This window comes from Motacilla alba, chromosome 2 (genome assembly GCF_015832195.1).
Source record: "Motacilla alba alba isolate MOTALB_02 chromosome 2, Motacilla_alba_V1.0_pri, whole genome shotgun sequence".
NCBI classification, from domain to species: Eukaryota; Metazoa; Chordata; class Aves; order Passeriformes; family Motacillidae; genus Motacilla; species Motacilla alba.
Window position 1 is genome coordinate 127,597,668 of NC_052017.1, and position 144,179 is coordinate 127,741,846.

Below are 144,179 nucleotides of genomic sequence, written 5' to 3' on the forward strand. Positions count from 1 at the left end.
TAGTGGTCCAGCTGCTTGGCATCAGAGTGCAGATGGTGCAGATACCTGCACCCTAGCAGGTATCCATCAGAAAATCACCTCTGTAAACTTCAAACTAGCCACAGTAAGAGAAACCACAAGGTATTATTACATATGGAAGAAAGGTCTCAACATCCTTTGCATCACTGCTAGTTTGGGAACTTGGCCCATTAGTATGGGTCCACCTCCCTTTCTCTCTTTTGCAATGGTGATTTATGCACTGGGGGACTGGGCTTGTGCAACATATTTATGAGCCTCAGACAAGTCACACAAACAGGGTGACAGTCTGAATGCAAGCTGTGTATGTAGTCCATGTGCCACAACTAACAGGGGAAAACATCAAGAGTGCCCAAAAGCTAATTTCACAGATAGTGTAGAAGGGCAGCAAAATAAGCATTACATTCTAGATAGTGCTAAATAAAAGTCCTGATCAGAGCATGGGAAACAACCACTCTCCACTGCACACTGCAAGCAAACTAGTGGCAATTCCACAAGGGGAAGCCACAGTTCCTGAAGGGCTGTCCAGAGCAGAAGCTGAAATTCTGGCATGTCCAGCACACTATTGTTCACAGGCTGACATCTGTCCCCAGCAGCATGTGCCATCCTGCCCATCAGAAATGTCCTTGTGGTATGACAAACGTGTAGGACAGTGTGTTTTTCAAAGATGCTCAAGGACTCACCGGAATCTGGAATAGCCGAAGAGTTAATTTTAAAGGCTAGATGTAGAAGTCATCTTAATGAAATTTACTTAGGTGTTCAATACAAATTAGCCACCTGAGCACATCCAGGAATTTTGTTCCCACTTAGTTTGAAATCCTGACCACTGGTTGGATGTCAGCTCCTCTGGAGAGGACTGTTCATGTTCAATGAGCATAAATGGAAATTAAACATTAGTCCAGAACAGCCATGGAGAGTCAGATGGTTTAGACTTGTTTTAGTTTAAGACACTTGCATTTAGTATGCATGTCTTAATATCAGACTGACCACTGCCTTGAACTTCTGGCCTGGCCTAGGACAATACTGTCTTCATGAGTGGAGGAAAAGGTACACCCACAATAAACTTCCCCAAGATCTGCAATCGAGCAGAAGTGTGTGCAGGAGTTTTTTGGCTCCTGACTAACCCAAATGGGTCATTTTCAGACTTTCAACCTAGTGAGCAAAAAGCAACTCACAGCAAAATCATAGAGCAGTTCTTCCTCAGGTATTAATCTCTTATTACTTTTTGTTTTGCCTTTAAAATATTCTAGAGGAAATAATTTCATTTAAATAATATTAGTGCTTCTTTCCTTCTCTTCATTTCAGTCCCCTTTTTGTTTCTGCTACACCATAAACGACAGCATTTTTGCTTCACCTTCTCTCTCTTCTTGTTTCATGGTCTCAAATGATTCTTTTTGTAAGTGGTTACACAATCTTCTACTGCACTGACCTGGATCTGAAGTAAACAGACCTTGTATTCCATATTTTGAATGCTAAACAAGGAGAAAAAGGATGAAAGTTCAATTGGCAAAAGATTTTTCCCTCAGATCCTGTATTGTATCTACTGAGGGTTTTGCATTCAAAAATTTTAGATACACAGTAAGAGAAAAATACTTAGAGAAAGAAGCAGTACTGGTATTATTGCATTAATGTCAAAACAAATGTTCCACACTCTGATGGCAAGCAAGTCAATCCATCACCAAGGGTCAATTGCTTTTGCTAAAGGTGGCTTAGTTGTCATTAAAACAAATACACTGTTGTGACAAAAGCATCATAGGAATTATGCTCTGTGCCCCTTACAAAAGGAGCCTTGACATCCTACAACAAAACTGGACCTTTAGTACAAAAGGCCAAAAGCTTCAAATACTCTGTGTATGACAGAAGAGAACAGGAGAGGTCAAAGTGCACCTCCTGGTGTCTTATGTCCTCATAATAGCCACTAGTGAAAAAATGGATTATCCCAGGAAATTGGCCATATACTACAAAGACAGAGAAAGTACTCTCAGTGTCCTCTGCCAGCCTGTCAAGGGAAATCCTGACCTCAAGTCGTCAGTGATTGAACAGCCAGGTACTCAAACTGCTTCACAATAAACTTGGGACACCCTCTGTGCCTTGCCCAACATCCCAATTCCGACTGTGGCCAAACTCCAGTGCTACTGGGAAGTATACTACAGAATTTGAGATTTTGCCTTGTTTGGGAGGCGTGGATTTGCAGATTCTTTCAAAAATATTGCGAGATGTTTATCTCACAGCGTGTTGATACCAAAAAGATCCCTGCTACACTGTAGTCTTCATAAACAAAACAATATATTGCCTCAAACTAAAATAAGACAGTAATTCAATACAGAAATTTATAGACAACATGTGACAATTGAATTAATCTTAAAGACTGCATTTACAGTCCCCCTTGGATTAAAGATTTCTGACACACCAGGAGAAGCAAGCAAACAAAGTCTGTGTTTCTGCACAGAGTATTTTATGTTCAATACTTCAATATTTATGTATGGTATTATTTATCCTACACAAAAATATAGGCTTTGTGCTTTTCATGTATTCAACACTTTAGAATTGCTAATACCCATGGGTATATTACACCCACAGGTTTATTCCTCTGACAATGCTAACCTCAAGAAAATGAAATTTTACATTTTAAATTAAAGGTAGCTCTAGTTTGCAATCATAATGCACTGTAAGAGATTAGTATACAGCATGTGTGCCAAAGGATCTACCTTATGCTGGTAAGGTACACCATGGTAAGGACTGCTGTGAATGAATGTGACACATGAGAATGAGGGAAAAGACACATCAAATAGCTCCAGCTTCTGACTATAGCAACTCCACACTGCTAAAGTAATTTTAGATGCAGCTGACAATCTGCCAGAACCCACCAATCTCTCCAGCTCGGCAAAGAAACATCACTCACACACTACTCACCTGCAAAAACAAACCATGTCTTTGTAACTATGCAGAAGAAGTGATGTCCCCGGGCTATATCCCTTTTTGAATGGCCTTGGTGTTAACTCTTCTGTCGATGAACATTTTATCAAGACATCTTTCTGATTATATTGCATGAACAGGAAATTCTCAGTGTACCAGTTATTCATATTCCTACTTAGCCTAGATCTAAGCTGGGTGTCCATGTCAATGAACCTTATTCGAAGAAGACATTCTCAAATAAAGTTGCTAAGGATCTTCCCAGACAATTAGCAACTGAAATGCTAGCTGGCTAAACCATTGTTTAATTCTACTCCCACACCAGGGAAACTCCTGGTTCATCACAATGCTCCTCTTTCTTCAGAGCTAGGAGCAAGAGACCCCGTAAAAAAAGCTTGGCTATACCATCTCCTGTACACACTCATATACTGCGAGAGGTGTAAAAAGGCAAAGTTCACTCAGGATGATGCTGCACTATCTTATTTAGAGTTGCCTAATATATATCAAGCCTAAATTGCTCCCTGCATCCCAAAGATAACTCCCACAACCCTGCTACAGCACACAGTAGTTAATAAATCTTGAGAGTGCTACCATTTCTCAAGGTGTCGTTTGTTGTCCTTAACGCAGCAGGAAAACAGAGTTCATGTTCCTTGACAGCCTTAAGTGTCCTGCAGAAAGAGACTGCCCATCCCTCATAAACAACCACAAGGGTTCATAGGATTCGTGGTCTGAAACGGGCCAGATGCTCCCTCAGAGCACTTCCAGAGGTCAGAGGCAGCGGTGCCAAGGGTCCTCTTACACTCGTGTGCATTGGCTGGTCTAATATTAGAAGAGTGTCTTAAAAAGCCTGTATGAAAACAGACCCCTTTGCCTTCGGGCATTGTTTGCTGCCAGTGATCGCAGCATCAGAGTTACGCTCCCTGATGTGGTCTATCGAGTATTTCCTGCTTAAAACTAATAAGCTGTGAGAGTGTTATTTGTTCCCCCACCTCCCACTTTTTCTAATTTTCACTGCAAACACAGCTTATTTACACTCTGTCTCTTTTAAAAATCAAGTGTCAACCAAGTGCTAAACTGCTGCTATTTGCCAACGTTTCATTAACACCTTATTAACTTCCGACAGCTGAAGGTGACTGGACCCTCACCTCTGTTTATTTCCTCAAAGTAACAGTTAACTGAAGCATCAGGATAGAGGCACCCCTGAAAATATGACTGAAAACAAATATGCATGCGGAATATAATCAGGCACAACTTCAGCCAGATCTGCTAAGTGACACATCTAGTTAATTTTATGCACCGTCACATACTATCAAGTTTGGAGCTCAGATTTTTATTAGAGATGATAATAAAGATCTCTGCTTTTCTCCCCTAGTCCATTTCAGAAACTGGCTAAAACAGAAATACAAACCTTGTCCAAATTAGGCCACAAGTAGTTTGCTATTTCAGTTTAAACACCGGGCACAAAGGTGTGATCTCTTGTCATGTAAATCAGCACAGCCCCACTGATTCCCATAAAAACTGTAGTGGTTTACACAGCTGAGCCTCCCCCGTGTTATATATGTTTATACATTCTTCTATATTGAATTTCAGTCCATGTAGATATAACTGTAAAAGAAAGGAGGGGAAAAAAAGAGGCAAGCCCCAAGAAATAGGACTCCCAGAACAGGAGGATGGGAAACATGCCCCTTCAGAGGTATCTCTGAATAAAAGGAATTTTAGCTTTTCTTCAGCTTTCCCCTATTCCCCTGCCCTAACCTCCCTTTCCTACCACCCACTTCTGTTTCCTCATTTAATTTGAAAGGAAAGGGACAGGAGAGCTTAGATATATGATATATGTTTGCTATATTTCTCTCCTTCTCTGTTTTCCAAACCAGAAAAAAATCTTTCCTGCCAGTTTTGGGTTTTTTTGGGTTTTTTTTTTGTTTGTTTTGTTTTGTTTTGTTTTTTTTTTTGTTTGTTTGGTTTTTTTTCTTTGATCTCACCCTTCTAGACTATCACTTTGCACTCCTGGAAAAAGTAACCGATTCGGTGGAAAGCAATATAGAGATTTTTGTTCCTCTGCCCAAATAGGCAGGGTCATTGAGCTCCAGTAATGCTGGAGGAGCTGGAGCTGTTATGGTTGTTCTCCAGTTCATACTTTTATTTTTGAATGGCATATTTTTTCTACAACTGTATCACGTGTGTATTAACTCCAGGAGCTCAGCCATCAGAGGGCTAGTTATCACTTTTCATTGTCCAAACAGGAAGAATACAGATGTTTTCAATAAGCTAAAGAGGGAGAGTTCTCTTCTATGAATAAGCATTCAAGAACTTGAACTAATCAACAATAAAATTTTCATGCATATAGTAAAAAAAAAAACCACTTTCTGAAATAATAACTGGAAAAGTTGGTAAATCACAAAGCAGCTAAGGTGAGAAGAGTAAAAGGAAAGGAATTGGCCAGTGTTTAGTCAGAAGTCTAAAGTTCACAAGTAGAAAGAATCATATAGGCGATGGATAAAATAAAATGGATAAAATGACATAATAAAATAACATGGATAAAATGGGATGCTGGTTCTACTAACAAAAGTAATGTACCTAGTTATTTCAAGGGCGGAACTTTGAATTATAGTTCTCATCTCAAAATATTGTTTTAAACTAGAACATTTAAAAATATTTCCAAGCTCATAATCTAAAAATTAATGTAGCTTATCTGATTTTTTTTTTTATTTTGCATCTGCCCAGGAACACTCCCAGGTTTTACTAGTTTTGGTATAAGCTAGTGGATAACTTTTAGTCTTTTATTCTCTTAGTGTTCACTCTGTTTATGCTTATTGTTACACAGAGACTTGTGTTCAAGGATTTAAAAAAGTCTGCAGGGTGGTATATTTTACTTGAGGATGGAAATGAATGCTTTGCTCTCAGATCTCTGCAAGTACATTGGACCAAATTTTGGTCTCATTATCACCAATTTAAATCTGGAATAGTTCCACTACTCTCTGTAATGTTACTCCCAATACATGCTGATTTAACTGAGTTCACAAGCTGGTCCATTGACCTAAGTGGTGTCAGTGGGAATGTACTGTGAAGAAAATTTGATCTACTAAATTCAAATCCTTGAGGTGTTGTTCTAGCAGCCAAGTTGTTTAGAAAGAAAACACTGAACTTGAATGTTGACCCTCCATCCCAGCTGGATCTCCACGTAAACTGTGCTCCTGCTGTAGCCTTTTAAATAGATCAGCAATTTACATTTTAAATAGATCAGCAATTCAAATTAGTGAAATGCCAGAATGTAGGTAGTGTGTGGTGGGGAGATTTAGCACTACCTGAAATTTCATCAGTGTTCAGCAGCAAAACTCTCCGTACATTTTTTGAGAGCAGGGACTGGATGGGCTATGAGGATTTGGCGACTGGTGTCTGTACCCAGCGATGGCAGAGGTGGCTGTTAGATAAAGGATGAGCAGAGGTGGACATGGTGTCCCAGATTGTCACCAGACCTTGACTGGTGATAGCAGGTGGGCTGAAGCATGAATCTTGCTGGGGAGAAACATGCTGAAGAAGCATTTTGGACAACTGCGGGAGGCACAACTGTGTTCTGGCCTGGCATGGTTTGCTTATGTGGATGTGTCCCACAGGAATTCAGAGTGTGGGGAAGGGAGTACATGGAGCAGGGATGCCACAAGATGATGGCTCTGTGTTCCAGTTTGTACTCCTTCAAATGCCCAAATGTTTCCAAAAATAGGAAGCATTTGCTCCTGGGAGTTCTGGGGTCTACTTAAATGGATGTGGGTGCCTCTAGGTTTAAATTGCAGTGGCCTGTAGTTTTTTATATCATAATCTTGAACTTTAGTGCCACAGTAGGTGGTCAAAATCACACCAAAGATAAATGACTGGTTGTGAGAGCAATGCATAAACAGAGGTAAGTGGAAAGGCCAGTGTAAAAGTGTACAGCTTTGTGGTGTTTTCTTCTGAAGGTCCCTGCCCACGTCAGTCTGTGTCACACAGTGGCTCATCAGGCCCTGCTAGACAGGGATCTGTCCTGCCTTCCCACAGAGCCACGCACACAGCAACAGTCACCTGTCTGTGAGGGCCCAACACGTGCTCCGTACAATGAGCCTCTGGGATTACTTGTAAGGTAGAAGCAGTCGGTTCTTCTGAATTAGTGGTGGGAAAAAATACAAGCGTCACAGAATGAGATTTTAATGAGATGTTTCGTTTGTTTGCTGCTTTTTGCGGTGCTCCCTAGTTTATTTGTCCCTCTCTTCTGGTATTAACCATTGCTGCTGGGAAGCGAAAAAACTTGGAGCTACATTATGTGCACCTTCGACCTTCAGCACTAATCTTACTGTGAATGGGTCAGATGATTTGGGGGTGATAAAATGCTGCTGCAGCTCTCAAGCCCAAATAATTTTCCCCTCAAAGAAATGGTGAAGCTTCGGTACTTATGCTCACCTACATCCCTTCCTTCACATGCACATAGAGACTTTAATTGCTGCCACCAATAAAAGGCGTGTAGAGGCACGCACCCCTCACCCCCCACTGTGCTAGGTCTGTCTGTCCTTGTGTCAAGGAATTCCACTGCATTTTATCCGCCTCCCTCACGGCCTGACACAGCGCAGAGCAGTGTCACACACCTCAGCGCCTGCCTTAAGAAGCATCTGCGCCAATCACAATACAATTATTCTTAGTCCCTCCAGCTCTGGCATTTGTTCACCTCACACCAGGAGGAAGAATAGGGGGCAGTTGCTTGGGATAAACACGAATGACTGTGGGAGATCCTCTCAGGAGCAGCTCTGTCAACGAGGACATTTGCCTCCTTGACAGCCCAGCGCAGCCTGTCGGCTTGGCGGCTGCTCTCCACAAGAGAAATGGCAGCATTTCAGGCTCTTAAGGGCGTGATTGATGGGTGTTGTCGGTCCCTACCTGTCAGCTCATTGCACTGACAGGAGTGAGATCCCCCAGGGGAGGCAGCCTTACACAATACAGCCCAGCCGTCCTGCTCAGCGAGACCCTGATGTCCCTGCGCAGCGCTTCTGGCAGGTGGCAATCTGCTTGGCAGGACGGGGGAAGGGCAAATGAAGAGCTGGGAGCGCAGCTTTTGCTGGCAAGGGCAGTGACATCTCTCTCAGAAGTACCTGGAGACGCTGGAGCAGGGTTGCCAGAGCAGCTGAGGCAGGCTGGCTGCTGCAGAGCGCTGGTTCAGCCTGGGGTTAGGATAGATCCTGCTGCTGCAGCTGCAGCTGAGGGGACGTCAGTGGGAGAAACTTGTGGGATGCTGGCACGACTCCACGGCTTTGCATGTGCAACATTAAACACGTGCAGAGGGTTTGCAGTACGTGCTCCTGAGCCCAAGGGATGACGGAGGTGATATAACCATTTACCCCCGCCTGGAGGAATCCCCCACAGATGCCCATAGCAGAGCTGGCACATGTAAGTGTGAATTCCTCACCCCACAGGAGCGAGGCTCAATGTCATCTGACTGTTTTAGTATCTAACTACATAGAAGAGGCTGGTCAGAAAAATAATTCACCCTAGGAACCAGCAGATTTTTGTCTGTTTTGTGTTTGACAGAAGGAGGTTTAGGACTATTTTTCAACATTGAAGTTTAAAGAGGATCTTTTCATCTGCAAGAACATACAAAACCTCAGACCATTCAGCCAGTGTTAACAGGAACAAAGCAACCGCAAGAAAATTCAGCTGCCTTTCAGCTGTCCACTCCCTTTCGAGCTGTCCTCTTCTCTTCCTCACCCTCTGCCCCTCCAAACCAGCAGCGGTTAACCTTCAAGCAGCTTGACCTGCCTCTCCCTGCACCTGGCTCAATCAGCACCGATGCTCGGGCCAGGAAACCCCAGTGGGGCCATCTAAAGCCCAGTGAAGTCAGTGGAAATACTCCCACTGGCTTCAGGGGAGGCTGCAGCAAGCCCAGCTTGAAGCAGAGCCATCTTTGCTTTGAAACTTTTGCTCAACACTTCGGAGCCCGCAATGTCTCTGCGTTAATACTTTTGGGGACTTGCTCGGGTGCCTGCAAGGCAAGCACTGACGTCACAGCTGGATCGCTCCTTTCAGCTGGTGCCTCGGATAACAGTCTCACAGCTTCCCTTTCCTCTCCAAATCAAAGGCAGCGGCTGCAGCTGCACAGACCAGCGAGTCTGTTTAGTTTCTGTGGGCCAACAGCCACCAGCTGTAGAGGCTGCTGTGCTTTTTTGCTGGATGGGAGCTTTTAATTCCAATAGACAATGTGTACAAATATTTCCCATACCAAAATTGTTCCATATCTTCCTAAGTTAATTAAATGCTAATTTTCTAATGAGGTGGCAACAATGGCAACAACCTGTTATCAACATGCTAGCTAGTGCCCATAACCAAACGGTGAACACAGACCCCTTGCGCTGTTATTAAACTGCATTCCTATATTAATTAATTACTACTGCAGCTGTATTATTCTGAAGCTGGACACAAATGTGGATAGCAATTAAATGAAAAAAAAAAACCCATTTACATCATTTGTAGATTCCAGGGTTGCTTTGTGGAATTTATTATTTCACAGTGTTGTTATAGAAACCCCTCATGTGTTTTCATGTCTGCTGTATGCTAGTTTAGCAAGAAATGGTGAAAGGAAAACTCAAGATGAAAATGCTATTTGTTGTGGTCTAAACCTAGCCAGCAGCCAAGTCCCACACAGCTGCTAGCTTACTTCCCCACCAGCAGGATCAGGGAGAGAATCCAAGGACAAAAGGTAGAAAACCCATGGGTTGAGATAAAGATAGTGTAACAGGGAAAGCAAAAGCCATAAGCACAAGCAAAGTAAAGCAAGGAATTAATTCACTGCTTCCCATGGGCAGGCAGGTGTTCAGCCATCTCCAGGAGAACTGGGGCCCATCACACATAATAGTCACTCAGGAAGACAAGCGCCATCAATCCAAACATCCCCCCTTCCTCCTTCCGACTACTTTATGTACTGAGCATGATGCCACATGGTCTGGAACAACCCTTTGGTGATTTGGGGTCACCTGTCCTGGCTGTGTCTCCTCCCAATCTCCTATGCATCCCCTACTTCCTCACCGTTGTGGCAGTACAAGGAGCAGAAAAGGCTTTGGTTCTGGGTGAGCCCTGCTCAGCAATAACTAAAACATCTCTATATTATCAGCCCTGTGTTCAGTACAAATCCAAAACATAGCTCCATACCAGCCACTGTGAAGAAAATTAACTCTACCCCAGCCAAAACCAGCACACTCTTCAATATACATTCAGCATAAATTAAGGTTTAAAAGTTTCCTGAGTTGTACAATAAGAATGAAATCTTGGAGTTCAGATGGAAGAGTGTGGATGTATCTGTCATGGCTTTATACTCAGAAGAGGACTTAAGTGCTCACAACCTGGCAGAGTTGGAATTTATGTGCTTACATCCAAAAAAGCGATTCTGCTGTCTGCCTCAGGAGGTTTCCAAACTCTAAGCTCAGCTGCCAGTACAAAAGCTTCCCAGGCATCTTGAATTTGGGTCATACTCAACAGCTCTTTGGTGTTAAAAAGATCAAGTTGCCAAGCATTCACTTCAGGCACCACCTTAGTTCAGACACAAAAATATGTTCCTCTGTTTATCTTCCCTCAGGGCTGGTTTGAGCACTCCAAGAATTTCTACCAAAGAGCTCTGAAATTGGATTTTTCATAAACACAATGGCAGCTATTGATTTCTTTTGAAATATGGCTGCTGGAGTCCTCCCCTGGTCTAAGCTACTGTAGTATTTGAATGGGATATGAGAGATGCAGCTCAATGCCTTACTATGCCCAGTCAGAGCTCACAGAACCACGGAGGGTTCTGAATTGAAAGTGACCCTCAATGATCATCAAGTCCAGCTCCTGACCCTGCACAGGACCATCTCCAAGATCCTCAATTCCTGCTCAACAGCATTGTCCAAACAATTCTTGAACTCTGTCAGGCTTGGTGCTGTGACCACTTCCCCAGGGAGCCTGTTCCAGTGCCCAGCCACTCTCTGGGTGAAGAACTTTTTACTGATATCCAACCCAAACCTCCCCTGACACAAATTCAGGCCATTCTCTTAGGTCCTGTCACTGGTCACCAGAGAGAAGAGATCAGTGCCTGCCCCTCCTCCTCCCCTCACAAGGAAGTTGCAGACTGCAATGAGGTCTCCCCTCAGTCTCCTCTTCTCCAGGCTGAACAGACCAAGTTCCTCAGCTGCTCCTCATGCAGCTTCCCCTCAAGACCCTTCACCATCCTTGCTGCCCTCCTTGGACACTCTCTAATTGTTTATTATCTTTGTTCTCTTGTGGCACCCCAAACTGCCCCCAGCACTCGAAGTGAGGCCACCCCAGTTCAGAGCAGAGCAGGACAATCCCCTCCCTTGCCCTGATGCTGTGCCTGATGCACCCCAGGACAGGGTTGGCCCTTCTGGCTGCTGGGCCACTGTCGATTCATATTCAACTTTTCACTGACCAGGACCCCCAGAGGAACATATTCCTCTTGTGATAGTCAGAAGATTTCATTTCCCTGGAAGTCATTGTGAGATTTTCCTCCCTTCTCATAGAAAAAGAATGGTAATTTCCATCAGGATCATGATTAAGAGATCCAACAGGTGCTCCACTTTTGACAGAGCTGGCACCTACCACCATCAAGAGAGCATTCAGATGGTGGGGAAATGGACAAGTCTTCTTGGTGGCATTGAAATTAAAAGCCTGTTAAAAAGCCATTCCAAAGTGGGGAAGGGCATGTGATTTCAGACAGGGTCCTGACTTCCACATATCTGTGTCCTGTCATCAAGTATGCTCCACCCTCCAGCACTTCCATGTGCTGTTCATGGACCCTGGAAACCCAATCAAGGATCAGGGACTGTGAATTGCATACCTCAGTGGTAGAGTGTTGTGATGGGCAAAACCTGCACTGGTTCTGAATCCTCTTAAATCCTGGGATTTTTATTTGGGAAACCAAATATTTTCCTGCCAGTGTCCAGCATGCTTCAAAAGTACAAAGGACAAACTTTTCCCCACTGTTGCAGAACAGACTATGTTTATAATGACTAACAGATTTTATTAGGAATAAATTTTATGCACTATGTTTAGATAATGAGGTAATGCACTTCCACATAGAACATTTTACAGCCATTCTCTTAATGGTATGAATTTCATCACAATGAACAACAGGTGAGATGCACCTGGAAGACATTTATTTGAGGGCTTCACATAACCAAAGTGTGTGGGCTTCACAAAGACAGTGTCCTACAAAGGAATAATGAAGACTGCCAGGAAAGTTAAGACATAATGTAAAATTCATGTTAAATCTGTTTAAAACAACTTGTTTTCTGAACTCAGTCAAATACCTCTGTTTTCATTACATTTACTACTACCTGAGTTAGGTTAAAAATTACAAAGCTGATAGTAAACTGTGTTTACTATCTATCACACTAAGGAATAGGCAGGCAATTACCCCTGCTGTATTCCTGCATGCTGTATTCCTTTCTACTAATGTGGATAGAAAAATTCTTAGTATTCACTCCTAGTAGTGGATGACAATGACAGTAATAATAATGATGATGATCGTGATGATAACAGTGAAATAATTTACATTTAAATAAAATGTTTCCATTAAATAATTCTACAAACTTTGCAAAATTATGCAGTGGGACCACTTTACTCAGTTACTCAAACACAGCCATCTCTTGAGTGAATCACAACATCTGCTGAAATATGGCTAGGGTCAATCCTCTATGATAGATTAGGATCAGGAGAAGGAATAGCTAGTATTATGTAAGAATGAAAGGAAAAGTATTTGAGTTCAGGTTTGTAGGAAAACAACAGCTAAAACCCCTTTGCTTCAGAGAAAAGTCCTACAAGCTGTTTAGTAATTATCATGTTTTTGAAGGAGGTTTCAGGAGGAAGCCTAATGGCACCATGCACTGAATGAACTACTTTTTAAGATGACTCCTTTCATTCCAGCCTATCACTTTCATCTTAATGAATTTGGTATTATTCAGCACAGTGGATTTAATTAAAGATATTTAAAGTATTTAAATTATTAATATTTTAATAATTAGAAATAAGTATTTTAATCAGTGACTGAATAATGTATATTATTAAATTATTTTTTTGCAAATAATGGACTAGGTTTATTCATTTCTCTGTACTTTCAATTCAGCACTGTTCAGAAGTTGCAACTCTATTATACTGGCTTGTTGCAAAATATAGTGAGTGCAAAACATCTTATTTAATGCAGCCCAAGAAAACACACATACATGTGGGAGAAAGAATATGACACAGTCTACTAGAGCTCTGCTAAAATCTCAGTGATGATTAAATACAGTGGTGTGAAAAACGCTGGAAAAAAAACAAATCACAAGTCATAAACAAAAAGGTTATAATTATGCCAGAGAAAATTTACAGCTTTTATACCACTAGAGATAGGACAAGATGTAATGGCATTAAATTGGAAATGGATAGGTTTTGATGTTAGGAAAAAATTCTTTACTGTGAGGGTGGCACTCTGAAACATTGGAACAGGTTTCCCAGAGAAGTTGTGGACATCCCATCTCTGGAAGTGTTCCAGGCCAGGTTGGATAGTGCTCTGAGCAACCTGGACTAATGGAAGGTGACTCTGCTTAGGGCAGCAGGGTGTGATCTAGATGATCTTTAAGGTTCCTTCCAGCCCAAATCATCCTATGCTTCTATGCATGTGCCCAGAGTCTTGCTCAGCACAAAATCATGCATAACATGTGTATTCATCCCTCATATAAACATGGGCTAGCCTGGGAGCAGCTGGAGACAGCCCTTCAGAGACCACACACCCAAGCACATCCACAAGTAAATTTAATACTGCCGTGGCATGAAGTGGGTCAAACAGGTTGTTGCAAAAGTCACCTGTGGTTCCACTGTGGAATGGGAGCAGACATCCTGGTGGATGGTGGACCTTTGGTGGCATATTCACACATCTGCAACTCCAGACTGCCTTCTGCTCTACAGAGATTTCTGGTGTGCCCAGTTGTACATTGCACACTCAGGATCAGCTGAGAAGCAGCCCTTAACCACACCAACCTCTAAATTCCCTTCATTTCTGACCAGAGTTGGATTCAGACACCAACCTCCTGACAATTCAGCAAATCTAAATTCTGTGTCCCCTGTGGCTTCTGCTCATCCTGCTATGAGCATTCCTGACTTAGTTTTGTCTCCAGGGTATTGCTTGCTCAGGTCCACAGCAGAGACCAGCCCTGCCAATACTAAAACTGCCTGGAAGGCTGATGCAGCAGCAGGGATCACATCAGCTGCACTGGCCCTGCAGGGACTCTGAACTCCCAGAGCAGGCAATACCACTGGGAGAAGTGTGTCATGATGGCATAACCATGAACAGACTTCTGCCTTCCCCAAAACAAGCTGCCCTGCCAAGAGACACTGCATTCATCTCTGCGCCAGCCGCAGTGAATCAAGCCACAATCTGCATGGGCTTTTTTCCTCTCTTTAATGCACCTGCCATATATCCAAAAAACAAGTCATTAGGAACATAGCAGAATTAGTCAAATCAACTTTGTTTTTCAGAGGGGTGAAAAGCAGTGATACAGTTCACAAGTAGCGTGTGTCAGTGGGTGGGAGTATTACGCAGTTTTCCAAGCTATTTTCTTCCCTGTGAGCAAACTTTCATTCTTGCAGAGACCTCCTGCATAATTGCTGCTGGAGGTCACACAAGGTTTGTTTTTCCCAAGCTCCCAGGCAGACTGAACTGGCCAAAGGTTTGGGATTCAGATGAAGTGCTGCTCCTCCAGGCCATGACACTGCTGTGGATTTGAGGCTCTGGAAGAAGATCCTGCTCTGCTTGCTGGTTGCTTTCATTTCACTATCATCTATTCAGCCTTCCACATCACTGATTATTCCACCACTGGGACACAGATTGCCCAAGGCTTTTTCCACTGGACTTTCCAAAGAGGCACAACAGTGTCTTCCCTGAAATACTTTATTCCAGTTCCACCTCCAAGGACAGCTGTGATATCTGCCTTCAAATAATTAAGACTACCATAAAGTAGAGGTTTTTACAGACTATCCTCTTTTTCCTCCTCATTAGCTTGCCAACTTCATCTCTCAGCCCATGCTAAGGTCAAGAAACACCTTGTGAGAGGACCAACATATTACAAAATCTCTCAGAGTCTCTGTATTCCTCAAGACTTCTGAGACACAGGAGAACTTGACAGAGTGTGAATATGTTGCTGGCGGATCTCTTTTTGATATTTGGCTGTGAGGGATGTAATAGTGGGGCATCTATATAAGCTATAATTTAATGAACTGAGAGATTTATTTCTGCAGGTCTCTAAACCAGGGCAGTGAGGTAGCCTGGTGTTTTGTAATCCTGTTTTACTTAATTAAAGTATTCCTGTTGGCTGGGTGAAAAGATGTGTTACCCTGTAACTACCACATGATGAATGGAGACATCAGGAGTGTACATGACTCCTTCCTCAGACTCCATCAGAGCTAGGCCCTCCATAGTTCCTGTGGAAGAGAATAAGCATACTTCTTATTGAAGTGTTTTTGGGGTTTGGTATTTGTTTTTTTTTTTTTTAGTTGTTGGGGTTTTTTTGTGCTTTTTGTTTGTTTGGTTTGGTTTGGGGTTTTTTTTGTGGTGTGTGGTTTTTTCTCTCATATCCAGCTGCATCAATTTCCTGATTACAAGAATTAAATTGTTTAGTTATCTGTAATGTGCACAGACTTCTGCGAAGCCTTACAAAGGAACCTTTGCTGTTAGGCTAAGAATGGTTTATTGTAGCACTTGCAGCTCCTATAATCCTGAATTGTTAATGAACTGAACAACTTTTCCTCCTTCTTAGCATGAGAAACACTTCTCATGATCTTCCTCATGAAAAGATTGCATTGGGGTCCTCTCATAAGTTTTCTTGGGTTTCTGCCATTGGAGGAGGGAGTCCATAAGCAGCAGCATCTGGCAGAACATCTGCATCAAGTCCCTGCTGACATCCCAAGATCTGTCTGCCCAGGCTCACTCCTCCCTTGATACAGAACTTGACACATCGTGTACCCCACTGCCAGACAACCTCAGCAAATATTTCTCTCTCTAAGGGAGGCTGTGTCAGTTTTTCAGTGTGTTCATCCTGTGTTACCTCATTGCTCACCTGATGGAAGACTACTCAGATCCTTTTCAAACTGCTTAGGCTCTCTGGAAGGAACCTGATGAAGAACCTTAATCTGAGCAAGCTGGAAAGTCTGATCTAGGTGCAAAGATCAAATCTAGCCTTCTCCAGACCAAGGACCAAGGAGTTTTAATTCTTCACAAATGACAGGAAAACTCAGTAACTTAGATAAATGTCAATGAGTGGATGTGACCAATCTGTTCCTCAAGGCTTTGCAAGGAAGCAACAAGGAAGTGGTGAAGGTCCCCATGTCAGCTCTGTTTGGTTGAAATCCATTTTTTTTTTCTGTTATTCTACATCACTTTGAGTTATACATTATTGTAAATACACTCTGGTAGACCCTTTCAAAGCAATTGAGTAACTCAATGTTTAGCAAAGATACATTAATTTTCTTGTTTAAATTCTGGGAAATACAAGATTATTTTTCATTCTGAGTTGGCAATGACAATCCTTAAACTAGTGGTGGAATAGGGGGAATAATAGCTTCATGGAAATTATTCTAGAGATGTGTACTGTAAGGAATGGTGGATCAATGAAATCTTCCTTTCTGTATTTGTATTCTTTTTTAAATTGAACATGTTTGATGCCTATGCACAACTCCTGTGCTGCAGGAATGATTCTTATTTTCAAATGCCCTTGCTCGTGGGGAACAATTTTTCTTTTTTCCATCTGTAAAGAGGTATAAAACAGAATCTATCTTTTTCTGTAGATAGGAATTAATTTAGTAAAAGATATCTCTTCTGTGTACAGGAGCCTAATATAGTGTAGAAGAAACACTTGCCACTGTGGGTTTGAGGGTGCTACATTCACAAGCCAAGTGGGCTGTCTCAGATGCGCTGCCTCTCCATCACCCCGTAAGACTGACATACGCCCAGTCACAGCCGTGTGTACGTGAGAGGTTGAATAATGCATGGGAACAGTCTCTTGAGCATTTATTTGAGTCCTTTCATTTGGCCTTCAGGCATTTCCTGCTCCATCCTGATATCAACTTGAAAATTTCCTAAGATAGAATGTAAAACCCACTGAAGGAAAAATTTCAAAACCATTGCTTTTGTTGGAGTCAAAGATCTGATATTTCTGGGGAGAATTTACCAAATTTCATCATCGCAGTCTCCAGGAAAAGTCATACATATAACAAGTAATTCTTATTTTCAGGTAACCACTCTGTAACGTTTCAGATAAGGAGCTATATTTGAGCAAACCGTATCACTGAAAAATAAAGGCCGCTCTTCTATTAATTAAAGGCAGCTGATGATCAGTTTATGAGAAAATGAAAAATTCAGATGTATTCTCATGAATAACACAGTCATGTTTATAACTCAATGTGAACTCAAAAACCTCCATGTATAAGTGCAAGGACTGTCAAATATAATTCACAAGAACAGGCTGCTCTTCAAAATAAACATCTATACCGTGTACTGGGAGAATGCCTCCACATATATTGACTAACTTTAAATTAATTTGAGGCTTTGGTAATGATCTAAAAAAGCACTCTACTCTCTTTTCTATTTAGTGCATCCTGTTATTACTGGAGAAGCAGAGACTGAGTGCAACAAAGGCAGAGAGAAGAGACTGCCTGAGAAGAACAGTTCAAGGAAGGCTATGATTAATGAACACATAAACATAAACATGGTCACCTGCAGTCATGAGCTCTTTAGGGCAGCAAAAACCCATGATACTGTTGTTAAAACAGCCCTGCCTTAAGTAGACAAGCATAGCACCTTAGCTCATCTTAAGATGAAGGAAGTAATCAAAAGGGAAGTAGGGAAAAACCTGAGTTTCACCATGCTTGCAGCTCTAAAGGTTCCTCGGGCAGGAAAGGTTAAATATAGCTGCCCTGAATTCACAATTTGCTGTCCTCACCAAAACAGAAAAAGTTTTAATACATTACACAGTAATAGTGACTTGAGGCCTCTTCAGCTCCAGCCAGGTGAGGGCAGGGGAGATGGCAGGTCACTCCCCAGCCCCTCCTTGCAAAAGGATAAGGGCTCATACTACCAAAGAGCAGTAGGCATGAGTGTGGCATTCTTTGACTGGATAGGAGTCCCACAGACAGTAAGCAAAACAACTATGCAGAACAGTTTCAAAAGAACAACAAAACACAATTTTTCTGGCACCTCCCTGAGAACCTAATAAATAAAAGTGGATTTCCTTGTGGTAACAAATCAGGCACCAGTAATGGTAGGAGATTCACCCTGGAGGTTAAGCTCTGCTCTATTCTTTTTGTAGCCTGTCCAAAGCAACCCAGGACTGCAGTCCTACTCTAAACACCAGCAACTACCCACTGAGCTGGAGAGATGCTTTAGGAGTGCAGAATCATCAAAAGGGCTCCCCTGCCATTTCCCTCCACATCCCCCCCTCCCTGCTAATCGTCTCACAGGAGAAGGTGTCTCTAGAAAAATGTGGACATTGCCAGTATCAGAACATTCACATTTAACTCTGTAACAGACACACAAAGCTACTCTATCTTAGCATAATGTGACTTTTTTACACATGAAGGCAGCAGCAACTACTCTGACCTATGCTTTGTGTAAATCCCCAAACCCTGTTTCTTTCTTACTTAAATAAATGACCCATTGGTCCAAGAAGGTGCTTTGCTCCAGACACCTTTATCTCCTTGAGGCCGTTTTATCATCATATGAAAAAGAAGTTGTGGTACCTCTGACTTGATATCAGACTTAGCTCTTCTTGAGCAACATGGTGAGTTGTGAGGTGGTTGGCTCCTGGAAGAACTGGCCATTTTGCTTTGATTTTCTTCCAGTCTTGTTTCTGCAGGAAGTGCAATAGAACGATGACATCTGTTTGTCAACAAACTCCATACTCGCCTCCTGTGGCTGCACTATTTTAAATTTCTACAGTATCTTTGTGAAATGGCAAAAAGAGTACTAAAGATCTTTATGCTGCTCAGTTTTTCCACGGCCCAGCAAAACAAAGCTCTTTTTTTGTAGCTCATATTTGTAACTGACGTGGACATACACCTTTCAGGGAGAGTTTGGGCAAGGCATGAACTGTGGTCTAGGGTGTACAGCTTTTCTATGCTGTATGTAGCTATGGAGAATAAGACAACAGAATCAAGCCCATTGATTGACTAGTCAGGTATTTATTTGTTTTTAACATGCAAAACCAGTACAACAATCACAGGAGCTAGAAAAAATGTAGCACTGAAAAAAGTATTCATGCAGAATGAGTATTGTACTTGAACTATCCTCCACAATCATCAGTCAGTCTGTCCCAATATTTATAGTTCATCATTACAACTGCCAAAACTGGCAACTACCAGGATTGTTGTCTCAATTAAGGACAGTAAACAGATTGTCCCATTTTTTTAATGAAAAAATCTAAAATGTAATACTTCACAGTTTAACATGTTTATTCATTTAAACGAGCTAAAAAATAGTGGTGTGACATCTGCTTGAGAGACACTGGTACCTAACATTTTGGCTGTCTCCCCACTAATTTGATTGTGATTAAGGGGGGATAAAAGGATGAGTAGAAAATTCTGTCAATTAAATGAATTGATGAACTGCAAAAAAAATATATTCTCACTCTTGGAAATGAGTAGAAAGAAATACATCTACAAAAATGCATTACAGCAAACTAAGAGGATGATGGAGAAATATACTGCAAAATATCTCAACTGGCTCTTTCAAGAAAAAATATTGTAAGCATAAGATCACAGATAATCTTTGCCAATTTATTCATCTCATGGCTTCACTTCCCAAAGTGCAGGCATAATCCACTGTAAAATCTTTTAGGATGCAGTTCCAACATGGAATTTCTGCTGTCTTATTGATGTGCCATACTGTTATTTTCTTAGTCATAAGCACCACTAATTACTATGCTACTGTAAGTAGAACTTGAAATGCAATCAAGATCTGTAGTATCTGTTTTGTTGGCACTCTCACTGGCCTACTCTGCTTTTCAAGTACAGTTCTCTACAGAGAATTGTCCTGAATGCACTTGACCTTCACCAACTGGCTCAGTTGTGCCTTATAGGGACGACAATCCCTGATCAATCATCACTCTGCTGGGAGCTCCTAGCAGCATTTTCCTTCTGAAAATGGCAGCATTCAAAACTTGGCCCTAAATCAGCAGATGAGCCTCTTCCGTGGTGGCAACCCTCACGGAAGAGGCATGAACAGTTTTGTAGGGCTTTCACTGTGCTTTCCTTTAGTCAAATTGTTCAAAACCTGTGTTTTCAAACAAAACTTTTAGGTCCGCTGCTCTAGAGCACACCTAAGTAAACAGATGAGTTTGCTTATGTTGGAGCTACTTGCAGTTATGTGCGGCAGCACAATCTCCCAGTCTACACATCCTGCCACAGACCTGCTACCGCTGGTCTGATGCATGGAAGGAGCTGATTCTGAATCGCATGGTGTCTATATGATACGCAACAGTGAACTTGAACTACAGCATTCTTCAAGAAAAGTTTAAATGTATCTCTAGGGTCTATTAGGGAAATGCTTAACATGCCTCCTAAGCTTCCAGTAAAATATGTTTATGGACTCTAGGTAGTAGAGCTAGAGCCTTTCCTTGGCAATGTTCACTAGAAGCACTAGTAGAAATACTAGACTCAGGCTTCTGTCCTGAGATGGTCTACAGGCTGATTCTGCTTTTGAAGAATCAAAGAGAAAAGGAAAACCACCTAGGAAGATTTACAGAGCAAAATTACTTCTGGAAGACTGTTATTCCTTCCTAGCCAGAGATTCTTCCAGACAGGAAATCTGCTCCCACCCACAGCACAAAGACTCAGTACAGGCATCTCCTCCACAACCTCCGCTAGAAAGAAATTCAGTTTACTCCAGGAGTAGAGGGCAACTACTGATGTCTGCCTTTTCCTTCAGGTGAATATCTTTGAAAAAACTCATTAAGCCAGGTTTGCCATGTAAATTATTTGATCAGTAATCCTTCTTTGAAACAAGCATATAAAATTACTAATTTTATAATAAAAAAGTCTTGTACAACTGAAGTGATAGAGCTGCATGGATCAACTCCAGAAAGAGAGCTGATTAGTATTGGGTAGGATGCCAAAGGAAGTTCTCTTCATTGTCTTTTACGTATTCATAGGCCACATTTAGTTTCATATGAGTTTAGCGGCTAGAACTGCCTAAAGTAATCTAGATATTCTAAAACTGACATCAGTGCTTACTTTTGAACATTGTGCTGTTTAGATTGCTTTAATGTCCTTTCAAATGTATACATAATTCAGTGTGTTAAATATTAATAAGAGAACCAAAATAGAAAAAAAATCATTTATTAATAAAAGAGACACTAAGCAACTCATACAATGATAGATGGTCCAAAATCCAAAAGGCATATTTCAATCTCAGATATAATTAAGGGAAAAATAAGCTACATGTCCCATTAGGAATTATTGTACTGATAAGAGAAGAAGTGTATTTGCTGCAGTATCTACCATGTATTTCTACATACACTGAACAGAAGTCTACCCGGTCTAAGCAAAAAGAAATTTTCCCGTCACATGAGAATATCCTTCTAGCACCTGAAGGGAGACTACAAAAAAGATGGACTTTTTAGAAAAGCATGTAGTGACAGCACAAGAGAGAGCTGATTCATACTAAAAGGGAGTAAGTTTAGATTAGACATTAAGAAAACATTTTTTATTTTGACGGTTGTGAGGCACTGGAACAGGTTGCCCAGGGAAGCTGTGGAGGCACCATCCCTGGAGGTGTGTGACACCACGATGGGGCTTTGAGCAACGTGCTCTAGTAGAAGGTGTCTCTGCCCATGGCAAATGTATTGGAAATAAATGAGCTTTTGCATCCCTTCTAACCCAAACCATTCAATGATTTCATGATTCTATGATTTTTTCATGCAAATGAAAAGACATAATCCAAACAAAGCCAATAGACAAACAGCAAACTGTGGGCAATATGGACTCATAAGCCACACATCTGGGAAGCTGATAGAATCACATATATACGCACTTCAGATTAGGTCTTATTCACAGTTATGGGAAATGGAATATTCCTATTCTAGAAACTTCATAAATTTGACAGTAAGAATTGCTTGCTTTTTAACACAACCAATTGAGAGTGCAGGTTATGAGATGACCTGCATGAAGGGAGTAACTACATATCTTTCTCAGACCATACATGACCCACAGAGCTATATGCTGAAATTAAGGAAACAATCCTTCCAGCATGTTACAGAACACGAAAACTGCTAATGTAAAGTAACAGGAGAGGTCTGCAGCTTCTGTGACATGTGGTTGGGTGCTGGTGGAGTGAAAGGCATGTCACATGCAAGGAGACAGCTTGTGATATGCTTTTCCCTCCACTGGAAGTTGGGCCATGTGTCAGATAATGCTTCACCATAAATTCAACATGTCGGGAGGTGTTTGGTCAAGTGTGTGACTAGTAGCAGACTGTAAGTCATATGCATACATACGTGTTAGGATTTCATGTCTGTAAGAGTCATACGTAGAAAATGAGATATATTTGCATATATAATTTTCTCTTTCATATATTTTTCGGAAGACTTGTACTCTGAATTTCTATAGTTGTTTTGCATGGCATAAAGGGAGTGAACACTATGACACATATGAAGTGGATCCTTAGAGACTCATAATGTATATGGTCATAGTTACTATATGGTTTAAAAATTAACTGTATTGATCCAAGTTTCTTAAGTGGTGATAATGGGACTGTGTCAATTTAAAAGAAATATATTTTCCATTATATATTTGCTGCGATTTATATCCCACGATAAGAAATCTTAGCCAGGCATCTCAGGAACAAGACAGTAAATACCTCAGTTGCAATTAAATCTAACATTCAGCTCTGAAATTTATGTCTAAGGCAAAACCAAGCCTCAGAATTACGAAAATTTTTCTGAAAGTCAGTCTGCCTAAATTTCCTTGTGACATTCAGCACCAATGGCTCTACCCGTTCTTGATATCAAACTGAATCGGAACTGAATCTCAGTCAGAAAAAGACTGACCACACTTTTAAGGGGATCAAAACTGAGTCTTTACATCCACAAGCTCAGTTATATGCCAAACTCAAAGCAGAACAGGATAAAGGCAGAATTTTAAAGCTCCCTGCAGCTGCTCTGACACATCAAATTCTTCAAGTGGCTTTTGGCTATCAAAAGGAACAAAAATGCTATCTACAGTACCTAATTTGAAAGGTACTTTGCAAGAACTGAAGGATGTAATGGAACCAAGATTTACCAGTTATTAGTATGCCAGGAGAAAAAGTGTTTTGTTATTACTTACAGCCTCTCACATTAGTTTGATGATTAAAATGATTGTATAGCTGGAAAGGAATGTTTTTATAAAACATGCCCCTAATAGGTAGAACAAGTTGATACCAAAACCATCAGGAAGAGCATAATTAAAACACAGTTTTGACTTTACATTAATAGTAGACCAATACACTAATTAAAACCAACATCGACTAAACTTTCTATTTACACTAGTTCAGACAGCACAGGAGGCAAAGAACTGTGTTTCAGAAGCATATGCGAATGTTAGAGCTTCTGTCATCCAGGTGCCATTTCTAACAGAACACATGTGTGCTGAACAGTTGGCAAAAGAATGAAAAAGATTACTGCAGATATATGGGCACACAGAATCTGGAATGACAGAAAATTAAGTCCATATAGAAGGTGACAGACTGCTTGTAAGAAGATATTCTTTTCCTACAATTTCTTCCATCTTCATGCATGCACACACATGCACAAGAAAGCTTAAAAGGGAGGGAAAGGATGAGGGTGTTTTGATATACTATAAACACAAATTAAGAAAATACTTTTTATTTGGTATTTTTTCTTTTCAGAAAGGAACAGGAAACTAATTTGGTTATTAGGAAGCTCTGATTCCTAAATTCGGTCAAGGCAGACACTCCTGTGAAGTCAGCATCAATACCCATGATAATAGTAGCACCTGTCTTTTGACATCAAAGTTCCCTGCCTGAGAAAAACATAATGTAAACAATAAACTTCCTGTATTGTACTGTTGCTCCTGGCTTTGGTGTTAGACAAATACACTTGGCCAGGCATAAGTGTTCTTATTTTGGAGACCTGGAATGTAACTGATGTATTGCAAAACTTTCTTATGAATTTGGACTGCAAGAAATGGCATCATTTACTGTCTTACAGTGAAGGGACTGTGTGTTCCTATGTAGTCTTGTTGAAGCTGAAGAAATCCTGATGATAGATTCATTGCATCTGCTAGTTTTCATCTGGATCCAGATCAAGGTCAACTTCATTGGAAACATTAAGATAAAAAAAAGCATAGAAAGCCAACAAAAATACCAGTATAGCTGCAAGGACAAGGGCAACTTCCTGTAGAAATAAAAGAAAACAAAAACAAAAACCTGTTAGAAATAATACCATACTTTCAGATTAATCAGGAATAAATATTATTTCTCTTCTACAATGCACATCAAAATAACATCAGACATAATATAATTGCATTAGGCATTGATGCTTTAATGATTTCTCTATTGTGGTTACCATTCCAAATGTTGTAGAATCCATTCACTTAATGAAGATTTTGGTGAGTCTGATATACCATCAGAAAGAGGATATTTAGCTTAAAAATCTTTAGTCTTACCTAGAAATAGGAGCTTTATATCTTTTTATTATCCAGTTCCTTCTTTTTTAAAGAAAAAGACAGAACTCACAAACCACAGTTTTGAACACAAATTTAAGTTATGAATTTACACTGTGAATTTTGATGTTTTCTAGCAATATGTTACTGCTTTTTGCCAACAAATTTGTAATTTTTTAATGAAGCAAACACAGTATGGTGGAAGTCAATGAAAATTGCTACCTCTACCTCCCAACCTCCTGGCATGCAGTACAACATGGAACTACAAACTCCCTCAGAATTGGATGAAACTTTTCTTTCTTCAGCTCCGCAATAAGGCAAAAAGCACAACAATTTGCACTTGCCTCTCTTCCCATAAAATATTGCAACTTGCTGCATCTTCCTTAATTAACATAAAAGAAACTTCCAAAGTATACATGATTTATAGCAGCTTTCAAAAGCAGAAAAATGTTTTTATACTACACATTATACTCATTATATGACTGTGTATCATCGTAAGGCTGGACTTGTAAAAATGCAATTACAATACAATCATCCTCTTAATATTTCTTTTATTTCCTGTATTTCTTTCTTTATTATTTCATTCAAAGACACCATATTTCTCATTTTAAAGTTTTTATTTTTCTGTAAGGGACAGCAGACTTCCTATAGTGTTGACTCTCATTTTGCTAGACAATGAAAGACGAAAGATAAATTTGAGAAAAAACCTTATGCCCCTTCAGCTCACAGAAAGCATGACTCTCTAGCTAACAACTTCTACTGCTTGACTCCTGATCATCATGATGAACTTGTAAAATTGTGCACTCAAGATGATCCAAAGGTTAGTTGGTACCTCCAAACCCCACTCTCCCGCTAAGGAAAGAAGCAAAACTTCCCCTCCAATTCTCAGCTTCATGTTGAGCTACAAAACAATTACATCAGAATGATCCCAATGTACATTTAAAATGAGAGAAGAAAAAAAGTTCAGTGATTTTATAACAACTGATCTGAATTGGTACAGAAGATGTCACATCAAACCTGCCAGTGGGACTGAAAGGAGATGCCTACACTGCACCAAGACAAGAAGACACTTTTTACTGTCCAAGGACAGAATCTGTCTGTCTTGAGTGGTTCAAGAGAGGCCAGGTGAATTCTTCCCAAAAATTACCACTTCTCCCCTTAGACCAGAAGGGAGTGCAGATGGTACCTCTTGTGTGCACTGTGGGATTAATCCTACCCAGCATCTCTAGGTTGGTGGTTGCTTTGTGATCAGCATTGTGTTCACTGACATGAAGGAGTTAAAACTGTGCATTTCATTTTTTAAAGTCTAGCCCATAATCTGGCATTCTTCTATAGAGCAGCATTTAATTTGCATTTACATGAATGCATTATATAGTTTATCAGAATGTTGGATCAATAATTCAACATATGCCATCTAATAAATTTTGAAATACTACTGCCTAGTTGGCATACGTTCTATAGGAGCATGTTCTTTATTCTATAGAAACCTTTGCTTTCTATTTTATATGGATGATTGAGATGTACTTTAAATTTGTTTTACCACATTAAAATTGCTCCTGCAAATTTGCTGAGGCTGTTTGTTACAGATTTCAACTACATTTTCCTTTTAGAATTGTACCATCCTCTGAACTTCATCCTCCTGATTCCATGATTTGATTTTAAAAAAGTACATCTAATTCACTCATATATTAAAGGAAAGTGATTTTTGCTTTGTTGCAGTCGCAACACGTCAGTATCTCACAAAAGGGCATGGCAGCATCAGACAGGTTTCATTTATTTCCTTGTATCCACAGCTGTGCTCCCAGACCCATCTGGCCACACAGCTACTAATCTTAAGAGGATGTAATAAACAAGTGACATACAACTGCAGGCTCCATCTGCTCAGGAGAGTGGACAACAAAACCGCACAATGCAGGCACCGTTCACACTTGACACAGAGAGCAAATTCATTCCAGTATTAAAAAGTTTTTTCCTTGTTTGGATGCCACACTTCCCACGCTTTCTGCTTTACAATAGGTTTACCTTTCCCCTCCCTCCTCCCCAGTCTCCCTTATGAAATGCTGTGAGTAGCAGCAGAAAACTTTTCAGGAACCTTTGCATTAAAAATTTGTTTCAAAGGAAGTGAAATTGGGAAAATCTTGAGTTTTATTCTCAGGCTGCCCAGTAACTGCTTGACAGAGGCAGTTCTTTAATTCCTCTGCCTAAGTTTCACAATGAGTAACACTGTGATAACAATACTATTTTCCCTGCACAGCCATTAGGAACTGTGTGGGTGGATCAGTATTTATTATCCCTGGGAATGAAAAGTCTTACTAAAATTCCAGGTTTGAGAGTTATGCAAAAACCTTAGTTTTGAATTACTGAAAAAGGCAGAGTAAAAAAAATATAAAATAAATGGCCTTACAAAGGACATCTGGCTCTCAGCTAGCGATATGCAGTCTCTTAAGAATTGCATCCAGTTTATGGACTTTTATAAACATAAATTTTGCAAGGTAAATAGCAAACGAGATGCTGCACCACTGTACTGTATTTGCAACAACAGATATATATTGTCATTTTAATTTGTTTTATACTTTTCAGGCTTTGCTATTTGTATTTTAAGTCATGCATAGAAATGAAATGTTAAAATACTCCCTGCTTGGCATATATAGCTCCCTTTCTCTTGCACTTTATGGATCATCCCCATCATCCTGTGCAAAATCCATTTACTCAAAGGATTTTACCATGAATAATTAAAGAATAGAGAAAAAGTTCTATAGAAATAAACTTAAAATGATCAGAGGGCATTTACTCTATTTTTTTTCTTTTATATCATGGTACAGAACACTAGGAAACAACATTTCTCCTCTCAAATCCCAAAGTACAGTCATAGAAGCCTTTAAAAAGGAACAGAATTTTCTATTTATATTCTCTTACATGTAGAATATCATATGTAGAACCCTACTGATTTCAGTTTGGTTAAGTGTTCCAGAAACTTTTCATAAAGGAAATGCATACCATTACAGCGTAATGTAGATTTCATTCTCTTATCATTTTTTGTCAGTTTTATGTCTCTCATGCCAAAATACTTGGATCATGTCCTCAAATTCACCCTAATGAAGCAAGTGGCAGAGCTGGGATCTAAACAAGATTAATCAGGAGAGGGGGTGAGGAAAAAATGTTAGCTATGATAACACAAATCTGGACACTGTATGGCAGCTTCATATCCTATACATATAGAGAAATATCATACTTCCAGGAAATGTCAGGGGGGTTTTACATGGTTTTTAATTGTCCTTCAAATAGAATCACACCTTTTTTACCTGAAACCTGCTTAAAACTAAGTGAAAGAGTACCTCAAATTGCTTTCTTTGAATTGATAAATTCTTCCTAGCTCTTTCTGAAAAGAGATGAAATGAAAATCATACTGACCAAGGATATGTGTAAAAATAAATATATAGGAACTGACCATCTTTTTACCTCATATAGTTTTTAACTGAAGACTTTAGGTGGATATTCACTGCAACCATGTTTTATAGTTTCAACAAAATAGTATTTATAAATGAATGTTTATTTCCTCAATGCAGGACATTCTACAGCTAACACAAGGCAACAAAAGTAATTTATGAACTTTTTATGTTCCAATTTTTTTACTGTGAAAATTTCAGATGGAAGAAAGACCATTGTTGTCTCAAATGATGAGAACAAGGTACTATTAGAGAGTCATCAAGAACACCTGGCTATGTGCCTACAAAACAACAGGATTCATCTTAAAACAGCTAGATGCAAAATAATATATACAGGTATCAAAGATGCATACAGTACTTATAAAGTGGAGTACTCTGCCTTGAAAAACTGTGACTCAAAGAAGGTCTTTGGATTTCATGAGTAACTGCTCCCTCAGTGTGATTTCTGGATGTACAAAGGTGGAGGGATTTCCAGCAGGGAGATGACCGGTATTTATTTTATCATAGAGAAGAATGAGAGGTAGTTTGGTTACAGCATATAATTATATACACCTGTATTTAAGGAAAGCATTTCACTGTGTGGGGTCCTTTTATCCTGTTTACAAGAAACTTTCAAGGCCCAGCTGCAGTTAGGTAAGTTCAGCCTTGATCTATGATGCCATTTTCTAGGAGCAAGAATGACTGAACATTCTTCAGGAAAATACGGACTTCCGTATCTGTGAGTCCTTTATCATCTATCAGATCTCCCTCAAAAAAGTATGTTTTTGTTTAGCAATTGGAAAGAATACTTCAACTTTGGCTTGTGTGAAAAGAAGGACCTGGCTGCCAGTAGTCAGCAAACTCATCTCTCCTAGCTGCTCCTCTCCTTCAGGGCCCTAGGAAAACTCAGATTACTCCCATGGTCATTGCTACATTCTGAACCCCACAAGTATCAGGTTATTAAAAGTAATACCACCCTATGTTTAACTGCTCAGACTTTTTAAAATAGCATCAAATGTTTTCTGATGTTGACATTTTCCTCCCATTGTATTGATTTCATTTCCAGGATTTGAGGTTTTGCTGTTATCGATTACTCTTAGAAGTGCTGCAGACTGGTCCTAAGTGGAGACAGAAGAAGGTTTGAGAAAGATGGTCTACTGCTTCAAGCTGGTACAGAAAATCCTCCTAAGATTTTGGTGGGTGCATCTTCTTCATATCTCAAACCACCATGATTACTACACTTATGTGCTCAGGTGAGGCAAGGATGTGATTTTGTTCTTCTCTTTGTACATTGTTCCCCCTCCCTTTCCTTTCAAGGTCAGGGATCAAAGCCTGACTACAGGGATAACTGGGATTAGCACACTTTAGCCATTGCTGGCACATTAAGCTGCTCTGCATTTTGTGAGACATAGAAGTTGGCTTGAAGACCCAGTATTTTGGCCATTACAAAGTGCTTGGACTTTGCAGAAAGTATTTGGATGAAATTTTATGATCTGTAACATACAGAAGTGCAGATCAAATGATCTAATAGTCTCTTGTGGGCCTTAATTTCTACAAAGCTATGAAACTGTATCTTGAAAAATGTAGTTCACTAACTTAGCAGATTATGAACAGCATGAAATTGGAGAGTATCTTTTGCTAAAATACACCAGGAATGTGTTGTTATCTATTCCGATCTAAATTGTTCCAGATGAGAGAAACTCTCCATAGTGAGGTATCTAACTACACAACAGATTAAGCAGATATGCAAAAGAATGACAGATGATAAGGTCTCACTTTGTTTAGGAAACATTTTTTCCTTAGCTGAATCGATGTACTGCGTTGCTAATAATTCTCTGTGGAGTGATATTCTGCAGTCAATAATGTCTTTGCAAGTACTTTGCAAATACTACTGTTAAGATTTGTGCCTACCTTTCAAGAAGAGAGAAAACTTCATCACTTGTCCCATCGACTACTGATTTGTTCTTACAGCCTGTGAAAAAAATCTCTCCCCAAGAACTATCCATAACTGTTGGTCTCTGCATACCAAACTCCAGCTATCTGGGGACCAAGTTTCCACACTTCTCAAGCCATTTTCTGCTTGTCACCCTCCTGCTGGCATGTTTTCCTCACCCAATGAGAGCAGAGCTAGCACCAGTGGTGGAAAGGCCTTCCTGCTCTACTTGGTAAGGATGAACAGCTGGGCTTCCAGCAGCACAAGCCCCATGCGGGGGGCCAATAAAATGACCCAGAAAAAGTTCAGAGGCTCCCTTTTTGGTATTGCTACAAAGGATTTTGTCTTATCCAAACACCAGGAGACATATAGCACATTGCTTTCTCTTGGAGCTGTTTCTCGAGACTGGGTTCTGCTTTTCCAAGAGACACAATGTATTTTGGCACTGTCTGCATTAGTGTCACATATACAAACAGAGCCAGTACAATAGCTCTGCTACAATATTTAATCTTTGAACATGTTTAAAGAGCAAATATGACACACCAAGTACTAGCATGGTCACCCTGCTTGAACTAACTTTGGATAGTTATTAGTGCTCAGCTGCTTCTCTGACATTATCAACACAGATAAAAATCCCTCATTGGGGAAATTAAAAAGTACTAAATGCCAGTGACTGAAAGAAACTTTGTTACTTTAAACCTTGCATTAAAATGACAAGGCAATCAAAGTTTGACAAGACAAGCTAATTAGTATGCCAGCAATGAAATGTGAAGAATCTCCAGGGGATTGGTTCTGAAAAGTTTTATGTCATTTATAGGGCCTTTTTTTAAGCTAATGTTGTCAGCTCTCACGGTGAAATACACAACAGTTGAATTTCATTATCCTCATTGAACTTAAAGACTAAAATCCCTTCACTATTTTTTAGTCCTCTTTTTTTCCTGCCTTAAATGCTACACTAAGTCTTAGTTTACAGCCAGGCATGTAATTTCTTCAGGACACTAATGCAAAACAACCCTAGAGTTATCAATGATATAAAAAAGCCTGTTGTTTTAAGTGGCTGTATGGTGCTTACTGTGTTAGCTTATTGTGTGTATGTATTTCACAGAACTACAAACATATTACCCTTTCCCAAAGAGTTTATACTTTTACATTTATCCTTCCTGTATAATATTTTTATTAGCTTCAACTTAGCTTTTTATAATAAAAGGTTAATTTAGTCTGAAATGCTGCATACTGCATCATGTACTGAACAAATACGTACATAAACTAAGTACATTCCAAATACAGGTATGTGTCTGGTTTCTTCTCAAAGATTTACAACTTTGGACACTTCTATTTAAAGTGCCTACTTATTACACTGTATTGTAGTTATATCACTTTTTGTTTTCTCTCAACACAGGTTTAAGTTAATCAATTGCTACATCACAGAATTAGGGCCTATATAATAAAAAAAGGACTAAAATCCCGGCCTTTGGAAGGTAAATCATGTTGTTTATTACCATTACTCATCCCAGGGAAAAGGAGGAGCTCTTAAGAGACAGTGGGGAGTGGATATGGTTTTCTGCTTGGGGTGGAAGGTGAATTCCCTGCTCTCCTACCTCACCTCTCTAGGTGCCCTTAAACAACAGATATGAGACCCTGGAATCTGACAGCCAGGGAGATGAGAATGTGGATGAAGATCTATCCAGGTTAGAGGGGTTGCCTAGGGCAGGGCAACCTACCCTGCACATCAAAACCTCCTCAATTAGGAAAAAAATAAGGGTAATAGTCATTGGTGACTCCCTTTTGAGAGGAATGGAGGGCCCAATATGCCAACTGGACCCAGCCCATAGGGAGGTGTGTGAGCCTCTGGGAAACCACCAACAAACTTCCCAGCTTGGTGTGGCCCACTGACCATTGCTCACTGGTTTGCCAGGTGGACACATACAAAATCCCAACAAGACCAAGGATGATCAAGCAGGACCTCAGGCCATTGAGACAACTGGTCAACGGATCTGAAGAACAAATTGTGTTCTCTTCTGTCCTGCCAGTTGCTGTCACACCAAACAGAAGTTGTCAAGAATTATTTAAAAAATTATCCAGAAAACAATCCAGAGGAGGATTTAGGATAGGTGAGGAGGATGGATGTAAAAAGACGGCACTTGGCAGCTGGAGGATCCTCACACTGAACTGAGCAAAACAAGCCATGCTTGAGAGAGGGGTATAGGTTATGGGGCGTCACAACTAAGCCTCTCCAGGGAGAAGGAAGGAGATTTCCCTACAGATACACCAGGAGCATCTACTGCCCATGGTGAAGCTCTGCTGCTGGAGGGATTGAGCAGGGTGAAGAGCTGTCACTGTGAGGTGGGAAGAGGTGCACCTTTACCCCAAGACATTAAGCACACTTCGCTTCCATGCTGAGCACTCTGGGGTCTGTAAGCAGATGTGCAGAGTTTACTCTACAGAAATTGCCCATGTTCTGGTAGTATTGAAACATTTACTAAGCCTGAGGTTGTTGGCATTAAGCAGGCTCAGCGAGAAGGATGCATTTAAAAGCCCTGCTTTCCTTCCCCTACAAGCAAATCCCCAAAGGGAAAGGTGCCCAACTTACCTTTCTTTTTGCTTCAGCTTTGTAAGCTTTTCTCAGCAATTTGGAAGCAAAATAAATTACTGTGATCTATTTGGGGATGATCCAGATTTTTTTTTAAGGTCCAGAAGCACAAAAAATATTACAGCCAGAAGAAAATATTTTAAAGATTTTTTTTTAAGGCAGAAGCAGAATTGTAAACCTGAGACAGCACACAGTGCAACTAGCAGAACCCCAGAAACACATCCACTCAGGACCTGAAGAGCACATGTACACCTTGATGGCAAAAGTCCTTTATTCACTAATGCTCAATTCTTCATTACTTATATGATTACACATATGCTTTCCCATTCACTCTCATTTTTAGGAAAGAATTACTTAAGAAAATAAGGAAATGAAACAGCTTTTGAAGGACTAAATCTCATACTCTTCTCACTTGTGAAAGACATGCAAAAAACATGTTCATTTTAAAAGAATTAGGCTGTACACTAAGCCTCCAAGTAGAACATCACTTTTAAAAGGTCACGCCACTGAAAGGAAAATGAAAAGAAAAAGGAAAATTTAATAAGAAAGGAAGGAAAAGGAACTCAAAAGGTTAATAATTTATCCTTTAAACAAAAAAGGCAATCTACTTTTTCTCATTAAAACCTGACACACAGCACTAACTGAGGAGATTATGTTGTGAAAACATACTGCATCACACGGTAATGCTTGATCGAGATCAGCAATCAGGAGCAAAAAGAAAGCACTGTTTCGTGATTATAATAGCAAATTCTGGAAGACAACCAAATACATCATCTGGCAGCCTAACAGCTGTTACAGCTTGGTAGTAATACCTTGGCATTTGCTATAAGCTATAACTTGAAAAAAATTGATTTCTCATCTGCCAGAAAGAAGAAAATGTTCTCCTTTTAACATTTCTGAAGTTTCTTTTACTAGAACACCCAGGTAATGGATCTACTTTTTTATTTTCCTCAGGTTTTACTTTTGCTGTTAATAGGGTATCAGTTACATTAAAAAAAAACAAACAAAAAAACTGAGGGAAAAATACTGGAGGCAACATAAATAATGTGTGTTCAGATAGATCCTGTTTTGATGACACCAGGTAGTAGATAAAAGAGAATATTTCTAATTGTCCTCCTTGCTCATATTCACAGCTGTGATCTACAGTAATTGTTATACTTCATACCTGCCTGAAAAGGCAACATCCTCAAAATAAAGTTTAGTACCTTTCCATATGCTTTCCTTTGCTGTTAGTTAAGCCTTCTTTTTCCAAGTCAGAAGCACTACACAAGGATGCAGACTGAGACAATAATGCTGAGAATTAACAATACTTAACAAACCCAGTCTTTAAATTACTACTGGTATAGGATGAGAAGAGGAACATGAGAAATTTTTATTGTAATTTGTCTAACTATATGAAATAGTTAAAGAATTTCTTCTGTCTGTGGACAGGCTCCCTAAAACCATAAATTTTCTAAGCACACAGTACTTTAAAACTTTAAAGTAAGCATGCATCATAACAAGGACATTGACTATGTAAAATCTTTCAGCACTTCAAATATTCAAGTCATTTTAGGGTTAAGTAAAAGCAGTTAATCATAAATATTTTAGATTCTAGCATTCTACTTAGATTTTGAAGTGTCATAAACAATATCTCTCAAAAATCAATATTCACACAGTACATCTATGGGGAAAAGAAACAAACACAAAGGTGGTTTGAGCTATCAAAGAAGTCTCTACCTTTACGCCTAGTGCAGTTTTCTTGGCCTCTGCTTTTAATCTTGTAGCTCTTAACATAGGCCTGGTTTTCTTATAATCTTGTTTCCCTAGAGTAAAAAAGCATATTCAATGAAAACAACATAAAAATAATACAAAGAATGTAAGCATTTATTTCAGTTGAAAAGTCAGATTCAACATATTAAAAACATCTCACAGTCCGGCATTTTAAATAACAGCTACTCTGTCACACAGGGATTTAATCTGTGGAACAACCATGCTTAACACAGACAGTGACAGAAACAAGATCTGACAAATCAGTGTAGAACCTGTTACTCCAGAGTGACATCAAAACACATCTATGGATAGATATCCACTAATACAATGTTTAATAAACTGCTCCATAGGAATCAGGCAGCAAATAAGTTGATTAAAGGTAGATTATGTTTCTCTCTCTCATTGAAATCAAAACAAAAATTTCCATTAGAATTTTTCTTGCTTAGTCATCTCTAATGAACATATAAACGTGCAAGACAAGACATTCTGGTGAATGTAAAGGTTTGTAATTCTGAACTGTAACATTATTTGCAGGTATCAAAACTCAGAGATATGGAGATCAGTCTAAGTAAATGTTAATAAAATCATTGCTTGACACCATCTGCTTGTAGAAACACGTTACACAAAATCTTCTAGATCAACTTTCTGCAAGTTGCAGGGAGTATCTCTTGCAGCCACAAAGAGTGCAGACCAGGGCTTGATTACACTGAGTCCGTATGAACTGAGTTCAGAGGAGGACACATAAGCATTCAGAAATGGTAGAAATTGTATAAATCATCTATCTCAACTTAATAATGAAGCATAAAACACCTAATATTTCTCAGGGATATTTCTGCTGTCTGAATTATGAACTATTAACCATAGCTTCTTTAACTTAACAGAAGTCAAGGTACAGACACAGTCACAAAAGGAGAAGAAAAAGAAGAATCTGTGAAGAAACTGCCCAGAGGGATACAGCCTCAGTGCAACTGCTTTGACTTTTTAAAAAAGTCCTTTTTTTTTTTTTCCTTCCTAATGCGTACATACCTTTTTTTTTTCTTTATGCCTAATTCCAAAGCTAAACTATAACGCTTAAAGCAGAGTGTTTGGACTATTTCAAATCACTAAGTTTACCTATTTGTACATTAGCTTTCATTGTTGTCAAATACCTTTCCTTTAAAACTTTGTCCAATGGTTTTGTATACAAAAATACCAAGAAGATGTGCTTTTACATTCATAATCAATAATGCAAATTTCTCATTTTATGGCTACCTTGAAAACTGGGATATTATTGTGTAGTGATGAAATTCTGAAATGTGAATGTCTCCTTCCAGTAATACACTGGATTCATGGAAACCCACTTCTGACTTTGTCTGCTCCTTGTATTACCCTGCTCATATTCAATACAGAGATTGTCTGTGTAGCATAACGCGAATGCTGAACTCACATTACAAATTCATTATATGATCTCTCCTCAGTCCTATGGATTATATATTGGGAAGGTCTCCATACTATTCTTTGGTCAGATGTTATTCATGAAAGACTTGAAATAACTTAAAAATACTCAATAACAAATGGAAAAATAACTGAAACCATATGTATTAGGAATAATAAAAAAAAAAGGCAGCATATATCCAAGGAAGCTCAGAAGACAGATTGAAGAAAGGATGACAGAAAGATGATTTATGTCAGAGGCTCCAATATATTCATCTAGTCAGTACATCTTACTAGCAAGACAGGACCACTGCAGCATTATTTTTCAGAAGTCAGTAATATCTGATAATAGGATGCATCAGGAGTACAGTAATTTTTTAGAACAGCTGGGGAAAGACTTGTAGAAACCACAAAAATGGCTAAGTCATGAGATGACATCAGCCAGAGAGAGAATGTGTTTCTTCTCCCTAACATCCCACACTCATACTTTCGCCATGAAATAGTTAAAAGATCCTTCAGAATTTCCATTACAAATGGCAGGAGTTTATTACTCATAAAAGTACACTCCAGGCTGAAATTTGGCGAAGACACACACCAGCCTTGAATTTTTTTGTTTGTTTGTTGGGAGCCAACTTTCATAAGTGATACAGCTGTTCTTACTTGTGAACAAACTATAGAAATCTATCAATCTGAAATGTTTTAAGCATGACAAATATCTTCATTTAGAGCTATACAGCTGACAAGAGCCAAGTTCAATCTCATAATTCAGGTTTGCTGCTCTTCCATCAGGGGAAAGTGAAACAAGACAGTCAGAAATTTCCCTTTCAGTGATGCAGCAGCATTAGATAATGAAAACTAGAAAGCTTGGTAAGGTCCACTAGGAATGGGACACAAGTCAGCTAGCAAAACCCACCTCCCTTTTCTCCCATTGGCCATTCTCCCTCCTCTTCTGCACAGCTCAAGTGTGAAGGTGACATGAGCAGGGGCAAATGTTACACAGAAGACCCAATCTGTGAAATACATGTATGGGCAGAACTATGTTTACTCATCCAAATGAGAAAGCTTACTTGTGCTCTTTCCCTTGGTTTCTGGCATCCTGCTACTCTTTATTCCAATATCATGGCTACAGCTAAGACTGGATTCTACTTACCTAGAGAATACTTCCAGATTTATATTAAGGCTGATATGAACAACTAAGCCTCCTATAACAACCAGGCTATTTCAGTGATGACTCTAGAACTGGTAGTTCTCCAAACCCATGCACCTGCCATTAATTTACCACTCTCCTTGCTAAATGTAATAGCCAAAAGGAAAAAAATACAGTAGGGAAACAGTCTGAGTCCACCAAGTGCAAAAGTTTAAAAAGGGCATCTGTGGACTTCTTTGTAATGAAAACCAGATTCAGCAATTGTACTAAATGACTCTTAAAACATGTGAACTTTCTGAGGCCTTGGGAAAGACATCTGCACTACAGGACGACAAAGAACAATGAAATGCAAAGCTCCTGTCACGTGAATACTGATCATTACCACCTGGAAAACAAGCAGAAAAAAGTAATACAGGCTCCCTACAGCCTCCCTTATTTTGAGCTTGCAAATTCAACCAGTTGGGATAAGTATATTCACACTCTCAATGTCTTCTAGTTTTATCTCACTTATCCTGCAAGCTGTCTTGTACATTTATCTGTCAGAGTCATCAGTTTAAACGATTTCTTCTTCCCAGGAAATGATCATCAAAGCCAGTTGAGACAGACTCATCGGACAAAGCCCCATTTGTCTCCAATGCCTATCTGAGACACCAAGTTTTCCTGATGGAATATTTGAAGGCAAGAAGAAGCCAAAAAGATACCACTGGAAGATTTCCAGACCAAATCCTACTTTTCCTATTAAACATAATCCTTACCTCTTTGACTAGTCATTATTGTTACCAATTTGTCATCTCTTCTCTCAAACTCTTAACTCTAGTGCCAGCTTCCCTAAACTTTTTTAATAACTACCACTATTTATTTATTTTTAAACAAATGCACTACTTCTGTCCTTTTTCAGGTCCTTTATTTCCTTTCCATTTTTAAGGCTGAAGACTTAAGTACTCCATGATAAGGCAACTATTTTTACTGACTGCAGCTCTCTGCTTGTCCTGCTTCCTGAGGGTGCCTCCAAAGACCATCTACCTTCCCATCCAGTGCTTGAAGTAGCCTTTCCCTTTCAGAAACTATCCAGAGCTCACCTGGCACCTCCTCCCTTCCTTCCATCCTTCTTTTCCACTCCTTTGGTGGCAAAGTGACCTCAGAAGCACCTGAACTGAGCTGTGCCATGTTTACAGATCCTGTTTGGAAAACTTTCCTGGGATAGAAATGAAGACTATTTTACCAGCTGTAGGATTAGAACAGGGTGAAGATAATGGAGCTTTTTAGCTACTAAAACAGCTGTATTGTGAAAAATGACAAAGGGTGTGTCCTTCAGAGTGGATATTAGAGATTCATATAATATGCAAAGTGAGTTTGTTTCTTTTCATGTAACTAGAAATAAAAATCTATGAATTTTACAAGACTTTTTAAATTTAACTCTGCTTACAAGGGAAATAGAGATCCCATACATCCTCTATCCAATAATTTTAATAACATTAGAGATGACCTAGTCTTGTATAGTCTTTTTAATTAAAACTTCCAATGATATGACAATAAACGCAAAAAAAACTAAATAATATGTGTAAGTTAGGCAAGTTCATTTAAGTTCTGGATTAATTTTTTTTTTTAGTCTACAGAAATACTGTGACATTGCCAGGTAGTATGCACAACACTGTACCTCTGCATACATACCAAGCTCCTTTATACATGCAACCGAGAATGCAGGATGTTGAGCAGTGTATTACAGAAAGCTGACTACATTTAGGATTGTGTTTAAAGATGCTACTGCTGAAGACACAATCTGAAAAAGTCTACAGAATAACTTCACGAGAAAAAAAAGCTTGTATTTCCAACCCTTCTAGATATTTACTCTTTCATTCTAACAATAGCTCATTACTGGAATTGAATAACAGACTAAAGACTGCCTCTCTGCTTTTCAATTCATCAGGCTTAAGCAGAAACAGGACTGCATCTTTGGCCTTTGTTGATGCTGCTGTCCAAGCTTATTATCATATGAATATCTAGTTATTGTTTTATAAATGTTCACATTTCAGGAGCTCCCTGCTTTCTTTTCTCTCAGCAGACTTTACAATATCCACCTTCATTATCATCATGTGGCAGCATTGCTCTTCGCCTGCATTTGCTACTTTAAAAATTAATGCACTGCTATTTTCTGAATACTGTACTGCGTAAGCTGCTTATGAGTACATTATGCTATCAAGCAAGCACATGCAGAAAAGCTTCCTAAACTGTTATTCTTTCAATGAAAATACAGCTGGTTCTGCTTCAAAGGCACTTCTTTTCACCTGCAAATGGACTTGCTTCTACACTTATTCCTCAATTCATTGTCTTTTATTTGTGTCTGCAAATCTTTAATTGCCTTTAATTAGAAAGAAGTAAATTCAGTGCTTTAATCTTGCAAATACATTCAATCATAATTCTGTCTGGGATGAATACCAAGTTCTATTCACTGACTGATCTTTATAACAAAGGTATATAAATTTATTGTCCGTTTATATAGACCACATCAATTAAGCCACAATGGAAAACCAAATAGATAAGAGTCAAAATATTTGAAATGAGAAATGTGCAATCTAAATTTAATTACTCAGACAAATAATTTGAAGATGAGTTATTTACAGCATGCCAAAAAACCTGACAGATAGTTAAATTTTTTAATCACGCTACAGATTTAAAATTCCTTTCAACACTTTCAGTATAATTTGTAACAACCAACAAACTGCTGTCCTGAATCTTTCTGTGCTGGTATTATAGTCATACTCAAAACATTAGTAAGATGCTTTCCATACATTAGCAATCCATTGCACATGTTAAAGTACTGCTTAAGGATCAATAAAACTACAACTAGAGGGTACATTTTAGCTACCAGTAATAGTTTAACTAAAGTACCTTACTGTAACTGATACTGAAAACCATACTAAAATACATACATATCTAATTTGAAACTGGAAACAGATTGAGGCAAGATTTACTGACAAATGGCAAATGTGAAATCACACACCTAGTTAAGCTGAAATCAATTGGTTTATTATGATTATTGATATGAATTAGTGAAGGTGCCAGGAACCCTCCACAAAACACCACAGAACAAAGAGAACAAGAAAATGGACTTCTGGTCTTTTCAGGGTTTCCACAGTCTGACTTCAAGCATCCCATCCTTTTACCTGCAGTAACAAGGGTAAGGGAGAATTAGATCTCATTAGCATGGACAAAGGCCCAGGATGGAGGAAGGTTCAGTCATGCAAGACACAGAAGATCATACCCATTACACCTGAGTTCAGTTTTAGGTGATTGTTAGTTTAGGTCTCTCTTTACCTTCCATAGAGAGACTTCTCTAAAGAGTACACAACCTAAAGAGCTCCCTGGTGCTGCCTGTTTTACTGTCAAGAACAACCATAGATGTTCAGAACCCAAGTCAGGTGGGTTGGCTTCAACCCTAAAGTTAAGCAGAATAAATATGAACCAATAAATAGCTCTAAGGGATAAACAGAGAAGAAGAACCAGTTCCTACATGACTTTATTTTGTTTCAAGGCACTTACAGACACGGACAAATTACCTTTGAAGTAATTATCTTGGGTATTATTAGTGCTATAGAGAGAAAAATCATACAGCCACGAAGGGACCATGAATTGCATTGAAAACCACAGCCTGAATTGCATCCCTGCCCAGCCATGACATGTTGGTTCCCAAGCCAGTTAGCTATGCCTGTGCTATAGAGCCACTGCACTCTGTACCATAATTAGCACACTGCTTCTTCAGAACCGCTCCCAGGTACCAGCTATGGTGCTGCTTTAAGCTACAGTCTCAGGGGATAGGTTACAAAACATTCCTGGGAGTCATATGATCCATCCCTCTGCTCAGAACAGAGCCAGTTTTAAAACTGCATTCAACCTGAAAGTCAGCGCCAGTGACTTGGTCTGGGACCAAGTCTAGCTGAGCTTTTCCAGCTGAGTTTTTAGTATTTCCAAAGGTAGAGATTCCACAACCTCCCTGAGAAACTCCTCCCAACATTTAGTCATCCCTCTAGTAAAAATATTTTTCACCTACCTAATGAGAATATTCATATTCTAACTTGCCTTTTGTCCCATACTGTGCACCTTTGAGAAAAGTTAGGCTTCACCCTGCCTGTAGCCTCCTATTAAGTATTTGCAGGCAGCAATAACATCTCAGCTGAACTCTCTCTTCACAAAGCTGTAAAGACAGCTCTCTCAGCCTCTTCTTGTACACCCTGCACTCCAGATGGACATTCTGACCTTTACATCCTGGACTCACTCCAGTATGTCCATGACCTCCTTGGTTTCTTCTGCACGTGCACGGCACTTGCCTTTTTCAACTATCAGGGAATCACTTCTGTGGAATCAGCTTCTGTGGAACCGGGTGACAGCTGAGAGAGAATTTAGTTATAAAATCACATTGCCTGAAGTACCTTAATGCCACCATTGCAATGGAACTAAAGTGCACAAAGGAATTCAGTATGGTCTGCAAACAGCAAGTCAATGGACTAAAAGGGTCAAATCAGTTTGCACTACCACCAATTCCCTAACTTTAGAGTAGTTTGTTTTTTAGTAGGAGTAAAGGCAAGCCCTGTGATGTAAGAAAAACTGAGTATGAGCTCAAAACTCAGCTCTATCATCTCATACATAGTAGTACAACTTTTCTTTAAGTGCCTTTCTAAATGCCAACAAGTTAGGTGTCTGGCATGGGGAAAGAAGTGTTTTCTAAAGTGTTTTGTAACACCATCGAAAACCACAGAAGTACCTACACACCTGCCTCCTAAAGTGCATGAACAAGTATTTAATTCTATGATCTTTGAGAGATTTTCATCCAGTCATTGTATACTCACTGAATTATAGAATTTATTTCAACCCAGTGAAACTCTGTGAAACTCTACTCTCACAGAACACACCTTCAACATGCCTGCTTCATTCTGAAAGTAACTATTTATTTAGTAGTTGAGGAACCTCAGAAAAACAAGATTCCATGGGAATTTCAAGCCTAACTTCAGTAAAAAATCAGTTGGCAAACCACACAGCAGTAACAGTTTATAACCTCTGTCTGAGAATTGGCAACATAGCCCTAGCTCACATCTATGGAAACAAGATCAAGCTCTCAAGTATTTACTATTGTGTTTTGTGTTATGAGTGTCACACAGAAAAATTCAATGACCATTCTTTTCCTAGGAAGCAGAAGTGAGATTTTCTTCTTTTTAATTGCTGTGATTCCAATGGGAGCTTTTGGAGTCTTAGGTTAACAGAAAGATTTTTATATGTCTTATACCTACACAAGTGTGTGTCTGCACTCAGAAAAGGCATGAAAACCCCCCACAGCCTCTCTATTTTATTCAGGTTTAATGGCAGCTCAAATCACTGACCATTTTTCAATCTTGAGAGACGGAACAGCTTGACACTAATAATACATTTGCAAAGGACACATCATCATTTAACACAACATTAAGTGCTCAGGGACAACTTTTTACCGTAGACACAATGTGCTCTGAGCTCAGGGTTGACATTTAATGCTACAAAGATAATCCAACCAGTCATTCATGAGGGGTAAATTAATTTTCAAGCAACTATATTTCAGCTTTAAGCCAACAAGAAGGATGCATTAAAATGAATAACTTCATTTTATGCTGCATGCAAGATTAAAAAAACCCAAAATATAATGCATTCTTTAGTACATCAAAATATACCCATTTAATTATTGCTATCTTTCCCTGATTCCAAACCAGAAGTCTGGTAATATTTGTTAAATATAATATTCTGACTGGAAGCAGAAAATCCCTCAAATTTTCTATGAGTTGTCATGAAAAGCAGCGTTTCATTTAAAAGACTGTTTACATTTAAAATCTGTATTAGCCATACTTTGATTGTAACAAGTAATTAAAGACATACTTAAATTAGCACCTTCTGTGATACTTAAGGAATATTTTTAAAATCTACATAACTATTTAAGAAAATAAACTCAGGAAACCAATTATTACTAATGTACAGAACAACAAATAAAAACAATAAATCAGCTAATTATTCAGGGAATTTGTTTTCAATACCTGAGAATATAGTCAATTAACTGTAAGACTATAATGAAAGATCTGAAGAACAGCACTAAAAATATAGATGCTTACTACTACTATTTGATAGGCAGTCCTTTTTAATGCCTTTCAGTGCTAAACTATCTGTTGCAATCCTGTGCTTAAGTCCAACAGGTGTGTACCCACAGCCATTAAACAGTACTGGCTCCATGTAAAAGGAGCCTCCACACACAGGATGACAGCTCTTCAATTAACCTTTCCAACAATCTCGTTAACATTTCCTACTCAAACAGACAACTATGAAAACATTAAATACCTTTCTTAAAAATAAATTAACACAATTAATTTGAAACAGATCACTGGGTGGGTATTCAGCTTCTTTCTTCTCCACCTACATAATATATACATAGATTACTCTGTACATTTTGTACATGTTGTTTTGAGTACATTTGTACAACTTTGCTATGGAACAACTGCTTGCAGTTACACTTTCATATAAACAACCACATTTTAGTATAAATTCTGAAAATGAAAAAAGCAAACCAAAACTACTACTGCAGAGACTATTTACAAGAGCACATGGTAGCAGGTCAAGAGAGAATGGCCCCAAATTTGAAAGAGAGTAGGTTTAGATCAGATTTTAGAAAAAAAAAAATCTCTGTTGTGAGAGTGGTGAGGCTGGAAAAGGTTTCCCAGAGGAGTTGTGGATACCCCATCCCTGGAAGTTTCTAAGGTCAGGTTGGATAGAGCAATGAGTAACCTCATCTGGTGAGATGTATCTCTGACCATGTCAGGGGTTGGAACAAGATGAGGTCCCTTCCAAAACAAACCCTTCTATAATTCTGTGAAGTATTCACTATCAATGCATTTAAGAGCCACATTTTTATCAAACATTTGATGAGATGATTTTTGGGGACCAGAAGCTATTGTACTGTTTCTTTGATGATAAGAGGTGTGAAAAAGGCAGCATAAGGTGTGGTAGCAGAGACACACAGAAAACAATGAGTCTTTCTGCCTCTGATTCAGGCTGCACCCAGCTGCAATTCGGCTTACACTGATTTTATTAATGGTTAGCTGCAAATAGAGGAAATGTGATATATCTCCCCAAAAAGTGGAAACAGATCTTATTGGTATCTTTTATGTACATACTTTTCTTACACATTCAATCAGTTTGCCTGTGGCTCTACTCACTGTTATAAAGCCTTTCTCCAAGATTATTGCATAAGCACTTCTTACACTTACTCAGTTTGTAGGTTGAATATTTATGCCACAGTTAAGAAACTTGCCCTTCTTCTGTTGTATTTTATTCTATTTTTCCAAAATATTTTCCCTGATTTCTCAAATTCAGTTTGAATTTGCCTCATACTGGTATAATTCGCAGACTAAATTCATCATCCACTGCCAATTAAAATACTGGGTTCAGGCCACTCTGGATCCACTAGTAACTACTGAGAACAGCTTTCATATCAGTTTGGTACCCATCTTGCAGTAGCTTAATATTCATATATCTCTAGTTTGTTTACCACAATACATTGACAAGGTCAAGGTAAATAGCACCTCTTCCTCTTCCCCATCAATGCTAAGTTTGCTACTCTATCAGAGAAGAAAATTGAACTGATTTGACAAAACACATTGGCTGTTGCTGATCTCCTTGTTGGACTGTGGATCCTTACAAGAAACTGTCCCTATCTTGAAGAGCTTACTGTGAAGGATGAGGAAGCTGCAATCAATAATTTATGAATATCATATGTATGTTCCACCTGTCTGCTTGTCACTGTGATGTTGGCTTTATAATTACCACCAGAGGTTAGCTCCAATAAATGCTGGCCTGTGCTTAGGCAGGAAGGTAGGAAAATACTACTAATAGTTCTCTATTGAGAGCACTTAAAAACAACAAAGGAACATATAGACTGATAACCAAGCCATCCTATTCAGCTGTCCACAATCAAGCATATCCATGTAATAGATGTTCCATAAAATATCTTCTCTGCTCTTCTTATCTCTCCAACTACAGAGCCAGAAATTTCTACGATTGTCTTATATTAACTACTGTCATTTGACCTTGAACAGAACAGCAGCAACTAAAATCACTAAATCAATAAAGGAGAAGTCAGATACCTGCTGGGTTATGTTTTTTGAAAAAAAATTCAATGTATATGATTCTAGCACCAGGATCAAAAGGATTCTGGTCAAAAGGATACCAAGTTCCTTCATTCCTCACTGAAGAAAATCTGTTCAGCAGCCCTAGCCCATCTGAACTGTCAAGAAATTCTTGCAGATTGCATCTCTGCCATTAAGGAGGACCAAATCAACCACTGCCTGAAAAGTTTCTTCAATAACAGTAATTTTAAACTTCTTCCTAATTACTTGGGTGTGTATCATGCTATTGCCAGACAACACGACTTAGTCATTACCTAAAATGTTTGCTGAATAAGCACCATATCACCAACTACTGTAGCAACACTATTAAACCTTCTGGATAAAGAGTCACTGGTGTTTCAGGAGAGGAGGCTGTCTCTCTGCTGTAGCTGACATCACACTACCTGACATGTCCAACCTTATTAAAGGTGACTGAGGCCAGTCCCTGGGGCATGACACAGGGACTGTGTCATGTGGGACTGTGGCACCGCAGGAACGTGGAGTCATCCCTTCTCCCATGTCTGATGCTTCTCCACAAGCACCCTCCAAGGAGCCACAGACATCCACAACATCCACAAAAGTACCTCACTAACCTTTCTGCTGTAGGGCTTTGGTTAAAGGAGGAATGGTGACAACTTGTCCAGGAAGGGAATGACACAGTCTGTCACCCACAGCTTCTTTTTCCCAATAGGAACAAAGAGGCCTTGGAGGTGGCACGGAAAATCTGAGCAACTCAGGGAACAGACGAGGCCACATGAAACATAAAGAGGACTTTCACCACAAATACCACACCACATCTGTTTCTATCAGCTTCAGTTTTCTGTTCTCACACACAATAGGATGGCACTATTTGAACAGTATTAAAGCATGTATCTGATTTTATGAGGAACAAACAAAGCCTTGCAGTAAACAAAGATTAACAAAGTAATATGATGAACCAGGAACAGAGCACCAAAGACAGTACAGCTCAGGAGAAGCTAGGGCCACTTCTCTGTAACACCTGCTTTGTTGAGCAGAAATCCCTTTAAATGTTAACCTTAGACTTTGCTGCCAAGTTTACATTAATTCACCACTGGTCACAACTTGCTAAAAAAAATCTTCCCAGGTCTGAACCAAACAAAGCCTGAACTGGAGCTAGAACTTGTGGGGAACAGACTAAATTTATGGATTTAGTACAAGGGATGGGATTCATGCTGCTCATCTAGGAGCAGAAGATCTGCAAGAGCTGAGGGGGATATCCTATGAATAATCACAACCATGCTTGGAAAGCAAAAGGAAGAAAGCATCTGAGTAAGGAGACCTGCAAGAAGTCAGGCACCCTAAGAATGGCAAAACTGTGATCCTGAATACCTTAACTTCCGATCCAGTGTCTTATCCAGTGGATAATGCTATTCTCAGAATTGAAAATAAATAGAATGCTCTCTGGCAAGATGCAGTTATTTCTTACTAGTAAGTCATATAATTCTGGACCAGCTGTATATAACAAAGCCATCCTAAAATTCAAGGTGTAATTTATTAATTCTGCCTAAGGAAAAGGTTTCCAGTAATACTGACAGCATTTGCAGTTCTCACTTCAATGAAGCACATTGCAAAGGATGCTTCGTCAGACCTACATATCACTGTCACTCCAGAAGTCAATGCACTGACAGTCGTAGCAAAGGTGGATGTCACAGGATACTGCGAAAATGATTATGTAAGATAGAAAAGCAGATTTTTAGAGTCTCACTGCAATGCAAAAATCAGAAGCTTTTAATGGAATTAGCCAAGAAGGGAACATCTCTTGTACACATCATCATCATCCTTTGGGATCCTAAAATTACTTGTGAGGAATAATCTCTACAACTCACTCATAATTTTAGCATGCCTAAGAACTACATATCTTCACTTCACCGGTAATTTAAACTTCTTTCCTTCAACAGAAACACCACCTGACAGGTCGTAACTAAAAGTGAATGACAGCAATAGCAGCTTACTTAAAAGTGTAAAGGAAATGCATATTTATAAGCACCCAGAATAATGGTTTATGGACCTGAGAACTAAAAGTGTAATAATGTCTTGAAGGCATATTAGGAGACAGAATTTTACCTTCAAGAGCCAAATCAGGCTTCTGTCAGTGATGAGATGAGTGTTAAGATAATAGGATAGAGGAGGCTGGCTAACTTTTAAATTTAATTTTTCAGACCTTCAACTCCATCCTTTTCCCTTTCTGAAGGCTCACAGAAAAGGAACTACACGTGTGCATGTGTACAATGGCATCTTACTCCTAACTTCGGGACTGGATTTACTGCCTGACAGGTGAATGTCTGGAATCCTTCACAAATACTTCAATCCAAAATACACAGTGAAGACTAGCTAGGCTTTCCTTCAAACCTGATCTTTAGAAATACAATTTTGTCAAGTAACTTGTATGTTTCATTTTTTCCAATAACTGACATCAGAGTGATGGTAATGATTTAATCTGAGACCTTTTGATTTTATTTCACCATTTGCATCAGCATCACTGCTCTGTTGATATTTTAATGAATAAAATCAGTTGGTTTCAGTAATAGCCTTACTTTGAACATCACTATTTTATGAATTATTTAAATAGTGAAAGGCATGTATTACGGCAATCTATTTAAAAAATCAAGGGTTGCTTTCAGTATCCTTTTTTCCAAATCTTTATTCCACAGGATGATCTTTTAAGTATGATGTTTCTTGTAGGAAACATACCAAACGTAGAAAGACTGTTTAGGGAAAAATTCTACTGTCTGGAAAACTATTTGATTAGATCAGATAAAGCATGAAGCTGTCTTCTATTCCTGAATCTTTCATAAAATTACTGTATGACCTTGGGAAATCTCTTTTCCTTGCAAGACTTTGGTACTCATCAAAAACTCTTGAGATCCTAGTCTAATGGTATAATAGAAGTAAAAAAAACACTCATGAATGTTATCTATTGGAGATGATTCTCTGATGGCCTATATTAATTTATTTTTAAAGATTTTAAAATTACATTTACAAATATAATGAGAAATAGTTAAACAAGTACCTGAAAAAGTAACTGAATCTGCTACTGACCCTTAAATTCAATTTCTTATTCATTAAAAATGTGTGTTAAATATTTATAAATCCATGGACAAAGCAATTTCAGTTTCTGGAATTAAAAGCATACAAAATTAAACAGAATTAAACAGACAACTAACTTTTAGCTATGCTTTGTTCCTCACAAACTGTATGTGGGCATTGCTCTGATCACAAAGGTCCTATGTGCCACCCCTTGCATTCCCTTGATGAAGTCCCTCTGTCTAGAGTCACCTAATGTGGTCTAGCATGTGACACAAGACACAGACATCAGCCATGCACCATTAGGTGGCCAGTTAAACTCCTGTGAGAGAGTCCTGATGCAAACCATCAGCACAGAGAAACCCCCATCTCCCAGGTGGGCTCCCAGCAGACAGGACAGGCACTGATCTGTGCAGATTAGAGTTTATTTGTAAACTCTCTGAATGGTCCTCTGTTGGCATTCCTCAATCTGGCTGATTCTGTTCTTTAAACACACCAGAAAGGACACTTTCATTATACATAACATGCAGAGTGAAAAATAGTCAATACATTTCTTTTTCAAAGTAATTTTTAGCTCCTTGCAACCCAGAGGTTTGTCTCGCATTTGGAATGAAATGTTTCTCTGAATGTCTCATTTTGCAGATAGATAGACAGGTAGATACAAGAACACAGAACAACAACAAAAAAAGCCACACACCCTCCCTATGGCCCATTTTTCAACAGCTCCATTCTTCAGAAAAGACACAACATCACTTTCAGTAACAACACGGTCCTTGTGACAGACATGCTTTTCCTAGAGCCAAAAAAAAGCCACTGAATCTCATTATGTCAGTTCTAAGAATTTAGCAAAGGGTTTTTGCAAATGCAGAATAGACAATGCTAAATTATTAAAACAGTATTACTACAACATTTGAGTTCAAACACTTTCAAATGGCAGCCCTAGCTGACACACCAGGGTGATATGTCAGTGACCAACAGTCCCCAGACATACATGTGCCTTCATCACTTTCCACTCCAGGTGTTTACACTGCTATAACCCAGTCTAGCCAATATATCAACCTATTCCAAGATTTACTGAGAACAAACCCCTTCCAGTGTCCCCCACACTGGTGTCCACTTCCAAGATCTGAGCAATTCTGTGGGGAAGATTCCAGTAACTGCTGTGCACCTGCATGAATTTCTTTCAAAATGTGATAAACTAAGGTAAAATAATACTTGGCAAATTACTGGCTTTGCATATGCTATGTAATAAATAGGTGGAGAAAGAAAACTCCACCTAAAGAAACCACCTCAGTCAGTGACACATGCAGTGGAGACAGCACATATTACCATGCCCTTATGCCACCACCTTTGGCGCCTGTTGTAAACTGTTTGAAAATCTTCCTTTTTACTTACTAAATAAAATATGTTCCTAAGTTCCTTGTCAACCTACAGACACTATGTGTTTTTCTTTTCTGTCACTCCCTGGAGATGAGCTAATTGCTAGAAGTATGTGGTATGAGCTCCTTCTGGTTTCCTACTGAGATTTTTTGATGACAAAATGCTTGTGTCACATCCACTGGGACATGCTGTAACAGCTAGGACCAATGGGTACCATAGGAAAGTCCTGTCTAAGATGTACAGCTGGGGATCCTCTGATAAACTGCACACTATACTTCCTACTAGACTTTTAGGTACAGCACTTCTGTAATACAAAGAACAAGAAGTGCAGCAACACCAAACATACACTCAACAATTTATTAAAAAGTCCCCAAAAAAGAAAAAAATGATGCTGTGGAAATATTGTGATAGCTTCACCACAATCTCTGTATTGAGAGCACAGGCACTAAAAAACAAAGGTTAGTACTATGATCAAAATGTGTTCCTTCTCCTTTATCTGTCTCCTATCACCACGAATTTCATGTTGTCTCCAAAAAAAAAAAAAAAAAAAAAAAGGAAAAACCAGTGAAATTCAAGATTATGTTGTCAGCTCTCCTGAAATCTTAATTTTGGTAAAAATATTCAGTAATAATTTTTCCACAAGTAAAACTTCAGTTAGAAAGTTATGGTAATCCTTCCAAATGCATTCTCTTGCTATAAATATCTATGAAAGCTGCTCCACTTCACAGTGAAACTTTGTCCATATGGAACAGATGACTAGGAAGGACTTAGTGAACTACTGAAATCCAGTGCTTTGCTAGGGAAGGCACATGTATCATGCTGTTTTCTTTAAAACTGATCATAGAAAACGATCAGTTGGAAAACAAGTTAGAGCTTTCAGTTTGGGTTTTTTTTTGGGGGGGAAGGGGGTTAGTTGGTTGATTTTTTTTTTCCTTAGCCTACCAATAGGACATTACCCAAGAAGCTCAATCTCCTATTGGTAAGAAACTGCCTTCTGTTTCCTGTTATGTTTCTTTATGAACAATTTACACAGTTATGGACTGAATATATATGGACTGTGTCTTTTCCATGCGTTTACTTGGGAAGTTCCAAAAGGAACCATATTTGTCTTAATTCATGTTCAGCTGTACTAAACAAGGCTCTTCTTGGTCTTCCCTAGTAGTTCTTTCAGCATTTCTTTCACTTCCAATTCATCTTTCTTAAACACAGATGAGCAAAACAGCACTCAGCACTTCAAACTCACTGTCCCGACTACCCTATTTAATGGCTTTAATATTTTTTATCATTAAATACATACAAGGATAAAGTACACTTTTTTCATGACCACGAGTAATCACTAGGAGCAAGGGAACCTTTCCACTAAGATTTCCAGCCAATGAATTGATATCACTGGTTGTGAACTAGCTGGTCACCAACGTGCACAGTTCTTTGATACTGCTTTGGCCATAAACAACAAATGGTGAAGGAACATAATTATAATTAGCTTTTCCAGCACCAAAATGTTATTCATTTTATCCTCACACTTATGGATTGGATTTTTCTCCCAGTTACAAGGATAAGAATCTGAAATAACTGTTAAATTCAGTAGTGTGATACCTGTCCCAAATTTCCACCACGAGAAAATCCAACCTTCCTACTCATGGTCTCTTGACTGTAGGAAGTGTTTCTCTGCAGACTAAAAATTACCTGAAAGGTAGCTGAATAAAGCAAAAAAAAAAAAAAAAAAAAAAATTAACACCAAACTATGCTTTTAATTTCTCTTTTTTTCATCTGTGATAGAAATAAGATGAGGAAGACAATGTATCTGTGGGATACATTTTTTCTGCTTTTGTAAGAGCCAAAATGTTTTATTCTCCCTCTCTGAAGAATCCATGAAAGCCTTTCCCTCTTTTGTCCTTTTCACGATGATTACTCATTAGAATTTGATAATTTTCTCTACACAAACATGAGTTATATTTCTTTCTTCCATTAATTTGGATAGAAGCTCTTTCATGGAGTATATATGCTACAATGTCTGTGGTTTTCCAAGCTGCCTATCAAGACACACAGAGCCTCCTGTACTACAGACATGAGTCTTTCTTGTAACTTTACCAATCTTTTCCATCTGGTATTGTACGTAACAGGTGGATTTTCTGAGACACTTCACACTATGAAGTATGTTAAGGATTGTACCTTCAGTTCTATTTGATTTGCAATTTATTCAATGTTTCTCTCTGTGCATTCTAGTTTGCACAGTCCTCATCTATTCCAGAAAAGACAGCAGCAGATCTTTTCTGTAAAAGTATTTCTTCAGAGACAACCCCACTAGTTGGGGGCTGCCATCTCACTCCACTTTTTTCCACTGCTCAGTAGGCAAAACACCACTGTACAATACCCTGAACATTATGGAAAAGGCTGTGCCAAAGCCAGGACTGTGTTCAGGCTTTGTTATGCCTTCCACACATAGGAAAGACAACATCATTGCTCACTGAAGACAGTGTAAAATACCTCTAAAAATACATGGATTTAAACTATTGTAGTTATTATTCATAAATTAACACAGACTGTAGGCCTAATCTGACCAACAGAGGCCACTGGATTGAGATCAAAACTGATTCTGTGAAACTGAGGGAAACTAACACAGGGCACGAATCCTTACGCTTCCTAACCTGTTCCATCTGCATGTTATATGGAGTAACAATTCTTCCAAAACTCAGCTGACATGTGGCTTGGCTTTGCAAAGTGTTCAACAGCAATACTAGCTTATGGCACTTGCTGGCCTGAGTTTTGCCACACCAGTTCCTGCAGTGTGCTGTCCTGGCTTTGATGTGTATTAGTCGGTGCAAGCGGCCAGATGACGAAGCAGATCAGGGAGTTCACTCAACTCACAAACTGCTCAGCACAGGTTTTACTTCAAACTGGATCAAAATGGCATACAATCAGCTCTGCCATCCCAGAGGATGGTATACTATATACTGTGACATGGTGGCAGGAACAAAGAGAGAGAGGTAGGTGTTGTTAAAGGTCACTTTGTAATGTTGAACTGTACCCTCTGAATATCAGGTTGCAGGTGCACCAATATTTAGACAACGTGAACAGGAACTGGAATTAAAGGGGATGCCCACTGCAATTGTTACAACAGTCTCTGATATGTGCCCACTGTCACTCTCTCACAAGTAATTCCTACAAATGGCTTAAGAAGGAACTGAAAATTGCCTGGAGCAATTTTCTATAAGCAATGTGCAAGCAGCCACTCTGTTTTAGGGATAAAAGTACCATCAGGGTATTTGACCTCTGTGCCAGAAAGCAGTACAATTCTTCCTTAACCTACAAGTGCAGGCATGAATCAACAGCCCAAACTCTCACCATTCACCTGTTAGAACAGAAGCCTGTAGAGATTATTCTTACATATCTCCACTCAATGCCTGCAAAAGGCTCCATTTACATTCTACTTTAACTTAAAACTTCTCCCTGCTTTTCAGTTCACAGTGACTGCAGGTCCCTCAGGCCAGGTCTAAACTGACAGCTGCAGACTTGTTCTGCCTGTGATATGAACTGGTAAGGTGCAAGCAGGAGATGCATTGCCACAGTACACAGCATCATGGCCAGGTTAATTAGTGCTGATAAGACACAGGTCAAGTCAAGGACTCTGCTCAAGAGGCCCAAAGCTGAAGGGTTTAATACACAGTGTGAGCTCAGACTTACTCAAAATAGCTTCAGTAAATCTGGGCCGTGCTCTTACCAGTATGCTGTAACCTTGAGCTGAAGGGACTATGTCTAATGCTGAGACACTGTTTCACTCCATATGCTAGTTCATTATCCAGCTCCTCTCTGTTTTGACTGCCAACAAATAATGATGTTTTTCAACACTTCTCCACTAGGAACTGAATGCACAAACATCACATCATAAATGCCACCCAACATCTGCCAGGCAGTTACCATCTTCCCATGACTATCACCTAGGCTGAACCTGAGCAAGTGATTTACTGACAATCTGTGTCACATCCTCTTACCTATCACACCCTAGATCATCCAAACACCAATGCTTATGAATGGCCCACAGGTATTCGGTTAAAATATAACAAGAAATAATTTCTAACAAAAAAATTCCCCATGTATTCTAAAATTATTGTTACTTAGTTAATGTAAAATCAAATATTGCAACTGAGGATATCAGTTTTGGTACAAATCTTACAGCACCAACACAAAAATGCTGATAATGGTAAGATATTCACAGAAAATAAATTAACGAAAAGCCAGGCTTTTCCACTTTGCCTATCTAACAGGTGGTCAAAATTCTTGAAAATACTATTGTTTACTCTATGAGTTATTCTAGAACAGTATCAGTAGCTGAGCAAAATTCCCTCAGCTGGCGCCATAGTGAACAGGGTATCTATGTATCTGAGATAATGACAAGGACCAGATTTCAAGTAAACTACTTCAAAAATTAAGCAACATATTAGTGACTTGCCTTATATTATCTGTAAATTTATTAAGTGAAACCAGAGTGCTCAATTAGGGCAAATTATTTGTTTTCCTACATTTCACTTATTGTAGAGCTCTTCGTTCATTTCACGGTGCTTTTCTGTACTGATTCAACCACTACATGAATGAAATATCTCAAAATAACTTTCAACATGTGAATACTTTCAATAGTGCTTATTTTAATCAGCCTTAATCATCAAATAAAAGCTAGTTACATGTTTGAGATTTTTGTAACTGTAATTCAAATCAAGCAAATGCCTTTTCTTATTTTCATTCTAGCAGTTTGAGCTTCCTAAGACCATTCTCCTTCTGCCCTGTAACTTCTTTCCTTATCCAACACTTTAAGCCTGCAAGCAACATGTAGAGCTGAGCAGACAATCCCACAAATTGTTCAAGACCTTGAAAAGCACAATGTAGCCAGTTCCTTGTTTTCTTCCAAAATAAGGCATAATACAAGCAAAAGCTTCCACTGAAAAGAAAAAATATTTTTATTATAATCCAGTTACAGAAATCCATGACAACATGCAATTAATGGACTGCATGATAGCAATCACTAATGTGATTCATTACATTCAATTCATTACAAAAGCCAGATGACTATTCTGCGGTCATGCTTTTCCTGAACATGGACATGTACCATATTCTTTCAAGGCCATAAATAGATGCAATACCTGGTGAACTATGTATGCATGTGGTCACATCCTGAAGCATGAAATACAAAAATTCCTTCAGTTAAACATCTTGACTTGATCCAACATGACTCTTATGTCTTTCTTCTTAGACCACTGCCCCTGCAATGCTTGTCAGACTCTTTGCTGCCTTCATTCCTGCTAGTCCAGACAGGGGAGCAGCAGCAGAGAGCACCACTTTCCAGGGTAGGACAATGGCTGGACTAAACTGCACCCAAAAAACCCAGAGCTACTTCTCATAGCATTGTAGCTAAAGAAATGCAGTTACAACTATGAATTATGTTCACCTTAAATATCTACCAAGCACATCCTGAGAGATGCATCTGTGCTGAGCATTTCATTCTCATACTTGTTCCACTGCTTTGTTATGACGAAATGAGAGGAAATCCACTTTGTAGCTCACTGCCCAACTCTCCTTGTATTTATATTAATGCAATAGCACCTACAAATATAAGCACATCCACCACACAGAGAATGTGTGTATATGAACACCATACACACCGAAAAATTATGTCTGAGATTTTTTAGAAATGAGTGCCTAAAATTAGATTTACATATTCACACTGAGATGAGAGTACTTTGAAGTCCAGCTTTCACACATGAGCTAAGATTTTCAAAGCCTGGTGAAAGAATTTCTAAAAATGTTAAACTACTCTGCCTCTGAATGTAATACATACATGCTTATATGTGTCTATAGTGAAAATGCTATGTATTTTGTAAAGGATTATAAGAGTTTTTTCTCAGTTGACTTTGACTACAGAAATTAATTCATTGAAGAACTGAATGAAGGTGAGAGTAAGTACAAACACAAATATGTAACATTGCAACAGCCCTGTAGACACCGCATACCTTACAGGAATTGCAAGCGCTTGAAGTAACACCGTGCTGAAAGCCAGTTCGGCGACTGGAAACATGTCAAATTTCACTCTCATTTACACCTATACCAATTTGTAGCAACTCCACTGAGTGAAATGGTGATATTGCTGATGAGATTAAAATAAGAGCAGACTATGAGCCTCCATCTGTATAACAGTACAATACAAATGTAGTATGAACACATAGTAAAAGTAGTATAATCAAACAAGCTCAAAGAAACTTTTGCTGTGAAGAAGGGATGGGAGCCAAAAGTTTAGATAAACAACCCTTCTCCTTAGCTTCTCTTCAAGGTGTGTGAACACATTCCTGCAGTCTTCTGGATCTGCAGCCACCCCTCCCACTCTTGCTCAGACTGAGTCTATGTCTGCTCAACAAATGGAAACTAAATAATATCCTCACATATGTAAGTACATATCCAGATCTACCATCACCTTCTATGCTTTCAGCCAAGGCAATAAAACATAGCTCTGCAGCTTTGGACTTAAAAAATATGTGATCACAAGCTGCATGTGCTTAAAATTCATCATCAGTCTTCATAGAACATATTTAAAAACATCCCAATCATCACAAAATGTGGATTAAATTAGAATAGCCAGACTAGGCTTTGCTTCACAGCAGTGTTTTCTTCAGCTGCTCCTGCTTCAGTTTCCAGAAAGTGATTCCACTGGCATAAAATGAAAATCAGAACAGCACTAACTGACCAGAGGATGTAGTTCATTTTTTTGTGACACCAAGTTCATCCTTCAAAAAACCTCCTCCCAAAAAAAAGGAACTGCACATGGTATCAATGGCCTATAACTGTGAAGTACAAAACTCAAATTCCAAAACTTGCCAACAGTCACACATAATAGCAAAAGGAATGCTTTTTTTCTTACTTCTCTTTATTATGTGCTTAGTAATAGATTTTTATTAGAAAAATTCAAGACAGCAAATGTAATGCTCCATATGCAAAAAAAAGGTTCACCAGAACTGCTATTTTTGGGGTTTTCTTTCAATATAAATAAACAGTAGGAGAAGACTTTCTGAGTAGTCAGTATTTGTTTCCCCTCCTTTCCTTTCCCACACTAAACAGACAACTGACATTAAAAAAAAGGAAAAAAGTATGACTAGTTAAAAAAATAGACTGGAGAATTTTTATTCTATTGACATCTGTCCTGCTTATGGCAGAGGAGAGCAATCTCAGTGATGTATGTGTTGCCTTCTGGTTCCATGCCTTTTCTTAAAAGACAACAGATAGAGGAATTGGTGCTTTGTGAGAAATAGGGAAATTTTGAAATTTTCAGTACAAATTAGGTCCAAACATTTTTTGCTGTTGCTATTATTTCAGAAATTATATCTAAAATTTTCAGTCTGATAATAAGCATTTCCTGATCCAAAACAACTACATTTTATGTCAAAGTATGCAACATATTTCAAATGAAAGTATCAAAACGTAACATTTTCCCTCTTTTTAAGCGAAAAAGGAAGGCTGATAGTGGTCAAGTTTTTTTGAGTATGCAATAGCACTACTCAGGACAAGGAAGATAGAGGCACACTAGGTCCATAAAAACACAGAGAAGGTAAACAGTAAAAGAAAACAGAAAAGTTGAGGTGGTAAGAGTAAAGACACCTCTTTAGCAGTAGGGTAGGCAGAAATGGCAATCTGCCACAAGAAGGGCTTCTCTCTGGAGACAAGAAGACAACAGGTCCATGCTCCAGCTGGTAGCTGGAGGTGGGAAGCCCAGAGATGTTCGTGCTGGCACTAGTCCCCAAGCTCTTCTCCATCTCAGGGCTACAGTGACACCACAGCCTCAGCCCTAGGATGAGGCACCTTTCTTCTGGACAAGTCACCAGTCTCCACACCACAGACATATGTCACAGCATACATCACAGATTAGACGTTCACGATACACAGAGTATCACCATACAATTTCAGAAGGCTTTAAGAGTGACATCACATCACTTCAGAAGGCTGCAAACATCTGCTCTTCTTATTCTTTAGCCCAGTCTTTTATACTCCTCATCTTACATGCATTGTACCTGTGTGCCTTCTGTTCCCTTTGGTGATGGTCAGTGCACCTCAGCACTCCATGGCTCATTGCTTTCAATTCTGTTCACCTGCTTTTCACAGCTGGGGATTTGGGATGAGGCTGGCTGCAGCCCCACTCCCAAATACCACAAATTGTGTACCCACATACCTACAAAGGCCCAGCTTTACCCACAAAGTTTTATCTGTTAGTTCAGGAGGGCACTGCTCTCTCTACTCCTGTGCTGCCACAGCAGGACTCAGGACTCCTACCCAGTCCCCTTTCCTGCCCCATGGCTCCACATGTGTGATGCCAACGAGCACCACCTCCATCACCAAGTCACCACACTCACTCTACCAAAGTGAGTAGCTTTGTGCTTTCCAAAACAGAAAGAACACATTTTCATTCATAACTTTTACTCCTTCCCAGGGGATGTGAGGAGCCTTATTTGCTCCAAAGAACCCCTGGGCTATGCCTGTATACGCTCTATCTCCTAAAAGATCAAGCTGGCAAGTCAGGAGATATAGAACAGACAATAGGCAGACCTTTAAGTCTACAAATTGAAGGTTGAATGATTGGCAAACAACCTCTCCTCATGAAAAATTATGCTACAGCAACACAACAGTAATGGGAGCCAAAAGTATGTCTATTCCTGATTTGTAGACCAGGTTTTAGTTATGCTATAATCCTCTCAGTATGCCTGCTTAGGATCCCACAATCACACAAGTCATGAACACTACCCACAAATCCTGCAGCTTCCATGCCGAGCAAGCGACACACCAGATGAAGAAGGATGGAAAATATACATGTGGAATTGTTCTGGGAACTTAAAGCACACATAACAGTAAACAAAGCAAATATGGTACAAAACCTGTTGCTATTTTCACAGCATTTGTGGAGCAAAGCTGCATAAATGCAGAAGGATGCATACTGCCTCACACCTTTCCTCAGACTCCAGCAAATTAAGCACAGCAGCACAAACAGCAGCAGGGAGACGGAAATCCTCTGCAGAAGAGCTTCGCTGTTTGCTGCTGCACTACAGGTACATATTTGGGTATGTGAGTGAGAGATGAGCAAGAAGTGTTAAAATGACTTTTCCTCATGATTTCTTCTACAGCCTTGGCTGCTCATGGAGATTTGAACAGGGAAAGATCGATCACTTGGTGCCATCCTCCCTCCTCCTGGTGCAGCTAAAGCCAGTTTGAAAAGGTTGCTGTGGTTGACCCCTGTACACTTGGGGCTAGGCTTCACAAAGCCATTGCCAGCTTGGTCTGATAACTAAAAGACTGTCTCTGCTCCCCACTGAGAAGGCAGTGCCACTGTCAGATACTGGAGCACTAGCTTAAGTGGCACTACAGACAAATTTTGGCTGGTGTCAGGAGAGATGGCTGAAAGCCAGCTGACAGGGAAGAACAGTACCAATCTCTGTGCTGGGGGAATCCTCTGAAAATGCTACTGAAGCAAACAGCAACTGCTAGTGGCACAGAGGCAAACAAGACACGAGTGATCCTGTTCTCATGGAGAAGAGAAAAAGGCAAACGGCTGAACTGAAGTAATCAACACGAACTTGAACCATGGCACAGGGCAAACATGTGGCACGCCGTATGGAAACTCAGAACAAAACAGAAAGCTTGGAACAAAATGAAATTAAAAATCTGCTCCTATCTCATATTACTCCACTAAACATCTAACTGAAAATTTTGCTGGAAGTTGATATGACTTTGTGACATGTTGTTCCTTGAAGGCTGCCATTTTCAATCAAAAAAAGGTATGAAAAATGTTTCAATCTGGTTACCTTCTATCCAGCACGGCTAGAAAACGTTAAGTTGTAAGCTAAAAAATAACATCACACCATTAGTCAGCAAGAGATAGCTGTTCAGCCAGCATCTATCATAATGTTTTCAACAGTCCATAGATACCAAATGCCTGGAAAAGAAGGCCAGTAATCACTCCAAGCATAGATTTTGAGCTTTAAATGCATTTGATGAATTTTTTTTTTTTAAAGACAGGCCCTGTGCAGCCTCACTTTACTTACTGTTCCTAGATATAATCTACCTTAGAAAGGGTGACCAAATGTCCGTCTCCCAAACAAATGAGCCTGGAGCTTTAGGGTGCTCTGTGTTCTGAGGGATCATCTGTTGAACAGCTTCACATCCCTGCCAAAGTACCTAAGTGTCAAATCTAAGTCTTAAAGTATGACTTCATTAAAAAAAAAAAATCTTTCTGTGTAATTTCTAGTAAGTACTTGAATGCAATCAGGCCAAGAAGAATCAAGAGGAGTTAAAATGAAGAATCTAGAGCATCTCTCCTATGAGGAAAGACTGAGAGATCTGAGAGTACTTACCTAGGAGAAAAGAGTAGGTTCAAAGAGGATTTTATCAGTGTATAGAAATACTTGAAGGAAAGGTGCAAAGAGGACAGAGCCAGGCTCTTCTCAGTGGTGCCCTGCGACAGGAATAGCAATGGGCACACACAGAAATACATAAGAAAAAAACCTTCTACTTTGAGGAGAGTCAAACATAGGAAGAGAGGTTGTGGAATTGCTATCCTTGGAGATATTTAAAAACCATCTGAACACTGTTCTGGACAACCAGCTCTAGGTGGCCCTGCTTAAGCAGGGCAGATGGATGAGATGACCTCCACTGGTCCTTGTCAACCTTAACCATCCTGTGACAAATGGATGAATTATTACCAGTTAAGCAAAACTATATAAGAACAAAAAAATCAATCAGCAACGACAAAAAAACCCCATAAAAACCCAAAAAACAACACCACTTTTATATTCATTAGGGCAATATTGGATTGCATTTGTCAATAATACACCTATTTGTGCTATAATACACCTAATGGCATAATGAGACTAGAGGGCTCACTCCACCAAGCTCAGCTACCAGGACAAAAGATAACCCAAAATGGTTACACATAAGACTCAAACACACCTGCAAAACTTGAGTTTTAAATTGTAAACACACATTTTCAAACTCCCCCTCTAAAATTCATTAAGTTCAGAGGACAGATTTCCACTGGCAAACTCTACAGCGGTATCAGTGAATGACCAGAGTAGGAGCTGAAACAACCATTATCAGAGCAAAAGGCAGAGCACAGTCCATTCATGCTCTCTGTCCTCTAAGGAGCATTACAATCACAGAAACATGTCCTAGGTTATGTAGCTTATTTGCCTGCCAGCATGAGATTTTTCCCTACAATAATTTTTAACATTTGCTTTCACCAACTTAAGAGCAGTGTGTCACATCTAAAGAAAATGAGTTTTCTATGAACACCCCCCCTCATAACCCTAGCTCTTTCACCTTGAGAATGCACATTGTAAACAACACTTTTTCCCCCAGACACTTGTTGTTTTCTGCATATTTAAACAGATGTGTGTGCTTAGCAACTGTAAACAAAGTCATTTACTCAAATAATTGTGTACAGATTAAGGTATTTCATTTTATATATAAACTTTCAAAATACTGTAACTCTTTTATATTATTTAACATACAGAGACAGAATCCTCATATATGGATTTCAAAAATAACTCATCTTTGCATTTAAGCAAAGAAAGAGGGATTTGCCTTTGCTATATGAGTATCTATGTGAAGGTACACGTGTGCATGTACGTACTCTGTATATGTGTTACCTAATAAGTATTAGTCAAGGATAGAAAAAGTCCTAAGGAAAAAAAAATAACATGTTTAAAATATCCATTAGTGTGAGAATAAATGCAGTTATACAAAGGTCTGTAACATTCAGTGTATCAAAAATTGTTATGAATGAAGAAAGTATCTTGTTAAAAATGCCCATATATGAAATTAGAGACCAACAGGAAAATCAGGAAAGTTTCAACAGTTCAGAAATATTGTGAAGCCACTTTGCTGCAATATTTCCCTAGTGTTTCCAAACAAACAGCATACACTTTATCTGAAGTCACTCAAAACACTGTCTTCAGAAAGCTGAATGACTTACTCAACAGCATATACAAAATAAAGTTTTTGAAGAGAAATGCTACGTTTTGTTACACTAGCAGGCCTTGCTGGGAAAAAAAAAAAAGTTTTGTTTTATTATAAGTACACAAACTTTTATTTCAAACTCTTACCTATTTGCTTTCTGTACTGGTCAACAGGAGTCCTTGATGTGGAGGCATCTTTTCTACCCATTGTTTTCAATCCAAAAATCACTGTCAGTATCAGAAAAAAAACACAAACAAAAAAAAACCAAAAACCACAACATTATTTCTAAATAAATTACTAACAAAATCAATTGCTTACAATATCAGAAAAATGGTAACAAGCAACATTTACATGATTATACACAAAGACATAAGCCTTCCCAGAGTACAACGAGACACTGGAGTTAATCATCACTATTCTGAAGACTATTAGATACATTCTAAACATACCTTTTTCTCCATTGCACGGGTTATTAACATTACAGAATGCCTGTTAGTTTGAATGAAAATAAAGAAAAAAGAAAGGATTTAAACTGATTGCACTGTAATTCAGCATTTGGTGCCACTGTAATTCAGCATTTGGTACCACCAATTACATTCCTATATAATTTATTTCTTTAATAAACCAGGGAATGAATGCAGTATTGTGAGCTGTTTCCATTATTGAAAATACATTTACACCACACATAGGAGTCGGAGGCAGGACTAGGCTGTGTGCATCCACAGGTGAAACTGCTCAGGAAAACCACCTGCAGACGAGCAGGTATCTAAAACACAGCAACCACACTCTCTCCTATTTTCCTGCCATGGGCTCTAGATATCTGTGAATGAATAGGAAATGGAGAACAAAAACTGAGAGCAGGAGCTGTTTGCATTTTACACCTCTTGGGCATGGTAGTGATAGCTTAAATCACCTTCATTGCATTTAAGTAACAAACAGCAAGACTCTTGAATGAGATTCTCATGTTGCACAGTCATGTTGCACACACCTTCACGAGGAGGTGACACTAGCACTGCACAAGGAACTGCATAATCATCCAAAGATGTTCCTTCTGGTATATTGGTGCTTCCACACCATTCATGTAACTGAACAAGCATCATCTGAACGCTGCTCTAGTAAATTCCTGATATATCTTTTAACATGCAAAACCTTATCGTTTTATACTCATCCCTCACAGGGCTGCCTCTCAAGTGGCAGATACTACAAACACACTCATTTCACCTCTTTTTCCCTGGTTACGAAATAACTGGCTGTTACAGTCATGCTTACTGCTCAAAATACTGGGTTTTAACCATTTTAGCTGGGCTGGAGACATTACTCACCACAGTGACGATAAGCCCCACCATCTGACTGCCCCTACAACACAAGAGTCCCAACATAAACACCCACACTCATGAGAGGTCTGATGTTTTCAAGAAGTGTCAGATTTACTGTTCAAGCACAGAAGATGCACAGCAGCCAACCCCTGCCTTTTCCCAAGTGGCCCTGGCGAGAACCATGCCAAGGGCAAACTTCGGCTGAATCATCCTGGGTAGCCACAAACCATGTGCAGATTGTGCACATATGGCCACAGGGTTATCTGCAAGAGTTGTATTTTTCTGTTAGGCATAACCAGCTGTGCTACGGCAAGAGTCCCTGGTCGCTGCCAAGGCACGCTTCCTGGGAAGTGCAACCCTGGAAGGCACTGAGACGCCAAACCACGACCCAAAAAGCATGCCATGGCACTGCTGAACACTACTGCCAGCATCCCAAATTTAAAGCAACCACCATTATTTTCTCTGTAGCTTCAAACATTATTTGAAATACAGCTGCAGGAATGATGCCCACTAGTTATTTGTTCATTTTAAAACCACAAATTTATAATTTTATATTCATCTGTTCTGTAGGAATTACTAGCATTTAATGTCAAGTGACAAATCCAGGCTCCTTAATTTTATTTGTGGAACACATGGCATAAAATGAACTGGGATACTCCAAAGTCTGCAACCTTTTTTAAAACTTATTCAGGAATAATAGCAAGGTAGAGAAGAGTGCCACTAGTTTTCAATCTGCACTAAAAATCCAATTATAACATTCTAATTTTTCCATACATTCCTTTGGTTCAATTCAGAGAATACTCCCTGTTTTATGTAAAACACGGTTGCAGTGAACTGTAATTCATTGGGTTGCATTTCTTCCCCCTTCTATTATTCTTCACAGGACTGGGTTGTATTTCCTAACATTCACATCATAATAATTAGAATGGAAAAATAAAAGTACAATTTGAACTTTCAGCTAACTGACGAGGTAACAGATATATTTTTACACTGCAAAACTAGTTCTTGGCTTTTTTATGCCACTGTTAAGAGACTGTTTTGACTTGCCTTTTGCAATTTCCATAGTCTACTAATGGTTTACAACAACACATCAGCTGTGAAAGATGTTTGCAGTTTTAGCAATGCCAATAAAACAGAAGAAGAAAACACAGGCAAAGATTATTTCCTGACTTAAAATAAGCCACAGAGATCGTGTTTGCCTGCGTGGCTCAGTGTCACTGAGTCTCGCATCTAGAACTCAAGTCCTCTTTGTTCTTCAAAGGGATGCAGTAATCATCATTCATTTCCACTGCTTTGATGGTTACATAGCAAATGCCTGAGAAACCCACGGAGACATTGGCACACAGAGCCCAGTGTCTAATAAGACAGCTATTTGCATAGAAGATCAGCCACAATTTAGAATGTGTTGTGATAGATGCGGAAAGGGAATAACAGGTCTATATGTTTGAAACTGAGATTGTTTTCACAATTTAATTCCTTGGGGACTATGGCTCGTCACCTTCTCTTGTAAAGAATCCCACATTCTTGGGCAACTTGCCGTGAGCTAGATTTAAACTAAAATATAGATTAATAAGAGGTAATATTTATTACTTATGAACCTTGCTGTAGGAGTGGTTTTCAATGCAACTTTCTAACCATTTCTTGATACAGAAAAAGCCTGAAACCTTTGTGAGTTACAAAACTAATCTTCCCCATTTAAAATAAGAGCAGTCATCCTACAATAATAGGTCATCTTTACTGTAAAAGAAATTTACACTCAGGTCTCTGACCCTTTTGCTGCTTCTGATATCAGCAAATGGAGGATCTTCTTGAGGTTTCTCCTGTATTTCTTTGCCAAACCAAAGGGGTAGGCAGCACGTCATGCTGCATGCATCCCAAGCAGCCTTCAAGTCCCTGAAGTTTTAATGATTACACAATCATTTAAAAAAACATGTAAAGGAGCTTATTACTGCTCATTTTAATGAAAATACTTGATAAGTAATTTCAGATAATATGAAAGCAATGTGAGCCGTCCTCAACTTTCATGCTTTTATAAAAGATGGTTTTAAGAAAACAAAGCGAGGTCCCAGTGATTTTTTCTTTCTGCTTCAGAGATGCTACAAGATTAAAAGACATCTTTGTTTTTGTGGTACCCTTCACTACTTTTTCACCCCCTTTGGCTTCCCCTCTAGTAATTCACCTTTGAAAGTTACACACTCAGAAAAACACTTTGTTCTTCTCTTCTTTTACTCCTAAGCAGCGGCTGATAATAATTAAAACACATAATAAATTGCTTATTATAACCTCTGTCAATAGCATTTGGTGAGATAAAAACCAGTCCTAAATGTCCACTCAAGGTCTGGCTACACTTTAAATCCCAATTCAGTGTTCTTGATGTATACATAGTATTTTCTGCACCAGTTAAAAAAACTGAAGAAATTAACATTATTGAAATAGAAATTTATTATGAATGACTTTAGAAATACTAATAAAAAGTAAGAATAGGATCTCTATATACAGAGATTGCACTTTGTACATTATTGGTGCAAAGAAATTATTAATAACAATGATAAACCTTGAAATGTAAATCAGCGTGCACTTACAGGACATGCATATCTGCCTGTGTACAAACTTCCTTAGCAGCAATATCTGACAGCATGTCTGCACTCTCCCAGTAGGCTGCCTAAATATTAACAGTGGGCACATTAAGAAATAATCAATGAAATTATTGGTTTTGTAGCTGAGATATAGTTAGTCAGCTGAGAGAAAAGCAAGTAAAACTTCAGGACAGAAAAGAACTACTACAGAATGTAAAACTACTGAACCAAGTCCTTGGCATCTGTATATATGCAGAAGTTCCTCATCTTTAATTGCAAATAGATACCTGCCTTGAACATAATTCTTTTTTTGTTTGTTTTGCTGGATGTAATGCAGGTTGATATCTGAACTCATAAATCGATTCATTTTTAACACAATTCAAAGACGCTAAGAAAACTTACTGATATCACTGAAGGAACTGGTCTTCCAGTCTACTCCATAGCTGATAGTTTAATAACTAATGAACAGTAAAATATTTACAAGTTACAATAAAGCAAAAATAGCCTTTTATCTACCTCAGATAAAATTCAAGGAGCACATCAGATCATCTGGAAACATCAAGTTATCCCAAAAAACTGGTAGCACTACATTTAAAGTGGGAAGCCATCTGCATGTAGGTATTTTGGAAATTGTTGCTGCTGGTTATTATAATTGGCTTTTTTTTGTTATTGTACTGCTGAAGTACAGTAACTAAGGTCTGTCTACACAGCAGTGAAAGCAGCCTGCGGCCAAAATTGCTGAAATAATCTAGATTAATTATTTAGCCATACTGTAGCCAAGAAAAAGAATTTTAAAAACTTTACTACTATTACTATATTAAAAAAACTTTCTACAAACAAGATACATTAATGTTCTTTTGGTAAGCCTTACAGTAGTCTTCCATTCCTCTGAAAAGTCTCTCTCAAAGAAAAGAATGAGATTATTATTTCCAAGGAAAGAATCCCCTGCCCATGCTGCATCATGCAGAATCTATCTCTGCTTTATCTGGGGATTTATTTATTCTTCTGTTAATAAAAGGAATGCAATACTTCTTTACTTAATTTAACCTTGAAAGCAGCAGAGGTGATTTAAATTTAATTAAATTTAGGAAAATTAATCAAAAACACAGGATCCATAACTCCAGTCAGAACAGATATTAAAATAATTTCAACATTCTACACAAGGACAACAAATACTGTACCACATCCCTAGATTCAAACAATATAGGAACTACAACTTTTACTCAGACATATATCAGGCTGTTTCACAGCTTCATGTAAGCACTAGGAACTAAACACACATTATTACTTCCAATTAGTACCCTCTGCACTACAGGGAAAGGAGATGCTCTGTTGTTTTTTAGCTATACAATACCTACAAACTGCATGAAATTAGCTCTGCATTTATTTAACAAAAGTAATAAATGGTAATAGTTCATAGGAATTTTGAGCATAACCTCTTGAATATTTCAAAATTCTAAGGCAATATATTCTGAAAAACTAATTTCATCAACAACCCAGATTAGTCCCATGAAATTTCAGGAACATAACTCAGACACACTAGCTACACAAGAGGCCATTTCCACTCCCATTGCAATGGGTGAAGAAAGAAATGTAATATTCAGGAATCCAAATCACCTCTGGCAATCTTGCTTTCTTGTTTTGTTCCTGATTCTCCTCAGAGTGCCTAAAATTTGGTGGCATTATTTACACCCAAATATTTGTATTTTCTCATCTAGTGAAGAGTCTACATAATTTTGCTTAACATGGAATGTTTTTAAACATCTGAAGAGTAGAAAAAATTATCCTTAAATGTACTCACAGCTAGGAAAAGAGTGAACATTTTAAGGGTGGGAAAACTTGAATAAGATTTTTTAAAAGAACTTCTTATTTATGCAAAATTGCTTTCTTAAGTAAAAGTATGCTATTAAAAATGTTAAAAGGTTCCTTCCATTCCCAGAAGAGTATAGTTTGTCTCTGTTTCTACAGGATGAAAATACAGTAGGCCAAAATACACTTACAAAAGCAGTACTTACGCAGAAGAGATTTATTTCACAATTGGTGTTATTCTTACTATAAAAACCAGAAAATTTTGCAGAAGAATATTCCTAACTGTAGCGATTCTTTGCACCTTACATTTTATTTTCATTATTAGGTTGTAATGCCTTCAGAACAAGATTCCCTACTTATTTCAGAGATAAGTAGAGCTATAGCATGTGTGAAACATATATTCAATTTAATATGAAGACAGATCTTCATCTGAATGAATTTAAAATTCCAAATGTCCAAAGAGGAACTTTTTTTCCCCCATTCTAATTAGTCTGTGATGGCACTGATGTGTCAAAAAATATCCTTAAAGAAATTTATGAAGGAAAAAAAGCATACACATGGTTCATTTCTGCCTTGCCAGACAGTTCAAAATGTAGTACTTCACAGTGAAAAGAGTAATCTCCACTAAAGGGAAAATTACACAATAACTGACACTGTATTTCAGAGTAACATTCTTCAAAATAACTGAATCTGTCTACACATTTTTGGGGGGAGAGGGAAGGACATGGGACTATGGCAGAAATCAGAGCTAAAAAGGGTAGAACGGTCTGGACACCCAGACCACCCCATGGCCCAGAGGCAGATCCGCCAAGGATGGATACAGCTTCCCCGGGAGCACCTGCAGACGCTGTACAGACACCTCTGTGGCACAAGGTGTAGAGAGGATGTCACCACCACCACCACACAAAACTGAGTGAAGCACAGCTCTGTGCCTCAAGAGTCAAAAGTTCATAGAGTCGAGAGCAACAATGAGAAACAATTATTTGCTCTGTCTCAGTAACTGGCGTGTCAGCAGAGGACACTTTTACAGTTCAGTTAAACCCCAGCAATTTTACTTTGTTTTTGATCCCTGCCACATACCCCTTCAGCACTCATTTCCCTTGATAAAGTAGGGACTAACTCAAATAACAGGTATTAAGCTAGAAGTCAAAGACCTTAAATTTCAAAATCAGCTAAGTCTGCCTAAGCACTTCACTTCCATTAAGTTATGAAGCTGCCATTCTTAAATGCAATAGAGTCCCATATGGTTTTACTGAAGTCTTACTTCATAGTCTCAGAGACTGTTTTGCCCTTCTAGGTGTTACAGCAAGGGAAGAGTGGCTTCTTTCCCTTCTTTAAATGAGAAATTAAGCCCTCTTCTCCCCTCTTTAGTTGTGGGAAGTGATAAAAATTTTATTTTTCCTAAACCCTACTTCTTTCCTGGGACTGCCACAAGCCATGGCCATGTAGCCTGAACACTTCAATCACACACACTTGTTAATGTCTCATTAGTAGATTTTTAAGCTTAGGCTCATTTTTGATGGAAATGAAATTCTGATTTCCTCCTCCAGTGAGAAGAAGTATTCAGGGATTATCCTTCCCTTTAATATATCCATCTTAAACTACAGTCCTCAACCATCCAGAGAACAGTGTTTCGCAAAGTTTTCAATATTGCAAAATGGGATAATGACGTTTATTGAAAGTAAATCTTGTAACTTTCAAAGTTATTCTCACATGCACAAAAATTGGAACAGGTAGCAATTACCTATTTATCATGCTTTTATTTCTATGATGCCTTTCTTTTCACTTGCCTTACCTTAAGACTACTAAAACCAAAAGATTTCAGAGCAAATTCTTTAAAAGCTGAAATAGTTTAAGTAATATATCAAAACAAGACAGTTTGAAACTGCTTTAATTTTTTCCTTTTTATTCATGCTCTCACACTGATTACAAAACACCCAAACTCTTCTAAGTATGTGAGACTAAGTCTCCGCTTAATTTTTCTCCATTAATTCTAATATTGATATCCACTTTCCTTGAATATGTCTATCATTCAAGCAGAAACCCAACTCTTGGCAAATAAAATTATCTTAATAACTGAAAACCAGAAAACAGCCACAAATACATCATGCAGGCACAAAGCTGGGAGGCAGACAAATGTGCCCGTCTATAACATATTTCACTGTAGTATCACACACTGTCCCATGACATGATTTCAAGTCATAGTAATTTCCAAAACTGGTCACCATGTTTATGGCCAAATGATTGCTTCCCTTCTTACCCTGAGCAAGCCTGCAAAAGTTGAAAGCACTCTACAAATAACAGCAGCAAGTAATACTTCAGCCCACATAAACCTAATCATAACACTTCAGCAAAACTAAATTATTAGGTCCATTACTAAACCTGGTGTACAACAGGACTTAAAGGATAATCCTGGAGGCCCAAGGGCCTGCCACCAGAGCTGTAACGCCTCGGCCCTGGAGAGGCTGAAGCAGGCGAAGGAGAAACACCCCTCTAAGATTAGAGGCAGAAGTGCCTCCCTCCCATAGACCTTTGCAGGCCCATTAACATCTTAAATTGTATCAGTTTGTACAGTTGTTCCACCCCAGTTCAACCCTTGTTCACCATATTTGTGTTCTCCCTAGAATGTTCTTCCCTCTCCCAATCCTTATTGGTCCCAGTTTGCTGCAGTGTTCCACCCGTTACCCTACTGGTTCCCCTGGCTGGCTGCACTCCCCCCTTCACGTGCTCCCATTGGTCCCTGACCCTCAGATATACCCCTTTTCCCCCATACAAAACCCTGTGCCCTCAGTCCAAGTTTCTCCCTGGACCCCCTTTGAAGCAATAAACAGCTTTCAGATCTCCAAAGACCCATCCTTCGCCTCTTTCGTCAGCCATCATAGCAAGCGTGCTCTGGCCCCAAAAGCGCTGGTCGCTCTCAGAAGAGCCCGATGAAGCCCACTGCTTCAGGTAATCTCTCCATCCAGCATTCAGAACAAATGCACATTTTTTTTCCTTTCTCTGAAGCTCAATAAAAAGGCTGATGTATGAATGAAGAAAAATAGTTTTATGCCATTTTTTTTGTTTCACATGTTGTATTAAGCATTCAGAAAAGCAACCCAGCTTTAAAAAAAAAACGAAACATCTAGCCTAGTCACCAGCCAAAAGAAACGTGAAGTATAAAGAGTTTTAATTTGGTGGGATTTGTATTTATGTTTTCCTTCATTATTCAACAGCTCGTTAAAGACAGAGCAATCACAGAATCGGTCAGTTTAGAAAAGACCGCACTGGGTCATCTGGTCCAACATCCCTGATCGAGGAGGGTCTTCCTGCAACACACGGCACAGATCTGCATCCAGATGCAGATCTTCCCCATAAAGATCAGAACATAAAGCTGGCATGCATTTCATCAGCCTTAACACAAATATATCTTTTTTGTACTTTCTTTCTTTAAAATTGAGACAAAAACCAGTAGATAACCAGTGGCTAACTTGAGTCTTAACAGAAAAAATGTAAAGTTTAGCCCTACAACAATTAATAATGAGCTTAATAGTCAGTCTTAATGAACACAGACCCATAGATGTTAAAAGCAGCATTTTCAAAAAGAAGTCCTACTTGGTTTTGAAGGATTAGGCCATAAATGGGTGAGAAGTTTAATGTGGCATAAATAACATCAGGTCAGTAGTTTCCAAAGTTGTTCAAAACAACAGGCCAAGCAGAGTCTCTGCAGATTTTATCTAAATTGCTCAAGACTTGGCTCTCCTGAAAACTACCTGAGATCTCATTAACAGCAATGATTTTCAAGATAAAGAATAAAGTAACAGCTTACATGATACCATCTCTTTGGGAGCTTTATGATGTATTTGGGCAAAAAGGGGAGTGTAAGATCATTGATATCTATCTACAATCTGAACCTTGAAGAAAGATTAAAATAAATGAATGGATCAAAATCAGGCTAAAACCTTTATATGCACCAAATGAAAAAATAAGCAATGAAAAAATAAGCTTTGATAATCATCAGAAAATCTGGTAAACTGTTTTCTTGCCTCGTTTTAAGGCAGAGAAAATTGTGAAGTGCAGCTGGGAAGAAAGGCAGCAAAATGAAAAACCATCAACCAGCAGAAAATTATCAGTTGAAATAGAACATCATGTGAACAGCTGAAGATTTTGGATGAAACCATTTGTGCAAATGCCTGTTTGGGCTATTTTCATGGCTCTTCCCACTAATGGGAACAGGGTGGGAGGAGACTACAGCTCCATCTCTTCCCTCTGCTCCTGAACAGCATGCAGGTGTGTGTCATAATGAAGAGATTTTGCTTCAGGGTTCGTTGTCCAGAAGAATGCCAAAAGAAAGGATGACACTGAGACAAAAAAAAAAAAAAAAAGTATTCCTTTTGGTTTGAGTCATTTAGCATGAGTGAAATCTTATTTACCATAAAAACAGTAGTGAAACACAAAATTGATCACTTTTTTATGGGTGGCTGCTTTAGAAGCTGGCTCATTTTCTTAAGATCCTGAATTCTAATGTGATGAAGTTTGGTCTTTTCTGGCCTAAAAGATACCTCTTGATGAGACCACAAACTAGTTACAAACAGAACAGTTGTAAGACTGCTAAAAGACATCATATGAAAAGCAGTTTGTGAGCATTTCTTACAGAACCTAGCCTGAGATAAAATAGCAGATGACAATCCACTCCATTTGCTCAAATTTCCTGAGTGCATCTCTCCAAGCACTTGGGAGTCCTTGGGTGACAAAACAGGACAAGGGGTTTGCACGTGTCCTTGGCTAGAGTCAAAGCAGAATGTGCACTTCTGCCATAAAGTTTTATTAGGAGAAGGTGATTGCACTGCCTGAAATATAGCCTTGTAAATTACAAACAACAATGAAAAACCTTCTAGAGCATACAGTAAAATGAGTTCAGATTGGTTTTCTTAAGAACACACCAACATCACAAGAAACTGCAGGTCTGTTCCCTTCTTGATACAATTGCCCAGTCTGGCCACTACTGTATCAACAGCTGTACAGCTCTGTAAGTAACTTTAATAGCTTAAGGAGAGCTGGGTCAGCTCTGAAAATGAAGCTAAGTTGCCTCCTCTTTTACCTTTCAGAAGACTTTACCCCACACACTCAGCTTTGCAGCTGTCCCAGTTGTCTCCACACTGATCTATATATTTATTTTAATAAGGTGAGTAAATAAAAATGTGTAACAGTATAGTACAAGGAAAACACCCTTCCAGCTCTTCACTATTTCCAGAAATGTGCATAAACATGAAGGCTCAAAACCAGAAAAGAGAGAGTAAGAGAGTCATCATCCTGGGCTTTTTCCTACCCTCCCCTTCAAGGTCCCCTCAAGGTAGAGTACATATTCTATAGTGCCCTTCTATGGTCAGGACACAGAATTGAACCAAGCCTATACAATATACATTACTTGTGTGCAATACATGACAGAATACAAATGCTTTGAATTCCTTACTCTGCATATATGGCTATGTTTTAGTACAGCATCCACATTTACATCATAATTTCCATGGGTCTATATAAACATGCATGAAGATAAACAGGCACTCTTCCCATGCAGAACTGGAAGAATTCACCCAGAAGCCTTGCTCTGTAAATTATTTCAGATGAATTTTAATGAAGCCATAAAATATATTAGCAAGTGCGCTGGGAACTTTAGTTTTAAATTATTATGATCTGTTACTCTAACAGAAGTTATTAGTATTATTTAACCCCACTGGTGTACTTAAAATGAAAATAGTTTCAAGTTTTTTTCAACAGGTTTTGTCTCTATAATATTTTTTCCAGAACATCCTTCCTGTTTAGCCTGCTGGTCCCTAGCTTTGTATACACAGAAAGATACCAAAATAACCCAGGCTTTCAAATTATCCTATCTTTCAGAATAAAAAGCCAGCATCAATCTACCAATACTTTATTAACCTTTTCACCAAATTACAGGAAGATTCATTCATAAATTAAATAGCATGTCAAAAAATTCCAAGGAAAGCAACATCCACCCTTGCTTGTAACATTTCATGTTTTCAGAATAAAAAAAACCCCAGTAAACTATTGACTGCTGCAATTATTAGTAGCACAGTTAAAATAATACTGAAATTTGTTGAAGAAACATATTCTTGAAAGCTTTTCATGCTGCATATATATACAACAAAACAGAAACAATGCTTTTCATGTCCTCTGCAAAGGGAAGAAATGACAAATTCAAACAGATTCAGCATAGCCTTGCCTGGGACACTAAAGAGTACATGTACAGGAGGGCCTCTGCAGCAACCAGGTGGGAGGGAGAGCTAACAGAGCTGGCTGAGGTAAGGCACATGTGCGGTCAGAAACACCACAGCAAGCGTTAACCCAATCGCAAACGCACCTCCCAAGAGCAGTTCTACAAACAGAACTAAGTCTGTTCAGGAGCTTCATGATGCTTTCAAATTTTTCAGGACGTGTTTTCCATCAAAATAAAACTAGATGCAACATTCCTGCACTGGTCTTATTACGCAAACCATTCTTCTACCTCTCCTAGGCAGCACCAGTCCTTCTTGACACGGCCCTGCACTTGAATCCCCTTTGTATACAGGACCTTCTTCACAAACCTCTAAGTCTTCCCTCAGCCACACCTCTAGAAGATAAGAATTTTCCATTCTGCACACACATCCAGCATTCCTTGTTCCTTGGCACATGCACATGAACTACATTCTAACAGACTCATGTTACCATGATCTCAGCCACACTTTAAACTTCATCCTTTTTTTCATCAATCCAGCAATCACTGAACTATTCATCCTTAGCCACTATGCTTGTATGTTTACACACAAACAACTGACCAAAACAACAAGCACATCACACCTGATGCAAATGCTGGGACAAGTCCCCACAGGCTCTCAACCATTGCCAGTGGCCTCCCAGCCATTACTTCTGAGTGCTGGCAGCTCAGCAGCTCTTTATCCATTTTATTGTTACTGTACAGTTAGAATTTTAAAATTCATTTTAGTTGAGTAACAGTAAATCAAAGACCTAACCAAATTTAAATGTTAGCTATATAAATAGTGTGCTTTCATTTTGACAGCCAAGACACAAAAACAAAACAAGTAATCCACTGCTTCAGGTTAACAATTTCCTTTTGGCAAGAGTGTAAGTAATACAAAACTGGTCCAGCAGTAAAGTGATGCAATCTTAATTGGAGGCAGGGTAACCAGCTCCTCACACAATGAGAGCAACACACCGCCTACTAAACAATTTCTATAGCATACATATTACATGAAAAAAGATCTATGGTTTTTAATATAAACTTTTAGGCATGATCACTTTTAAAAGCAGACAGTAGTCAGAGTTCAAGCAGAGTTGGTGATATGGTAAAGCCAAGCTTGGAAATATCCTCCACACTGACTTGATACAGCGACAAATTGAAAATATAGGTAATTTAAAAAAAAAAAAGTTTTAAACATATTCAACTCAAAACCACAGAGGAGTCTCTTCAACAAGCTCAGGGTATCTGAGAGGCTTTAAGATGTTACTGACCCAGGTGCTTAATCTCCTGCCACAGCTTAGGAGGTTGCAAGAAAGGACAACAAAAGGGGATATGTTCTGTGCTCGGGACCCAGGATCTGATTCCCAGCCTCCACATGAGCACACAGCACCCTAAAAGGAATGTGAGCTCGGGTGAAGGAAGTGAACTGAGGTGCAGGTATTGCCAGCTCCTCCATACAGGCTGCAATCTCAGGGGTGGGGAGAAGCGACCAGCTGGCACCATCTTAAACTACAGCATTTAAGGCTTCTAGAGTACATCTGTCAGAGCCATTTGTGAATAAATTTCAGCATAAGAGTTTGTAGAATTGAGAACTTCATACGTAAAGATTACAATGAAAACACAATAGATAAAAGCACAAAAAGCTACACGGGCTGATTGATAATGTAAATGTGAGAGGGAATTATCATGGGTAAACGTAACCTTTTCTTCATTTACACCACACAGCACAGCCAGGAAGAAAACAATTGAGACTTCGAAACCTACTACATTTTCAACCCAATCTGTTTCCCCAATATAAAAAACAGCTCACCACATAAAAGGTTATTATTTTGTTTCACTACTTATTTTATTTCAATAGAAATACATGATAATTAATTTAGCTTTCTGGCTAGAGGCAAACAACTACTGACAATGCAACCCCATTTTTAATTTGTTGTCTTACCTAAAACTAGAAATAACAGCATTAATAAGTGACAATAAATTTGTGTAAAAAAATGGTGCGCTTCAGCTTGTCCTCTGGATTTTAGCTTTCCAACTATCATTCCCAACACTAACCTACTGCGATCATTTGCTCTTTTCCCCTCTCACACTTGTCCTTTCTGACGTGACTTCTCCACCGTAAGTTTCTGCTGTCAGAACAATCTTTCCTTATTTATTCGTTTTACCAGCTCAATGTCTAGTCCTGGATTTCTACTGCACCCTTCCTTTCCTATCTCCAATCCTTCTTTACAAACCTGGGTTTACAATGGCTAATTCATCAGCCTTTCTTCCCAATTCTGCCTCTTTTTTGATTGTAAAAGATAATGAGTAAAGGATGATGACAAGAACAATCACAACACATAAATGAACAATATTTTGGTTATGTATGTATTGTACTTAAAACTGCAAAGTATCTCAGGACACAATAAACTGTATTCTGCAAAGCTCCACTGTATCACTGCAGTGTGTGTTTAGAAAGCCAGAATCAAACTTTAAAAATCACTAACGATGATTTTTGCCCTGTGGCTATAAAAAAAAGCAAAACAAATGAGAAACAAAGGAACTAGCATTGTCCCTGTCAGGAATGCCTTAAGTATTTACTCAACGCACTGATTACAGGGGTATCTGTGCACAGCTAGAGGTATAAAAGCACCTGGGATTCCATGACATTTTCCCATACCTTCAAACAAAATTTTAAAGAATAAAAATGTATCAGGAATCATAGACTGTTGCAGATAATTCTGCAATTAAAGCTGCAATAATGCAAGTCCTATTTGAAAACACTCATGCAAGAACTTGTTGTTAGTCAACAGCCATACCAGTGACCACCTATGTTTGTCATTACATGCAACAACAGTTCCTTCCTCTACAGCAAACACCCCATTTTTTCTAGAACTATCTTTCCTTCCTACTTCCTTTTCAAAAGGAAAAAATATTGTTATATGCTTATTTTGTGTGTCAAAAAAATACTTCAAGAATAAACCTGATTATTAAAGTGCTATAGGAGACACTGTTTCTTCATCTCCTCTACCAACCATGCCACAAGGTTTACATCGTACATAATACTGCAGTGATATATAGGATCATCAGGTTAGTTAACTAAAGGCAGTTTCACTCTGCCTATGACTGATCAACTACAGGACTATTAAAACATTAAAAATGTTAATCTTGTAATAATCGCCTGAAAAATTTTTATATTAATTTAAACCATGGATCATTTTAATATTTAATCATTGCAGACTTCATGTGGAATGAGGATAGCCATTCACTGAAAAGCACTTCATTTTTTATTTTGAAAAATGATCAGCTAGTATTTATTCTGTAAATCTTTTCACATATTTTCCTCAAGCAAAGTAAACCTGCAAGCAAATGAAAAAATCCACAAGAGCAGAAAAATTTAAGGCAGAGTTTGGGTCAGAAAACATTGACTTTCACACTTCTGTTTCCCAGGAGGAACTGCATTACAAGAGTAGTACTGTATGAGAGTCAGAGGACTGGGGGATATTTCTACTGCAAATGGAAATGACTGCCTTCTTTGTCTACATCTTACAATCACCTATCTTGCATCTCTTCACATATCTCCTAACATGTAAACATAATAATTCACTTTTTCTTCACAAGTACTTAACAGAGTCTTTTTTAACAGGCAACCCAATTTTGTAACATTAGCCCAACTCCTATTCTCTCCTATAATTCACAGCTTGCCTTGCTTAATGCAAAATTTATATTAATATGGAAATATCCCAAAGAAAAAACCCAACAACTTCCTAGTCATGATAAAAATCTCACAGCAACTCTAAAATTCCAACTGTGATTAACAGTAACTAGTCTTCATCGTATCAATTAATTTTGAGAAGTATTTGAAATTATCAAAACAAAACTAATTCATGGTCTCGAGAAACAAATGTCACAGAAAAATGCAAGAACAGTATCTTCACTGCACTGCAAAAATATAATCCAAGGAAAACAACTCTTGTCTTGTTTTCTGTGTAGGGTCTACTAAAACTAGATGTTCTCTGGAGCTACTGCCATGAAGTACACTGAGCTTCAGATGCCCTTTAGACTGGGCTGTGGGAATTAGGCTGAAATAATTGAATTAAGTAAATCCTAAAGATACCCTGAGCGGTACCAAAGGTTAATATATCACATGACTAGACTTCATTCTGTATTTTTGACCAATAGTGAGGTAGAAGATTTTCAAACTGGAACACAAACCGGCTTCCTAAACTGAAGAGGCTGCAAAGTCTAACAGCGAGAACTACGAAATCCAGAACAGGTGGAAGTGAGTGTAGCATCTTTCAATGCATATAAACTTAATCTGCATAGCTCAAATTCATGGGAAAAAACCACAACCAACCAAGCAAAAACCAGTAATAAAGGTACTGCCTTTACTCCCAATTTTATGAAGAAAGTATGGATCTCCTTGCGTATTACCTTTCACTAAAGTATGTTCTTAAGGAACAACTATGGAAAAATCCTGGTCATTCAACGTGATGCAGTAATAAACTCTGGAACTCAGTTGCTTGTACCTGAAATGGAAGGCATAGTCCTGTTTATATGACTTTATAAAAGCCACATATATGTTTTTGTACAAAATTCAGTGTAAGACTTAAAGCTAAATACATAAGGAACTTTACCACTGTTGAAAGGCATCTCTGCTTTAGTAATCTGACTTGAAGTAATCCCTCAAAACCCAGATGTCTGAAGAGCTCCCACATTTGCAATGAAAAAGTATTTTCTGTATTGTTTTTGCAAATACAAAATACTACTTTAAGCACAGTAAGTTAGTTGTAGAACATTGTTGTAATCTCTTCCTGGCTACATAAATCATATTCACAGAATTCCCGAGATTGTTGATGGATCCTTTAGGGTCATCTACTCGTACTCCTCTATTCTTGCTCAACCAGGTTTAGCTAGAAGACTTATACATAAATTATATCTGAAGTAGACTTACATCTTTCCAACTTTCACAGTGACATATAAGTCCTAGAGGATAAACTGTATTAATGCATGATGAAAGACAATCATGCAAAAAAAAAAAAACTGGCCAAATTTTTCTTTAGACAAGCAGACAAGCTATTTTCTGAACAATGGTTTGTCTCCAGTGCATTTTGTACCAAAGAGGGAAGTGATTCAGCCAAGGATGATGTGCCAAAACACAATAGTTAAGAAATGGTTCAATTTTCCCAGCACTTATGGAATTTAGTGTATCTTAAACATCACTTTATACAGTTTTCCACTATAAAAATACATCTTTAATAGCAGGTACCCTTCCATTCTGATTTGCTCTTTAGGAGCCCCCTGGCCCCAACAGGAAGGAATTCAAAACCTATGACAAGCAATTGAATTACTGAGTGTGAAGGTGTGTGCTGCATATACCGCCCAATTACACCATAAGTTCGTTCAGAGGGGGTTTCTGATACTACTATGATCTGTCCTTTAAACTGTGTGGGCTGATGGAAGGTGGTGCAGCTTGAGAGCCACATGAACAGTGTGGCAGAGAATCCCCTGCCAACACTTCACATTTAGAAGTTTTTGCAGCTCACATATTCTCACATGTTTCTGTCCAGGATTTTCTGAGCACAGGCATGACCAGAGCACTCTGCAGAGAACACAAAGGAGTCCAATGTACCCGGAACACATCACGCCTGTAAGGCAAACATAGCCAACTCAACACTCCGGGTTGGATCAGATTTACTGCACACCTACAGCCGGCCGAACACATCCAGCAGCACTACAAGGCCCGCTCTGACTGCACGTGGGGGGTCAGCACACACAGAGCAGCGGATTGTCCAGCTCCAGACACCCTAAAACCTCACACAAGACGGAGTTTCACACACACACCCAACCACGGGCCAGCGGCATGCGAGCAGTCATGCTCACGAAGGAAAACCGTGGGCTTTTCTCCCACGGAGGCACTGCAGGCTTCGGCCAGTTCGGCCCCGCTGCCGTGCCCGGGCCAGGTCTCGAACACGGCCCCGCCGAGGACACCTCGGTGAGGGGCTTGTTCCCCTCCAGTTCGGCTGCCTGGTCAGGGTCGTACTTCTTCGAGCACGGAAAAGCAGCCCTGGCAGTAGAGGGGTCCCGCCACGGTGAAACGGAACACCAAGCGGGACCCCAGGACAGCGCAGCACGGCAGCCATTCCCGCCCACGCCCATGATGGCGGCCGCATCGCCGACCCTCTCCCACCCCGGCCCCTCCAGCCCGCGCTCTGGGGGCGGGGCCGCCCGGATTGACAGCGCGCTCGGGCCAATCGCGGGGCCGCGCGCTTCCCGCCGGCCAATGGCAGGGCGGGCCCGCGGCTGTGGCCGGCCGCGCGCGCCGCCAGCGCGAGTCCTGCCTGCGCGCGGGCCAATGGCGGCGCCCCCGCGGCGCGGGAGGGGCCGGGCCGGGCCGGGGCAGCGCCCGCTCGGGCCCGGCGGCCGCAGCCGCTCGCCCACCCCGGGACGCGGCGCGGTACCTCGGGCCGAGCGGCAGAGCTCCGCCTCCTCCCTCCTCCCTCGCCGGGGCGACTTCCTGTGCTAGCGGGGCTCCCGCCACCTCCCGCCCGAGCGTCCCCGCCTCCCAGTCCCGCCCGCTGAGCCCCGGTCCCGCGGCGCTTGCGGTGGCCGGGTGGCTCCAGGTCGCCTGCGGTGCTGGGATGTGTTGCAGGGTTTTCCAGGGACGGTGCTATGTTGCTCCAGACTTGTAGAGCGAAATTAGCCACTTTCACGTTGTAGTCACAGGATGGTTTGGCTTGGAAGGGACCATAAAAAGTCATCTAGTTCCAGCACCCCATCATCACAAGCCAAGTGGGAACTTACGTTCAAAGTCCTAAAAACAAAACACATGGGAAATTATGAACTCCAACAGGTAATTCTCCCGCTACCTTGAGATGGTGCTGGGTCTTCTACAACAGGTAATTCTTTTACTTCTGCGCAAGAAGCAAGCCGCTGACTCTCAGAACAGTCTGTTCATTAATATTGAAAGTGCATGCCTTGGTTCTTGCGAAATGACGCTTGTTGACCAAGTGTAGCGCTCCGTTGTAAGGAAAGATACATAGAAAAAGAAATAGTTGCATTTGTTTACCTCTGCAGCTTTTGGAAGTGAAAGCTGTACCCAGGTGAACTTTCCCATCTTTCTAGATGACATGCATGCAGAGCGGAGAATGAGCCTGCAGAAAAGGTGATTACCCGGAGCTTGTGTCTGGCATGCATATCAAACCACAGTTTTCTCCAGTCATTTCTATAGCAAGATTAGTAGATGCTTTAAATGATACGGCTTTCATAGAAGAATAGCCTGTCCTGATTTTGAGTCATGAGAAAAAACCTTTCTTGTTCACTTTTCTTTTGTCAAGAAATCTCACACTAAGGATATTTAGCTGCTTTGAATGTGGCAGTTCACTGGACACAACATTACTTCTTCTTCCCAAGAAATCTTGTGCCTCTCTGGGACTGGAGTTGCTACAACCACCGTGGGCACCTTCTGATTTTTCCGTGTTCAGAATTTTCAACAATAATTTTATTTCATCCATACTCCTAATGGTATGGCAGAAACCATATATGTGTAAAATATTTTAATATTTCATTTTGATTGCTTTAATATGATTCACTTAAACCCAGGTCACAATTATGCTCATGGATTTTTGAATATGGTATAGTGAAAAAAGCAGCAATCACATTCAAACAGGCATTACATGTGATTTTTGACTGTAGAATCACAACCAAAAATTCCATGAAGAAATATCAGGGTCAGTGTTCTTGGCTGGATTATTTTGTATTATCTGAACCACTGCTGAGGACTTTGTCGATGTGAGTCTTAGTAGCAAAATACACCTGGTTCTAGTTCAGTTTCACCTAATTTGACCTAATCACAATATTCATTTCACTACTCAGTTGTTCTTCTAAGTAATAAACCAGTGTATGCCCAGCAGCCTCAATACTTAATCTGTAAAAAAGCCATAAGGAATTATGACTTCATGAAAAAGAGCTCTATAAGCACTGAGGTGTTTTCATCATTTTAGTTTCACTTTTTCATGTCTTCATTCTTAATCCTCATTTTGTGGGAAAATTGTTTGTTTCCCACTGTGATTTTTTTCTGCAAGAAGGGATTCACACTGGTCAGAATGGAATGGTCAGAAGGGCAGTTGACTTTTGGACAATGAAGTGCTACTGACAAGCTTGCTGTGTTTTGTGGGATTAGAAGCAGCCTGGGTAAAGTATATGTGTCCCAGTATATTTTTAATCTGTTTATTACGGGTAGAAATAGAAGTACCATTATTATTATGTGACTGTAACTGCAATGTATGTCAATCAGAGAAGGATCTTTGGTGATCTTGCCACACCCATCAGTTTGCTGTCATATCCCTGGATCGGATTAGTGTAAAACTCCAAATGTATTTTTAAATTACAAAGTTTTAGCTCACAATTTTTTAAAGGAAATATATCAACCATTGTTTTCAGTTACTGTCTTCTCCTGGTTTTCCTCCTGTTTTCATTCTTTCATAAAATCTTCAGCTTCTTCTAACAATTTGACGAGAATCTGTCCCTTTTTGTCCTCATCATATGCAATGATTTTTAAGTTTCTAATTTGTGAAACTTTTCTTAACAGAAGTGTAGTTGAGCCCATTGAAAATAGGTTTCCTTTTTTATTTATCTTTTGCAAAGCTCCAAGAAGCCATTCCTGAGCTTTTAGAGTTTAGTTAGTTTAGGTAAAAGGTTGGGAAATGATGCTCAACATCTTTGTTCCAAGTTGACAACACAGATTAAATTAACATACCGAAAACTATCTCCCTGAAGTGCAACAACTTGTCTACTGTCTAACCTGATGTCTCCTAATGTATGTCTAAACACCAAGTTAAGTTCAAAGATGTGAAACAATGTTCTTAATTATTTTTGTTCTGTTAATTTTGCTATCACAAAGTAAGAGTTTTTTCCCATCACTTAAACTGAACTGTAGCCAGTATTGCCAATACAACAGCTATTTGGTTTGGGCTACTATTCAGACTAACGTTGAAACTTTCAGGTAATACTTTACTTCAGAACTTCTATGAGGTACAGTATTCCCCATCTAAGCACAAAGCTAAAACTCTCTTCATGCTCCTGTCACTTCCTAACAATGTAATTTCTGGTGGCTTTGACAGATACAGTCTTGCTCTTCTCATACCCAACCAGAGCTGCTACTGAAAGAAATAATCACCTTAGCTCATCCCATTATCCATGTTATTCCTCACTTTGCGTCTCTCCAATGTCTCCCTATGCTGACTCGGTACACACTATGCCTTCATTTTCTAATCTTTTCTTCCTATCTTGTCTTGTTTTCACTTAGCTTTTATATGCCATTTCTCACCTCTACCTAATAAAGAATTCTGATTCTGCTACTTTTTTTTTCTCTTCTAGCCCTGTTTTGCTTTCCTCACATGTCACTGTTTCTCTCAAATCCATCCAAAAGAGAGCTACTGTAACTTCATGCTGCTGGTGTGCTGTGCCTACTCCTATCATGCTTGACACCACTATCCCTAAAATCAGGCATTCCTGAAATCCCTGCAGCATAGCCCCAGAGAACTGTCCTTACCCATGCTTCCTGCAGGGATAGGAGGGTTGTGGAGCCCATCCTCTCTCCTTCCAGCCTTCCAGCTGAAAATCTCAAAATGATGTCAGTCATGATAGATGGTGCATTTTGTGACACAGACAGCCTGCCATTAGGACAAACCCATTTCACTGAACCGGCTGATGGTAATGACTTTCAGTGACAGACTGACCTAGGCTGGCTCTAGTCAGCGTGCTGGAGGTGAAAGGCTTCGTATTCCATTACCAGGACTCTGAGCCATCAAGTCTGCTCCATCCCACCCCTACTTAATCTGTATTGATAGACTTGGTAGCATTTTCCTAAATGCTGTCATCCATACAGATGTCTGCCGTTGTTTTGTTGATGCGGTCAATCAATACTACATTAAATGTTACCTTCAGTTTACCCTTAGTTGTCTAAAGTAGATGTGATGTTTTCATTATTTATACAACTATGCCATTAAATTATGCATTCCAGATTAAAAGAATAAAAGACTTGTTTACATTATTATTATTGCTCTGGCATCAACTTTTGGATTTCTGTGTAAAGAAATAAATCTCCTATCGGAGGGGGAAATGGGGACTGACAAGCTCTAGCTCCTGTTGCCTCTGGGACGTAATTATGCTTGCAAATACAAAACCAGAAAAAATCATAAGCTTAACACAGTAGACACTCTTGAAAGTTTCATCTCAGCATGAAGCTATGTTTTAATTATTATTTTTGTCTGCATTGTTCAGATAGATAGTGCACCAGCTAGAGTAAGTGCTTATCCTAGTTAATTCTTCATGAGACTTATGTCACTGGAAGATGCATTTAATTTATTTCCTTTTGCTTTCCTTAAGCTGGCACGGACTAAGTGGTTATCTATGAACATTCCACAAAGGTTTTACTACTTTAGGGCCAAATCCAAAGCCTGTTGAGTCAATAGGAAGCATCAAAGGTCTTTGGAACAGGCCCTATTACAAGACAGAAGTAAGCTGTGACTTGTTTGAGAACCTTGAAGAATAAAAAAGGAAACACTCCTTATTTGTATTCTACAATATTAACAGATCTCTCTATATGGTAGAGATTTTCCATTCTTATGAAGCAAATTTGGATACTTAGACATCCCCACTTACCTAAAAAAATCATATATGTGTATATATATGTATACTATATATATGATATATGTATACTATATATATGTGTATATATATCTATACATCCCCACATATCTATATATGTATGTCCTGATTCCAACTGAAGATTGATAGCATTATAATAAAATCTTTTCCTGCTACAATTTCTGCTTACAAATATTATTCTATGTAACACATAGAATTACCTACGTAACACACAGTTGTTATACCTGAACCACTGTCATCTCTGTTGTGGAAGATTTTCTTATTTGCTGATTTAATTAGATAATTACAATTATGTATTTCATATTGGGGGAAATAGCATGTTTTGAAAGTTACTGTGACACTGGTTTGGTTCATGTTATTTTAAAAAGCGAACCTGCTAAATATCAGACTAATAGCTATCTATTACAGGATCAAATAAAAAGCTCAGCTTCCAAGATTGAATGTGGATTTTTGCAATGCCAGAATTAACCTAAGAAATGAACTGTCTCCAAATATTAGTGTTGTCATCTAGAAAACAAAAACCTATATACAATTTTATAAATTATTTGTAGTATATTTTGAGATCCATACTCTCCAAATTGCATGATAGTTCCAAATTATTAGGCTGATACAGTTAAGGCTACTTGGAAATATTTCTTCTCACTTAATGTTTGTTTAATGTGGACAATGTTAAACTTTTATATAATCAATAAATTTTATGGATAGTTGACAAAATGATTCAATGAAATGATTACATGATACAGACCAAAGTAAGTATGGTTCCTACAGAGTTTTGTCTCATTCCTCCTGGCAGGTATTCCAGAGAAAGTTTAGTTTGTCACAGACAGCAGTTCAATGGTGTCTGCATTCTCCAGATTCATAATTGACCTTAGAAGTGAATGTTCTTCTGTCTTTATCTGCCAGAGAAATTTTCAGCATCTTTTCACTGGGAAGGTGCTTATATACTGTAATCAGACCACAGACTAACCCTACGTTTAATAACTGCGATTTGGGAAGTTTCGCTAAGATTTCTTACCATTAGGCATTTCCATCAGCTCTCACATAATTTTTACAGGTGTCTGCTGCAGTCTGCCTAATTTATCAAAATGCTTTCCAAAATACAGATGATAGGAGTGCATGATTTATTCAAAAAAATGATCCCATCAGTGACAAATTCAGAATTAAAGCATGTCATTAAACCTGGAAGTTGCTTTCTTATCCAACAAGTAAGCATGTGCTTTGTTAAAGCTTTGCTTTAGTAAACAGCATTGAATCATTTGGAAGCAGTGACCATAATGGTTTCAAAACATTAGTTTTTGGAATAAAGCTTTCCACCTTTCTAAGTATCACTTGTAATTTTTTGTTTGGCTTCATTTAAAAATGGTTTAATAATTCCAGACCAGCAATGGATTCTTACCACTCTTTTAATTCCATCCTCAATGTTATTTGCTCTTGACCAACATTTTTGTTCTCAGTTTTTTATAAAAATGAGTTTTTGTTCCTAACTGGAGCTTTGGCAAGAACCTTAAAGCCTCTGTGGCTCACTCTCATTCCCAGAAAAACCTTATTAAAGTGTGTCTTCAGTGATAGCTCTTTTTTGGGTTCGCTGTCTGTTTCTTAATATCTTTAATGTGTGTTCTATTAATTTGTTTCTAGAAAAGTCACCCTTCACCATTTTTTCCCACAAACACAAGTGGACTGACAAAATTCTGTAAAAAGTCTAATAACAAAATTCACAATTAGAAATCAGGTCTTTTAGCTTGACAGCCTCTGCCTACTTACAGCATGTGCTGTGACTACAGGCCACTGAAGTGTGAGAGCAACTTCAGGAGTGTCCTCTTTGCCATTTTTGCTGCTGGTCCTTTTCCGTGCTTGGGAGGGATGACAGTAGAAGTGGTGGCAAGTGCTCTGCAGCCACACAGGCACCAGCTCACTCGCTGTGTGTCTGGCATGCTGTTCCTGGCAAGGCTGCCCATCCCAACACCTTTTCCCTTTGGTAATGATTGACACAAGACAGAAGGATCCTTCCTAGAAAGATCCTGGCATCACCTGTGAGGGAAAACAGATGGGATTTTTACACAGCCTGAATTCAAGAATAATGTGGATGCTTTTTCTGTCAGCACTTCAAACCACTAAAATAAGTACAGAGACAACTCATGTTTCCTGGCTGGCCACGAGTCCAAAGACGTAAGGTGATGAGGTCCTGAATTCCCCTTTACTGAGATATGGCTTTGTGGGTGTCATTCTCCCCTGTGTCTAAATGTTATCAAACCCAGAGTTTGGACACTGAATCTTAACAGCAGAGTGGTAGACAGCATTCATGGCGAGCATCCCTGCTCTCCTCCTTGCTTTGCAGTGGTAGAACAAGATTAGAGCAATAAGAAGCTGGAACTCCTCAAACCTTACAAATAAAGGCCAAGCACAGTTCCAGTTAACTGAGACAATACTGAACCAAAGTGATGCGGCTTTGCACTGTAATGTTTTATCCTATCCGCTATATATTGAGGCTCTTCTTGATGCTGCCTTGCTTTAATGGCTGCATGGATTTTATTTTTTTAAAATGACATTTATATCAGAATGATCTAAATATAAGCTAAAATTACCTCAAAAGGATATCCAAGATTAGTACAGCTGAAGTGAGCCATCTTTTCAATATCTTAATTCAAATAAAACATGTACCAAAATGAAGGGCAGCCAGATCTGACTGAAATTATTTCAACACATTTTGTAAATATATCACTAACACTGATAGTACCAATGATATGTTGAATTATGCATTATATAAATATACAACAAGAAAGATATTTTTTTGCTTGGAAGCATCTAAAAATGAGCTTTGTATAACACTATAAACTAGTGTCCAACAACTGAAAAGTGGGTCAGTTTCAAAGGGGGTCATTAGCTTCCAAGGAGCTGTAAAAAGATGTCAACACACAGTGTAGGATAAAATATGAAAAAATGCCCCATTGCATAATAAGAAGCTATTTTTTAAACATCAGGTGTAAAAAAAGTCTTGAGTAGCTCAAAATAACTGGAAAATTCATGGTTCAAGCCAAATCTGTATTTATAAATTTAAAAAACCATTTCTCAAAAGATCGGGAATTAGGATTAACTTTCTACTGCGAAATCTTTTCCAGGATAATTGAATTCTGTAGTGACAAAGAGAAAGTACATGCACATAATTAATTAGCAATAATTCAGCATGGAGAATTAATACTTACTCTACATAATAAGGTGAAAGGTAGTATAGCTGAAAACACTATTATTCTTAATTATGAATATTTTTGTGCATATTATTCTTTCATCCAGTATCTAATATTTTCATTCTTATTGAAATATTAATTCCTGAGTTTTATGCAAAAATTCTAGTCCTGCAAATATTTGTGTATATGTTTTATATTTTACAAGTGCTAAGTTAAGAAAAGTTCTAGCTTCTAGGGCCTTCAGTTTTCAAGCACTTCTTTTAAAAATCAGCTTAAAATAAAAACAGTTTTTCCTTCTTAACAGACTGAACATTTTCATCCTAACAGAATAAATAATAAATTAATGTGACAGGAGGTAGGATAAGTATGAAGACTGAAATGCTGCATTTACGGCTTTAACATGTTTTGAGAAAAATCTGATGAAAGCCATTTTATGAACAGAAATTTTCCATTTCCCTTTTCAGGTAAATTGTCTTTACTGTGGAAAAAGGAGTACTACTGGGAGCAGATAATATTTTTTTTAAAAAATCTGTTTTTCTAGAATGAGTGCTTTACTTTTTCATATTCATAGCCTGAATCTGAAAAGTCTTTTTCTAACCCTAATCATGCAAGTGATGTCATTAAAAGTAACTTTTTATATAAGTTTTAATCCCATATATTTCAAATCTCAAATAGGCTGTTCAGACAAAACAATGTTTAGAAGACCCTATTATACCATGCAGTAGTGTGTGATGAGGAGATGCTACATTTATTTTAGGAGAGAAAGAAATCTGTATTTCATTTGTTACACTGCTAACTTCACTTTAGGTAATTGCATTCAGCTTTATTATTGCCCAGAGCAATAACTGATTGTTAGTTATTGAAGTCTGAAATTATTTTTCTCATTTCCCAGGGGAATCTGGAGATTTACATGGTGCACAGCAGTAACTAATAGATATAATCTGGTCATAATGTAGCCCTATAATGTGTTATTTACTTGTTGAGAACATGGATGTTGAACATTTAACATTTCTTCAAGAAGTGTTGCAGATTTTACTCATGATATGTGAGCTTTAAATGTGTGCTACTCTTATTTTCAGAATGGTTGCAATTCTAGCAACCATTAGAAGGCACAGAAGACACTGGGATCACACACCTGTACTTACCCAGCTGCACAGGAACTTGAACACATTTTATCCTCAGTTTCTGAAATGTACATACACGAGTTAAAAATAGACTATGATGAGTAAATTTCTTCAACAAAAGGTACCCATGAGTTTGAGTTGGAATACTGTGGAAAGGTGATTACATTGGGACAGAGAAGGGTTTTTATGGAGCTCAGCTTGCTTTTCTTGCTCTCCTCAGAATTATTTTTATTAATTTCAGTGCCAGTGTATGTGCAACCTGGAGTATTTTAAGTAGCTGTGTGCATTGTTTTATGAATGCCTTGTGCTGCTCTGTAGCCAAAGGACATTGAGGGTGTGCAGTCACAAGCAAAATGTCCCTGCATGTATTCTGGAAGCATCAAATGTTTTAAAGATGGGATTAAGATGCCTGAACGTAGGCATCTATTGCTATTTTGCTCGCTGTGGTGTATTAAGAGCCTGGCCCCCAGGACCGTCATATAAGGCACAGAGCTTGCAGGATTTTTGGCCTTTGGAAGCAGACAAGTGAAGTACCTCAGGGCATATCAGTTGTCTTGTGACACACCTTTGTAGTCAACAAACTAGCCCTCTGAAAATCTGCTGCATTTATTCAGCTGCATTTATTCAGGTCCTTAAATTTATTCATTTAAGGACCCCAAACTAACTCAGACTTTCTTTAAGGTAGTAAATAAACTTTAAACAGCAATTGCTTCAAACTCATCTGTTCTGTCTTCCTTTGAACCACATCAGAAATAGGGTCTTAGTAGAGAAAGAAGAAGAAACTGTTCTGTAAACTTGGGTTTGTTCTGGCTTTATGCTCTTTTGAGATTACAGTAAAATGAACTGTTAATGTTAGATAAACAAACCAAATATGAAGTAAATCAATCTTAGCCTAATAATATATAAGAACCATGCAAGTATGTTATACATTATCTCAAGTAAATAAAATACCAACTGCTGATTGTATGATAGTGGTAAACATGTTTTATTAAAGTAGGTTTTCCTTTCCATCAAATATGAATGTTTTATGAAGGTTTCAAAGTATTCCTCATGGAAACATTAAGGAATCTGTTCTTCTCTCAGTCCTCAAGGGATTTGTGACTGTTATTCACATTAAATCTAACGAGAATTACTGACATAAATACCTGGTGCATCAAGAAGTATCCAGGCTCTTAATCCTTAGCATCTTCATCATCCTTTCTGCATAAACTCCACTTCTTCCCAAGCTGCTACTGCTTCCATTCCTAGTGCTCATTTGCCCAAACAAAAACATCCCTGCTAATGTGGGCTCCAGCACTTTCTTTAGTGAGGAAGATTGCTTGAGGAAAATCACCCTCCTCCTCGACTAATTGTGGTGTGTGCTTTCTTTTGTGCTAGAGACAGACCCTTTTCCACACAGCAAAGATCTGGATGCCATTTTAAAGTTTTATTTGGATCTGTATTGGATGGGGAGGGAATCAGAGCTGTTTCTGCTCTCTGGATTCAGCTCCAGACTGTTTATTGTCAGGGTGGGAGATGAAAGGCAAAAGAGAAGGAAGAAAGCAGTAAAGTGAGGACTGCAGGAGAAAAGGAGGGGGAGTGAGAAAGGACAGGATGGGTCTGTGCTCTGATAAAAACAAAATATACAATTAAGAGTTCAAAGCCGTTCCTTCCCAAACAGCAGTGAGAAAGAGCAAAATAAATTAAATACAAGCAATACCATCCTCCCTTGAAACACCAACACTTACTATACTCCCTCCCTCTCAAAACACAGAGCAAACAGCCAGATCTGTGTGCTGGAGTTAAGTGTCCCTTTAAAATTTACAATGACTGTTCAGCATGAGATATTCAACTGACAGTACCCTCCCTATCTCAAAGCACAATCCAGAAGGAAGGTGCTTCTTTTTTTGAAGCCTTCCAATGCCAGCCTAGACTCACTGCTTCATCTGCATCTGCACAAACTATAAATAAAAACACGTGAAGCCAAATGACTGGGTTCCAGTGGGTAATCTTACATATTATGCTTTGATGGATCACTGCTGATAACATGTACTAAAAATGTCACATTTCATGCTAGTGCCGTATATCAGGTAACTCCTGCTCTGGACCATCAGCCAAGGCCACATATATAATTACTAATAGATTATGGTTTGAAATTTTTTAAAGGATTTCAGTCAAAATTGAAATTATGTAATCTCTCCAAATCTTGTCGGGCCATTCATTTTCTTGTATCTTCATTCTGATCTGTTTCATCACTGTGCTATGTTCTCTGCTAGTTTTTTTTCCTCTCCCCAGTCACCTCCCTGAAATTCTCCCCTCCATGTACTTGCATATTATAGAAAGGTGCTGTCTTAAAGAAATTTTCAAACTTCTGATGCTGGCTGTTACAGCATTATTTCTGCCCTCACTAATCCTGGCTTTCATACATTGTCCCTTATAAATTATATGAGGTTTTTTTAATAGGATTTTTCCCCAATCAGTAAAAAAATTAATACAGAACTAGAAAATTTTGACAACTTGTCATACAAAGCTTACCTCATGAATTTACTTTCTCTAATTGTTGTTCTCATACATTTTTTCTATAGCCACACCTATGTTTGTCTGGCTTATTCAGAACAGCAGCTCTCAGTCTTTAATCAGAGCCCTCTTTTCTATTCTGATTACAAATCCACCATTATGTGTTTGTCACAGCCCTCTGCACACCAATACTGGGTTCTCTTCTGAAGACACTTCTGCGAGATTCATCAGCTGTGTTCCAGAAGAATTAGGTAAATGTGGAACAGACAAGGAAAAGCTTTGGATACTGATGTAAACAAGATATATTTTGTATGGCAGTGGAATAGAAGACTTGAAGTTTGGTAGGATATATGCCCAGGGAATGGGAATGGCTGGTAGGAAAACATTTAAGCCAGATAATAAAGGTAGTCAAATAGCAAAAGGAGTATGGTAATACTTTTATGAAAGAATAATACAGTGGTAAAATTTACCATAGATAACTTCTGTTTTTTTTACTAAGATTTCTAACCATTTGAGAGCAGAAGGACTGGAGTTACTTTCAATGAAAGCATTTATACCAGGAACTCTGAGCCTTTTAAAGACAGGCATTAAGAAAAGGCCTGGTGCTTGGATAACCAGGAGGTAGAATTAGTGATCTAGGGATTTTTATTGTTCCTTGCTTTTTTTCACTGACCTTGAAAATGTATCTGTGAATTGCTAGATCTCTTTCTTGGGTGCTTTATGAACAATTACCTCTGCTGTATGGCTTTGTGTTGGTGCCTCCCAGTTTATTCAAAGTGCTGATAACATTTCCTCCTCTGAACACATCTACCTGATAAGATTGAAGTCATATTTTTCTATTTCAAGTGTATTAGAAAAATGGACTTAATTTAGTGGTCTTTGTTAACTTCATTACCAAGCAAAGTAGGAATCAAAATGCATGATTCTTACTAATGTCTTAAAGAACTGACACTCTAACTTGGTAAAACCAATTTTATTGAAGCTCCAACAAATTGCTAGATAAATATGTCAATACTGTACATACCCTCTTTGGCTTGAAACCATGTACCTGTTTTGGACAGATTAACTCAGCAAATAAGGCAAGTACACCTTAACTGTATTAACTGTCAGGGGAATAACATCAAGTACATATACAAAAAAATAGATTACATTTTCAATGAAGAAACCAGGGCCTATTAAAATCAGCTTCTAAAATTAACTGTTTCAATGCTTACTGCTGTTTGATACTCTCAGACTGTGTGTTAAGAGTTAAGAGCATTATTGGCTCCTGCATTTCTAGAAGACACTTCATTAGGAAAAGTGTTTTCTTTCAGGGGCAGTGGAAGTTTCCACAATTCTGCTTGTCCATCAAAGGCTGATAAACAGGACATCAGCTGCTAAGCCTGCTTGTGCAGAATGAGAGAAAGTCCTATTGAATTGACTTTACAGTTCCTTGTGGCACTAGTAATTTTTGCCGCAGTTCTAATTTCTCAGAAATTGTTTCATTATCTCTTCACATCCTTTGCCCACACCTTTCTTCAGGATTTGCACTGGAATATCTCTGTTTCCTAACATACTCCATACGGACACCTACAGTCAAGACCTTTATAAGAACAGTCATAGAAATTTCCCTAGACCTTGAGACACAAATTCTAACACCCTGTGTGTTACAAAGCCTTTGGTATGGTCTTCCATTAAACAGCTCAGGACAATAATATATTTTGATGGTGATAGTAGGGAAGCCACTTTAATATTCTGGTAATATCTTACATATTGTTAATTGGCAAGGTGAGAGCCACCACAGTGGGATACAAGTGCTGTCAGGGCAGAAACATCACTGTCCCTGGGTACATGTGGTAGGCATTCTGAGCCATTTGTACACAGGCTGTTACACGGTCTTCCTCTCGTGTTTTACCTCTTAGGGTGCACTATTTGTTTAAAGCAAGAGATTTCAGTAATTATGACTACAATTTTTAATTGACCACTTTACAAATAAAAATTAACTACACAAAAATGATGTTTTTTCACACTTTCAGGGATTATTAAATGACCTCATCAACTCCAAGAGGATAACAGAACCCAATGTTTTTCAGTTAGAGTTTTTCCCTGTTGAAAATAGCCTGTTGTTTTTATTATTGTAAGAACTGGTCCACTGAACCTAGCACAGCCTCTGAGGTCTCAGTGAGAATCCTATGATTAATGAGGTAGCCATTAATGTCAGTAGATTGAACAACTGAAATCTGATTATATTAAAGTGCTTCCCAAACATTAGGGTCACATTAACAGTTTATTGAAACAAGCTGATAAAATTTAAAATGGTCATCCAATTCCCGAGGGTTCCTAATTGTTGCATGATAAATCACTCTGTAGAGAAATCTATTACAATGTTCCAAATGTGAAAATGTAATTTACTGTACCATTAGTGAGGTGTTTGAAGCACATCAGTTCTTTTGTGGGGGAGTTTTGCCAGAATAAGACAAAACTCTGTATATGGAGGGTTTTTTTCTTTTAGATTGAGATAATGCATGGGCCTTGAGATGCTTAAATTGTATAAGAAACATGAGCCCTCTCATGGAAGCTAATCATCTGACAGTGACTTGCAAGTCTATTGCAAAAAGTACAGCATGGATGGGCACTCATCAATGTTTATGGTATTATTCTACTTACAAGCATATTTTTGCAGAGATTAAAAAGTTTTCATGACTCAGTTATGGTGGCTTCCCACAGAGGAAGAGTCAGCTGAAAATTCACACATTTCTGGTTTCAGAACTTCAGATGCTGAAACGAATTTTTGCACAGAGGGCCTGAGTTATTCAAACCAATATCCACAGGATCCAGGTCTCTCTTGGTAGTGTTTTTGCTTTCAATGTCAGAAAATTCCCCCACACACCTGTATGTACATCTTTCTTTCCCCAGTTTATTTATTGTATAATTTTATTACTCTCAGTCAGTGCCTAGAATTTGAGTTTCCGAGATTAATACACTTATTTCATTGTATGCATGTAAATAAGTAGCTGAATGATGGGCACCTCAGCATGCCCTAATTTAGTCTCTAGTTTGGTGGTAACCCCAGTCAAGCAGTCACAATGACCTTAACATCCAGCAAAAATGAAAAGTGGTTTAGTACTCACCAGAACTATTTTTAAAGAAGGAAAAGTATCTCAGCTTCATCATTTTCATGAAGAGGGCTAAGATATTGTAAAAATGAGTGATAGAATGGGAGAAAAATCATTGAGTGGCTTGAATGATTGAAATATCATTGAATGGTTTTGGCTGGAAGGGACCTTAAAGATCATCCAGTTCCAACCCCTCTGCCATGGGCAGAGACACCTTTCACTAGATCAAATTGTTCAGAGTTCCATCCAACCTGGCCTTAGCACTTCCAAGGATGGAGCATCTACTCATCCAGGTAACCTGTTGCAGTGCCTCACCACCCTCACAGTAAAGAAACTTTTCCTAGTATCTCATCTAAACCCTCCCTACTCTGTTCCTTTTTCATTTGAAGTCCATTCCCCCTTGTCCCATCATGTTCTTGTAAAATGTCCCTCTCCATCTTTCTTGTAGGCTCCCTGCAGGTACTGAAAGCCTGCAACTAGGTCTTGCTGAAATCCTCTCTTCTCCAGGCTGAACAATCCCAATTCTCTCAGCCTTTTCTCATAGGAGACGTGCTCCATCCCTCTGATCATCTTGATGGCCTCCTCTGGACTTACTCCAACAGATTCACGTCCTTCCTGTGCTGGGGGCTCCAGGTTGGATCTCACCAGAGCAGAGCAGAGGGGCAGAATCCCCTCCCTGCTGCCCACGCAGCTTTGGATGCAGCCCAGGACACAATTGCCTTCCTGGGCTGCCAGTGCACATGGCTGGGTCATGTCCAGCCTCTCACCCACCAGCACCCCCAGTCCTTCTCAGCAGGGCTGCTCTCAACATCCCCAGCCTGTGCTGATACCGTGGCTTGTCCCAGCCCAGGCACGGCACAAACCGTTGGCTTAAAATGTTGGCATTTGTACTCAACGTCCTCCCAATAAGTACCTGGCTTTTTTAAAGTGTGCTGTTCTACCTGTGACAAAATTTGATTCACATTGCATATGAATTAAAAAAACTGATGGCAGGATGTGAAGTTATTAGTACTGCTTGCAGCTTGGTAGCATCTGGGAGTCTCAGCTGCACAGCAGAGTTCTGTGTACAAGGAGAGGCAAAAGCAGAGGACAAAAAAACCCATGTTTCAGTAAGTTTCAGAGGATGAAAAAATATATGGCAGATGGATGTAAGGAAGTGAAATGGAACATTAAAACAAGCTGCAGTCTTAGCATTGTTTGCTGTAGGTTTCACACACACAGAAAAAAAGAATTCTAGGCTGTCTGTGCGGAGAATAATAAGGTGCAGCTTTGTGAAAATTTGCTTTTCCCAGAGAAAGCACATCTGGAAGAGGAATTAATGCCACTTCTTCTTTTTTATACAGTGCCTCAGTGGTCAGAACAGCCTCATGGGAAATTCAAGTGCAATTTTCCAGGCTTAGTGGTGTAGAAGTTGGATTGAAGAGGATGCAGAAAAAAAATCTTGAACAGGAAAAACTCAAGATTTTTGAAATGGAAGAGACAAGAATGAAATACAGTTACAGTTGAAGAGCAGTCTTTTAAAGGTCACTGTCTTATGGGAGCTTAGGAGAGATCAATCAGTGGAAGTAAAACAAAATATATAGTTAAGTTGTGGAACTCATTCCTACACGATTGTGAAGACTAAAAAGTGGTGCATTTTTGTTCAGGTTTTTTCTTTATTTTTTTTTCAAAAGAGATTAGACTTTTATGTAAGATTGGTTCATTCATTCCTATTAAACATGACTGACCCAATGGGACCTTCAACTTAAGTCAGTGAACAATGGTGTATTTAATTTTTTTTTTTCTCACCTGCTTATTACTTTGATTTCAGATAGACACTCTGTGCAAAAAGAGTCCCTAAAGATGATGAACATACCAGTTTTTCTAGGATGCTGATGAAAATACCAGGCTTTCAAGGGCCCTTCTGAAATGACTGGAATGGGTCTGCCTGATCTTCCTGAGACTGAAGCCTGACCAGAGTTTAAGCTAAGTCTGACAGGACAAAACACATTCCCTGTTCAACTTCTCAGATCTTCCTGTGTCCTGATGGAGCTCAGGCATCCAGCTGCCTTTCCCCAGTCACTACACTCAGGACTGAAACGGTGTGAGATTCACATCACTGTATTAGGTCTGCTTTCTCTTCTCTTGGCTGTGCAGCTCCTTGTTGTCTCCATTCACTTTCAGTCCTTCTATTAACTTTGTTCTTTTCAGTTGATCAGTTGTCTTTCCATACAACGTTTACCCTGGGGTTTCGAGCTGATCTGATAAGCTCTCAACACCCAAACGTTATACCCTAAGATAGCTCAGCTTCCATTGGGAGGCATAAATGAGCAGGAGGCTTATGTTGCAGCGTTGGAACAAAAAAGGTTTAATAAAAGGCAAAATAACAAACTCAAAACTGAGCCAGGTTCACAGGTCCGTGCTCCTGGTAAAAACACCTCACAAAAGGGATTAGCTTCTTTGTTCTCTTCTTTTTCTACTAAATGGGCCAGGCAGGACTTTTTGGCTCCCATCCAATTAGCTGTCCCCAAACTTGAGGTGAAGTCCGAAAGGTCCTATGAGGTAGTTTTTTTACCTGATCGGTGTAGAAAGTTCTGGGCTCTTTCCTTTTGGGGAACAGAGGAAAGTTGTGTCACTCTGTCCGCAGGGGGCACATTCCTACATTTCCCCACTGCAAATTGGGGAAGGGGAAGAAAGAATAGTCCCAGGGATCAGTAAATTTTGCTGTGAAGTACTTACAGAATAAGGTACTACTTTGGGGGGTTGGAATTTTTTATTGGGTTTTTTTGGTGGGCTTTTTGGGGGGCGGTTTGTTTGGTTGTTGTTGGTTTGGTTTTTTGTTTGTTGTTTGTTTGATGAAGAAATAGGATGGAAAACTGAAAAAGAATATGTAGAGATGAAATTAAATGCTTCATCTGAGGAAGGAGAAAACAAAGACAAGGCAAGTCAAGAAAAGGAGACAAATAGAGGGATGTGGATCAGCATGCTTCTGGGTCAAGTTCAACTGTTACTGTGAAGTCATCCCACTGTAGTTCTTATTCAGATCAGCATTTATTATTCACTTTGGAAAGCCCAGAATAGTTTGAATGAGCTTGGAAAATTAGTACCTGTAAAATGTGTAAGAGTGACAGGACCTAGATTACATGGCAGGGAGAAGTTTCTGCTTTTCTCTTCTCATCCTTGTGCATTTCTTCTCTCTGTCTTTTGTAGTCTGACACATGGGATGAAGGATTTAAGAAGAAGGTAGAGCAGAAATGTGAAAATTGTCTGGTGTCACAGCCATATCAGCACCAGCACCAGGAGTAGGGAAGAAAAAAAGAAGGTTAAAGTCTCAATCAAGAGTGTCAATAAAGTGAACTGGAGGGCTTATTTTGGGTGTAAATTTGCCTTATGCCTATACATGGAGCAATACAACATGCATTCAGACACACTATTACACTTGAAGTTTCCATTTTTACTGGAAGCATCTGAAGACATACGATGACAAAATTTGCATGGTCCACCTCCAGTGTGGCGTCAATGTCTTCCACCAGTGTGCGCCTAGACTGGAACCTCTTCCAGACCTCTTCATTATTGAAGCTATAATGTGGACTTACAATACTGGAGCCACTCAAGGCCCCAGCAAATCAAACCTCAGCCCTTCCTAGCCTGTGCCATACTGATGTATGGTAATCACAGAGTCACAGAATGGGTCAGGTTGGTCCAACCTCCCTGCTCAAGCAAAGTCATCCCAGAGCACATGGAATGAATTGCAGCCAGAAGTTTCATTAATATCTCCAGTCAGGGAGACTCCACAGCCTCTCTGGACAATCTGTTCCAGTGCTCAGTCACCCATGGAGTAAAGTTCTTCATCATATTCAGGTGGAGCTTCCTGTGCATCGGTGTCTGCCCATTGCCTCTTGTCCTATTGCTTGGCACCACTGAGAAATTCCTGGCTCCACCCTCTTCACACCTTCCCTTGAAATACTTAGATATATAATGATGAGGTCCCCTTTCAGTTGTCTCTTCCCAAGCCTGAACAGGCCTCGCTCCCTGTCTTTCATGTCTTTGTAAAACTACATAGGTCAGAACACAACACAGAAAGACTAAAAAAAACACATTGATGAGATACACTGGTAGAAGTGCTGAGCCCAATTGGTGTCACTAATGGGAGTAACAGCGCTCAGCATTTTGGAGGACAAGTTTGAACATCCTGCCACCACCGTCTTATCTCTCACCAATTTTTTTTAAGAAGTGGGAAGAGAGCTGAGGAACTGCCTCATCTAGCACAAACATAGTTTCATTGTGCTGGGTTGCCATGCTGGTTACCTGAATGAAGCAAAGCAACGTAGAGTCCCCAGGCAGGGGCAAAGGAGAGCTCCTTTATTGCAAAAACCAGGCCTTTTTGAGCAGTTAGCTGATTACCAGTTTACACAGTTTTAAGGCACAACAAGCCCAAGTCATCCAACCACCCTACAGCACGATGCAAACATGCGGCAGTCACGCAGCTTGTCTCTCATGTCTCACATCTCTCATGTCTCTCTACTCCATTCCAGCTGAGTCACTCTCCCATAGTTCATTTCTACTTAGCCTAAGCATGAGCCATGATTTTACAATGGTAAAAAGGCCCTTATTTTATAAGGCTTTACCTATGTGCAACAGTTGCCTAAAAAGGTCTGCCTTTCAGACCAAAGGGGTGCCGCTGAGATTTGCATTATACTCACTGCATTACTGGGCATCCTGAAGAATTGGCAATAAATAAATAAACAAGCAAATAGACTAATAACAAACTAATAAATTAGCAGACTGTTTCCGTGACAGTGACTGATTTCCTAGACTATATGATAATAATTCACTATACAGCTATTAGTTTGAGAGGCATAAGGCTGTACGTCACTCATGTGTTTTCACTCCCCTTTTTTATTCTTAAGGAGTTGGCTGACTTTGAATCGAAGACTGCAGAGTCATGGTGGCTGTGGATATACCCCCACAGAGTTTTTTAAATGCACCATTTTATTGGAGAAAGGTTCTTCAGATGCAACTTGTCTGTCAGTTTTTCTCTAATTATTGTTATTACTGCAATCTGTGAATGATATATATGAATTTCTGTGGATTTATAATAACTATGGATTTTTAGGTTTTGGCATTAGAAACATGAATGTTGCCATAATGTGCAATTCAGCTCCTCTGAAGTTGCTGAAGGGTTTGCATGCTGGTTTGGAAGACCTGCTTGCACACATCACATTGCAAATTGGTCCTTTAAATGGTTGGCAGTAGAGGTTTTTTGTGATACCCTCTGTGTGAAATTACCTTCCTGGTTTTGGTGAACTCGACTGAAGTCAATAGAACTACTGCAGAGATGAATTTGGACCTTTGTATTTTGTTTTTTCTAGAAAAAGAAAAAAGAAAATATACTGCCTTTATGGAATAAGAAAATGTACATAGTATTTACCTGAAAGCTCTGAAAAGCTTTTTCATAAATACATGTTGTATTTTCATTCTTGTAAATGTGTATTTGTATTTTCACAAAAATACTACTTATTAGCAGCACAGTTAAATAAGTGTTTTGGATGTGCAGTAGGAGTTTCTTAGCTCAGACGTGATTTACCTTATCAGCTAAAATGGCTACCGGGATAAACGCATATTTTGCTGTAAGTTAAAATGCATATTATTAATATTTTTATAACAGTTTACATTCTTATAGTGTCTTTCATCCCAAATACCACAGTGTATTATGTATGTGAATAATCCCATTGAACTGGTGTGAATAGTCCATTGAAACCAGTGGGACTATTCACACAAGCAAGGCTATTCACATGAATTAGAGCTATAGAGTCTGGCCTTCATTATATAATGCATTTTTTTCTCCACAAAATTGTCACTCACCATACATGTTAGTTTTAAATAAATTAATTGCAGAGGAGGTGAAATTGCAAATGTTACTTCTTTCAATAAATTTTCAGAAATTTGCATATATGAATAAGGGCAGGAGGCCAAATAATTTAATCTCTCATATATTAACATAATAGTTTAGTGCTAATTTAAAATGAAGATGTCTCTTGCTAATGGCTCATCCCAAAAAAAACTTGCTACAAATAAGGAGCCTAATCCCAAAAGTTTTTACTTCAGGAAGTAGGTTTTAATCATGTTAAGAATCTTATTTCATTCAGTGGGATTGCTCATGAGTTAAGATTCTAGGATCAATATCAAGGCCAGATAAACAAGTGGCTAATATAATCGATTGCTCTTTGGTCTATATTAAGCAAACATTTTACACTGAAACAGCAATTTGAGGAATCAAAATTGGGTGACAAACACTTTCAGTTCTACTTTTCATTTTTGTGTGTTAGACATGATCAGAAAGCAAACTTTTTGTGAGATTTGGTATATGATACTTAATCAGCTCTAATTAAACAACATACCAGCAGTACAGTTACCTGAGAGAGTAATAAATTTGGCTCCATTTCCGGTGAAAGGATTCTTGCTCTGCTCTGCTCTGCTCGACCGCCCTGCCCTATTTCTGTGCCTTTGTGGAGCCATACATTGACCATGTCAAGGACCAATCTGGCTGAAAACTAACCAACTAATTTTTCTTTTTTTGAGCCAGTTTATCCCCATTATTTGTCCAGATGAAGTCCATGACTGTATCAATAGCTGTTCCAGCATCAGGGAGAGGGGTGATGCTCCTCTTAAAATGCAAAATGGGGGATGCCCTTTCTTCAAAATTGCTCATGAAACTACAGCATTAGGGCTGAGATCATCAGGAACCTGAGCATTGGGGAGGTTTTAACACTTAGTGACAGTTGGTTTTCCCTCATACACAAACAAAATTAGGTGTCTTGGAAAGTTATCCCAGGACACAGAGGTAGCAATAGTGGCATTCAGGAGAAAATGGCAACTTAAGCCTTGTATGGGCTCTCAAGAGGCTCTTATCCACCTCTCTGTACCCAGGACAGCCAGGGTTAAAATTTGAGAAACTGTCTGCCAAAGTGTGAAAATCAGAAAAGGGTTGCAGCATGGTTTTTGAACCTTGGCAAGGTTCTGGTAGCAGAGGGGCTACAGGGGTGACTCCTGTGAGAAGCTGCCAGAAGCTTCTCCCTATGTTCAACAGAGCCAGTGGAAGACAGACCCGCTGCTGGCCAGTGCTGAGCCTGTCAGCAGCACTGGTAGCACCTCTGGGATGATGTATTCGAGAAGGAAGGGAAAGTTGCTGCACAGTTGCATCCAGAGACAGAGTGAGAATATGTGGGAGCAACATCTCTGCAGTCACCAGGGTCAGGGGAGAAGGCAAGAGAGAAGCTGCTGCAGGTGCCGGAGCAGAGATTTCCCTTCAGACTGTGGCACAAACCATGGTGAAACAGTTGTGCCCCTGCAGCCCATGGAGGTCCACGGGAATGCAGAGATCTACCTACAACCCCCATAACAGGTGGATTCCTGAAAGAGACTGTGACCACATGGAAAGCAGAAGGATTCCTGAAAGAGACCTAATTTCTGATTTTCAAAATTCAGAAAAGAATCCTGAAAGGATTCCTGAAAAAATGTCTCCTGAAAGAGACTTTTCAGGATTCCTGAAAGATTCCCGAAAAGTCCTTGCAGGACCTGTGGCCCTATGGTGAGAGCAGCCCGTGTGAAGCGCATTTGCTGAGAGGACTTGTAACCCTACGGGGGACCAACACTGGAGCAGCCTGTTCCTGAAGGACTGTACCCTGTGGAAGGGACCCACTCTGAAGCAGTTTGTGAAGAACTATAGCCCATGGGATGAATTTACATTAGAGAAGTTTGTGGAGGACTCCTGTGGGGGGAATTCCATGCTGGAGCAGAAGCAGAGTGTGAGGAATTGTTTCTCTGATGAGGAAGGAGTGAGAGACAACCTGTGATAAACCTCCTTCCCTATCCCCTTGCACTGGCAAGGGAAAAGAGGGAGAGAGAACTGAGGGAAGCCTAGGAAAAAGGGAAGTGTGAGGGGAAGATACAGTTTTATTTATAAGATACAGTTTTACTTCTCATCCTGCTGTGATTTGATTGGTAATTATTCGTTAACTTCCCTAAGTCTGTTTTGCCTGTGAGAGTAACTGGTGAATGATCTTTTTCTGCCCTTATCTCAATTCATCAACCTTTTGTTATATTTTCTGTCCCCTGTCCTGCTAAGAGGCAGTGATGGAGCAACTTTGATGGTCACCTGTCACTGAGCCTGGGCTAACCCATGACAACAGCACAGGGATCGAGTCATTGTGGATGCAAAGTCCTTCAGATCCCCATGTGGAGCATTGACCCCCTTGTTTTGGAATCTTATGTGAGGTGCTAGCACATGGGCTTAGGAAGACAGGCACTTCCTTTTATTTGCCTTTACAGTGCAGTGCAATGCAAAATACCTCCAACAGGGACACTAGAGGACACCCACTCTAGAGGGGAGCACACCCTGGCAAACGGGAGACTTGCAGATGTGTGAGGTGATTGTGCTTACATTCTTGATTTACAGCAGGCAGAATGATGATGAGAAAAACCAGGAGAGCCCCATTCACCCACCAGTATGGTAAAAACAAGCATATAGAATCATGGAATTATAGAATGGCTTGGTCTAGAAGGGACCGTAAAGGTTATCTTGTTCCAACCCCCTGCACCATGTGCAGGGACACCTTCCACTAGGCCAGGTGGAAAAAAGCCTCACACAATCTGGCCTTTAACAGTTTCATAGATTGGGCATCTACATGTTCTCTGAGCAGCCTCTTCCAGTGCCTCACCACCCTCACAGTAAAGAATTTCTTTCTAATATATAATCTAAACCTATCCCCTTTCAGTTTAAATCCATTGCCCCTTGTTCTACCACTACATGCCATTGTCAAAAGCCCCTCTCCAGCCTTCTTGTAGGCTTTCCTTTAGGTGCTGGAAGGTGCTATAAGGTCTCTCTGGAGCCTTTTCTTCTGCAGGCTGAACAACCCAGCTCTCTCAGCCTGTCCTCATGGTCAGCCCTGTGACCATCTTCCTCTGGACTTGCTCCAGCATGTCCAAGTCCTTCTCATGTTGTGAGCCCCAGTGCTCAGTGCAGTGTGTGTTACCCAGCTAGACCCTAACATCTTGAGTCCAGTGAGGAGGCAGGTCTGGGAATGAGGCCTAGATTAGGGTTGGCATGAGAGGTCAGTGTGGCCTTACTGCTTTCCAGGTTACCCAGGTGTTGGGCACACAGCTGGTCAGTAAAGTTAAATTGCATTCTCATGCTGGCAGGTGTATCGGTGATAACCTTGGTGTCTAAGGAAGTGTGGGCACTTGGGGATTTAGTTGCTTTCCTGCTATTGAAGTTAAGCAGTTCAAGTGGCTGAGCAATGCAGAGGAAGTGTAATTTATCTTTATATAAATGTGTGTGTGTGTGTGTGTGCACACGCGTGTATATATATATATATATATATATATATATATATATATATATATATATATATATATATATATATATATATTCCATGTAAAGCTTCCTTGTTTCCTGGTCTAGAGGTTGTATTACCCCCTGTCAAGGAAAGGTCATAACCATAGGAAGCATATGAAACCATAAATTCACTTTTAAATTTTGTATCCATTATATGAGGTTGTTCATTAGTTCTGAATATCATAGGGCCAAAATAGTCTGATCCTCTCTCAAAAACAAAGATCCCCTCAAGGTCATTTAAGAATCTCTGAAGGTCTCATATGAAATTGTAGTAAAGGGTTTTTTAGCAAAATTTTTAAGAAAACATGTTTAATACTTTGTTGTTTTAAGTATTTATTGCAAATATTTCAGATTTTCTATACTTTTCATACTAATGTCATACTTAAAATAAATCACAATGTGTACTTCCTGTGATCTTTTCAGAACGCAATAAAACAGATTGTTTTTAATGGCTGTTCCAGCCATGAAAAATATCTGTGTTAGGTGGAAACAACAAATTGATGCTTTTTCAATTCCTTTTAATGGCATGAGGATCTTTGCAACATGCTGTGAAAAATATTCTCTTAATGATAGGCCTGTGGCACAACTTAAGGAGTCATCAAGAAATAAATGCTCTGCTGTCTGGCTGGCAGCTTGGTGTCCCTTAATTGAAGTATTATAAGATTCTGTGCAGAGTAAAGCCTCCAGGGTTTTGTAGCTAAATGGCACGGACACCTCTGATGAGACATGCAGATGAAGATGTGTCAATACAATCTTCACCAATTTGCTGTAATAGCAGAGACTGATTAATTTTATAACCACGGGTGCTTCTATTAGCTAACCTAAGGAATGATTTAGACTTTATTAAGCGACTTATTTCTATCTTTTTCGAGAGACTTCTGCAGCATAGTTTATCTCTAACTGCTAGACAGCAACACTTTTTCTAATAAGGATTCTAAATTTATTATTTAAGGACGGATCATGAGCATAACTCAGTTATGTGCAGCTTAGTGGGGGCAAATCTTTGTGACTTGGTAAATCAGCTGTACTTAGGTTGGTGTTTCTCAAAAAATAAAGTGGCTTGATATCCTATGCAACTGAAATGGCAGCTCCTGTATACATTTTTAATGTACAAAAAGGAAATTGAAGCAACTAAATCAAAAGTATGTGGCCCTATATTTTTATCTTTTTTTTTTGCTAGACTATAAAACTATTTTAATATTTTATTATAATTGCTTATGGACATCTAGCGTGATTTGGTTACCCATAATCAACCAACACTTTATATTTTAGGGCTTTCTTCAATAAAATATGAATCACCACAGGGACAATGCATTTCACGATTGCTTCGCACAGTGCTGGCTGTGCAATCATGCTTTCTCTCAGGACTCCTGTGCATTCTGGACACAGCAGACAGTCAGAAAAATGTCATATCAATTTTTTGGATAACAAAACCTCCAAATTGATGGCTGTCATCAGTTTCCTTACCCATTCAGCAGGAAAACTGATGGCCATGTTTTTTCCATCACAGAATGCCATCATGCCTCCCACTGAGGAAACTCTATGTCCTTCACTGCTGCCTCCCAACACAGCACAATGTTGAAGGAGGAGGTTTGTCCAATGAGCGGAGACAAGCCTCCTTCCTTAGTCTTACTTACCAAGAATACTGGTGCATACTGACCTCATCTTTTTTATTTTTCTGTTGGCTTTGTGCTATTTTCCAACTAGTTAGCCTCATAGACACTGTTAAAGAATATGCTGTTTACAAAAGTCAAGTTCGAACATGTCAAATTATAGCCATCATCATAGATATGGAGTAACCCACTTCCAGACCATGGTCCAAAGTTTCACTCATGCCCTAAATGGCAGAGAAAGCAGCTACTCTTTGCTTATCATGGTCCCAGGATCTCGACACAATTTCATTTAATCTTGTGCTCCTTTATTTACAGTCTGATTCTGGGATGGACACTTACTGCATAAACTCAGTGGGTGCAAGGTAGGAGAGCTGCACGTACAGTTTGAGGTTCATATTTTTCCCCTGCCAGGAGAATAATGAATGTGGGAGGGTGTTTCTTTGGATCAGGGATTTTTCCTCCCGTCTCCTAACCCCTACTGGTTTTGTGTTTTGTTTTGTCTTTTTTTTTGGTGAATGTGTGATTCATCATTTTTATATATTCATTTTTCAGTTGTGGCTGAATTCATAACACTATTTCAACATCTATTTGTTTGAAAGTTTTTTATTACTTGCTTCATAATTTAATTTCTTTGACCAACTGTTGAAATTTTGAAATAATAATAGAAGATTCCTCAGTGGTGAAAAATAAATTTTACTTCTTTTTCTGCATATGTGCAACTCACTTTAGTAGCAAGATTCTCCAGAATCTCAGTATTTCAGTACTTCATTCTTGCAGCTATCTGAAAGTTCAGTCTTCCAAATTACAGGAATCCCTACTTTTTGACTTGCCTGCGATCTTCTGAAAGTCAAATTATTTCTAATTTTGCCTCTTGTAGGTTCCATATACATTTTCCTCATGTATCTGGTGCAAGTTTCATGCCAGCGGTTGTCTGATGTGGCGTAGCAGATCCAAGTGCATGTCACTGCAGACACATTCAAAGAAAGCATTCTCCAAAGGCTTGTGGGAGCCAAAGGCAACTTTCTTGCGAAGAAAAAGCATCCCTTTGGAATTGAAGCAAACATTGGTGATCACCTTTCATCATACTTGTTTTGCTTTTTCTTTCTTCCCTACATCCGTAGGCTTCATTTTTTTTCCCCTCTCCAAACTGGTTTCTCTATCACCCCTGCAATTTTAGAGCTTCTGATCAGAAGTAGAGCAGCATGTGAAATATGGCTGCTTTATTTCAAGCAGGTACATGCCAATTCTATCTAATCTGCTTCTCTTAGTACTTCATGCTTGTTCCTCCTGCAAAGATGAATTAATAGTGCCACTGATTCAGGTTGTATTTGTGTTAAAATGCATAAGAACCTGCTCTGATACTTACATTTCCCACTGAATGCTGCTCTGGCAGCTCCATGATACCCCGCCTACCAATTAGTTTTCCTTTGAGATCTTCAAGGGTAGTGAGGCTGCTGTAGAAGTATTGTGGTATTTACTGAAGATCCATTCCCTAGTGCTTGATTTGGTAGCAGAGAGACACCTGTCAAGGGAGCTACGACTGACAATTGTCTTAAAAAAGTATATTTATAATACGTGTCTCTGTGTGTTTGCATTTACGCATTAGTTACCAGAAATATGCTTTAAAAATAATTATGTCTGGCTAGATCACTTTATAAATTAAAACACTGGCCTTAACTTCACCTTATAATTGAAGCTGTACCTCTAGCACCCTGTCCCCTGCATCCTCCTGGAGAGACAGAAAGGAAAGCTAAGCTCAGATGGGTTCATTGGCACCATATTACCCCATCCAGTGAAGTTCCCTAACCCTTGAATTGGTGCTGCACCTAACACTGATTGAATCACTAAGCACTATTGATTTTGGCTTTCTAGAGAAGCCATTCATACAGCCTACACTGTATAAAAGAGCTTCTATTCTCCCTGAAAATGATTTAGTATAAATAACTAAAATAAATGTCAGTGGGAGATCTGTGAACTTATTAAGCACAGGTAGACCTCTTGATGCGTTGCACACGGACTGAATGTGTATATGTACAGATTTAAATAACCATACATCTATTTTCAGTCCCAAGTTTGGCACAGGACCAGAACGGACCTCAGAGTGAGTGCAAATACCCCAGACAAATTACATAATATGCATCTGCATTGGGAAGCCCAGAGCTGAGGCACACCATGTCTATTAATCCTACTCCAGAGGCTACTAAAGGCTGGAGAATGCATACTCGTGAATATGGACTGTGGCCCCTGGCTGCTGAGGTGGTCCCTGGAGACTCGTTTGTACCCACTTTGGCAAGGTGGTTTTGTGTCTTTGAGGGTGACCAGAACTGGGGAAGAAATTCTGCCTTATGGCTAGAAAGCACTGTCTTGTTTATGTCCTGAGTGGACACACTGTGTTCTTGGTCCATTTAATTTGGGTGCAGGTTGCTCACAGTCCAGGCAGGTTTCTGACGCACCCAGGGCTTTGTTACTTCTTTCTCCTGTCTCGCTGAAGCAGGAGCATGTTGGTGAAGGCTGGGAAGTAGGGACCCTGTGCCTTCCCCAGATTCCATCTCTGCCCACCACAGGGCATCCAAGCATCTCCTGGTCTTTAAATTAATGTCTTGTTTAGGCTTTTTAGATGTGAAGCACAGAAAATACAATACCATGCCAGATACAGGCATTTCAAGTTAACTCTGATTCATAGTCTGCTGCAGGCAATAAAAATCTCTCTATCATCTCTGATAGACTCTGGATCAGGCAGACACTGAGGCTCTAACAAAATATTCTACATAAGTGTGCACACACACACACACACACAGAGGATTCATAAAGTATATACATCTATGCATTGTTTAGAATTTTTATACTAATATATATATATATATATATACACATACTAATATATATGCATATATAATATATATACATATATACTAATATATATACATAATGCTAATTTATAGAGTGGATCCACTGCTCTGTTTTGGATTTTGAAAAATAAAAACAAAATAAATCTTCCCTAAAAATGGACAAGATTTTTTTATGTTACATGCTCTTACAGCATGACAACCATTGAAAGAGCTATTTAGTATGTTACATGGTTTAATAAAAATAACTTGTCTGGCAATGTCTGAAAGCTTTTGCAGCTGCAGGGGCACTTCTTGGAAATAAATTTGTGTTTACACAGGTGCAGCCATATTTAACAAAATTTTTATATGCAATGCAAACAGCTGCCTCTCTGTTTTCTTTGGCAGAGCTCTTTCCAACTGAAACAATTTGTATCAAACATATCTCTCTGTGATACCTATATAAACAATAGACAAAATTCCTGTGAAAGGAAAAGGTTTTCAATAATGCACATTTTAGATAAACTGGAAAGCAGAAGCACCTTGATTAGAAAAGCTTGTTCCTTCACAAAATATTTTGCATTTGAGAAGGGCTCAGGAGTCCACCAAGAAAGTATTAAACATCTGTAGGAAAACTCTGAGTTTTATCGAGCTAAAGTCAAGCTGAAGGATTCTATGTTCAATAAAAGGCACTTGGCAAATTGGATATTTTCCTTAACAAGAGCACTGCCAGTAGTGATGTACATTATATTATTCAACTTTTGTAATATATAGAATGAAGTACTCCCAAAATATTTAGTCATAACTCAATTTTCTTTTTTTCCTACACTTTAAGTATTTTGTTATAATTTTTACATTGTATGAAATTCTTGTTCATTCAGAAAACTGTTATTTACTACAGTCTTAGCGACTCTGCACTTTTCACTTCTTTACAAATAATCATGCTTTTGCAGGACTGAGCTTTTGCCAGCTTGCTTTCTTTTGGTCAAAATTCTGTAGATTAAAAGTCTGTGAAATTTAAATTGTGGTCCGGAGTTTGGGTTTCAAAGACACCTTCCTCAGCCTTCCCTGTTCCCAACCAAAACAGTGAGAAGGAAATAAAGATTTCTTCACCTAATTTATCTTGATCTTCCCAATTTCTTCCACTATTTGTTCATGCAAAAATGTTTTCTGTTTAATTTGCAGAAAAAAAGTTAGTATATGCTGCTATTGATTCAAATTATGTTCAAATATTTTTGAACACAAAATACACAAAATACAGTTCTGACTTTAAATGTCAGTTTAATTATTTCAGCAACGATGAGGGATAATTTTATGTTCACAGATGAAGAGCAAACTCACCAACAACATTATCTTCTCATGAATATTTTTTTGTTCTTTTGCAACCATGCAGTATAGCAGGTGAACCCAAGCATGTGATATACTTGATCAGTCCTTTTACTTTATCAAAGAGTGAAGTGGGGAAGCTAACAATGCTCCTGGCAGCCTCGCTACAACAGAAACCTTGTGTCTAGATAAAGTTTTTAATAAATTATATATTTGTGTAACTCCACTGACTTCAACAGAAGATCCAGTGGACTTTGTGCTGTACTTGCATTTGTGTGGAGCTGACAAAGCTTCTGAGTGCTCAGAATGACAAATCTTTGCTAGCACTGCTGCAGCTTCACAGAAAGCCCTTTATGAAATGCAGTTTAGCCTCCCAGCACCATGGGGGCTTGTCACACTCTCTCCCAGGCAGAGTGCTGGAAACATATTTTTAGTGAGGTCGCTTGTTTTTTCTTTGCCTGTGAATTTTCCCCTCAGTATAAATACATATCTCCACAAGATGTGTTTACATATACCTATTATAACCCTATATCCCTATATAGAATGAGGCAATACTTCACCACTGCTCGGAATTATGGCACAGAAGAAGATTCTGTGATTGTACATTTGCTATACTTTCTGAATTATTCTGGCCTTCTGTTTGAACTTCAATCTGATGAGCTGAGAACCCAGAAGACATATTAAAGAAAGTTGCACTCTGTGTGTAAAGGCTGCTTTATTTTTATATGACTACATTAGTTGTGAGAACCAGCTAGAAAATTAAAATTCTTTTGGGGTATTAAGTGTGTCTTTCCCATCTAAATAGCATTTAAATCATTAACTACAGTGTGATTATTTGTTTCTAGGCTTAAGAAACATGCTTCTATCATCAGGCATGCCTGCACATCAGTAATTGTGTAAGCTTTGTGGTTTTTTGAGCAATAGACTTACTAAGTAAATGAGGATTCCACATATCCCTTAAGCTCTTAAATTTTCACGCTGAAAGATTTTACTCCAGTGTTTTTAGCTGAGCTGGACTACAGGCTAAATTAGGAACACTGCTCACCAACAATCAAGGAGCTGGAAAATTCAGTATATAAGTTCACGTTAACAGTCTTTTTCCTAATAAATGAACAATTAGATAGAAGAGGGTACTACATTAAACTGAAAGTAAAAAAAACACTTATAAAAAATAGATGGAGCAAATTTCATCTTGATGGATAAAAATTTTTTTCCACATTAACTAGGGATCATGTACTCAAGAGCAATGATTTCACCAGAAGCAGAGCCGAGTCTGAGACAGCTAACCAGAAGAGGTGAAATTGTACTCCTTTGCTTCAGTAAGTACAAACCAGTGGTTCTTACTGCTGCTGAAGATTCTTTTAAGCAAGTTGCCTGACTGGTGGACCCTAACACCTTTATAAGCAATCCATTCCTGTATCTCTGTAAAACCATAGCTTGCTTTCCACCAAAATTCCTTCTCCAAGTGCATGACCACCACCTCTCTGTTCAACCTCAGCTTAAAAAGGGATTTACATGAACAAGTAATGGTATTAAGTATATGAAAAATGGTATTAAGTCTACGTAGAAACCTCCTAAGTCTATTAAGAACCTCTTAGACAAAAAAAAGTTCTTCACAGAAGTAATTATTATTTGTTTCAGTCGTTTCTTCGTTTAAGTTACTTTAGATATACTTTATCTAAACCACTCACAAGACTTGTTTTATTTCCTATATGGGCTGTTATTTTTCTATGCTGTCTCTATATGATACAGCCCAGGTTTGTAGGGACCTTGAAGGATGAAGTGAAATGCTACAGCCAAATCCTCAGCCTTGGATCTGGCTGCGAGCAAGCACAAAGAAGCTGAAGATGTACTTTAAAGGGATAGCCACGCTCTTAAAGTTTTAGTCACACAGGGTCCCTGAGAAAATAATTTATTTTACCTTTTCTTCTAATGAAGACTTGCTACTGGGATCCTGCCCTTGAAAGAAATTCTAGGGCAGCAACCCTAAAAATAAAGAATAAAACTTGTAATCATTAGTGCAAACTGTAAGTTTAGTAGGGCTGGGATAATGTGAAGATGCAGTAAATCAGACACTAATATTAAAAAGATAATAATAAAAGCTACCTGAAACCAATCAGATAACTATGTTAACTGAGCTCAACTATGAGGCTTAACTGCATTCTTTGGTATAAATTGTATCTTGAGTTATGTCTTCAGAACAAAGACCTGTGCTGCCCTGTAGTGGGCGATGGATGGGGGAGCCCTGCTCATTCCTTTATCATTACCTTATAAATCACCCCTCTTCCCTTTCCTGCTTTCATCTTACTTCCTCTCCTTGAAGATCCAATATCAATTTAGGTCGTGCTGCTATGTGTCTGCCCCAAGAAACTCCATCTATATCTGTGCTTTAGCACCTGGGTTGGGCATCCTGGCAGAGCAGCCTGGACAGGACTCCTGGAACACACACTTCCTTTGCAGGTAGCCAGGTCACCCTGCCCTGTACTGATGAGGTCAGTAATATTGTCATCCCTTTACAAACACAAGCAAGTGTCCTTACCCCGGGTGCATAAACATGAAGTTGCTGGGAATTAATCCTCCCAAGATAACGTGGAGGAGAAATGGGGCAAATATACTATTGTATCAATTAAAGTAATCAAATACACAGTAAAATAATTTTGCTTGTGATAATGCTAGTTGGAATAAATTATCATACAGGTACTAGGAAATGAAAGTGGCCAAGGACTATTTGCTAACTTTCAAGCAAGTAACACATCTCACATCCATATAATGAAATTTAATTCACATTGCCTTCTATTTCCCAAAATAGAACAGAAACAGTTTTGCCCAACATAATCTGTCTGGGAGCAATCCTAGTTCCTTTCAGTCTCCCTCAGTACTCCTGTATACTAGTTCCTGACTGACATGTGCCAAAACTGGATGGGAGAATGTGCGGACGATAAATACTACAGACAGCCCCGGCCATAATTATGCCACGGCTATATTTTGCCATGATCACCCTGCCCAGCTTCCTGGCACCGTGCTCCATCAGTTTAAAGTTATTTTGAAGACAGTACAATATTTTAATTTTGCTAGAGCTAAGGATTTATATAAATCCCAGATTTGTATCAAAATCCAAGATTTATATCAATCCCTGCTTTATATCAAAAGTGCTTAGGTCTCAGCACTCTCCAAAGGACTTTGATGATTTTCAGAAGGATGTTATATCATATCACAAAGACAATTAAGGAGTAGTATTTTTTTTTAAATAAATTGGTTTATAAAGGAGTATTGACAAGGAAGATACTGGGGTTTCTTGCTTCATTCCTGGCTGTGTCTCAAAAGAGTGAGAAGCAAAACAATCTAGCACCTTTTTTTTAATTGTATCTGTATTTTTTAGGGTGAGAATAAAGATTACTATTCAGCACATGGCAACATCTCAAGTTCACGTTGGTGATAAAAGAAGTCCTGTATCCTAGGACTTTAATCTGAAGCCCTGCAAAGCAAAAGCCCTTCAGTAGCAAAGACAAAATGTGTTTGCTAAACAATACAATCTCATTGATCAAGTGCTTCTTGGTTTTTCAGAGCTCTTGAGAAATCTGATATCTTTCATTCTTGAAGGTGTTCAAAGCTGTTCTCCTGAGCACAGAATTTATTTGGCTTTGTAATCAGCAGGTGTTTTAGCAAAAGCAGGCTTTTTAAGGAGCATTTGACTGTATTTTGTCCTTAGTCTGGATAGAGTCACATAGTCTGATGACAGGCACAACCTTCTCAGCATTCCAGTCAATTGACTTTAGAGCACAAGCTGGTGACTTCAGTTACAAGTCTCTGTTGCCATCGTCTTTTATTATGTAACCCAAGTTATATTATTGCATCTCTGGTCTGCCTGTGATCACTCTGCCACTTCATTGTTCTGGCCTTTTCTGTTTGAAACAGATGTTTAAAAACATTTGAATAAGATATTTTAGTTTGTGGACTTCTTGTCATCATCCTGCAAATTTACAACAGTCAGCAATGTAAACATGTACTTGACAAACTCCAGCAGCTTGTAGACTTCAGAGTTCATCCACTCATTTCAGCAAGGCAGATGTTTCATTTTAATACTCTTCATACTATAGATTAGGATTATGCTTTTTCTTTCTTTTGCTTTCTTTATTTCTCTCTTTGAAAAGGGAATAAACCTGACATGCTACTAATGTCATTTCACACTGCGGGCCAGATGGCGAAAAATGCAAAGGCTGCAACTCTGTTTATGTATGGGAAAAAAAGGAATTTTGTTTCTGAAAGACTTTCAGCTCAATCATTTGTTACTTTAAACTAAACACTAGATGATGAATAAAGTAGGACTATCTGAACTTCAAAAAGGTCCTTGAGATTAAGTGCTTAACAATGTAATGCATCTGGAGGAAGAGTATTACATTATTCCTGCTTGCTGCATTGGAAAGATGTTGGGAATGTTTTCAATGTAGTGGCTGCCTGTGAGCAGGGTGCTTGAAGACAACATTTGGCAGTGCCTTGGAAATTTCTGGAGATATAAATCATATTTCCATCACTTTTCATTATTATTAGTGAAAGATGGTACTTGAACAGACTGTCTGTGCTAAAATAGCTTGTCTTTTCTGCCATTTCAAAGCAACAAAATTGTGTATTTACTGAGAATTGTGTAAAAATGTTTGCGCAGCAATTCAGCATTCTTCCAGGTAACTTCAGAGTCTGAAATTTAGGGATGGGAAAGTTTTCACCCAGCAGGTTTCTTGTGATGTGCAGATTATCATAGAATTCATCTAAAATTTGCGATTCTACATGATTTTTAGAGCAAGACTGAGAAAACTAACTGTGCTTTGATTTGTTTACTTTAAAGCAAATGTTTCAGAAGAGAACTCAGTTGGGGGATCAAACTGTTTTGGTTTGTTTTCCCACCCCACATCTATGGTACAATTTTAGCACATCCTGAAAATTGCAGTCCAGTTGCCTCATTCTGGTGTTTGGATGGACAAGGTGGTATTTTCCACGAAATACCATTACTCTTCAAAAATAGAAGTGGTTCTCATGCATCACTGAATGCTCCAGTTTGCCAGAGAAACCCTCAGAAAATGGTGGGAGTGGAAAGGAAGTAAATCCCAGATGCAGAATCATATTCCACTTTAAATCTTTGCATTTAGGACAAAGTATTTCAGTTCTTGAGTTTTTATTTATTTTTAATTAAAATAGTGGGGCCAGTTTGTTGTTTCCAGTTTTTTGTTTCTTTGGTTTGTTTTTTGTTTTTTCTTGGGTGGGTGGGTGGTTCTGTTTTGTTTGTTTGTTTTTCCTACTGGGAATTTTACTTCCCTATATATCCTCAGTAATTTCCAAACAAACATGAAAGTGAAGTTTGGACTAAGCAGGAGGAAATATTTTGTTCTTCTGTTTCATGAGGATTTTTTTTATTATTATTTTTCCTGTTACTGTGTCATCTTGGTCTCTCTACGACACCAGGTTGTGTCTGGAAGAAGAAACGCCTATGTAGCTTTCTTCAAATGAGTTATGTCAGATTTTTAGAGGAAGGAATTAACTATGTAAAGGGGAACAACCTTTTGAGATTAAAATTGCCTGGATGAACCCAAGAAAAACTCAAATAGAAGAGCATTGACCATCCTGTGACCTCACAAAATTGCTTCCTTCACTCTTGGCTGAACACAGTGATGATATATCACACTATGCATGAGAATCTGCCGGGATGTGTTAGTATATTAGACCCTGGTTAAGAATGAAAGGCCAAGATAGGGTAGGCATCTTTCCCTGTAACATTTCCCTGTGCTGTGCACATAAGTATTCTCCAGTGCCAAAGTGATCAGGAATAAAGAGAAAATACAGCAGAACTCTGAAAATAAGTTGTCAGCAGTATTTTTGACAGTTCTACTGATTACAGTAGAAGGAAGCATCAAAGGAAATTAGCACAAGTCTTTGGTTAAGCTATGTAAATACCGGCATTTAAAATGTAACTTCAGGTGTGTGTTAACAAGATGGGACTTGAATTTAGGATATTATCAAATAAAACAAACTGTGTCTATTGTAGATGTAGTCCTAAAGGTCATGATCATGATAACAAAACACTCCTACTGCTTAAGAAATCTATTCTATCCAGATATTAATATATAAGATATAAAAAAACCCTTGTATTAATGCTATTTATATTTTTGTCATTCAAAATGCAAATTAAAATTTTGAAGTATGATGTAGATCAGAAGTAGATGAGGAACTGAAAGCTCCAACTGAACTTCATCAAATGCCTGCACTGTTTGAATGTGTCTGAATCTAATCCATCCTAATACTTTTTGATTTTTGGCCAAATCCACATTAAAATAGAGACTTACTTAGATACAAGTGAGCTTTTAATGTGAGTTACTGACTTCACAATTTTTCCAGCATTCATACTGCTAGAAATTCACAAAGAATAATTTATCATAAAAGTTTTCCCCTATTGCAAAATACCATATCATATTGTAGACCATAACATTGTTAGTCTCCAGTTTACACACAAACCCCAGTCTGCATCCACACAAGATTCAAGTGTGTGCTGAACTAAGCGTGGCTAGAATTTTTGAAATACATTTTTGAATAAATCTACTGTCAGTCTTCTTTCAGTCTTTTCATTAAGTCTATCGAAACTGAAAGGGAGGTATTTTGATATAGAAAGACTCCCTTACAGAAACAATACTGTGCAGAGTGAGTAGAAAAGTCTTATAAAATGTTTTTGTGTTACTTAATTAAAAGATGATGGGCAGAAGGGATAATAGGTTGTTTCTCAAAGTCTAATGAATTTTATCACCATAATGATGATTACCAAATGTCTGTATTTGCAAAAGAACAGCAGTTCATAAATATCAAATTTGTGCTATTATTAATGTGCAGAATGTGCCAGTTTTTATCAATATAGGAATCTGGTAATTATCACTAAAGCCATTAATTAAAATTAAGAAGTAACTAAATAAGGAATAGGAATGCCACTTACTTCTTAACATCCAAAGAGCAGAAATATCTACCTATTATCCTTTTCAGGCATCTGACACTGTGACAATGGAATAGAAGGTTGTCACAGCATAATAGTCCCCAGCTGCTGGGTGGATGTGAGCAGAAACTGAGGCATTTGTCAAAAACAAATACCGGGGGAAGCTGGGAGGCATTCATCCTGGGACAACACTCGGTTAAATCAGTGGTGTTTCTGTGCCAGCAGGTGACTGATGGGTGTGCTCTGTCCAACGGGTGTCGGTGTGGCACAGTGGTCCCACACTTCAGGGAGCCGTGTGGTGATTGTCCAGGGCAGGCAGGCACCCTGCCTCCATGGGGGATCTGTGAGGGGTCCCAGCATGTCACCCCTCCATCACCCTCTGCCTCACAGGGCACTTGGAGGGCTGTGCACAGCAGGGCCAACACCTGTGTGTGTGAGCGGCCCAAGGGGCGGGCAGAACCCACCACCAGGCATCCCTGGTTTCTCCACCATTGCGTGGGTGCAAGGCAGGCAGGAGAAGGTCCAACACTGCAGGACACAAGGGTGGGAGGCGGTCAGAGAACAGTGGGGGCTTGGGGAAGGAAAAGAGACTGGACTTTCATTTGCTACAGTGAACCCGTGGTGCAGCTGGAGCTGGGCATCAGAGCCAGACGCTCTGCATGGAACCACACCCGCACAGCCAGGGAGGTGGTTAGTGCACACCTCCATGAAAGCAGCCATCAAACCCCCATGGAGCACTCACTGCAAGCCAAATGAAGTCTGTGGGAAGGGTTGTTGCTGGGAAGGACTATACTCATGATTATCAAGACATTAGTACTCACTTGCAAGCTTCATCTGCACAGGACACAAAAGATTTTGAAGCAGACCCAGTCTGCCAAGGCAGTGAGGGAGGAGGTGAAAAGGGCACATTTTTTTGAGGCAAATACCAGTTACCTGTTTCATAAGAGGCTTTCTGCTCTCCTGGCATTGTGTTATATATATCTTCAACCTCACTCGCTGCCCCCTCCTGTGTAAAATTTACACAAGCATTGAAAGATTGTGGAATACCCAAGGAAATAATTTTTCAGTCGATTGAGTTCTTAATGGAAAAACCTCCCTGAATGCTATCTTACAAATTAGAAGATCCCCTGCTTTCTAAATAGTTCAATTGAAATCAGCTTTTGTATTTATCCTTCAGGTCATTCAGGCTCAAATGTTGTTAGCTCTGAGTCAAAAAGTCAGATTTTTAAAGGGAAAATGTCAAGTCCTTTTAGGCTTCAACTGACCTTTTAAACCAGATTAGGGATTTGAAGCATTACACATGGATTTCTACATTTTATATCACAGTATTTAACAAATGATCAAATACAACTCCCAAGAATACTATTTTTACAAGCTTGACATTTCAGGCCTTAAAGGATGTTGCCGGTCTTTCTTTTACATAAAATTACCCTGGAGAAATTCAGCCTGTTTTCTGTTCCTTCATTTCTCTTTCATATGAGGGGAAGTTCTGTGCATTTCATTCCATGCTGTTGTTCTCTCTCTGGCATTGCAAGCAAGAAAATATCATGATGAAATCTTTGAGATATGCTCAAAGTGATTGCTACAATAAATTCACTCGGTGGGTGTCACATATGGTTAGAGCACAAATCAGGCAGTTATGGATGCCAACAGGGCCCTAGGAATAGATCTGACCTTACTTTTTTGCCTGGACTGACAGATAATGCCACTAAAAATGCACTAAACCTCGCAAAGTAGAAATAATAGAAACCCTCATGTGATTCCAAGTGCTTCCCTCATACAGGTAGGACAAAGGAAATGGATGCTAGAGTGGGATCACAGATGTGTGAGAGGACACTCCTAAGCTGAAGGAGCAAGCTGAGTTAAGTGCTCAGAAATTGCAGACGCGGTGGGAACAAGAGGAGTCCCATTCTGAGCGACTGTGGTCTGTAATGGGTCTCTGTCAGTCTTACATCCCATGAGCTGGTCAGCTGGTATTGCATGATGGTGATATCCACGGAGAAATGGAGACAAGGTAAATTTCTTTCCTGTTCTTAGTCCAGGGAGGGAGATCCTACTTCAGAGATATCACATTAGAGGACTCAGTTCTGCCTTGCTGGCTGTTCAGCCCTTCTGCTTTTTTCTGAAGGATGGCTCATTAAGTGCTCCTCATGGTAGTGGAATTTTTAGGTGGACCGTTTCTCTGATCATAGTTGGAAAGAGACCAGAAAATGGTCACATGGACCAACTAGGCATCAGACAGCAATAGGGTTCAGGTTTAAAATGCTCTGCATTAAACCACCAGCTCCTTCTATGTTTGTAGTGGAGATAAGGTTTATCATTTAGGCACATGGGTTTTGTTTGTTTGAGTATTTTTTTCCCAAACCAGACCAAGACCTGCAGATTCCCTTATAACCTTTACTGGTAGTTTCAAAATCTCTGAAGTCAGTATTATTGTGGAATGTAGAGGACATCTCAAAGATTTTCACATAGTCCTATTTTTGTTCAAGCTCTCTCCTTGGTGACTTGACTCCAACCCAGACAAACAGAATGCAACATCCTGCTGCACTCTGCAGTCCAAAGGGGTTAAACCACAAGAGTTTGTTACAAGTCAAGCATTCTCCATTCCTTGATAAATAAAACGTGTTAGAAGTGTAAATTTGTAGAAAAAGAGCAGAGACTGCCTTCAAGTTTAAGCCCTGTGCTGGTAGCATTTATCACAAGTGGGTTTGTATTTTATTTGCCTAATAGGCAGCTACTGTGCACACCACAGCACCTGTATGGGTGTGGATAAGTAGAGGCTTGCGACATCTACACATTCTAAGTGCAGAGCTTACCTTCTGAAACAGAATTCCAAAGTTTCAATTGCACAAGTTATTGCTGTGTTAGAAATGACTGAAGTTTTGTTATAGCCAAAAACAATGCTGACTTTGAGTCTCTTCTGGTAACTGCTAACTATAAAGTAAATGCCATACTATTGTGTACCTCTGTATGCTTTGATGCCTTCTGCACTGTGACATTAGTAGTGTCCTTACAGGATCAGAATAACTCACTATTCCCATGTCCTACATCTGAAAGGGAAAACAAAAGAAGCAATCAGCAGCTCTGTGCTTGGGATACAAAATTACTGTAGGCTGAAGCTAACCTATTATAATTGGGTAGAGCAATTATTTGCAGTCCTTAATGTTAGCTTTGCTGGTGATTTCACTATTTTCAGCTCTTTTTACTGATTGGCTTAGAATTCTAAGATATTCAAAATTACATTTAATACACAGAAAAAAGCTTTTGTAGCTTAAAGCCAGATGTAGAAAGTCATGACAACACCTAATGATAAAATTACCAAAGACATCTGACAAATGCCATTTTGTGATACTATTGGGTTTTTTTCTAAAATAAAATAAGCAGCTATGCAGCTGCTTTAAAATATTTGTCAGACTTTATCAAAATCATTTACCTATCACCATATATTTGTTTCTTGTAATGGAAAATACCTGTAGTATGACAAGAAGATGAGGTTAATCTGAAGCAAATCAACATGATAGTTTTTCATTATTGGAACTCAAACAGGCTTGTCAACAAGGGATGACACAGAATAACAATGCTGCTGCTCTTACACAAATATGCATTTACAGAACAAAGAGCATTTTGAGATGTGTTTTCCTTCAGATTTGGCAACATTTTATAATGAAAACTAGGCTATTCTGTTAAAGCTCAGGAAGGCAAGTCCCTTTGAAATAACATGTTCTCCTTGGAGCTTCTGCTTTGCTCTAGTTTATGTCCTTTCCTTCCACCAAACAATACTTTTGTTGCTTTAGCCATTATTAGAAAGACAGATTTAAAAAAGGCTTGCCAGAAACATTTGGATTTGTCATGTGCCCCAGTGTTAATGGGGAGTGCTTGGTCTCTGATACATAAGTTGTATTTACTTAATTTCTAAATTTTTTAGGACAGATCTACTGGTCATCTGTTTTTGCTTTGGAAGCAATTATACATGGATCCTTGTTGGACCCTGCATCTGATGATAGGCACTTTTGTTTATGCCAATCAGCTCTGCATTAACAATTAGATGTTTTCTTGAGTTACACTGAATTTTTTGCAAGAAAATGCTCCTAAAAAGAGGGATATTGCACCCCTAGCTCCCATTCAGAGTGTTCAGGACTTCTTTTCTCCATTAACCAGATGTGGCAAGAAAACAACACCACAAAACTGAAATGGTTAGTTACTAATGATTACATAATGGTTATTGCATTGCACTTTATCTTCAGTTTGGAGAACATCCTGTCACAACAGAGCTCCATAGTAGGTGACATGAGTCTATGAATTTTGCAAAGCCTAGAGGGCATCATTTTTTCAGAGGTATCAGGTAGGAGCACAGTCAATTCAAAACACAAAATTGAGGGCAGAGAGGAAAGTTTGACAATGTTAAAATCCCCAAAGTTTTGGAAATTGTTGTTTGCTTGGTTTAAAAAAAAATTCAAAACCCTCAGCTCTTGCTTCAGAGAATCTTCTCTCTTAAGTGTGCTGTGGGAATAGTTTTCAGCAAGTTACTCCAGGAACAGCCTGTCTAATGAGGAACTCAAATGAGTTTCTAAAGCAAATGTATCACTGAACTGTACTGGTGGAGCTCCTGGCAGAGCTCCTGGTAGCCAGTCAGCCACCGTCCCGTCTTGGCCATGCAGCAAGGTGTAATGCAGAGGTTCTGAATTAGTGCCAGATGCAATAGTAGTCCTGGGACCATGTCAGTGTGCTGAAGCCAGCTATAGGATTTCTGATTCGTTATCCTAGCTGCTATCTGTGCTCAATAGCAGCATGGACCAGGCTGGGAGGCTGTCTCTGATACAGAACCCCTTGCACTCTGTCACATACTGATACCCAATAATATCATTCAACAGTTCACAACTGGTGTTTCACCTCATTCTTCCCCTTCTTTATGATTGCCCCAGTATGAGAGGAAGTTAGTCTTTCTAACTTCAAGAGCATCATCAGAAGTATCCCAAGTGCTGTGTTCTGCATCCATCCTGCCCTTTGTTTGGGAACATGTGACTGGAATAACAACTGGCATTTGAGGGGCTGGTAAAAGCTCATGATTTTCACACAGCCAAGAGAGAAAGAGATAAGGTGCATTTAAATTAGAACTGTTTCCTTTTCTAATGCAGAGGGTGTTCCAATGGTCTTATATCAGCAGAAAGGTAGAAAGGTCTTATATCTGCCAGAAAAGTATGGCAGATACCATACTTTCAGCAGTACATAGTTGCCTTGCTCCTGTTTATCACCTGCCTTTACCTGACTAAATTAGCCAGAACAGGAAGATCTGGCAACTGTTCTCTGGGATTCAGGCTGGTTTACCTGAATCAGTTTTCTCATTTCTTTGTACATGGCCTCTCCCTTCACGTCATCTTTCTGGTCTCTCCCTTTTCCTCTGCTTTGGGCTAAAGCAGCCTGTTTCCTTTACTCAAACTCCTGCTCAGTCCCCACACTTAGTCAGCAACTCAATGCTTCTCGGGTTGGTGCCAAGTTTCCCTCTCCATACATGGGTTTGGACATGAAACTCTTTTTTTGCCTGAGAATACTTTCCCTTGCCTTCTGCTTCCAGGCAAAAAGGCTTTTCTTCATTGACTATTACTTTACATTTATATTGGGTCTATTTCCTCAGAGCACCCCAAGCACTTTACATACTCTGTGCAGGAATCAGTGGAGGGTGAATGCATTTAGGCTCTCTTGTTATTTCTGTATTCTTAGTTACACTATTCTGTGTCATAGAAACTGACTTGGTGACTGACAAGGTTAATTCTGCTTTGCCTAATTCATTCCAGTAGAAAAGCCATGAAAAAGTACAGTTTAAGTGCATAGAATTTTAGAGGGAGTATCAAGCACACTTCCTTCACTGTTTTAATCTTGCTCTAAAGGAATATATGAGAAGCATAGTTGATAGAAAAGAGTATTTACATAATTTAGATTACTCCAGAGCACTTCATTATAATACCTAGAAAGAGTGGAAAGAGTAAGTGTTTTGGAGATGGCTGTCGGGGCAGCAGAACCATCCTTATCCAATGATGCAAATCAATCCTTTCAACAGTCAAGGAAACCAGGGTTTGGGTGGTGTTCATCAGAAAAGTGTGGCATATATGAGAAAGGAATACGATTTTACATTTCCAAGTACATGACTCTATCACATTTCAGCCTTTCGTTTTAAAAGCTACAAACAAGGTATGCAAAATAAGATGCTGCTCACGTTGCTTAATCAAAAAACACATAACTGGTATAACTGTCATCTTACAAGAACAAAATATAATCTCATGTTTGAAGGATTTACGACCTTAAAACAGCAGTTGTTTCCATGCTTATGTCAGAATAGAGGAAGAAGTATGAGCATAACCAATCTTAAAAGATCAATACTTCACAGCAGTCAATTCAACAAGCAATATGGTATAATAGCTTTTATTTTGAAGGTAACTTTTGGGAGGTAGCACACACCTGATAGGAGGGAGATGCCATATGGAAAATGAGGGCAGAGCAATCATAGGCTATGAACAGTGAATGTTTGCATTGACCATGTGCTTCCAGTTGATTGACCCACTGACTTCTAATGACTTCGTAAAAGGACTTGGGTTTTGACCAATGCACTGCATTTTTCTTTTCAGTCCCTATCATACAGCACATCAGCACATCCATCTGTCCTGCTCTGGGAGCTCACAAGTGTACAGCAGACACCAGCAGGTCCCTGTTTATAACAGTCTGTGCCGCTGTCCTCAGGCTCCCCACTGCCTGGTTAGCACCTCCAGCACAGAGGATCGCAGAACGGGTCAGATTGAAAATGCAAGCCATGCCACTGACAGTGGAAGCAATACTGCTTACAGCATGGGATTAAAGAATTTTTTTTTTCATCTGTTCAAAGTGTGGTGAATAAAAACCTGTTCATTCTCCAGAGGAAAGGGCATTAGGAAAGTCACACTCCTGGCATGAACATTTCAGTCAAAGGTCCTCTTCTTCAAAAACACCTCTTGTTACTGCCTTGCTGAATCCATGAAAATTCTTCTTTTAGCTGGAGCTGCTGTAAAATAAGTTCTACATTTACACTGAATGCCATGGGCTTATTGACTGCCATGGTCTCAGCAATTAAGAGTATACTCAGTTTGACAAAGCTTGTGCCTAGCAGGTCCCTGGACTTGTGAAGATTGGTATCTCTGGATAGCTGGTTCTACCACCCATAAAGCAGAGCAACCATGTGACAATGTGGCTTCAATGCATCATGCATTGTTACAACAAAAAAAATCATGTGGTTCAATGCATCATGCTTTGTTACAACAAAAGACCATTCCATGAGGTAATGCATGGTGGTGGTATTTTGTGGAAGATGATCGAGTTTGGCCTAACAGGTTCTGCCCAGAGTTACACTCAATGAATCCCATTGCTGCTGTTGATGATTGCAAGTTCACTGAGCTCTGCACCTCAGATGCCTGAGAAATTCAAGAGGTAATCAAGAGTGACTTTGAGAGGAAAAAACAGTGACCAGTTCTTCCTTGTTGCCTAAAAATCTTTTCAAAAGAATGCACCTGAAATCCCTTTTAAAATTGTTATTCCCTGTACAACCAGCAATAAAAGCTGTTGTACTATCTGTAAAAGATCTCTGACCATCTATCATGGTCTTCTGATAGTGTCCCAGTTGGGCTTGCCCAAAATAAAGACTAATTTTTACTGCATCCCAAAACATATAATCATAAAAAAAGAGTATTATTGTTTTTAGCTAGCAATAGCACTAGAAAGAGAATTAATGGAAGGTCTGTTTATGTAATCTCATTATTTGGTCTGTATTTGTAAGGGGATTATTAAACAATTCTTCCACAGTTGTTGTGGCCTAGATTAGAGCGATTTCTTTCAAATTTATCGAATGATTCTGAATACTCCAGCATTTTATCAATAACACTGCCAGAGATATATAAACTTATGGTCATTCATTTTGATAACTTTATTTTTCTGAATCCAAGCTTCTTTCTGACTAATTTACCCCTATGTTGATAAAGCATTTCATGAAAAAAAAAAAATCCAAATATTTGATAAGAATACAGTGGAGCTTCTCTTCTATGTCATCCTCTCCAATGAATGCAGTATGGACACTAAAAAACTTCATGCCATCATGGTATGAGCAGCTTTTTAAGTATTTACAAGTATATTGGTTTTGATTTCTCTAAGGTTCCTCAAGGCAATTCAGCAAAGATTTTTCAAAAGCAGTATTTCACTACTCTTAAAACAACAAAATTAACGGGATGAATGAGTCCATGTCTTCCTTTGACCAGTTTGAAGAGCTTTCATTATCTTTCTGTGTCCAGATTGAACACAACCCTTCTTTGTAAAGATGAATACATAGAATTATAGAATTGGACCTGACCTTTTGCAACACAAGAGTACCAAAATGAACACTGTTTGTTCACATTCAATTCCCACAGAGAAAAGTAAAGTGAAAATAGCAAGGAACTTCAAGCACCAAAGAGACCTTCAGGCAATGGCATAGTCATTTGGAAGGTGAACAATGTCTGATTCATGTTTTCATAAGGCTTAAGAATCTCAAAAAACTCAAAACAGCCTTGACCTAATACCACATTCAAGGATCATTTTTCCTCTCTAGGTTCAGTTTCATAGTAAGTGTAACCATGGTCTGAGAACATTAGTCCAAGTGCACTCTTCTATGAGTACCAGTATATCCACCCGAGCATTCAACACCTTGTAATTATTGCATGATCCTCCCACTGCATGATCTGCAATGTACTGTCCAATGTTAAGGCCAGATCCTGCCAAAATCCTTTCTGTTGAAACAAAATATGTCAAGGAGAAATACTGTTTTAATTCAATATTTCAGATCAGAATACACTTACATTCTTCAAAACCTAGCTTTATGCTTGGAGCAATTAATCTTGCTGGGCTACTCAGACCACTCCACAACCCACCCAGGAGCAATCAGCTTGGAGAGTTTGTACATGCAAGCACTTACCTTTGTAGGTCACATTTTAAAGCTTTACAAACGATGAGCCAGTGGTGCTGGTGATTAGAGATCTCAGGCGGCATCTTATTTTTGTCATGTAGAGATGGAGATGGGTCAACCCAGTTCTCTAGCCCTGCCTGGCACCTTGTTTCCTGTTATGTGGAAAGTGCACATCTATTAAATGATCTGGGAGAGGCTGAAGAACCCCATGGAACACAGAACAACTGGGAATGGATTGCCACTGCAGGATTAATTTCTCCAGCCAGCAACCTACTCTCTCTCCTGTGTCAAGAAGCCCTTGGGAAAGTAGAAAATAAAAGCAAAATATCGCATGTCCTCTGCATGTGTAGGACATCTGGTCCTTCCCAGGGGATATGTCCTCATGTACTCCTCCCTCCAGTGGCAACTGGAGGGAGCTCCCACCCAGTGGAGAGGGTTAGGAACCCCTGGTCAGGAGTGGTCATTTTAAAAAGCAGTTAAGGAAACATTTGGCTTTCAAGTGCTCAGATCACTTGCCCTGGCAACACAGCTTCAGGCCCTTTCCCCTCACCTTCAATGACTTTCCCAGAGCTTTGTACCCAGTTGTGTCCTTGCATCAGTAGAGCAGCTCCTCCGCCTTTACCTTCTGCCCGTGGGGGCTGCCACTTGGAGCCACAGTTCCATCCTGCTCGGACCTCTTCCAGCCTGGGCCTGATTCCTGGAGGCAGAGGGCTGCCCACTCCACATTGGCTTGAGGAAGCTTTGTTCTATAGCTGTCTTTGGCTAATTGGCTCTCTGAGACCTGATATTCTCCAGGACTTTTTGCACAAACAGCCAAAAAGACTGAGGGGGACAGAAGGGGCCTCAGGGTGAAATAGTTGCTCAATTGAAGTAAGATGCAAAATTCTCTTTGACTTCAACAGGGTCAGAGTTTTACCCTGTAGCTTTAATTAGCTCGCATTGTTGTAAGTGTCCTGTGCCGCTACGTGAGGAATGTAAAGTATGGTATGTTCAATAGTGATGTGTACATAAATGATTTAAGAGGATATAAAAGAGGAGTAATGCATTTAAAAGGCATGAAGTTACAGGAACTGGCTTGTTTAAACCCCTATGCTTCATAATAACACTAAAATCTATGTGAAGGCCCTGTAATTTAACCAAGTAAACTGGTTCCCCCCAAATCAAGTATCTGTGAACCACTGAGAAAAGTGTCAGAGAAAAATGATCTCACAAAAAAACACCACAAAGAGAGTCCACTTTCAAATCATTCTGTGTGTCCCTTCTAATAAAGACCTGAAGTTTTCATAAAGATGTATGGATTTTAAGCAGCATAAGGTGTTTGCCAGGAAGAGGAAGAAGATAAATCTTAACCATCCTGCAGAGGGGAGGAGGATGCATGGTATAGGATGTTTAGCGTGCTGGAGTGTAGTGGACATAGGAAACGTGTGTCAGGATGTCACAAGTAGTACTTAGTGGCAGAGAGCTGATGTGGCAGAGCAAGGGATATTTTGACAAGAGCCACAGTATGAAAAGTGTTCTATGCAAATGTTGTGCCTGGAGTAATGAATAGTGTAATTTTTTCCCTCTTCTGAGAATTTCAATGGAATGGACACCTGGATTTCACAGAAAAGCCCCCACAGAGGAATTAAAAACAATGTTTTATTCATTTATGAAGCAGACTTTGTCCTGTGTGCAGATTTCATCATTTCATTGTCTCTGGTATCTCAAAGAAGAGCAAACAGCTGGTTCCTCACTAGATGCTTCCACAGAGGATTTTTCTTTTATTTTTTTTTTCCCCAGGAAATTATCAGTCTATTCTACAGGAAAGAACCAGACAATGCTTCCATATTTCTGATTTCTGACCCATGCTGAGTAAAGAGGGCCAGTCCAGTTTGGGAGGGTAGAAGGGAAGGCCACATAATTTTCTGGTCCTTCCTCACTCACAGGCCTTCTGAGTGAATGGCACAAGGAACATTGAGGCAAGGTACTACCAATGACCTGGAAAGACTGCCCATGATGTGCAGTGGGCTTCAGCTTAATAGAAAGCCCACAATCCAGGATTCAACTTGTGCATATGATTGCTGTGTGTTCAGCCATGGCTTTTGCATCACAACTGCTTTCAAGACAACTGAAGTGAAGCATTTCATATGCTTTTCTTTAGTCGTGCCCAAACTTTACGGCTTTGGAAATTTGCCTTTTGATGTTCTTTCAAAGCAGAATTGTGGAATAATTTAGGTTGTAAAAGACTTTAAAAGTCATCAAGTCCTTAACTTAGTCCATTAAGTTAGCCCTGCCAAGTCTGCCACTAAACCACATCCCTAAGCATGACAGCTGCACATCTTTTAAATATCTCCACTGATGGTGACTTTACCACTTCCTTGGGTAGATGCTTCCAGTGTTTGACAACACTTTCAGTCAAGAAATCTCTCTTAATATTCAATCTAAACCTCCTCTGGCACAACTTGAGGCCATTTGCTATCATATCTCTTGTTACTAGGGTGGGTAGAAGGATATCAGATATTTGCTTGTTGGAGTAGAAAGGTCGTTCTGCTCTGTGTTTCAATTGTAGAGGTATGCTCCAGTTCTTATTTACATGAAGGGATTTCAGGGTCCTAATGTGCTGTGTATTATAAATTGAATACTAGCAATTCTTCTATTTTGCATTAGGTTTTTAATTGCTTACATGATAGCTCTGAGAACACACAATAGAACTCAGTGTGTTTTCTTAAGGGGAGAAAAAGTTTCTTTCCATCTCCTTTGTTATTGGTATAACATTATTCTTTGCTAATGCTATTTAAAACTGAAATTTAATGTTTTATTCCACAATTTTCTCTAGCTTCTAAATGGCAACCCTTCTTCCTTTTAGGAAACTCTGGGGAGACAGAATGTCTCTATCATGAGAATCCCTGCATAGGGGAATTTAAAAAACAACTTGTAATGAAATATGCTACAATTGTATAAAAATACTTTGTGTGGGACTTTGCCTGTGGCAGTTTGTACACACATGAATGACAGTATTGTGTGAGACAGAGCATTGTGTTGTTCAGTGCCAGTGTATAAAGCTACACTCATTTTGCATAAATATTTGACTGCTTTCTGGGATGTCTGGGTTTGTTGGGGTTTTTTTTGTTGTCTTTTTTTTTTTTTTAAAGTAATGTTCCATTTCTCTTTCTCTGCAACCACTCCTTGAATTTACATGTTTTAACTATGGTTGTCACAATGTGGAAATGTTCATGTGCCACTTCAGTAAATTTTATCAAACTGGGGAGGGAGAAAAGGGAGAAGAAAAGGTATAGATTGATAACCAGCAAAACCGTATCTATTTTTTATCCATAAACTCTGTATTAAATACAAGAGGTTATGGTTTTAGTCAGGCAGTCCTTTAAATTTCTAATTATTTGGGCTTTGCAATGTTCCACATACTTACGAGTCACCCCCACACCTCCATGAAAATCCAAGATGCCAGTTGACAATGTATGAATATCTTCAAATGTTTTCGTTTCAGTATTTCAATCCCAAGTGCACTTATGCAATGAAGATCTTTCTCTTCTCTAATGCACCAAAGAAGACATTTTTTGCGTAGTTCATTCGATGATGAGAATAAGACACTCAAAATTATCTGAAATGATTACTTATGTGGATCCACTGTTTTACATCTTCTTTACATTTAAGAAGCAGGAAGGAAACATCTGCAGAGTGAGGGATGACACCTTGGAAGCTAGGGACTCAGAAGAAGATTCAAGGGTAGAAAATGAAGAGAAATTAATCCAGAGCTTTCATTCTGAGGAATCACTAGATTCCTCAGAGCAATGCCCAGAGGAATCTAGTTTCAGCTTTGTAACTTGATGGGCCAAAGAGGTGACATGTCCCAGAACACTGAAAAGACTCATGATGAGAAACGTGTTCCTGTACACACAGTTTTAAATTGGAAATTTAAAGTTTGAAAAAAGTTTTAAGCTTCATGTGAAGCCTAGAGAAGACATGCTAGAAAATACTGTGACTTGTTCAGATTCTTTAATAAGACATAGACTGACAAATGGCATAGAGACTAGGGTGACGATTGGATGATGAATCCCAAAGAACCCATTAAAGTCCTTGTTTAGTCTAACAGAAAATAATTTCTGAGGTCAGGTATATTGACAATATAAACAAAGTAACGTTTAACACTGTGAATGATCAAACCACTGAGGTAGAGCCTCTGTCTCTTGGAAACCTAGCCAGCACTGGATGCCTGACAGGTGTTTGATTGGACACCCGTTCAGAAATGGTAGTCAACCCACCAACCCTCCATGTAAGGGTTACTGGGTAATAGAGCAGAGCTGGATTATTATACCATTTGAACTGGGAGATCCAGTGAGATAATCTAATGTCCCTTCAGGCTGTACACCTGATCATGTCAAAGGAAGCTCTTAGAAGGCTGTTTCAGGACAGAGAGTCCTCTCATTGCTCCCATTTTGCAGCGGCTTCAGACTGGTTTCTTCACTCAGCATTCTCAGTTGTCAGCTGTGACACTTCCCATAGATGTCAGAGTAACCAAAACTGAAGGGAAGGCCAGAATCGAGAGCAGCTTGAAGCTTTGCCCAGTAACAAGTTGGCAAACTCAGTTATCATGTATTTCCAGCTATCACTCCAGGGCAACTGCACAATTGTAAATGCATGTTCTGCCCTGGGAGTCTCATGGAGAGCATTCCCAGGATGTACACTGACTCACTAAACACCCAGCAGGTCTTGCTCTAACCCATCTCATTTGGTTAATTTTTGTATGTGCTAACGGGCACATGGGAACACCGCAGAGGACATGCCTCACTGTGCAGCTGGCTGTTTTTATCATTCCATAATTTCTATCTACCTGTGCCTGAAGCCTGTGTTACAGGCCTGAAAGAGAGATTCCAAAGTTTTCTGGTTGTACAGATTTGTTGCAGATAAACTCAGAGTATTTACATTGCATTGAAACTATTCATTTTTTGATAAACAATGTTTGAATTTCTCATATATTTAGGATTGAGAAAGCCATAATTCAAAACAAAATGCAAATCCACTTCCCAGCATGTCCAATTAAAAAAGAAAATCAAACAAAAAAAATATTCCATTACAATGTGATGTGATGTGGAAAGGGGTGCTAAAAATGCCTTTCAGATGGGAGGAAGAATGAGATGAGGAACAAGCCACAGAGCATGGAGGTAATTTATTCTGTGTGCAGTGTGAGGAGCAGGACTGACAGAAGGCTCAAGGAGTCGATCTTTAATTTGAGTCTGGGAGCATGAGACTGGCAAAACTTGAGCCACACTATGCAAGTCTGTGGCCACAGCAGGAGGAGTTAATGATCTCTACATATGCTGCACTGCTGTTCTCCAATCTGTAAAAATTTAATACTGCTGGTTTTCAAACATTCATCTTTCCAGAGCAGGAGCCACTCAAAATGACCACTTCTCCATCAAACCCAGGATCTCCATGCTCTGCTGGTCATCTCTGAAAAGAATCATGCTTTAGTAATCACCAGGCCTCAACCAAAATTGCTGCTATTAGTCAATCAGTTTATCTTAAATGAAGAATGATTCACGCAGGCAAAATTTAGTAGAAGTGAGAGGCAGTGATTGCCTCTTTGATCAGGCAGAGCTGATCAAGATGATCTCCTTTGACGCTGGTCCATTCTTCCAAGGCACTAAAGTAACCTCTTTGACAGCAGATACAGAGGGAGAGGAAGAAATGTGCTCCACAGCCAGCGCTGATCTCAAGTGGGAGATGGCAGCGAACAGCCCACATCTCACTGAAGGCAGAAAGAAGCCTGGTGCCCATGTGCTCTGCCTTGCCTTGACTCCTGAGAGGTAAGAGGCACCCATTTGCATTCCCTAGACTGCTCTGTAGAAACTGGGAAAGCAGCCAAAGGGACATTGCAATGAACCTTGTAAGCACCTAGCCAGCTATGACTCCTTATCCCATTCAAACAAATCATAGCGCAGTGGTGAACCACATCTCCTCAGACTCTTTTTCTGCAAAGGGCTGACAACTTTGAACTTGAGGAGGTCAGTTACGTGCATGGTAGGTGAATTAGGAGGCAAAGTGAGATTCATAGTAGGGCAAAATCCATAGCACGTAGCACACCAACAAGGTAGAATGTCTGTAGGCTTCAGAGCAATTCCCACAGATTCATTTCTCCTTTCCACAATTTCCCAAGCAAGAGGACTAATGTTTTAATAATGGAAATTGCCATTTTTAAGGCTCTAAATTTTTGGTGTTTCTGCAGAACAACTCTTGCTCTCATTAAGTATAGATTGAATTCAGCAGTTCGCTCTGACTGTGAGCAGAACTTGACAGTGTAAAAAATGCTACACAAACACCTAAGACAAAATGTGAATTATTTTAACGAGCCAAGCAGAGAGATACTGGCAGGAGAAATCATTATGGAGAGAGGGCAAGACATCTTACTTAAGGTTTGTCCTTGGGTCAGTGGTAAATTCTGGGCGGACAGTTGACTTCCATAGTCTCTCCAAGCAGATAAAGTGTGAGAGTCTCTATTTGTTACCATCCAATAGAATCATTATATTTGCATTGAATTTTTCTTGGCAGGGGTTCTTCATATTACTAAATTCTTTGAAAGAGTGATTTAGCTGCTGTAGGTTAATAAATGAGGATTTTACTGTCACAGGGAAAAGCCACTATATTCAGTTCTTTGAAAAACATATTCTGAAGAAGGAGGTGAAACAGCTGAAAAAACTTACTGCACATGGCCAATGGAAAAAGCAACAAATGACAAAAGTTAGAACATGTTGCAATAAATGAAATCAGCTACACTTTATCCTAGAGATTCATTCATATGGTCTTAACCCTATGTGAAGGGAAACCTGATATGTTTTCCCTATTGCAAAATACTCAACAGCAAACTTTGTGAGCCATGTCCCATTAGTTCCTCATTCACACATTACTACACAGAACAATTCTGAGCATTTATTTTAACAATTAGACTGTTTGCTTTTTAAAATAAACTTTATTATTAAAGTTGAAAAAAATTAATGCTATAAAAATAGGATTTGATTATTTTCAAATTTGATGCAAAGAAATAAATGCCCTTGAAAGCGAATTATTCCGTTCTTGAAAAATCATCTAAGGCTTTCTGTCCATTCATGTGAAATATCTAAGCAGATACATATTCTCTTCCTTACTTTTATGTGAACACCCAGAGCAGTTCAAGAGCATTTCCAATACAATCTTTTGTGACAGAAAAGCAGTTTCTGCAAAATCAAATTTCCACAGGGAAAATTTATTGAGTTTCTTTTTCTCTAGGGAAAAGAGAATTTAAATATTTAGTTCTGAAACATGCTTAGAAGTGTAAGAATTACCTCCAAGCTTAAAATTCTGTTTTCTAGCATCTATAAATAACCTGTGTGTCTCTCAGTCATACACATGGGCAATGTTAGCAATCACTCTGGGTCCCAGGCACTTACTCCGAAGGACACAGAAAGGCATCCATTCTCACTTTAACCTGTGTTTCAAACTTGACTAAATACAATTATCAGCCTTTTGAGGGACTTTGCAGATGGGAAAGCATTGTATGTTTTGTATTTTCAGGTGGAATTGGTAATAGCTGGGAGTGTGAAAGAGTTTGGTAGCGTTTAATCCTATGGCACTCCCATATTGATGAGGTTTCTTGTTATTTTGGTCCCCTACTTTGTCCCAGAAAGGGGTGACCAGTTCAATACTGCATGATGCTGCTGCAGTTCCCAGCATGGGCAAAACCACATTGCAGCCCAGAACATTCCTGATTTTTCATTGTGACCACTGGCAATTAGAGTTGCTGAACTATCAAAGAGAAACTCAAAGTTTTTGGACTCAAAATGTGAGTTTGCTCCACATAAACTCTGGGCTAATCATTTATTGGGGTTTTTTATTAGTTGTTATCCGCTATTATATGTTTACTGCGTGTTGCAATGATTATAAGCTATATTCATTATTTTGTCTGCTACTGCTGGCTGTTTTGTAATCTGAATAGTCTGAACCGTGGCTGGGAAGATGAAAAAAGCACAGGCAATAATAGAAACAAAAAGACCTATTAGATTAAAATTATAAATTTTTATAACTAAATCATCTGAACATTCTTAAATTAATACAAGATTAAATAACACTACTAATAAAGGTTTGCAAATCAGTGAATTGGGGTTAAGAGGAAATGACACTACTAGTAAAGGCTTCAAATCGAAGGTCAAGCTAGTATTCCTTGTGATCACCTGGTATGCTAGCTGTTTATTTCTTATATCCTGAAAACCATGTTCTCCTGTTAACAAAGACCAAAAAGCAGTACACATCTCTTTCTGGAAATGAGATTTCAGCGTGTGTCAAGAGGTACAGAATCAAGTGTACGATTGTGTTGTTCAGTATCCCACACATGACAATGAAGGTGAAATATCTGCAAAGAGTGAATGCAAGACTCTATTCTGCAGAACTCTTATCTGACACCTTAGAGCCAGTGCCTGAGATCATAGAAAGTTTCAGAAGTGCAGTGTAACAAAACAACTGGACAGCTATTAACACTGGAAATTGAGCTAGCTGTAGTGTCTATATTGTCTGTGTTTCTTACATCTGTGCTAGGCTTGTTGTACCCATAGAGGAGAAGAAAGTTCATATGTAGGGAAGAAGCATTCTGAAGGAAACATTCATGTGTACTGCAGTATGTTATCCATATAATTCTGTCTCCTGTTTTAGACATTGTAATAACTGCACATAAAGTTGAAATCTTCATTGTGTTTTGATTTTACCTATCATAAAGTACAGTTAGTCTAAAAATTTGTAACCAGAGGAAAACCAAAACAAAGTGTATAGTAGCATCATTTTTTTTCTAGAAGAGAACTGGAAATATTTATGAATAATGAGAATATTTGACATCATATCAGCAAGGTTAAAACTGAATTTATTTCCAGGGAGTATCTTGCAAAAATCAGCTGTAAGGCAAAACAAGAAGAGGCAGATTTGGATAGGGTACAGCTGCCACATGGCACAGGGCAGGGTCTGGTAGCCCTGGGCTGAGCTGAAATGAGGTCCTGGGCTATGGTCAGGTGCGGGGAAAGGCCTCAGGAGAGGCAGGGCCAGAAAGGGCTGTGGGTGCTCAGGTACCTTTCCTAGCTACCCCCAGGGCATAGGTACCTCTACTAGTATAGCCACCCTTATTCTCTTAAAAGTCTACAAATGATACTGGCAGAGAAGGAAAGGCTCACAGGATGTGAGGGAACAGCAAGGCTTTCAGAAAACTTGAAATCCTTAATTAGATGCAATTATTGGAAAAGAAACTGTCTTTTCATGGTGCTCTTCATACTTGTAAAACCCACCTCCTGCCAAAGGTAGCAGGAACTTTAATGGCAGACCCTGTGTAAGAATTTCATGAAGGGAATATTTTAAAATAAGTAAATAAATTGTCCCACTGAAATTGAAAAAAAAAAAGGCAGCTCCAGATGTGTTAGTTTTACAGGAAATCCTGTCTCACTTGGATGGATATAGAGAGCCTGAGAAACAGCAGAACCATTAGGTAGCAGAGGTGAGAGAAAGAAAGTTACAGAAATACTCTACAAAGGAACACTATTCACCCTCTGTATATATGGACTGCACATACAGAAGGTTGCACTCTTTACCAGAGATGTATAAAATCCCTGTACAAGGTACTCTTTCTACAGCTGCCCTTGACATATGTCACAGAGCATCCCTGTTGCTAGACAGCTGCTAATCCTGTGTTAGCTGATGTAGCCAAACCTGCTTCATCAATGCAAGAAAGCCTTTGTCTGTCACAAAAACCGCCTCTGAAAAAAAGAAAAAATATCACCTGAGAAAGAAAATTAGTCTTAAAAGAGGTCTTGAGACCTGGGCTCTGTTGAGCAGTGGGTTAGAAAGTAGTTCTAGATAATAAAATTATTTTTCTTGAAGTTGTCCTGTCCTGAGACGCAGGTGCAAATTTCTAGAGGACCTGGCAAGGAGGGTGCACTTTGACATCACCCTCCCTTACAGATCACACCAGATGGTGAGCTGGCAGTTGCTCAGTTGCAAGCCCATCCCGTGTGCATTTACCTCCAGCCAGATGCGCACATCAAGTCTTGTCTCTTTAAATACTTTATCTGTCAAGTTGAAATGCAATGATCTTATTAATATATACAGGGTTCAAAGTGGGGTGGGCCTTATAGGTCAGAATTAGCCCAGAATTAATTATGTGCCAAGTAGCAAAACTTTTCAGAAGTATGACTTAAGCCCTGTTCTAGAAGCTCTGTAGACACTGGTTCACACCTAGCGAGTGCCAGGATTAAGGACAAAGAACTTCACCTATTTAACTTCAGTTCAAACTGTAAAACAAATCCCAGGCTTGAATATAGCCAAGCCAAGCTTTGACTGCAAATCTGACACTGTGTTTTGCTCAGTGTGAGACACCTACAGCTTAAAATGCAAGGAAGACAGAGTAGTGTGACCCAGAGCACTTATTTGGCTTCATGTTCCCCTTTGCTTGCTATTTTGGATAAAAACCTGTATGATGCAAGGCAGAACTTTATTATGAAATGTTCATTGACTTTGCCATGGGCAGACAGATGAGTTTTTGGGGCCAGCTTTTATCTGTCGTCAATCAGTATGCAGTGCTTAGTGGTGGAGTGTAATAAAGCAGTTCATCAGAGCGTGATTTGCAATAGGGTAAAGGTATTTACCATAGAATCATAGAATATGCTGAGTTAGAAGGGACCCATCCATATAATTGAAATCCAACTCCAGGCCCCGCACAGGACACCCCAAGAATCACACCAGGTACCTGAAAGCATTGTCCAAACACTTCTTGAAATCTAAAGTGCTTGGTGTTGTGAGCATGTGTGACATTTCTGTCTATTGTCCACAAGGAAACCCAAATGCGGTAGCGAGACATCCATTTATGCTCTAAATAATCAAGATACTAGAGCTATGTCTTATTTTATCCTCAAAAATTACTGCATGTATCCTTCTAATAACTGCTTTGTAGTATTTTACACAAAGTATCTTTTTTCTTTTTGGTTTCATGACCAGAACTCTAAAAGAATTTTCCACGGCTAAAATACTATTTGTGCTTGGCTTTCTGCTGCACGGATAAGCTTTGTATCCTGCATTGCAATAAGTTATTCTTGCTGCAGAGATTGTCATTATTCTAGAAAATCAAGGCACTGGAGCATATCCAGGCACTCAGAAACCTCAGTGATAACAAAGAATTTATATGTAGGGAAGGTGAAGTACAGTTCCGTGCCATCTGTATATCACTAGCTTTTAAATCCAGTTCGCTTTGTAGCTGGATTCATGTAGACATTGAAAGGGACTAGAGAAAGAATGGGTCTTTGTCTACTTGAAGACTTACTTTGGATTCATGCCACCTGTCAGACTTGACATAAGGTCAACAGTGCCAAATACTGCAAAGATATTAAGGAGAATAAGAATGGATTTCTCCCTTGTATCCATTGACAGCAGCAGACCTTCTGTGCCAGTCATCCATCAGTGCCAGTGAGACAGATTCAGCACCCTGCCCTGGCCTGTGTCTGTGCCACCTCTGACCCTGGATTAACATGAATAAACTTGTAAGTGGATTCTCTATGAGCTTGCCTTAGAATACCAGGTTTGATGGTAGGTGGCAGATGAACTGAAATGATGTATTCAGGACAGATTATAATGGAGAAAAGAAAATGAGTTTGGATACTGCTAGAAATACTGAAATTCTCTTCCTGAATTAAGCATTAGATATTTCTGCCTAAATGATAAAGCAGCAATATAGTATTAATATGAATCCTCAGATCCTTGACTCCTTGTCACGTGGGTGTAATATTAGTATAAATTAGCGAGGTGTCTAATTTGCTAGAGCCCAGGAATTGCCTCAGTTGCACTGGGACCACTAAGCTTGGGGATAGCAAAGGAAATCTCCATAGAGTGCTGCTTCACAGACACATGGGCACAGCAGACCTCTGTAACATGTGCTAGCAAAATTTTAAAAAATCAACAGACAGGCTGAGCCCCAAAGAGGCACGCATCAGATGGTTACAGAGTTACTCACAATTTACCACTTGTAATGGTTGTCACTCTGTCTCTTTTGAACTTTAGTGCTCTCTCAAAGTTTGTTTTGGCACCATTGACAATAGTAAAAAACAAACATTTTACCAAAGCCTATAAATCTCTGGAGGAGATGAAGCCTACTATTCCCAAAGTAAGAGCTTTACCCAAATGAAAGCACATCTCTCCCATGTTAGGAGGTTGGATAGTACAGTAGAAGGAACAGACAGGTGGCCACCTTGTCCTGGTTATAGAAAATTCAGTAAGTCAGCCTGATTTGTGTTTTGATGTTAAGCTATTAGGGATAGCCCATTCTTTAGGCAAATTGTTAAGAAATGGCTACCGAAAGTGTTTTATCATCCATGATTCAATGAATGAATTACAAAAAAAACCAAAACAGACGAGCATCAGTGAAACTTTGGAGAGCTGCAAAATATTAAACCTTTCCTTTCTTCCTTGTGTAGGCCTCTAGTTATGATTGATAGGAGAACCTTAGTTCAGCAGAGGGGACATTTTAAAGAATAGAAGGTTCCCCATGATTTCAAGTGCAATTTTTCTTGTGCTCCATTTGACATGTCGCAGGATCTAACAACATTGATTTGAACTCATCTAGTGAAGTGCCTGCATTTCTTGCAATTACAGGGAGAGTTATGGAAATGGGAATACATTAAAATGACTAGATATTAATATATTGTTTTGGAGACCAAGCGGACTTACAACAAGCATGACAGTTTTTATCTGAATTTGACTTTACTGAAGGAATCATTCCTATCATAAAATTAAATATTCACATCCATTATTATTATTGGACTAGAGACAATAATTTAAACTAATATCACGATGCATTTTTAAAAATCATCAATCTGCCCTCTTAACTACATTATATTCTACCTTCAGGCTCATGTTGTAGTTTTTAGGAACATGATTCAAATAAATTGGCTCTTTTTCCTCCGTGGCTTCTTTAATTACTTTGTTATTATCCAAGGAACTGGTTTAATTTAAATGAACACAGTGTTCTTGCTACTACTACCCAGAGAAAACACAGGCTCAGAACATGCTGTTTTGCAGTTACAGTGTGTGCTTCTGCATGTGGATGCCAAAACTGGTTTGGGCTTACCTGTTTACCTACCTTCATGTGATACAGAAGACTCCTGGTGAGCCCAACGTAGTCACTTGTCCTGAAGACCTTCTTGTGTCTCCAGATAAAGAGCAAAGATAATTAGGCAATTAGATTAAATGACACTGTTAGAAAACATTTATTATATACCTAGATAACACAGTTACTTAATTCTATGCAGGGCAATGTTCCCTTACCAACCATTTGTATATTTTTAATCAAAGAAATGTGTGTAATAAATAAAGACAATAAATTAAGAGTATTTGCTGTTGTGTCCTTATATTCCTCTTACAATCAAATGGGTTGGTCACTCAGTTCTGTACCTAGGTGTAAGATTCTTTCTCCCCCTCCTTTTGGTGTCTTTCCAACTAAAGTGCATAATAAAATACATAAGAGGGTGTTTAAAAAAAATACAAGCAAACATTGGTACTTCATAAAATATTTAAAGACCTTACAAAAACGCAAAACTGTATTTCATTTCCTGAAACAGTTATAGTTTCAAACTCCATCTATTTCTTTTAAACCAAACCCATATGTGTTCAAGGCAGTTTTAATCTGTGGAAATACTTTCTTTTTGGCTGGCCTGCATGAGTGAACATTAAGTATGAAGCAACAAGTATGACAAGCCAGGATATTGAGAAGCAATTGTACTATCTCAAAGAACAAATTGTTAAAATCTGAGCAATTTCAGCTTGTATGTCTTTTTCTGTGATTAAATATGAGCTACGTGACCACATTTTACAGCAATGGTCTAGGTAGATATAATATTTTGATTTTTCTGTGTATTTTAATGGGGTGAAGTCTTCCATCTGCTACAAAGCTGGCATGTAATGTCACCTCTCTCTACAGAGGACACTGGTACTATCCATTTTCAGAGCTGTGTTCTCATGTATGGTCATATGGGGGCCAAAGCATCGCACAGATTACTTGCTATTGTTCTTCCTTTATCACTTCCATAACACTGACAGGAGCTCTCAGAGGCAAGCTGCTCGGGACAGAGCACTGGGAGGAGCAGGGAGGAGCAGCTCCCAGTCGCTGGTCCCACAGGAAGGACACCTTGGGATGTCATTGCAGAACACCTGAAATGCAGCTCCTTCATGTAATGGCATTTCCCACCATTCTTGTACAGACAGAAACAACTGCTCAGAACACATGCCAGAGGAGCTGGGTGTCTCGCTGTGCTTGGTCTGTGCTTGCTGTAGACAGCAACCCTGCTTGGCCATGATGTATCTCCAGCATTTGATCTAATTTCTGTTGCTCTTAGTCAGTTAATACTGTCATCACGAAATCAGATGGAGACCATGGCACAAGAAAGGGTCTGTGGTTATTTTCTTTTTTAATGTGATCTCTGCTGTAAGGTTTATATTTGCTTAATTAGAACTTTACTATAAACATTAATGACCCTAAAGCCAGCCTGATTTATTTGAGAATGGTAATAATTTATCTGACAGAATAGTTTGATCTCTGTATAGAAATCTTAGTCCAGCTGGAGCCTGACTACATCCTCAAGCTGCCCATCCGTTCATCTCACACATCTTTTACTGCACCACAATTCCTCTTGCAGCAGCCTCAGACAAGTCAGTAAAAAAAAACTAAAATCCTTGTCTTTCCCTTTCAGATGGATGCTCTGCTGCCCACCACAGCGCTACATCCTGAACAATCATTGCTTCTTGTGACTACTAGGAACGTGTCAGGATCTTGAAAGAAATAATTAGATGCCAACTTTGGATAATAGAGTATTTAAAAATCAATTAGCCTTAATGGGAATACTTCACAAGTTTTCTCATGATTCTGCTGTTTGACACCATGTGTTGAAGTGTGTCTCACAGACAAGTAATAGCCCAGTATCTCACGGGAAAGTGAAGCCTCCACTGTGATGTACTAAGAGTGCATTTTGCTGCTTCTGGAGTCCATTCATTTCTTGCCATACCAGCATCAATGAACTTCCTAGCTGCTGTCAGCGTGTTTAGTGCACATGTCAAGCCAGCACTGTGCTGGTCCTGACATCAAACAAACTGGCAGCAATCAAGATATTACCTCAAGCTGGCAAGAAAGAAAAATAACAGGAGCATATAAGGAACAATAACTGAAATACTTCATCGACCACCCCAAATTTCTTATATGTTGTGGCCATAGAATAATTAATCTGCGCAGACAATGGCATGGAGAGTGTTAAATAGAAACAGATTGCATCTTTTGCTTCACAGTCCATGGAAATGTAATTTTAAAGGTGACGTTTTTGAGAGCATTTTGTGCTTTTTCATTTCTTAGGGTCTGTGTGGAGGCCAGTCTGGTCCAGCTTGCTCCCTTGCTGTAAGTGCATCCTTAAATATCTCTTACCCACAGAAGGCAGATTACAGACAAAGCACTCCTGGTCGGCTTGGCAATTTGAACATGTTTTGGATTTGTTTTTTCCCTCACTGTTTTCTCTCTGATGTTGTGATGGGGATGATGACTGACTGATGCTTGGTTCGTATGTCCTTCTGAGCACAACTCTCCCCAAATCACATTGACTTGAGTGTAAGATTTACTCCTAAGTACATGTAAAATGCACTTTTTTTTTGCTGCCTCTAAGGAATGGAAATCAAGGAACCACAGAAATGACAGTTCCTCCCCTGTTCTCCTTTTGTTACATCTCTAAGATCCAAACCCATGAGAAGTGGTAGATTCGGAATCTATTCCCTTCTTTCCTGGGATGTAACTGAGCACATTTTTTCCAGGGAATGACCAGCATCAACAGTCTACCAAGTTCTCCTAGGCAGAATTTTGCTTCACCCTTCCTGTTGATGCTGTATGCAGCTGCTACGCCAAATAATACCCCTGCTACACCTAATAATACCCCGCGGAGAAGGTGCTTGAGAAACAGCAGGGAGATGAGATATCTGAGTTTCAGAGCCCAGTATAGTGAATATTCTGCCCATTATTCCCAGCAGCAAAGTGCCAGCAGGGCAGATCAAGCAATCCCCAATCCCCACACTTTCCAGCAGCCCTTTGCCTGGGGGAAAATCCAGGGTCCCGTGCCTCATACAGCAGTTGCTCTCCAATGTCTCAGATATGTGCTGTAAATCCTGGGCCAGGGATAGAAGGGAATAAAAGAACCTCAGCCCTGCTTTGTTCCCCCTATTTCTTGACTAAAACACTCCATCCTACTTATGTACACACACACACACACACACACACAAAAAACCCAAACCCAAAACAAATCCAAAGCAAGCAAACAGCTACTATTAAATTATTGGCCAAACCAACTTGATGTTTTGCTGATGCTGTTTTTTAAAATGCTTTTGGTGTTGAACCAGTTTGATATATTTTAAATGTTTCAGGAATTGAACAGAATGGCAGCTCATGTAGTAGATAAATATTTGTCTACTATATATACTAACAGCACAAAGGTACTGCAAGGGTAAGGGACTATCAGAGATATAAAAAATGCTTCATAAGCTAAGTAAACAAAAACACATATATAAATCAAAAATAGCATAAATCAAATTTTGTCTGTGGGGTGCCCTTTCAAGCATCAGAGCGTGGGAAGAGACTGCTGTGAAACATTAAAAAAAATAGCTCTATTTGCATCATTTCAGTGGTTCCAAACAAAACAGCCATCATTGCATGAGATGAATAAGGGATGCACTTTCTCCTGTCATTTTGCCTGGCACTTTCTGACATCAGCTGAAACTTTAAGCAGCACTCAGCCAATCCTGCAGCATTTTCATATAGCTTTGGCCATAAAATAAATAAATAAGCTAACGCACCCAGATGCAGCAGCATATCTGCATAAATGGATTGTTCAGAGATCTCTCCTTGAAGTGAGTTTCTCAGGCTTTTTAAATGGGTAGCCTTGGGCTCATATATCTCTTTAAGTACCAACACTATGAATCACCTAGAAGAAATTCTTTAAAAAAAACTCAAAAACATGAGAAAACAAAAAAAACCCCACCAAAACCTCTGCTGTTGTAATAAAAATGAAAAATGGAGTTCCTTCTGGCTTCTACTATCTAAGACCTGTGTCATCCCTTTCTTTTCCTTCTTACTCTAGTTTATAGACTTAAGGAATAAATATTTCCCAGGATTTGGCTGGCAAATATTTGTATACGAAAGCACCTACACGATTAAACAGAAAAACAGCTTGTCCTTTACTCTGCTTAGCAATCAATTCTTTTGCAGATTTGCATAGTTATGATGACACAGTAGCAAGGAGCTCTAAGCACTTGTTTCATCTACCTCCTTTTTTCAAGTGCCTATCTTTCAGGTATATTAAAAAATATTGCTTTGAGTTGTACAAGCCGATAGCTGGGACCCTGAGAAAAGATTCAGGGACCATTGCTCCACACTACTCCTGGAGGCAGATGGGAATGTAGGGTATGGCAGCACCACGTCCCCTTTTCCCAAAGCAGCAGGCAGAAGCAGATAACTCAGCTGGAGTAGATGGACAAGGGTGGGGTTTCACCCCTGGATTGGGGTGACCCCAAAAGATGGAAAAGTCTCTCCTCCAACCCGTGCCTTCGAAGAAAGACTCAGTAGTCTTCTGTTGTCTGTTCTCAAGGTTGTTTATTGTTGGTTATCTAAAAGATTCTTCTCCTGAGCTGCTGTGGCCCGTTCAGCAGGTCAGACAAAGGCACACTGCCCTCCCAGGGGGCTGGTGCCATCTTTTATATCATATATTACGTACTACATGTTTATACTTTTTCCCCAATACCTACTATCTATATTGAATGGTGACTTTCTACTCTAAACCAATCTGTGAGTGCCAACATCACCAAAGACATGGAGGCTAGGAAGGAGAAAGAAAGAGGACAGGGCACACCCAAATCCCTCCATCTTAGAACCCCTGACCCCCATGTACAAAACTTGGACCCCTGCGTACAAGGCTTAAAACCCCCCTGTACAGCACTCAAAAATCCTTCCTTTCACTTCGTGACTACTTCTACTACAATATCTAAACTTTTGTGTGTGGCTTGTAATTCTTCATACAGAGTTGGCAATTTGCTCCATGGGCTAAGATCAAAACCCCACGTGTGTGTTTGGCTGCATGCCAGGGTCTCAGTGCCCCCTGCCAGTGGCTCTGGCCATCCAGGGCACCCAGAGGGATGTTCTGGATTCCGACAGACAAGGTTCCTTCTTAGCTGCCCCCATCAATGCTGTTGGCTGTTTGGTGGGTTTATTTAATGCTGCTGTTGCCAGTAAAGGCAGCCTGCAGCAGAAAGGAGGCTTCTGTGTGCCTGTCCCACTCCCTTAGACATGGAGCCAACCTGTGTTCTCTTGTCTTTTCATCTCTCTTTTACTAGAGTAATGATTCATTTTTATTTATGAATGATCTATTACATTTTAAAAGCAAAGTGTAGAACTGGGGATTGGTTATTTTTCTGAAGTGACTATCTTAAAGATTAAAACAATCTAACAAGACTGAATTTTGTGATTCTTTGCAAAAATTCATTGCAAGGGGGGAAAAAAAGTAAAGCGAGAGTATTAAAAAAGCCCAACAGGGCTGTATTTGGCACCAGAATATGTTCAAGTATGGAAGTCTTTTCTGTTCTCCAGTCAACAAGGAATTAATTTTGAGATTTGATTTCCTCTTTGTCCTAGCAGGCACGGCAAGAATCGAGGAACTACCAAGGAGACAAAGGATGGGAATACGGGGAGGGAAGGTATCCCATTGATGATTTTGTTTGTAACTGTCTGGCTTCCTGTTCTAATTTGTTTTCATAGAGGTTTTCCCTTCATCAGCACACTGCCTGCTTTGCTCCTGCTTTAGAGCCCCTCCAGGTCTGAGAGCAGCTGTGCTAGCCTTGAACATTGCTGCATAGCTGAGCAGAGCCAGTGATGACCCTGTGGGATACTGAGAGACTGCAATATCCCCCGGGGTGCTTTGATATAGATTAGGCTCTGGAAGTACTGAAGACAAGGGCCTTTCCTTCTCTGATCTTGCCACGAGGAAGTGTAGAGGGGCGGGGGAGACCATTTCACCTGCAGTGTGGGATCTGGCATTGAATCACCTTCTGGGGATGGGATGCAGAACATGAACAGAATAAATTCATCTGAAAGGAGCTCTTGTGCCCA

General features: G+C 39.2%; 1 protein-coding gene across 2 annotated transcripts; it reads right to left on the bottom strand.

Annotated features, from left to right (window-relative positions):
• Positions 1-19,120: 19,120 nt before the first annotated feature.
• TRIQK (triple QxxK/R motif containing) lies at positions 19,121-80,253 on the bottom strand. 2 transcript variants are annotated; one of them, XM_038128321.1, is made up of 4 exons: positions 79,833-80,253; positions 61,603-61,683; positions 34,286-34,371; positions 19,121-24,350 (listed from the first exon to the last, which is right to left on the bottom strand). In XM_038128321.1, exons 2-4 carry the CDS (start codon positions 61,661-61,663, stop codon positions 24,237-24,239), a joined length of 261 nt encoding a protein of 86 aa, XP_037984249.1. In that variant the 5' UTR covers positions 61,664-61,683; positions 79,833-80,253; the 3' UTR covers positions 19,121-24,236. The 2 variants fall into 2 exon arrangements, with proteins under 2 accessions (XP_037984249.1, XP_037984250.1); XM_038128322.1 differs by lacking the exon at positions 79,833-80,253 and adding an exon at positions 77,806-78,405.
• Between the last annotated feature and the right edge of the window lie 63,926 nt (positions 80,254-144,179).

Bases quoted from the DNA above. Each gene is read 5' to 3' on its own strand.
- TRIQK (XM_038128321.1), bottom strand. From the start codon at position 61,663: ATGGGTAGAAAAGATGCCTCCACATCAAGGACTCCTGTTGACCAGTAC. The intron at 34,372-61,602 runs GTAAGAGTTTGA...TTTTTACTCTAG, and splicing joins CCAGTACAGAAAGCAAATAG to GGAAACAAGATTATAAGAAA. The intron at 24,351-34,285 runs GTAGAGACTTCT...TTATTTCTACAG, and splicing joins AAACTGCACTAGGCGTAAAG to GAAGTTGCCCTTGTCCTTGC.